Below are 113,122 nucleotides of genomic sequence, written 5' to 3'. Positions count from 1 at the left end.
CAGGTATTCAGTACAGAGAGGTAATATGTATACAGTTGTGGTCATAAACTTACATACACCTTGGAGAATCTGTAAAATGTTAATAATTAAAAATAATAAGAAGAAGGATAATAAATTGGTATTATTTTGTGTAAAGATCTTTTTTTTCCCCCATTTCATACTGCCCTTCAGAATCTACATGAGATATTTGCATGTTTCCCAGAAGACAAAATAACAATTTACACCTATGATCCTGTTAATAATTTTACACTCTTAATATATCGTGTTGTCATCTGGAGCATCAGTGAATGTTTGCACCTTTTGTAATAGTTGTGTACGAGTCCCTCAGTTGTCCTCAGTGTGAAATGATAGATCTCAACATCATATAGCCACTGTTGGAAAGGGGTCAAATATGCAGTAGATGCTGGAAAAGCAAAGAATGTGCAGGACCTGGAGAATTTTTCTGAAGAACAGTGGGCAGTTTAACTGTTCAGGACAAACAAGGGACTCATGAACAACTATCACAAAACATAAAAACAGTCGCTGATCATCCAGGTAACGACACACAGTATTAAGAATCAAGGGAATATAAACTTTTGGACTGGTTAATTTATGTAAACTCAGTTATTATTATTTCTTCTGGACTATATGTTAACATCTGCTATGTGAACTAGCTCATTCAGGGCACTACTAAATTTAAAAAATGTCACTTATGATCCCTCTTGTTTTAATTGTTTAAATTTATGACCTCAACTGTACATGTGTTTGGGAAGTGCTGATTTAATCACTGTTACTGTGTTTATAGCTGAGAGAAATACAGAATCAGCTGGAACAACAGGGTGAGTTAAAAAAAAAAAACATTTAATCTTATATTGGTTTATAACTAAGTTCAAAAGTGGCCTGTAATTTATTTGCTTTATTACACTACTCAGTGTATTTACTTGATACTTTGTACACAATTTAAACTTTGCCATTTTATCCTCCTGGTGTGTATATGTTGTGTAATTTTAAGTGTACAGCTACATCAGTAATCAAAGTATAATCAAAGAAGTCAAAGTATACAGTCACTTACAGGTAATAAGGTACACTAAATTACTATAAACTAGTAAACCTAGTAGTAATTCACTGTGAATAGCATATAAAAATGAATATTTTACAGCAAGGTTGTAATATTTTACAATGAGGTTTACTTTATTCCCAAGATTAAATTTGTCTTTTCCTTAAAGAAGATACGTAAACATTGCACATCACAATAAGAAACTTTATTACATATCCTAAAATACATTAAGACATTAATGTTTGAGCCAAATAATCAAAAATAGTTAGGACTTAATGTCACATGGTAACATTCATTAAAGCAGTTATTAAAAATAACGATTGCCACCTTATTGGAAAGCAAAGCTTTTTATAGGACACCAAGAGTTACTGACAGGTCAGCTTTATTGTTTTACTTTATACAACGCTATAAACAAAAAAAATTAAAGTTTTATGTAATTAAATGCTCATAATTGTGACTTTTGTTGAAAATTCCTTTTCGGAAACAGGTGTAATTTAGGTGTTAATGTAAGTTATCATCTGATTTGTGTTGTATATTCATTTCAAGCATATAAAAGGCCCATCTATACTCAACATTTTATCACTGTTTTATGACAGCTTGTATTGTATTAAGACAATGTATTAAGTGTTGTACCAATCTGAACAATTGAAATGTTAATATCTCATCAAAATATTTTTGGCTAGTTGTGACCAATTTCTGATTAATGCTACACCGAAACTTCATGTTATGCTGAATGACTACTAAACTGAACTGCTGCATTTCAAGAGCTGATGTACACCAAGATTACAACAGAGGTTCAGAATCAGAGTGTCACAAATCACACCTGAAACTCCTAATTTCATCAGGCATCTCATCTCCTTTCCTTTCTTTCGCTGCATTCACTTACATTCTGTCCTATATTCCTTCCTGCTGTGCTAGCTAACCCACTTATCCAGATATGAAACGTCACACCTACCCTAACCATCACGACCAAAAATACGAACCAAGTCACATAAATGAGCTCTTGACTGAGTGGACTGAACTCCTTCATTTGATCTCTTTCTGAATAACAACTTACTCAGAAATGATAACAGACATTTATATTCATTACTTTTGGGTTGTATATACATATATTTATGTATACATATAAATACATAGTGTACAATTTATGCCACCATAATTTAATCCTGCAAGATGAGGACCACCAGGAAACAAATTCCATCCATTTACTTTTTAATTCTGTGGCCCACATTTTCATGTGTGATTTATTGATTTTTGTTTGCTATGGAAAAACAACCCATGCACAAAAATACAGGATTCTGAAAATAAAATAATATTTTTTCACAAATGCTTCATAAGTATTTGTGAAATATTTCCTCAAATCACTTATTTAATGGTTAATTAAGTAGGCAGTGCGTTTTATAGAGCTTAATTCTATGAACCGTTTGGAAATACTCTTAGCTCTCTGAAACAAGAGCTAACAAATCCCTTTTTATAAACTGTCTAAACTGTCTTTGGTCACCATTTTAATAATTATGACAATGCATTTCCTTCACCATACTAACACTCAAAGCAACTGAGAAATGAAACCCTGACAGAGAAAGAAAGGCAAGCGTAATTTTTTTGTTTTGTTTTCCCTTATTAAAAAAAAAAAAAACTCTCCTGGTGTCCAGGTTTAACTGAATACATACAAAAACATGACAAATTTAAGGAAAAAACTGATGGCTCTGTATTGCTATTGGGGGTATTTTCTTAGCATGGCTTGATTCTTTATAGCGCTTCTCCACAAAACAGCTCAATTTGCCACAACTCCAAAACAAATCCATACTCGGACTATCCGTATAACCTGGCAGAGCGCATGTGTCGCTTTCCCATCATATAATATACTCATGAAAGTAGGAGGAGTTTCTCTGTACGTTATCAAAGGCCTAATTTGATAGGTACAAGCAAAGAAATACTACTCAAAATATGGAAATAAAAAACATCAACAAAACTATGCCTCTCTGATTTATATTTCTCTCTCTTGAATGAACAAGATGCAGGGAATTTATTTTAATGGAAGCACACACTCAAACACAAGTGTGCCAACACTCTAATCTCTACTTAACAGAGGAGCAAGCTTTTGATTAATGGCTGCCTATGGACCCAAACACAGCTATGCCTGCCAGTACTTTAATGAAAAGTCAGTCATTTGAGTGTCCTTATTAGACAATGTTAAAAACACATGCGCACACACATAAAGCTGTGCATCTTTGGCTGAATCCCAAATATCTTTCTACAAAATGCATAAGGGCACTAGATAGCAAACAAAGCAAAGGGAAAGTTACATGGGACTTGCCCTAGATGGTGTCAAGTTTTACTCTGTTTAAATAAATAACAAGTACAATGGCATTAACGGGGATGCCTCCTGTGTCAACAAGTCTAGTCTTCTTTGTTATAAATTTGTATGGCCAGAATACCCTTAAAATATACTTCAAATGGGTAGTAAGCTATTGATGAAAAACTATTTCAGATATTTGACCTCGCTATGACCTCAACCTTGTTTGTAATAAGTCCAAAATGTAATCAGTTCATCTTTTGGTTACAATGATAATTCCATATAAATCCTATATTCAACCTATATCGCTAATGAGAATCTCGGATAGACGGACAGACGGACGGACCTAGTGGTGGAGGCATAAAAATGAAACATCGAATTGAAACATTAAATTCTTGTTTAAAATTGTGACGCTGCTTCTTAAATCTGCCAGAGAAAGGACTAATCAAAAGAGTAAGTCACTCTAGCAGTCACTATTAGCCATTTACTAAAGATTTTGTTCCTGTAGAGACGAGAGTTCAGCCAGAGACATTAATCAATGACTGCTGTTTGACTATGTTTTAGCAATCAATGGCCAGCACTATTTTAGCTGCACTCATATGGTGGTGGAAATGGCCACGACGTGGATTATGGGTAATTTACCGAGTGGAAAAGTGCTATTAGAGGAAAGAATCAATGCAAATCAGTGCAATGTTATTCCGACTGATCATCTTTATCCTTTTAAACATTTCTATCCTGATGGGAGTGGTCTATTTCAGGATGACCCTGCTCATATCCACAGGGCACAAAGGCTCACTGATGAGTATGAAAATAATCTAAGTCATATGCTATGGTGTTTACCGTCACCAGATTTCAACCTAATTTAACACCTATGGGAGATTCTGGAGTGATGTGTTAGACAGTGCTCTCCACCATCACCAAAATACCATTTTGAGGGAATAAAGATTGGAAGAATGGTGTTCATCCAGCCAGTACAGTTATAGAGACTTGTAGAATCTGTGCCAAGGCACAAGGAAGCTGTTCTGACAGTTCGGGAGGCCCAAAACTTAAGACACTTTATGTCTGTTTTTCCTTTAATTTGTCACTCTTTTGTATATATTTCACCATTAGTGGTATAATGACGTTGGACCACAGGAATTAAAGACCTTTGAAATGATCTTATGAACCTTTATGGAATGGCATATTTCAGATTAGTATGTAAACTTACATGGGAAATCTGAGATATTATAACGCTTTTCCAAGCCAGATTCCGCAAGGCTTCTGTCAATAAAACAGAAGTAAGTTATAATCTTGGCATATCTTAACAAAACAGACTTAAACTACAAGATGACTTCGCTGCTGAGAAATTCACTCGTTTAAGACGGTTCATCCCTCTGCCCCTGAAGTTACACACAAAAGCATGTTGAGTCTGGAAGAGGAGCCATATCTCAGAAGCTGCCCCGCACCGGCCAGCCGCTTGAGAGGTGGAAATGAACCAAGAGCCCCATGATGGATCAAGAAACGTGTGACAGAGCGCAGCACGGAAAGGCAGCAGGCATCCAGAGGAACGCTGAGGGGGATGAACGGAGCTTTTCTTAAAGTTCATGAGTGACCTACAATGCAAACAGGTTGTCCTCAGTCCGCTCGGCTTTCTTACGGCTGCTGCTTGGCGCGCTCACAGGAACAGAGGGCTCGCCTGTAGGGGGTGACGGTAACACTGTGTCTGCAACTTTGGCTCGCTCTTCTAAGAACTTGTCAAACTCTAAAATATCGGCAAAGAACAATGGCAATTCATCAGCAGTGTTGGTTTTGATCCAAAATTCACTTGTTTACGGTCTTAATACACAGTTTTACACTTCCTACCTTCACTGGTGACTCCCTCCTCAGGCTCATCACCTTTCTGTTCAGTAGAACACAAGAAGCAAAATAATTATTTGTATTGTTGAATTATTAGATTATTTATCGTATGGTAGACCTTTTGTCTAATCAAAGTTAAAGGAATGCTCCAGTGCTTTTCAACTATTTACTGTATGTGCAACATATATATGATAAACACAAACAGAAATGTAGAACAGAATAGGAAACCTGTTTACTCAAAACTTACTTCTAATGGAAGTCTAAGGGCAGTGGTCAGGACCTTAAAGAAATATTTAGGAAAAACTGCGAACACCCCCCCCCCCCCCAAAAAAAAAAACCCACTATGTTATTGGCCTAATGACATAACTTGTGTTTTCAAGTGAGTAATATTTTGAATTTATAATCATTCATTTGTGGTCAGTGTGGGAAATACTGGAAGCGCAATGTGCCTGCATGGGTCCTGCTTATTAACCGACGTTTATTGAGGTATCATAGCTTTATCTAATTTCCTAACTCATCTTTCCTGCCCTACCAGAAAACATTATCTCATGTTACTTTGGCCAAAAAAGTTGGTAATTTATAGACAACTTATGGTCTTGAATGATTAGTCTATGACAATGGTCATCAACCCCATTCCTGGAGATCTACCTTCCTGCAGACTTTAGCTCCAACTATAATCGTGCCCACCTGACCATCTAATCATTAGAAGTCTTAGATTAGATTCCCACAGAGATGAAACCTGAGGGAAGGTAGATCTCAAGGAAGAGGGTTGGTGACCACTGGTCTATGAGATGGACCTTTTACTTTTCATTTCAAAACCCATGTTATGAAGTGTGTATTATGCAACGTCAGGCAGCGCATAGTAAAGGTATTTGCATAAATTAACTTGTAAGTACTTAAACAACTTTGATCGATTCGTTTTCTTAGCATAAACAATATATATTTTTAATAAATCCTGTGTGCCATCCTGCTTTCGGTTCACATCGAAGTCGATCCCAAAAAGAGTGGAATCTCTGATCATAGGCATTGAAATATGTAAGTCAAAAAATGTAGCATTGAAGTGTTTCAGTTAGCGAGGCAGACAGCTGATATTTATTTTGCCTTTATTTGGCCGGAATTGAACAAATCAGGGTTTGAAATGCAGATAAGTTTGTAGCTATATTTCCAGAACCAGAAAAAAAATGTACAGAATACCATCACCTAGTTAAGAGTTCTGTAGTAGTACTAGTTGATTAAATTGCAAATAAATATTTTTGGTATTTTACTACATTTTTAAAATAATCCACCTAATCAATTAATTGGAAAAATAATGGCTAGATTAATCGATTATTAAAACAACTTGTTTGAGATTTGGTTGAAAGACAATGGAGCATTCCTTTAAATGATACCCACCTTCCAGAGCACCTTCAAAATACCAACACAGTTTTAATGCAAGCATTCAGCTTCACTGAAGACAATGAACATATCACTTCAGATCTGACATACCATTTTCATATGATCAACACAAAAACCATACAATCCAGCTGAGTATGAACACATTTCACTAGACCCACAGAGCAATTTGCACCATTTTACTGAAACATTCAGCAACCACCATTCTCATAATTAGCGTTTTAGTACACACATACAAGCCAAGTGACAGACTACCTTACTACATGACTTGCCACTGCTGGAAATCTGTGTTCCCTGATTAAAAAAATAACAATGATATGAGTACAGACGCGAGGCAAGCTTGACTGCGGACTATGTTAATATGATTGATCGACGGCCAAGTACACATATGAAGTTAAGAAACCTATATAGAAGTATTGGGTTACATGAAATGGGCGTGGAATGCGATGGCAAAACCAAAGAAAGAATGAAATCAAGGTAAAGAATTCTCACCACATCAGCACCGAGCCACTCCTCAATGTCATCCATGACAGTAGACTGCGATACAGGAATCTATGGAGCAAAGCCATGGAAAAACCAAGGGCCCCCGCAAAGCCACCAAATAAAGCCACCCCATCCCCCGAACAAAAACAGAAAGAAAAAAAAACAACAAGCATAAAATCACAAGGAGCTCTGCTAGGAAAATAACAACAGCAACACATGCAATCACAGTATGCATGGATTCACACAGCCAGCCACACACACACGCACACATACACACACAGAGCACGTTAAGCATGAACGTTGCTATATTGTACAGCATGCAGTGGGAGGCAGAGTGAAAAATGAGGAGCTGTCTGGAGAGAACCGTGATGAAGCTCAGACAGGAAAAGGACAGTACAACGGCTCTGATCAACGGCTGCAGATATTCTAAAAAAAAATTCTTCTCATATTCTTGCATGCAAGACAAAGATGTATGGTAGGACATTAGGAATATCTTAGATGAAAATACTGATGTGTGTGTGTGACTATAAGGAATTTCCTGAGACGGGAAATTTTATTTGGCTTTTGTGAACTTACACTCAAGCTTCAAAGCAGCTCTAAATAATTATAAAGCCCTTAAGAGTCAAAACATCCTACAATGTGCTAGATTTACCTCAGTTGATTTAGCTAGGTCCTGAAATACTCACCAAGATTAAGATTTAAACCACAAGCATTTTTCTATTGTTTTCCTATTTAGTTCTGTTTGCACCTAGGTGACAAAAACAACATTGGCCACACACTACAGTGAACTACGGTGATATGTGCTCTTAAACACCAAAATTCCCAAGATAGCCAGCTAACAGCTATGTGAACACATAATATGGCACTAATGTTCCCAGCTATGTAGTTATCTTACACAGGGGTGGACAAAACATTAACCTGGGCATCCAGGACCAGGACGAGCAGATTTTACATCTGTGTGGACATGTTCAAGAACCAGAGGGAAAAAAAAAAGACTACTCCTTATTGACTTTTTACAAAATAGACATTCTCTTGATATGTACTGTATGTTTTAATGTAATACACTTAACGGTAGTGTACTACACATTGATGTTCCTACTGCATCCTCTACTTGATCCAAATTAGCATGCATGGATGACAGATTTGTTTTTGTCTGAATGAGGAACACACAGGTACACTACATGGCCAAAAGTACACGGACACCTAACCATCATCCCTAAGTGCTTGTTCAAATTCCCATTCCAAAACCATGGGTAGTAATATGGAGGTGGTCCTCCCTCTGCTGCTATAACAGCCTCCACTCTTCAGGGTATGTGTGCCACTAGGTTTTGGAACGAGGCTGTGGGGATTTGGTGTGGTTGGACACTGATGTAAGGCATGAAGGCTTGGTATGCCATCTGTGTTCCTGTTCATCCCCACCAACCTTGGAAATCATGTGTTTGACAAAACACTGTTAAGCTGGAACAGGTCTGGATCCCTTATATCCAGTGATCGAAATCTTAATGCTACAGCATACAAAGACATTCGACACAATTGTGGGCTTCCAAATTTGTGGCAAAACAGTTTGAGGAAGACCCACATACGGGTGTGATGGCCAGGTGTCCGCATACTTTTGGCCATATAGGGTAACACTTACAGAACCGAGCAAAGGCTATCATATAATTCTCCTGCTAAATACATAAACTTTGTGAGAGAAAATATTGAGATGCTAGCCTGACTTGAAAATCTTTTTCGTGCGATGCGATGACGGAACACCACATCTCACAGTGGAAAACTTTTTTGTCCAGGGCACAAAGATGACGCACTACTTTAAAAAAAAATGTGGTAGAAGAGGATAACACTTCACTCATATTAATACACTTAACTAGCTTGCCATATGTTATCACATTACATTAGCTACCATTCTTTCACTCATTCAGTTAGACTAACCAAAACATTGGACTGAGCAGCACACTGGAGACTTTACTTGGGTTAGCTAAGAAATGTACTATTTGTCCACCTCTGTTACCCAAGATTACCTCTCTCGACACTAGCTAGCCATGTTTGCTAGCAAGCTCACTGATATTACTCTAAGTATTATGTCCTGTAATTAAACCAAGCATGAACAAGCTAGCTAAAAGTAGAATATTTTGTGTTGTAAACCAGAATTGTGTAAACCATGCTAACTAGCAAGCTATTTCGCCTTACGCTAAACATCTATGACTAAATTGGGTGCAAATAGATTCTGACTTTCTATTTTCCTGCAGATGCAAAAATGGTTACCAAAAATGTGAAATATATTTATGAATTTGGATTAAACTACAGCTGGATTAAAATTGGATTAGTAAACCGTAAGGGTGTGAAACATAAGTTCTAGAACAGGACGAACATGCTAGTCGTTTAATCGTGATGGTCATTATGAAACGTAGTTGGCCAAAGTGTTATTCATAATAAATGTAGACAGTGAGTGGAAAAGCTCTCACTGCACAGCTGTTGGATCAGCATGCAAATGCCATGAGCAATGCCAGGCTCATCAGTTAACGGTGTGTACCAGCCCTGTGCATGAAGCTGTACCAGTATAAATATGTGCTATCTATAACCACATCAGTTTTGCATTGTGCAAATCAAAATAGTACAGTGCCCTGCATAAGTATTCACCCCCAGGATCAAGATGGGCAAAGTTGATAGAAACATATTCCAGAAGACTTGCAGTTGTAACTGCAGCCAAAGGTAACTGGTTCAATCAAATGTTTAAAATCCCAATTTATGCCACTTCAATTCCAGCTTGTAACAATCATTAAAAAAAAATACTAGTAATAATTTGGGCCGGGGGGGGCACTGTATTACCACATGAAAATTCTTCCTTTCTTCTTTTTAAGTATATCACATTTTTCAGACACAGTCCTATTTGGTGCAGTACATATACGCCATACCAGTATAATCCTTCAATGAACCAGGGCTAGGCCATCTTGGTTAAAGCTAAAGGCAAGATCCTGTTTGTATATAATGAAAATTCATACATGTCCCAAGGAACAAGCAGGTCTTTTCATTTTGAAAGTCATAGTCTGCAAGGAAGACAAAGGAGGATGGAGTTGCCCACAGTAAAAGGGACAAAGTGAAGGAAAAGGCCTGAAAGAAATTTGCAGACCCTGAAGTGTTCTGAAAAGCTTAGGCTTTGAGACACGGAGAAATGACTTCTCTGAAAGGACAAAGCCTACAGTTTCAGAAGAAAAGCAGCATTCATTTAAAGCAAAACTATATGAAATACAAAAAAGAGCATTTAAATAAATTTAAATAAAGTCTGACTGTGCGTATTTGGTAGGTTTGTTAAACAAATCTTTATAATCCAATGGCTTACAAGTCAAATAGAATACTGAATAATTCAATAAGTGTACATATTACGTTAATTAGGATGGGTAAGTTGGCTCTCCCTTTTACTGTACGGGATGGGCTTGTTTAGCGGAGGTGAGGGGGTAGGGATGACGTGGTGGATGGACGCAGGAGGACACTGAGGAGGAGACAGTGCTACTGGTGAAGTCCTCACCATTCCTTGGGTAATGAGCCAGCTGTCTATGGGCTCCAACTCTGCGTTATCACCTTTTACACTCGGCTGAATCAACAACAGAAAACACCTTACAAAACGTGAAGCAGAACCCAAACTCCCCCAAAATAAGGAAAGATAGAAATAAAGAAAAAGATAAATGAAGAAAGAGAAACATAGAAATGACATGTGACTGCCATCTTTAAAGTGCAGAACTTGATTGATATAGAAATGTTGTGACAAACAATAACAGAATCACCTAAGAAAGGTGGAATGGGAAAAAAAAAGGGAATAAACTTTGACCAGTGGGCTGATCAGTAAATTCTGCACTATAGTAACACGGCACACTGACTTTACCCTGATGATTTCAACACTCGACAGTGCCTGGCACTGAACACCAGCTGTAATCAGTCCTCATGTACTTGGTGATAAATAATGATTTGATAATCTCCTTATGTATTTCTATTCACAGATTCAAAGCTGATTCAAAGACTTGGTTCAGTTGCTACAAGTTTGTAATTAGTATTGGATTATTACGCCTGCATGTTTCCCAGTTATGTATGGAATTTATCTAATATCCAAGCCTGAGAGACTTTTTCTGACTATCATGCAAGGCCTCTATCATAAATAACTCATCTTCAGTAACATAGTGTAAAGTTAGTTACCGAATAACTTCTGAGACACTAAATTCTAATACATTAAGTAATACAAATGAAGTAGTGATAACCGGACATAAAATGGTGTTTTTTCTACATTAACATTAAAGCACAACTAGGATGAGTTGAAGGATGGTCTTGGCGAGCTTTCTTACCCTATCCTAACAGTGGCAACAAACCTGCTTTCATTATCTACAAACATGCATTGTCAATATACTGTATAAACAGCATAAATTTCAAATAGAAATTCAGTGCAACCTTAATATTATACACAAACCATACTAGGATGCAAACTCTACTTAAAAGCAGTTCTATACCAAAGTTAGTTAGAGCTCCAGTGGGCTACATTTCCATGAACATTTCATACAACCACAACCCTTCATCACATGACACATGGAAGGTTGGACAAAGAGTTAACAGCACTCACCCCAGTAGCGTTTTGTTGTCGGACATCTAGAGCAGAAGCCAGGCCACCGAGAGCCTGTGGGTCTTCATATTTCATGCTGAAACAGAGCGAGGAGAAAAAATTCAGAGGGAAAGCAAAGCATTGGTGGCATTATTGAGTCTAATATCTAGGTTCAGAAGGCTTACTTCTTGCGCTGGTCAGAAAGGGAGCTTCCTCTGGTCTGGGCGAACATGTCGAAGTCATCACGAGGATTGTGAGCAGACAGTGCACTCAGAGTGCCACTGACACTTTCAGAATCCAAATCTATACATAGACAGAATCATAAGGTCAATGAATATTTGATTAACTGACTGATCTGTAAAGTGTGTGGCATTGGTAGTATAGGTGCATTACTAATATAAATATCATGGAGCTGCTGGGCCTGCTAGGGGTTCTGTCTCTTAGCAGGCCCATTCACTTTTCAGTGGTAGTCAGTGTTAATGCTGAATCACAACCACCAACACACATACACTGCTCTCCACTAATATTGGCACTCCTGGTAAATATGAGCAAAGAAGGCTGTGAAAAATGGTCTTTATTGTTTAACCTTTTGATTTTTTGTTTGTGTTGATAGTGATGTATGTTTTTATGGGTGTTTATATTGATGTGTGGGGGGTCGGTTTGGGGGGGAACGCACGTTGTCCTTGTTATGGATATTGTTTGTCAAGTGCTACGTATAATGCTTTGAGAGTTAGCATGTTAACCAAATGTTAGAACTTATTTACTACCTATACCTGGTCAGGTGTCCATGAACCTTTGGCCTAAAATTTACTATTTATGCTCGCTTAGACTATCTTTCTTCTTGCTTTGTTTTTTTTCAAGAGGAAATATAACCTTGCTAGCTAAGTGACGTCCTCACATGGCGAATGCCATGCTTTGATCGAGTTTTTGGATATCCATGTGCCATAGTGAAATGTACATAATGTATATAAGCTGAATCAATTTAGTTTGTGATCAGCTACCAGCTGTCAAAATGTCTGAATGTTTAAATACAATTTTCTGGGAGGAACCAGATCTTAAAATGCTATAACTATATTTCTGGTACATGCAGAGAAAACGCCTGTAGTTCTCAGAACTACATATAATAGAAAATGGCAATGTTTCACCAAGTGAAATATTTTCCCAGGCTGCCACACAAATACAGACAACAGCCCTTCCTAGTACTAGTAGTGTATATGGGTCCATAGAGCTATGACTTTGGTTGATTGCAGAGTTTGTGGTTGAATGTGCATGTGCTCAGACATGAATTTCTGCATATGCATGTGCACCTGTGTTTCACTGAAATCCTGCCATAAGTGTGAAGTGAACCATTACAGCTGTCAGAGTCGACAATAATAATAGGCTGTAATGGCAGGATTGTGTCTGTCTGTCTCTTACTCAGTCCTGCAAGCTGTGTGGCGAGTGACGGGGCAGTAGCAGCAGCAGTCAGGCTGGAGGGAGGTGTGGGAGTGGCTGCAGCGCTGGCTCGAGGGGTGACGACAGCCGGGGAGCCTGGACCCAGATCTATCAGATTATCCTCCACTGAAGCCTCGTTCAACACCTGCACATCATCACAGACACAGTCACTTACTATACACTACACAATACACCTTCACATACACAGGAACCAGGTTCGTCAAAACAGAATTGCTGCCGTTTATTTAATCAGTTTTGTAGCTGCTATTGGAGAATAAAGGTGGATAGGAAATGGCTATGGGATCAGGGAACCACAAAGAACTGCAAGAATGTGTGTGAGCGAGGGGCGGGATAAAAGATGAAGAGGACTGCTCTAGTGTATTCTACAGCAAGTTAAAGTTAAAACATATCATTAGGGCACGTCAGACATGTGCAAGCCATGTTTTAACTTTCGCCATATTTACCTTCACCCATATTTATCACAAATGCTTCAATTCTACTATACTTGCCTTCATTAGCTATCCAGTGTACAAACACAAATAAACAAACAAACAAACAAAAAATAACCATTGGCACATCAGCATGCAACATATACACACCAGGTGGGTACAACTATTTCTTTAAACTTTTTTTTTTAAACTTTAATCGTGTACAATATATCGGATAAATAATACACTATTGGTAGTTTAACACAGCAAACGTAAATTACAGACCAAATTTTATGAACTAAGTTATAAAGCAATATAAGGATGAGGGTTATATGTATAAGATAATATTAGGCTTATAAAATCAGCAGATTCCAACTTACCCCATTGTTCTGTGTATTCCGGCCCAGTCTGTATCTCTCATACCTGTAAGCACAGAAACAGTGAATCGGTCAGCAAAAAACAAAACACCTTTCTCTATTAAATTAATTTTCATACCTAGTGCTTAGTGAAGAAGTAGGTCTTCAATAGTTGTGTGAGTGACTTTTTAAATTTTAAACATATCTGTATGATCCCAAATTTTAGTGATCTATTAGACATCCAGCAAAGCTGCGTGATCAGCCAAACTCTCTGATCAGACGGAGCTGAAAAGCGAGCCTTATATTGTAATAAGCATTCTTGATTGACATCCCATCTTTTCAAGACTCTCAGCCTGTTTCGCCACTCAAGCAGAACTAAATACAATAAGTACAAGCTGGGAGAATCAGGACTGTTCAATGTTGCATGTTCAAATCTTGGCGTTGTCACAGTCATCTACGCTTGACAGGTTCTCACTAGGTTGCTTCATCTCAAAGAAGCCATTCAAGTATAAATGCACAATTTTGACAAATACCATGTGGAATAGACAAGCCCTGTGATGGGTGAGATTAGGCCAACCACTTTACATAAAAATTCGAGTGAATTACGAGCAGACGTGGGAAAGTCACTAATCATTAAAACTTTGTATGTGCATGGACTAACATTAACCTCATCAGAAAAGAATCACTGGTTTTAGGCTTTCTGGGACTTCAAACATAAGTACTTGCCTTTCATAGCGGAGAAAAATGTTGTTAAGGTCATCGTTGACATGTAGCAGCTCCTCTGTGACCTCTTCATTGGTGACACGAGAGATGAGCTCCACTATCCTTTGCTGCATGGCCCGACAGGTCCTGTTCAGCTCCTGCTCGCACACAACACATGCATGTCATCGGCACATCACTTTGCACGTTGCCCACAAGACTACAGCACTAGTAGTTCAGTTTAATATGCTGGTTATAAATCTGAGTCAAAGCTTCTATTAATAATATCAATATTGGTTCCTAAGTACATTCGATATCAATGTATTTCAATTTCAGTGATCAATCCCACAATACCCCAAACTGACCACTTCTATGAAGAAAAGAAAATCCATTAAAATGTCTGCTTCCTTATATACACAGTGCTTCTACTCCCCCTAGTGGTGCGTTCAGGAATGGTCATTATGTGAGAAGAATACTGTGTGACGCGCAAATGATTGAACACAGGCATTTGTTAGAAAACAAGTTGAAAGTGGGAAGGAAACCCAGTAGGATTTAGGACCTGGAGGAGCTCAAGGTCAGAGGCATCCTCTTGCCCTGGCACCATCTCTGTCAGCATCTCTGACATCACTTTGCAGTTTCCACGCACAATGTCCAGCTCACTCCTCAGCCTGGCAATCTTTGAAAGCACAGACAAACACACACAAAAGACACTCATGGTAAATGGTGCACTTATATAGTGCTTTTATCCAAAACGCTTTACACTGTGTCTCATTCACCCATTCACACACACACCAATGGTAGCAGAGCTGCCATGAAAGGTGCTAACTTGCCATCGGGAGCAACTTGGGGTTCAGTGTCTTGCCCAAGGACACTTCGGCATGTGGAGTCATGTGTGCTGGGAATCGAACCGCCAACCCTACGATTAGTGGACAACCCGCTCTACCAACTGAGCCACAGCCACCCCATACATGCACACATGCACACACCAGCAGCATATATACAGTCTCTTACATCAAGCTCAATTGGGCAATTTTATAAACAGGTTAAAATCAAATCCAAGACTCAATTTCACTGAATGAATAACTTCATTCATCCCAAGCATTCATTGAGGCATTAGGTTTATACATCTTGACGTAAACAATGCAAGACACAATGTTTGATGGTCAGACTGACCTGTTCTGGGTTTGGCGTGATGGGCCCTGCCATGTTTGGTAAATGAGTCTGAGCAGGCAAGCTACTAGGAGCAGACGTCTGAGGCGTCTGGGATGCTGGCTTGGGCTGGGGAGTAGCTTTGTACTTATGTGAGGCTGGATCAACCTCTGGGACTCCCTGATTAAATCATAAATGCAGAAAGATAAAACCATTTTTTTAAATCATCAAAAAAAAGAAAAGAAGATAAACAAAATAAGTATCGGTTCTTGTTCTGGCTGAACAGGCTTAAAAATATTTCTCTTCAAACTGAAACACAAACATAAGAGTGGAGCACTCTGCATGTGATGTGCTGGTTTCATAAGACAAAAGATGAAAAAAATGGCAGGAAAATTGTAGAATATGTCGCATGATGTGGCTGTCGTACTCTCTGTGGCGTGTGAATTGGTGAAAGAGCGTCCAGGTCTGCCATGGGGAACTCGACACCTTTTCTCTTCAGCTCCTCGTAAATTTGGACGACTCCGGTCAGGTCTGGACTGCTTCTGAATGCATCTGCCCAAGCCTGCAAACAAAGCACAAAGTACTGACATGTGACTCTTGACATTCACAGTCATGTGCGTTTTTGCTGCTGTATGTAAAAAAATATATGGTGATACACACCCAACTAGCCAGCCACTATTTAGTATAGATATAAAGGGAACACATGAAACACTGACACACCTGCCATTGAGAAGCCCACTACTCTCAATGATAAAGGTCACTGCAGATCGAGTGAGCTGATATTTTATGCCCCTGACCTTACAGTGTCTTACAGTAAAATATTAGCATTGTAGAGTAAGAGTATTTCTGGATTAATCGGAGGCTTAATATTAAAAGAGTAGTTGATTTCAGTATACTGTAGGGCTGTCAAAACTTTTAAAAACACTAGTTACTAGTTAAATATTAATGATAGTTTGCATCACATAAAAAGCAAAATATCATATCAAAATATCCATTTTATCTCAAACATTAATGCTTCAGGTTTGAGTTTGTTTATTTATTTACCGACAGTAATGCTTTTTCATCACTGTTATAAAAAGAAAACCTGAGATCTGCAATGTTTTAAGGCAGGATTTTTAAATAAATATAAGCTACCTTGAAATTCAGGCTGAATCCAAAATGGCTGGGATTATTATAAAATAATGCGGTTAGAGAACCTACATAATGTCCTATAGGCCTAATAAAACGGCATTAACAATTCAGGAAAAGAAAAATGTAACTGGTATATACAAATAATATATTATTTAAAGCACTTTTATTTCGATGAATTTAATTGGAAAACATATATGAAATTGAAAAATATTTTAAAATTAAATATGACATTAAGGAAGAATGGTCATTCAGATAATAATTTAACCACAGTAACTTAAAAAAAAGATGATGCTTAACGTAGAAGATTCAAATGTGAATTTGTTTTCCCTTGTATTTACAGTGAGGGAAAGAAGTATTTGATCCCCTGCTGATTTTGTACGTTTGCCCACTGACAAAGAAATGATCAGTCTATAATTTTAATGGTAGATTTATTTGAACAGTGAGAGACAGAATAACAACAAAAAAATCCAGAAAAACGCATGTCAAAAATATTATAAATTGATTTGCATTTTAATGAGGGAAATAAGTATTTGACCCCCTCTCAATCAGAAAGATTTCTGGCTCCCAGGTGTCTTTTATACAGGCAACGAGCTGAGATTAGGAGCACACTCTTAAAGGGAGTGCTCCTAATCTCAGCTTGTTACCCGTATAAAAGACACCTGTCCACAGAAGCAATCAATCAATGAGATTCCAAACTCTCCACCATGGTCAAGACCAAAGAGCTCTCCAAGGATGTCAGGGACAAGATTGTAGACCTACACAAGTGTGGAATGGGCTACAAGACCATTGCCAAGCAGCTTGGTGAGAAGGTGACAACAGTTGGTGTGATTATTCGCAAATGGAAGAAACACAAAAGAACTGTCAATCTCCCTCGGCCTGGGGCTCCATGCAAGATCTCACCTCGTGGGGTTGCAATGATCATGAGAACAGTGAGGAATCAGCCCAGAACTACACAGGAGGATCTTGTCAATGATCTCAAGGCAGCTGGGACCATAGTCACCAAGAAAACAATTGGTAACACACTACGCCGTGAAGGACTGAAATCCTGCAGCGCCCGCAAGGTCCCCCTGCTCAAGAAAGCACATATACATGCCCGTCTGAAGTTTGCCAATGAACATCTGAATGATTCAGAGAACAACTGGGTGAAAGTGTTGTGGTCAGATGAGACCAAAATGGAGCTCTTTGGCATCAACTCAACTCACCGTGTTTGGAGGAGGAGGAATGCTGCCTATGACCCCAAGAACACCATCCCCACCGTCAAACATGGAGGTGGAAACATTATGCTTTGGGGGTGTTTTTCTGCTAAGGGGACAGGACAACTTCACCGCATCAAAGGGACGATGGACGGGGCCATGTACCGTCAAATCTTGGGTGAGAACCTCCTTCCCTCAGCCAGGGCATTGAAAATGGGTCGTGGATGGGTATTCCAGCATGACAATGACCCAAAACACACGGCCAAGGCAACAAAGGAGTGGCTCAAGAAGAAGCACATTAAGGTCCTGGAGTGGCCTAGCCAGTCTCCAGACCTTAATCAAATAGAAAATCTGTGGAGGCAGCTGAAGGTTCGAGTTGCCAAACGTCAGCCTCGAAACCTTAATGACTTGGAGAAGATCTGAAAGAGGAGTGGGACAAAAACCCTCCTGAGATGTGCGCAAACCTGGTGGCCAACTACAAGAAACGTCTGACCTCTGTGACTGCCAACAAGGGTTTTGCCACCAAGTACTAAGTCATGTTTTGCAGAGGGGTCAAATACATATTTCCCTCATTAAAATGCAAATCAATTTATAACGTTTTTGACATGCGTTTTTCTGGATTTTTTTGTTGTTATTCTGTCTCTCACTGTTCAAATAAATCTACCATTAAAATTATACACTGATAATTTCTTTGTCAGTGGGCAAACGTACAAAATCAGCAGGGGGTCAAATACTTTTTTCCCTCACTGTAAACTGACTGTATTTAAACAGCAAATTTTGTTCTGGTCAGGAGTTTCAAGCTTTAAAAAAACACAAATCAGACCAGACACTGCTCTTCTCTATTGTAAATGCACCAAGTATTTTTCCTTACCTCTGTCTGAATAAACAGGGCATACAGCACTCAGACTCTTGTCACCAGCATGTTATTAAAGGCCACAGATAAGGAAGATGGATCTAGGAGGAGAAGAGTTGTAGATTAAACTGCTCACCTGAATCAGTGCCAGCACTTTATCCTGTACTATAGTGGGGGGGTTGTTTTTCGGAGAAATGATCTTCACCAGGATGCCGTCGATGAAGTCCCGGGTGGCCACGAACACGTGGAAGCGATGGCCGCAGTTCTTCACGCAAGTCTCTAGCACCTGGGAGAACACAGAGGGTTTTAATTCCAACTGGCTTATGAGCTGCGTTCGCATAAATACAACTTCATATGCTCCCCCCCCCCCTCCCGGCAGCCAAAAGAGAAGCTTTAAACTAATGAGGCAAGATTCAAAGAGTCAAACGAGGCTCACAGCTGAGAAGCCACAAATCAGATCATTAAAGGAAAATAAACAGCCTCTAGTTGATATTGCAGAGTGCATCACATTGTGCATGCACACCATCAAGTCATGAAGCGAAGCAGAACTCCACAAACATGCTACATTCTTCACTACATAGTTTGGCTTGTTAGCATCTAATGAGCGGGGCGGCCCCATAGCAAACACGAACCCAGAGGCTGCTATACTCACAGTCAGAGCCAGCATCACCTCCCGGAAGTTTCGATTGCCATTCAGCCTCTTCTTGATGGCACGGATGGCGTCTTTGGGCCTACACATACATGCACACACACACACACACACACACACCCCCGGTAGATTAGAAGCGGAGACTAAAGATGTGTTAATCCATCTGAATGATCTTTATTGGACAATTTACAGTGATCATCCTGTTCAAAAGTTTACACCCCCTGGCTCTTAATGTATCGTGTTGCCGTCTTGAGCATCAGTGAACGTTTGCACCTTTTATAATAGTTGTGTATGAGTCCCTCAGTTGTCCTCAGTGTGAAATGATAGATCTCAAAATCATATAGCCGCTGTTGGAAAGGGGTCAAATATGCAAAAGATGCTGGAAAAGCAAAGAATGTGCAGGACCTGGAGGGGTGGATGGGATGGGCGGGGGGTAGAGATCCAGAAACCACACATTTTCGTTGCATCTTGTCGTTATCAAGCTTCAAAATCATCTTTTAAACATCACTTTCATAACAACAAGCTGCTTTTTTTTAAAGTGTACTTCCGTTTAGAACTATCATGATCGGTAAATCGGACCTCTTATTTGTTAAGCTATGTATGAAGTACAGGCCCTGGAAAGAGGAACCAGAAACACATGTAGGTGATTATGTTAAGGATGTTCTATATACAGTACGGATTCATTTCTCAGACTTGGTGAAGAGAGTTTGTATGTTCCATTTTTCACATTCTTGTCATCACCCACAACTTCGGACACAAAAGACGACGCCAGGCCAAAGTAACCGGCTGTTGTCCTGCACTACAAGATGCTCTTTCACTCATATGGAACAGAGGCAGGACTGTGACGACGGTGTGAAACAGTGAGTGTGAGACTGAGTGAGAGACAGAGAGAGAAAGAGAACATTTTAAAGAAAGATGATGTGAGGCGGTGCAATCAAGAGTAACCTCTTCAGCTGCTGCGAGACTGAGAGCCTCATCAAGTACTGATTTAGCCACCAGAATGCACAAAGTGAAGGAAGAAGTATTTCAGAGCAACTGAATGAGTCACCCAGAGCAGCAGTGAGTCACCAACGGACTCTAGGTGTGTGCGTGTGTGTATATATGTGGACTCACCCTTCCTCTGTCTCGTTAATAATGTCACAGATCTCCATGTTGAGCGTCCAGTCCTCATTCTGCAGGGACCCATCAGTTGCCTTCTCTGTCATAAACACATCACAATCATCGACTGAGTCATGCACACACACAAAACTACTATTCACATATCCAACACTGGAATAGTGAGGATTACATGGGTGCTAAAAATTTAGACAAGGTTTCTAGATCTACAGGCCATAAAACATCTATAACCCTGTAAATAATGATTTAATAAACTAGTGCATTGTGATTGTTGGTACAACATGAGGATTTACAGGAATGTGGTTAAATTGTGATAGTAATTATCTTTAGACCTTGCTCAGCTTGTCTAATCACTAGACTGAGTGACGCCCTTGTTTCTGTCTTAATACCGATGGAGTGTAGACAAGATGCCATTGTTTTATTATCCCAGTGTGTCTTCTAGTACGTTTTGGACATTTAAAAACCCGGCTGAGATAGATATTAGCTCATGTAATTCACCCAAAGAGTGTAGAGCCTTCTTCAAATGAGGCTTTCCCATGCTATGATTTTGATAAGTTGTGTGGGAATATCATGGGATGAAATGCAGATCATGGTGATGAAATGCATTTGTCCATAAGCCTCCTGTTTAAAAAATAAATAAATAAAAATAAATAAACCATCGTCAAAAGATTTCACTTCCAAGTGACATTGCACTCTGTTAAACAGGTTTAATTGCTGTTGCATTACTCATCAACAGGGTGAAACTAAAAATCGTTTTTCACCTCTCGGCTCTATCGAGACCAGGAACAACTCCGCTACCTCAGACCTTTCCTTTTCCTGTTCTTCCGTACCCTGTGTGCAAGAGCAGAAACACAGTCCAGGCCTCAGAACTCGCAGCCTGCTGAGATGTAAGATCTGGACTCATGGCCTGTCAGCTCTGATAAGAGCTCAAAAGCTAAACCTGAGGGTCTCTGCTCTCCCTGTGTACAGCAGCTTCTATTGTCGGAAAACCTATGTGTAGAAGCGTCTCATGCCTCAAAGTTTAAAAGAACGTCCAGAACAAAGTTTAGGTTCCACCTCACCAGCATGAGGTGGAATAAATAAATAAATAAATAAATACGCAAGTGAGAATGACTTGGCACTTCACAGTGGTGGACAGGAGCCGCCATCAGTCAGCCGTGATGACCCTCGGTTCTGCCTGGCAGTGCCACAGAGCTGTCTATACCATGCTAGAGACACGCTGGAGTACAGAGCTGGCTTTCATGGATGGATGAAGGCGGTTTCTCTAATCTGGACACCTCTGTCCATGCCTTATTCATGCACTGGCCTTTTGCTGTATGCAAACTGTCAGGACCAACGAAGGCAATAATTGTGCTCTGGCCCGCTCTCATTCATTCCTTTTATGTACTCTTTTATTTTTTTTACATTACACGTGACTTGAACGGCATGATCGAGAATCAGATTTTTTGACTTGTTATAGACAGGTACAGAATATGATTTTTACAAAATCACTTGTTAACAAGCTTAGCCGACGAACAACCTGTTCTGCAGCTGATTTCAGAGTCAATGCGGCTTGTTTATCAATCTTTTAGTAAAGTTGTGTATAAATGCTTGCGTGAGCCAAAACGAACAAAACAGTCTTTTATGCATAAATTTAGACACACTGAAGAGCACGAGGAGGATATGATTGTTTTTCCAACCATACAGGATTTGCATATCAAATTTCTTGTATAAATGCTCCTACGAAAGATTTGTGGATAACTCTGTTCATATTCAGCTTGACAAGTCATGCCCAATGTAAAAAAAATAAAAAAATAAAAAAATAAATCAAAAATGGGTCAGTTGGTTGTAGCAGGTTTTGCAGTAGTTTAACCTGCTACTTGCACTCTCTCGTCAAGAGATTTAAAAAAGGTAGAGCGCAGTTAAGGGTGCTATCACACCTATTAATAACTTACACTTTTGGCATGTTTGCATTAGGGCTGCAACAACTAATCGATAATGAAAATAATTCGACAACGAATTTCATTATGTATTAGTTGGGTCTGTGACATCACTGTGGATAACCACCGGCAGTGACGTCCCTTCACGATGGTGAAAAACGCATTTCTATGTATAAAACACATCTGAAAAACAGCGGAGGTCACAGAGTGAGCTGCTGCGGTGGGAAAAGTGCATGATCCAGGTCGTCCAAAACATGAGAATGTTTTATATTAAGCACTTCAAACAAACTAGTAAGTGTATTAACGTGTAAGTGTATACGACTGAGCAGTTGAGGGTTAAGGGCCTTGCTCAAGGGCCCAACAACAGCAGCTGGAATTTGAACTCACAACTTTCTGATCCAATGTCTTAGCTGCTGAGCTACCACTTCCATAAGTTTACATAAAGGCTCGTCCTGACAGCAAGTGAGTCTCCATTAAACTTCACTGAATGAGCACGAGTCCGCACATGTGCGTCAATCAAACAGCGCGCAATAGAAAGGAAGCGCAATAACTCTGACTAAAATATTCATTTTGATCAAATATATTGTTTGATGCTATATTTAGCTATTTTTAGAGCAGTAATTGTAATGGGGTTATAACATGTAATTGTATTTAAATGTAAGAAGTGTCATACATTTACAGAAAAAAATAACATGTTACAGTGTTTAACTGTAAATGAGTTTAAATGAGTGAATGTGTGTGTTACTGCAGAACATTCAACTTCTTAACAGTTAACACTTAGTTTTTGCTTTTGTTTTTCTTGTTTTAGCATTTTTAATCTAGTGATTTAACTTCTGCTTTAAAGCTTGTGGACAATAAGTTGTTGTTTTGTTTAAATATAAACATTTAAATATGTATAGCAAAGCCCACATAGATACATTTAATACCTTTTTCATAGCCTTCAATATGCACAGTGTTTGAAGGACAACATTGGGCAGAATGTGAAATAAAGTTGTTGGGGTTTTTTTAAATACAGAAAATAAAATTTGGACATTTAATCCAACTAATCGAAGAAATAATCAACAGATTAATCGATTATCAAAATAATTGTTAGTTGCAGCCCTAGTTTGCATAGTATTTTTTGTTCACTTCCTGCAGTTGGGTCAATTTAGGGCCAAATCGCTTTCTCACAGCAATCAAGCTGCGACAGAATTCACTGGGAACCAAAACCACCAGGTGCTGAATGTGTCTGCTCTGTTTCACTTGTCTAAACGAACCACACTGAGGGGGAAATGCTCCAGGGCTTGATTCAAACAGATTAAAATCAGCATATGTGAAGGCATCCTAAGACATCCATCCATCTATTTTCTATACCGCTTATCCTACGCAGCGTCACGGGGAGCCTGGAGCCTACCCCAGGAGGCTCGGGCCACAAGGCGAGGGACACCCTAGACGGGGTACCAATACATCGCAGGGCACAATCGCACACACACTCACACACCCATTCACACACTACAGACAAGCTGGAAATACCAATGCCAACAAAGCATGTCTTTGGACTGGGGGAGGAAACCGGAGTACCCGGAGGAAACCCCCAAAGCACGGGGAGAACATGCACACAAAGCGGAAGTGGGAATGAAACCCCCAATCCTGGAGGTGCGAGGCAAACGTGCTAACCACTAAGCCACCATGACCCCCCCTGCATCCTAATACAGAAATATCTTTTTATGAGAAGAACTGTAAGAGTATGTGTTGCACAAACAGGCAGAGATTTGTAAGTAGCTTGCTGCCAGAGAGAAATCGGTATTTGTCTGAGACACTTAACAACTTCCATCGTCCGAGTTGCGTTTCAGGTACACACACAAGTTCAAATCAGCCTTGAAAGGAAAACTGGTTAAATAAGACAGACAAAAGACAGACAGACATGGAAAGGATGCAGGTCAGATAAAGTGTCAAATCAAATAACTAACAAAGCTAAAGCAAATTTGGGCCATTATTCTACAACCAAACACGATGCTTCATCTGAGAGGAAAAACACTGCAGGTCATGTGATGCTGAGCGTCAGGCTGTACCATCCGTTACCTCAGAGCCAGACTCACAAACCAGTCACAACCAGCACTGCTGCATTTTCCCAAATCAATGTTCACGTCAAGCACTTTATCGTATAGTGTAGATTAATATAGTCTAAAAGCACTGGGATGATGCTGGGCCAGGAGCGCTGGTAAAACTACATATTAATCCCATTTTGCAAACACAAACAGATTTTCTACAGTAATCCGCAAAGATTTGTGTTACAGTTTCTGGTTGGAAACCTGAACAGAAACGATTTACAAAACTGTGGCTTGGTTTTCATCTGCATTGGTTGCTATTTAAAAAAAAAAAAGTAGGTCATGGCACCACACATTCAGAGGTCACACTATTATAACAGCTCTCATACCGCTAATGTGATACATGAACTTTTAAAATTTAGATTAAATGCCACAAGTTTAAAAGTATGCGATATGTTCTGACAATCTTTTACAAGCATACATTAGATGCAGGTATAAATCAGGTGTTGGCAAATATCAACTGTCGTTATTAACGGTCTAAACAAATGCTATTAAAACAGTCTTAAAATTTCTACAAAATTCACTGTTTATAAGAATCAATTCTAGTATGTTTTTCCTGGGCTAAACAGAAACGTTGCGCGTATCTTCGTTGCTATTCGTCGATTGAACGCTGATTGGCTGGTGGGGAGGCGTGTCTGATTGCAGACCTGGAAACACTGACCTGGAATACTCAAATAGGTTGTGGCATTCAAGTCATGATTGACTGGTATTAACAGGCCAAGTGTGCCAAGAAAACATTCCCCATACCATTACACCACTTCCACCAGCCTGGACTGCTGACACAAGGCAGTTTGGGTCCATGGATTCATGCTGTTGGGACCAATTTCTGACCCTACCATCTGTGTGCCTCAACAGAAATCAAGATTCATCATACAAGGCTACATTTTTCCAGTCTTCAACTGTCCAGTGCTGGTGAGCCTCAAGTTTCTGTGCTTGGCTGACAGAAGTGGAACCTGACGTGGTTTTCTGCTGCTGTAGCTCATCTGCCTCAAGTTTCAACATGTTGTGCATTCTGAGATGCTTTTCTGCTCACCACAGTTGCACAGAGTGCTTATCTGAGTTACTGCAGCCTTTCTGTCAGCTCAAACCAGTCTGGCCATTCTCTGTTATCCTCTTTCATTAACAGTACTGCCGCTCACTGGATGTTTTTTTCTTTATCACACCATTCTGAGTAAACTCTAAACACTGTTGTGTGTGAAAATCCCAGAAGATCAGCGGTAATACTCAAACCAGCCTGTCTGACACCATCAATCACGCCACAGTCGAAATCACTCAGATCACATTTTTCCCCATTCTGATGGTTGATGTGAAGATTACCCAAAACTGCTGGCCCATATCTACATGATTTTATACACTGTACTGCTGCCACATGATTGGATGATTAGATAACTGCATGAATGAGTAGTTGTACAGTTGTTCCTAAAGTGCTCATTGAGTGTAAATATTACACTGTCATATTGCTCAGTCATAGTAAGGGGCTGGTGTAAAAATATCATTTTAAAATTCAGTCAGTTACTTGTTTCAGTGACTATCGATGGTTTTATAACAGCACCAACACCTAATGATACTCGTGAAAATGATCATGGTGATAAATCACGATATCAATGCCATATCGTGAAATCGCGGAGTCCAACTCATCTGGTGGATTTCCGAGCCATAACGTGGAAAGCACCTACAGCTAATACATCAACAGCTAATCCCTTTCAGGATGAGCACAATAATCTCTTTTCCACAGTCGCAAAAGCAGCAGCTTGTTATTGTTAATGAGAGTGGAGGAAGCCAGCGGGATCCAGAACATCCACCCACTCTTAGAAAAGTTTCGTGGAACATGGTGTGATCAAACTGGCAACAAGAGGACGAGTCACAGTATTCAGAATATAATTGTGGACCATTAGATTTAATTCATTTGGCTGGCACTTGTATCCAAAGCAACTTACAACTGAGTAGTTGATCGTCAAGCGCCTTGATCAAAGGGATTAGAACTCATGACCTTCCAATCAGTAGTCCATTGCTTTAACCACTTAGCAGCCATTATGCTACAGAATGCTACAGAGGCCCATTTACACCGCTATCTTGTATGATATATGAACAAGCTGAAAGCCAGAATGTATAGCCATTTATGTTTATTTTCCCCAAGACTGTTGCTGAGGTAAAATCATACAGCAGCTGAGAACACTTAGAGATGAACACTAACTCTCCTCTTCAGCATATATGCGCACACAGATTGGCTCAGTGTCACTATAATCATCAGGGAAGTGTGTACTGCCATCCGCGGAGGCGCTCGGTCAATTTTGCTCTTTAGGGCTCCAGGCCACGGATTACTCCGACAACAGGGTAAACGCTTTTCTGTTAATCCACTCAGGACCGAAACCAGACAGGCCCAGAGAGACCTGGGATGGACAATAACACAACAATATCATGTCATGATTCTTGATCTGTATCATTATATAAAGGTTTGGTCACAAACAAAAAAAACTGTTATAAATAATAATAGATAATTTGGTTATTATTTTTTAATTTTTTTTTTACAATTAGAGCAAAACATAAGAGCATCTAGAAATGACTGAGAAACCTGCTAAGAAGATAAAGTGCCTAAGGGTGGAAAAAGCTGGAGAGATCTTCTGAGAAACATTCTATTTAATGCTGTAGGAATGCTGTTTTCTCTGGAAAACTGTTACCGTGAGTTGGTACTGGAAGATCATTTCATGGATTAAGCTCTTCGCCATGATTGCCACACTGATACACATTTAAAGAGAATTCGGTGCTGCATCTCAAACCACATAATGTGTGCTAAGTAGTATGCCTAAATGCCTAACTGGGTAACATTCTACAACATGGATAAATCGACTAATCACTTTTTCTCTTGTAGTATCTTACTCAGTGTTTCACACCTGCCTTGTTTATACTCTCACATGCTTGTTTTCTCCTGACTGACTGTCAGCTCTTGTCCATCACCATGTAGTCCTGCTTCTTTCATGCCTAACATTGAGACCTGATGACATCTGATGCATTTGAGCTGCTGTATAAATACATACGGAGTACACATTTTCAATCCAGACTGTCAGGGTGTCTCACAGCAGCAGCTCAGAATTTTTTCGCCCATGACTCAATAAGAGTTGTTTTTTTTTTGTTTTTTTTTAAATCATCAATAAACACCTATCAGGGCCTTAATACCTAAACTATTTACTACCGCCCTCATTTATTCTGGCTTCACTTCAGGTCAGTAAACAGCCACAGAGCTCAACAGAACAGCTTCTACTTGCCTCCATGAGCACTTTTATTTACGAAATATTTACAATATTTATTTGCAAAACATTTGCAAGTGTTCAGCGAGATGATTAAGAAAACTTGCACCCGTGCATGATTCATGCATCTCCACTTTTACACAACAAACTGCTGAATCACACAGTCTGCTGCAGAGGAACAGGAAACCCATACTGCCAACAAGATCGTAACAGATTCTTCCCAACCATACTGAAAATGACATTCAGTTTGTGCTGCTTAAAATAAGAGCTTTTTTTTTTTTTTAATTGTTTTATTTAAGAATCAGAATGCAATCATTGTTGAATAAAAACAAAATCATTGTTGGGTTAACAGGTTAGCTACAAAGACCTCGTGAGCATACTTCACTTTTGAATGACTGAGGGCAGAATGAGGAATGTTAAGTGTGTTAAGAATGTTTTATGAAGCAGGAATTGCTTGTGAAGGTGGAGGGGGGGGGGCGGAGTCTGGGGTGGCATTGGCCCTGGTACAAATCCTACTGGGCCCTTTTAAGTGATTGTCTCCGGTCGTTCACCTCATTATGTTCTCATCATCGTGCCTATGAAATCTCACACAGCTCAGCAAGAGAGGCTTCCATAAAGTCGGCTCAGTTACCAGTTCAGATTAAGGCTGGGTAGCAGCTGATATTAAGGATACTATCACATATGCAGCATTTAGTCTTTTGTAATTTAATCATTTGAATTGAACCCCTGTATGTTTTCCCCTTCAGCTTTCTCTCAGGCAGGTGAGAGCATAGCATTCGATGCGTTGATGTAATTTCCAACGAAACCGGAAGTCAGGGTGGGACATATTGAGTGGCTCCTCCCCTTTTTTAAATAGCCAATCGCTCAACAACGGGAACTTTGGCAATGTAGGGGGTGGGACCCTTCAGGTTCTAGAGAGCATTTGATTAGATAAAAGCACTATATAAGTGCAGACCATTTACCTTCACTGCTTTGTACCTGTGCAAATGGCAATAAATCTAATCTAATCGCCGTGAAAGCATCCCAAAACCTCTTCTATCTGTACTGTACTGAGAATGGAAGAATCAGTTTGGCATTCAACACAAGCAAAAGACGACTTATCACTCTAGTGATAAAACTGGTGTTGGGTTCAGATCAGTCCCGGATGAGAGCAGACTCTCGGTTCAGATTGTCCAATAGGAGAGAGTTCTTTCCCTTCTCCTTATCGGACAAGCCTGATTTCCGGCTTAAATGATCGGACTAACTGTGAAATACACGTCAGAATAACAGAAATGACGTAAATACGTTATTACGCAATAACGCATATTGAATAAATCTGAAATAAAGTGTATGTGCAGTAGATTTGTTGCCCTGACGTACCCGGTTACAGAGTTTAAATAAAAATAAAAATAAAGTACAATTAGTTTTATAATTGTTCAGCCCATAAGACAAGCGTCTATCTTATTTAACTTGGTCGCCTGTTAGCGTGTATATGAATCAGCAGATTTGCTAACAGTGACACTGGATAATATTTAACGTTACATTGAAACAGTCCAGCTAACACTGTTAGCCAGCTAGGCTAGTTCAACAGCTACCCGGTAGTATGCTAATTAATTGTGGAATACGATGAAATGAAAGCGTCGAGTTACACAACCTAATTTATCAAAACATATATTTTAAATAAAGGCCTGGTATAACCATGTAACTTACCAATGCACTGGCCGACGGGAGTGCTAAACGGATTCCCCAACAAGAACTCCATCTTGATAACAACAAACCCTGCACAGGCAGGAGAGGACAGTGGGCGGGCGCAGAAGGAAGCGTCTGCCACAACAAGATTTAATTGGACAACACAGATAAAACTTTTCCCTGAGTGATGACAATGCCTGCCAATCAAATATCGAGGGCGTTCTGCGCTACCTTCACAGGCTCCTCTTTCGTTGAACTCAAGTGTAAAACCGCTTTCAAGCTACTTAAGCCTGTTAATTTATATTTGCGTGTAAGTGCGCCAATGTTTAGCTAGTTAGCTAGACTAAACTGAATAAGACTAAGTAAAGAATAAAACACAATGTGCTTTTGTAAGAAAATAATCAATAATGGGGTGGGGTGATATACAAACCAGGGTTATTTACCACCCCAAAGTTGATTATTTTCTTATAAAAGTATGTCCAGAAGTATTTTATTCACCTTATACCGCACTGATTTCATTTAGTAAAGAATAACACATCGTGCCTTTTAATATTTTATAGTTATATTTAATGTTGTGGAACATCCATGAAACACATTAATCCTTGTTGTCTCTTACATTATAGCAGCTATAAATGTTGTCCCCTCACCAACCTCTCTTTTAATAACTGCAGCTTGTCATGTTACCGAAACCACAAAGCCCTCTTTCCTGAAGACTCTACTGTGGTGGAAAACCTACCAATCATTATGAAGCATTGACACCCAAGCCTCCAGAGATGTTATGTAAGTTTATCTTTACAGAAAACTTTACTATAATAAAGTTCAACGATAATGTGTTTTCTTTGTTAAATAAGAATACATTTGTAATCTGTTTATTATTAGCCTTACTATAGATTATAGATTGTCCCGGTAAATGAGTTGTTACTGTTAAAGTGATAATGTTTTACAAGCTCATTAATATAAACCTATGATTTAAATAAGATCCAGCACTACAGCCACAGAGAGAGAGAGAGAGAGAGAGAGAGAGAGAGAGAGAGAGAGAGAGAATATATATATATATATTTTATTCTCCTTTCTTATCTATATTGATGCTTTGGCAATGTTGTATGTAAACAATCATGCCAACAAAGTACTTTGAACTTGAAATTGAAGTATTTCTGTAGTTATTTTCTAATTTGTCTGTACCCAAGCTTAGCAATACGAATGTTAATATTTGTCATGCCATTAAAGCAACCTTTTGAGAGAGAGAGAGAGAGAGAGAGAGAGAGAGAGAGAGAGAGAGAGAGTTCTGCCTTATACAGTACAAAGTTTTATATATTTGTGCCACGTTTTGTACTTTCTTAACACCAAATGTGTAAAAGATGCTACCAGTGATAACACACAGTCTACGTAATGCCTGGACTTTTCCGTGTAAATGTGCAATCAGCTAACATTCGACTATCGTCCATTAAAGAACCACTAACAGCGTTCCATGACGTTGAACGCACTCTAGAACTATGCTCTGTTGCTAGGCAACAGCTGGAGACGCGAGACGCGAGTTTCTATGTAAATAGAAACCAAATCGGTAAGTGACTTTTCACTGACTCGTATTTTCACTTTTCTTCGCTCACATTTTGAATGTCAGATATATTGATAGTATTATGAGTGTATTGCTGATTATTAAAGTACTAATTCTGGACTAGAGAGCTTGAATAGCGAGTTCACAGCATTTCTGTTGCACAGAGTCGCTATAAAACTAGTCTAGGGCATGGCACAATGCGAACCAGATACCATCTGAAAATGAGAATTAGCTCTGGGGAAACATAAACTACTGATTGTCCTGAACATGATCCTTGAAGAAGTTGTAATATATGCACATATGAACTGTTCTGTTACTTTCTGAAGAAATATTCTCCAGTGCTAATATGTACATAGTATTACCAACAACAAACTATCTCATGTTTACCTAGTTTGTTTGTTTTTAATATTATTTGTGTGAGGCAAGGGTCTTATAAAATGTCAACAGCATGTAGAATGCACCTTTATTATAATATATTATATTATATTATATTATATTATATTATATTATATAAGTACACTGTAGTAATTGTTTTATTAGTAGTAGTAGTACTAAATGTGTGGTTGTCTGGAGAAAAAAACCTGTCAGATGTCACTGCAGTGGAATTCTGGAAAACATCACAAAATGACCCCCCAATAAATCTGGTTTTCAACAAAATTGAGTTTTTCTTTAGGACACTTTCTCACTTTGCCCTGGTTGTCTGCCTGCAAAGATAACGCTGGGTAAGGAGCCTTTTTAACAAACCTAACGTTCTGCCTAAAGACATCTAAAACCTTGCTAGCTAAGTCTGATCTTCTCAAACAATGACTGTCATGTCATGCTTCAATCCAGTTTTTGAATAGTTACATGCAAGAACAAAATGGATATAAATCTAAACATTTAGTGTCATTAAACTTTGTCTGTCCAGGGGACTCCGGGCATGACGTGGGGAACACCCTGGATAGGGTGCCACCCATCACAGTGTACAATCGCACACACTTATACACCTGTGCACACACTACGGAGAATCTGAAAATGCAAATCAGCCTAAAACGCATGTCTTTGGACTGGGAGGAAACCGGAGTACCCGGAGGAAACCCCCAAAGCACGGGGAGAAAATGCAAGCTCCGCACACACGGCGCGGAGGTGGGAGTCAAACCCCCAACCCTGGAGGTGCGAGGCAAACGTGCTAACCACTAAGCAACTGTGCCCCCCCCCATTGAAAACTTATCATTCTTTACAAAATTGGCAGTAATGTTGCTTTTCCATAAGTAGATAAAGTTATAAATGTAGAGGTGCATCTTACAGTGGAATTGAAATGGAGATGAGAAACATTTCAGAAAAGAGAAACATTTTTTTTTTCCCAGGCCGCTTCCAAACGCACACCTTTTAATACTCATCAACTTTTTGAAACAACTCAGATAGCCTGTAGATCAAAATAAGATAATCTTGTATTTGGACACAAAAGACAGATTTCTAGGGTGTTTAATGAGAACTATGAAGAAATATGGTAACAAGAAGTGCATGTGTGTACACTGTGTAATAGGTTATTAATATGTGTCGCACTTTGTGGCAGCATCGTCAAAATGAGCGAACTATATGATGTAAAGGAAGCCAGTGTGATTGATGAGGAAATGCTGCAAAAGGCAATTGCAGAGCAGAGACCTCGAGGGCAGTCTGGACTTGTAGACAAAGAAGAGGGCTTAAGGTACGACAAAGTGACTGAACTGCGCCTGGACTACAGATGTAAGAGTCACGTTTTCACATTGTCAGTTCTGCTGTATGTTCTACTTCGTATATCATTATTGGCCTGATGACTGCATGTGTTTCTTCAGACATCTTAAAGATAGAACATTTATGGCAGTTCACATCTCTAACCAAGCTTCAACTCGACAATAATATCATCGAGAAGATCCAGGGATTAGAAAAGCTCACTAACCTGGTATGGCTTGGTGAGTTCAGTGCTTTCTTTTTTCCCCTTTTTTATTTTAGAATATTGAAATATACTTATACGTTTGAAAGTTCTGATTTGACTTTCTTAATCACACAAGCACTGTTATCCTTTCTTCTACTGTTGTCTTAGACTTGTCCTTCAATAATATTGAAGTGATTGAAGGGTTGGATACCCTCGTGAAACTTCAGGACCTGAGTTTGTTCAACAATCGCATTTCTGTAATAGAGAACATGGATGCACTGCAAAACCTGCATATCCTCTCACTTGGTAACAATTTGATCTCGCAGCTTGACAATGTAAGTCCAAAAGCTTTGAATAGTTAACATAATATAATTTTGATTGCGTAGATTATGACACAAGAAATAATTTTTAGTAGCTTTCAATTACTGCTTACTATATTGAGAAATTGAGTTTTGAATATTTTGAAATTGGAGTCACAGCTACATATGTGGATGGTTTCACATGGATGCTGTAGATTTGTAACCTCTTTGAACTGCTGGCTTGTTCATCAGGGCTATAAATCTACATCAGGGTTTCTATAAACCTGCTTTGTGACAATGTCTATTGTTAAAAGTGCTATACAATCGAAACGTTTTGTGAATAACAAATATGTTATATCCACATAAAAACATATAAGATAATACATGGTGTCCCAAAGGTCTGCATACATGTGGGGACAATTTTTGGCAGCACCACGTCAGTTGTGAATTCGTCAGTGGGCGTTCGTGGACGTCCACTTCTCGGTCAGTCTGCAACATTTCCAGTCTTTTTGAATTGCTTAATAATTTTGGCAACAGTGTTGTGTGTGTGTGATGTGCTTGCCCTGTTTCCTGTTAAAGTCCAACGCAACCTTTTCACAGCTTCCTGATCCAATCATGAGAACGATTTCTGTACGTTCTTCTTTTATCAAAGCATTCTTAAGGCTATCTGATAAAAATATATAATTTAAACTAAGTATGAAAAAATTAGACTCCAGTTTCCTCCCCCAGTCCAAAGACATGCATGGTAGGCTGATTGGCGTGTCTAAATTGTCCATAGTCTATGAATGGGTGTGTGAGTGTGTATGTGATTGTGCCCTGCGATGGACTGGCACCCTGTCCAGGGTGTACCCTGCCTTGTGCCCGATGCTCCCTGGGATAGGCTCCAGGTTCCCCCGCGACCCTGAAGAAGGAGTAAGCGGTAGAAGATGGATGGATGGATGAAAAAATTAGGAAGACATTTTGCTAAAAAGTGTTGATTTCCCCTGTGTATGGAGACTTTTAGGACACTCTGTATTGTGCCTGCCAGATGTACAATATCTGGTCCCCACTCTGTTTTAGATAATATACCTAAGAAAATTTAAGAACCTGCGTACACTTGACCTTGCTGGAAATCCAGTCTGCGAAGATGAAAACTGCAAAGTCTTTGTGGCTGCATACCTGTCAGACCTGGTTTACCTCGACTACAGGCTACTAGATCACCAAACTGTGAGTTAGAAATTTATGTAACAAGTACATGACTTACAACTCAGTCAGCGTGCACAAAAATATATATGAGAACCTGTGCTCCAGAAAATATCTACTCTTGAGGATTTCATTGGTTGTCAGTTTATTCAATAAAAACATGTACATTCTGCTAAAGTGTAGAAAACAATGTGTGGTTATACTCTTTTTATACTATACCATACAAGTAATGCTTGTATGTAACTTATGTAAGAAATAATAAAAAAAAAAAACACGATGGGTGATGTTATAGGACAATAATCAACATGTAACACCGTTACAACGATACGTCCCCAAGTATTTTATTCCTCTTATACCATAACAATTTGACAGGGATTACATATTTATTTATTAAAGCACATCATGTTGTGCTGGCACACGGTGGCTTAGTGGTTAGCACGTTCGCCTCACACCTCCAGGGTCCGGGTCCCGCCAGGGGCATGTGTGTGCGGAGTTTGCGGGGGTTTCCTCCGGGTACTCCGGTTTCCTCCCCCAGTCCAAAGACATGCATAGTAGGCTGATTGTCATGTCTACAGTGTCTGTAGTTTATGAATGGGTGTGTGAGTGTGTATGTGAGTGTGCCCTGTGATGGACTGGCACCCTGTCCAGGGTGTACCCCACCTTGTGCCCGATGCTTCCTGGGTTAGGCTCCAGGTTCCCCATGACCCTGAAAAGGAGTAAGCGGTAGAAGATGGATGGATGGATCATGTTGTGCTTAATCAGTTTATAGTTACGTTTAATGTTTAATAACGGTTAATAACGTCTGTGAAACACGCTGGTTCTAGCTGCTATAAACAGTTGTTCCCTCATCATCCGCTCTTTTTTGGAGTTAATAAGATAAAAATGCACAAAGTATATAGTGTTCTGTCCCGAAGACCTTCCTGTCACAAAACTTAAAGGAACAGAGTCACCTCTGAGCGTTACAAAGCACTTCCAAAAAAATGCACCGTATGCTCCATACCTTTTTTAAAAACCTATGAATTAATCGTTACTATAAAACTTACTAACATTAATGTGGTTCATAGTGTGTTTTTGTATGTTTTTATAATATGTTCTAAAATGCATTAATATAAACCTGTGACACTTTCCAACCTATCAGAATTAAGAATTCAATATTATTATTATATCACATATATTACTATGTGATATACACACACACACATTATATTATATATATATATATATATATATATATATATATATATATATATATATATATATATATATATATATATATATACATAAGGAATTCCCACCTACGCTGGACATTTACAGGCTGCTTTTTGGAATATTTCACTCCAGGTCATCCATTTAAAAATATTAACTTTATTTATGGACATTAATGTTGTGAATTCTTTATATTTCTGGATTTCTTGAGTTAATACTGATGTCTGTTGAAAATTTCATCTGAATAACCTCATAAGAAATATATTTACTGAAAAAAAATATTGACGCATCCAATACTTATTTCACCCACTGTATATATGCAGTGCTCTCCACTAATATTGGCACCCTTGGTAAATGTGAGAAAAGATGGCTGTGAAAAATTGTCTTTATTGATAACCTTTTGTTTAAAAAAATCATAAAAATCCTCTGCTCTCATGGATATCAAACAATTGCAAACAAAACACAGGTTTTTAAAAAACTTTGTTAAATACATGTGTGCAATATACAAACATAATATAATAGTGATTACATCGAGTATTGTCTGAATTTTTTTTTTCACTTTGATCTCTGCGCTATCCACAGCGAGAAAAGGCACAGCACGAGTATAACAATGCAGTTAAGAATATAATAGACAAAGAACTTCAGGAGCAGAGAGCAATAGAGGCTCAGAAAAAGATGGAACAAGATCTTCAGCTGCATAAGGTAACAGTCCTTACAATAAAATTAAAGCAAATGTGTAGAATATTTCATTTGTTAATGTTAATTTTAATATTAAAACACGATGGGGGCGTGGTCTAGCAGTGCTTGTGAATGGAGGGTTTGGAGGAGTGGGTAATTTCCTGAATGAGTGTACAGCTATGCGTGATTAACGTTGGTGTATTTATACACTGTGTGTTTTATAGTGAGGCGCAACATGCTGAGCAGGGAGAGAGCCTGCAGTGTAGAGCAATGCCAATTTCCCCTAATTGCATCCTGCTGAGCTTGTGTGTGTGTGTGTGTGTGTGTGTGTGTGTTATTTCATTTTAAGTTGGTGGCCAAGCTGAAATGCCCAGACCAAAAAGCTTAAAATAAATGTGTCTCTCTCTGTATGTTTCTGTCACGCCTGCCTCAACAGTCCTTATTCTCCTACACTGACCAGGGTGTCACAGTCTAAATATGTCCAACATCTCAATATATTTACTCCCATTACAAATGCCAGGATCTGTGAGTATACATAAATATGCAATTTTCAAAGCTCCCATGTCCTCCTGCCATCCCCACTAGTCTAATAACTGGCTACATGCTAGCAAACTGGCAGGTAGACACAAGTGGGATTTGAGTATCTCACACTCAAATACTTTAAAGTGTGCCATAATACTCAAGAGTTTGATCATCAGTAACATTAGTTAAGCTGGCTAACATATCCACTAACCCACCAAGCAACTGCTAGTAAGCTAGCTTGCATTTAGCCACTGAAAAACGATTGAGATTCAGCAATGGTGTCTTGATTTGTATTATCATACTTTCGTTGATTTATTTAACAGCAACTAAATCTGTCTAGTTATACCATAACAATGACAATATTGTTCATCGCTAATATTACCCAAGTTATCTCTGCTAGCTTAGCAAAGATTAGGCTTAAGAGGCTAACATTTTCTTGTCATCAGCAAGTGTTGATATAATGGTGTTAATGCTGTTTACTGAATTGTGTGTTGTAGGATGCTTTTGTGGAACATTTGGATGGGTCTCATCTATTTGACAGCATGTTTGCGGATGATGTTGAGGCATCTAAGTTGGCACACCTTCCTGGAGTTGATAAACTACTGGAATCATATCCTTACTTTGCATGTTACTTCCTCATTATGCTGTCATCATACTCAGAATGATGATATACATATAAACACAGCTTATTTTCTCTGGGTGAATTTCTGTCCTCTGACTAGGAAGAATCCAAAGAGAACACCCCATCAACATGGAATTTCAATTCGTAACTTCGGGGAGGTCCCTTCAACCCAGTTCAGCATGTGTTTAAGTGCGACTGTGGCTAAGGTGTTGGAGCGGGTTGTCCACTAATCGTAGGGTTGGCCGTTCGATTCCCAGCCCACATGCCGAAGTGTCCTTGGGCAAGACACTGAACCCCAATTGCTCCCGATGGCAAGCTAGCGCCTTGCATGGCAGCTCTGCTACCATTGGTGTGTGTGTGAGTGTGTGTGTGAATGGGTGAATGAGAACCAGTGTAACCAGCGCTTTGTAGAACCGCTAAAGTTAAAAAAAAAAAGCGCTATATAAGTGCAGACCATCAATCTTACTTGCTAGATTTCTGCTTACAAAACACAAACATGGAAGCATCCATGTTTTTCCCCTTATTGTAACTCAAATACACAGAGGTCGATAACGACATTCATTATTTAATCATAATGATTCCAATTTACAACTTCCCCTTCAGAGTTAGTCGAATGCAGCATAACTCCACCCCCAAGCAGCAACAAGGCTGCTCAGCCCTACCTCTTTTCCTTAAAAGGCTATTCATTAGGCATACGTCATTGGGTGGGTCAATTTAAAAGGGGATCAATTTGAAACTAGCCCTGCATCCCATTTGGCATAATTATACTCTGAACTAATAGTATGTACTCTTTTTGCGAAGAAAAAGTACATACTTTTGAGTGTGTTGCAAAAGAGTATGCAAGTACCGGGACTAACACGTCGTGTAATGGAAGAGCACGTTGTTGCCTGGAAGAGAACACCAGTTCCATAAACAAACTCGCTGCATTTCAGCTTCTCTTCATTCATTATTCCTTATATAATTTATAGTACGTAATTTAATTGATCATTCCCTTGGTTTGTTTTTCCACATCTGTAAAATGCATCCTTGAATTCGCAGACACAAACTATAACAGAACTCTTCTTCCCTCGTGCAAGGAGTTGTGGGCGATATTAGTTGCAAAAATGTCCATGGATCCACACTTCTACCAGAAATAGTAGACCATCCTGGTACCTTTGGGATACTCATTTCAACATACTACGATTTGGGACACAATCTTGGATACTATTTAGTACGGATAGTATGCCAATTGGGACGCTGGGTAAGATTCTATTTCACCTTGAAGGAAGGATGCACAGAAGCACAGATGAAGCACACAAAGAGCTGTAAATATTACGAATGGCTCCTTTAAAGGCAGTATTTCACTTTGCATCTTCCTTAACAGCATTTAAACATATCAGACACAGTTTGATGCATTATGCCTTCAGATTTTTGAAGCGGGATTGACACAGCAAACTCAAAGGCAGAATGAGGTGGACTGCTTCTTCACTTGTTTGCAAAAGGCCATGGCTGACAATCAGCAGAGAGGAGCTCAAATAATAGCTGACTTTGAGAGGTCCAGGAGACAGGTGGGTTTTTTTTCAACTCGCAGCCTCGGCCACAGGCAGACAGCAGAAAATAGCTGTAATTGCTTTCAATGCCAGTCACATAAATAACCCAAATACTATTTGGTTCGGTTGTAGGTGATGGCTGAGATGCAGCAGGAAGCAGATCACAGTTTGTTGAAGGTCAGAGTCAGAAATGAGATCACGCAGATTCGGGAAACTCTCCTGACTCTGGAGGTGCAACTAGTGGCTCAGTTAGAGGTATGGTACACAACTACTACCGATATATAAACACACTATATGGCCATAAGTATGTGGACACTTAACCATCACACCCACATGTGGGCCTTTCTCAAACTGTTGCCACAAAAGTGGAAACACACAATTGTATAGGATGCCTTTGTATGCTACAGCATTAAGATTTCCCTTAATTGGAATTAAGAGGCCCAAACCTGTTCCAGCATGACATTACCCCTGTACACAAAGCGATGTCCATAAAAACAAGGTTGGTGTGGAAGAAATCAAGTGCCTGTCCTCAACCCCAATAAACACCTTTGGGATGAACTGGAATGCTGACTGCACTCCATGACTTCATGACTGATCCAACATCAGTGCCTGACCTCACTAATGCTCTTGTGGCTGAATGAGCAAAACTCGCCACAGCCACGCTCCAAAATCTAGAGGAAAGCCTTTACAGAAGAGTGGCGGTTATTATAACAGCAAAAAGGGACTAAATCTGGAATGGGATGTTTATAAAGCACATATGGGCATGATGGGGAAGGTGTCCACATACTTTTGGCCGTATAGTGTATATACATAATAATGTTGGCTTGGATGTATGATCTGCTTTACCAGACAGAATCCAACATAGGAGAGATGAAAAACAAAACTGGTTATAGAATAAACCATTAAGCAAAATGAATCACCAGACCATGAGTCAATACTCAATATGAGTACAGCCGCTGCTGGATGAGAAGTGCACTGGAGTGAGCTGCTCTAGTCCACATTCACAGATCATTAGAAAAACCACCTTTAACTTCATGTTCTTACACTGTGGCTGCAGAATTTAACATCTATGTCAATGATGAGATAATGTGTAAAATATGAGATAATGTGTAAATATAATTAATAACCAAGCCCAGAAAAAATCTCTCATTTTGAGCATGATAATATGTTATACCACTGTTGAATTCTCAATTCTGATTGGTCAGAGGGTGTTGACTAAGTTTCAATAATAGCATAGCTCAGACAGTAGTGCCAACTGCAAGGCAAATCACAGGTATATACTGTATTAATATGCTTGTTTTAATATGTTATTGTTTCTATAGTAACAGATAAGTTACAGGGACTTGCAGACATTCCATATATACAGATGAAAAACGTGCGTAGTTGTTGATACGTAATTGTTTGGGAGGAGTCTCCAGTGTCAGTGCTTTGTAACAGACAGAGCTAAAGCAATTTTTTTATGTTTTCTCCCATGGGAAAGTCATCAGGAGTGAGGATGTTGCGGATGTTTGAGAGTTTTCTGTAATAAGTTGCTATGTTTCACAGATGTTCCACACAAATAAATATAGACTAATAAAAAAATGTACATTTTTTAAAATAAATAACAAAAATCTTTATTTTTTAATTAAAACAATTGTTATAGTTGTCAATTTGCTGTACAGATATACATATAAAAGAAATAAAGCACTTTGGAAAGTACTGTTATAGGAATATAATCAACTACAGGAATATAATCAAATTCGTTGAGGATTAGCACATCCCTTAGTGTGAATTTCACATGGTGCTGCATAATCACCTTAAAACGACTAAATCTTCAGTTATTTCTGCACCATACTGTATATTCCTTTAACTGTACATATAATTTTTGTAACCCTTTTTTCTCAGGACATCATTAAAGACATTGAGAGAAACATCACAGACCTGGTTGGAGGCTTTATTGAATATGTGCAAGGCATATATCCTTTTTAACAAAAAAAAAATGTCCAATAGAGAATCTGGTCTCACTTTTATGTCAAACATTAACAAACGGACGTTCTTTAACTCTGCTGCACATTTGCCCAGTGTCGAGATCTGGAGAACTACCATCATGAGAAAGTGCTCAATATTGCTGTGGCAACACTGGAGAAAGTGGTTAAGAATGAGCTGAAGGAGGATTTGCCTGATGATGTACTCTTGGTTAGTAGAAGAACATACATTTATGAGTGTTATCAGATTCTGGATAGAGGGATTATTACAGAATAAGATCACTACTCACTGTTCAGTGCTGTCATCTAGCTCTTCGTGGACAAAGACACGGTGATCAACGCAGTCAGTGCGTCACATGACACACACCTGCTGAAGATTGACAACAGAGAGGATGAGCTCTTGACACGGATCAACGGCTGGAAGAATGAACTAATGAAGTCGGTAGGAGAGAGTCGGAACCTATTAAACATTAACTTAGGCAGTTCTCTGGTGAAGGACTTAGTATAATGTATTATATTACAGTGCACATCAGATCAAGAGATCTGCTATACAATTGCTCTGATATATATATATATATATATATATATATATATATATATATATATATATATATATATATATATATACTCTTTGAACAAGTGTGTGAGCTCCAATGTAAAAGACATTTTTGTGTTAACAGATACATGATGATGAGGTTCAAAGGAATCGCAAACGTGTCTCAGAAATCCAGAAATATGTTGATTATGCTTGTGACCAGCTGGAGGAGACACTGTTGCCTGATTACCAGTAGCAGGAGCAGAGCCAGACTGGGACAAAAATTCAGGCTGGGAGTCTCACACCCACCCAGGCCAATGCTTTATGAGACCACTGACCACCTACTGTAATGTTCACTCACTAACCAGTTTCTTAGGAACCTCTGTACATCTGCTCATTCATGCAAATATCTAATCAGCCAATCTTAAGATTAAACACCATTTTAAGTTCCCTTAAAAATGTCTGTTATTTTACTACATTTCGCAGCATCCTCTTTACGGAGGACTTTACGTTTTCGTGTTTTTTTCCTCTCTGCTCCAACTGACTGCTTTGTCCAGTCTTCAGTGTATGAACATTGCTTTCTGTTTCCCATTGCTTTTATTTACATAAACTGAATAGATGATATTATGGTTATAAGCCTAAGTGGTGGATCAGTTGAATTAAATGGGTTTTAAATTTTCTATTCTAAAGTCTAGTCTTAATAAAACATATAAAAACAAGTATAAACAAACAAGTATAAATAATAGCATAAATCTAACTGCAATTTTAAAACTAGGATAAGTGCTATTAATATTTTAATTAGGTTTTGTGGGTATACATTGACTAAAAAAACCCCCAAAACAATAATGGAAATACATTATAATAATGTATCCAATAATGGAAGGGTTGGAATATATAGTCAACAAAAAAAAAGACAGCCTTTTTACAGGAGACTGTATTTTAAAGATAATTTTGTAAAATCCAAATAAGCTTTACAGATCTTTATTGGAAAGGGTTTAAACAATGTTTTCATGCTTGTTCAGTGAACCATGAACAATTATTGCACATGTACCTGTGGAACAGTCCTTAAGATACTAACCATTTACAGGTGGTAGGCAATTAATGTCACAGTTACAATAAGTTAGGACACTAAAACGACCTTTCTACTGACTCTGAGTCCTACTCACCTGTGTGAACATGCCATAGACCTGCTGCAGTGAGGCATGAGGACTGCAGATGTGGCCAGAGCAATAAACTGCAATGTCTGTAAAGTAAGACGCCTAAGACGGTGCTACAGGGAGACAGGAAGGACAGCTGATTGTTCTTGCAGTGGAAAATTACAAGTAACCATGTGTCCCCTCAGACGTGATCGAGAACTTGCAAATGCCTTGGTGGAAGAGTGGGGTAACATCTCACAGCAAGAACTGACAAGTCTGGTGCAGTCCATGAGGATGAGATGCACTGTAGTACTTAAGGCAGCTGGTGAACACACCACATACTGACTGTTACTTTTAATATTGACCCCCCCTTTGTTCAGGGTCACATTTATTCCATTTCTCTTCATCAAATGTCTGTGAAACTTGTTCAGTTTATGTCTCAGCTGTTGAATGTTTTTTGTTAATACAAATGTTTACACATGTTAAGAAATTTGCTGGAAATAAAAGCAGTGGAATGTGAGAGGACATTTCTTTTTTGCTGAGTATACATTCTCTGGGTTTTTTATTTTATTTTTTATTTTATTTTTTATTTTATAATTTTTATTTATAATTGTTTTTTTGTTTTTTGTTTTTTACTCCGAAAGGGGTCAGTGTTTGAGAGCCAATTTCTACAGTATAGTACTAGATTAAATTTTCTGTGTTTTTCCTGCTGGGCAATACCGCCACCTACAGGGCATGATAGGTGTTGCAAGCTATAGACATAAAGGGACAGTTCTCATTATCATTCCTTTTCCATCTCTGTTGAATTCATGTGATATCACTTAATATTTTTGTTATGTATAACTTTCAGAAATGGCAAAGCATACACCACACCATCTCTTGACTGTCTTAGACTATCACATTAGTAGGCTTGCTAGCTAGCTCACTAACTGGCAGTTTTATTACATTTATAGGGTAGCTAAACTAAGCATATTCCTGAACTAGGATTTAAGATTTCTTTCATGGGTGCCAAAATTACATGTAGAGTTATATAGAGTTCTAAATTCAGAACTGATAACAAATTTGATTAAAAAATCAACATTTCTGTACATATAGCAATTTCCTGGACATCCCTTAATTCCTTGTTTGTCAGTTTTGGTATGAAAATTATATCAATATATAATTTCCCCCGGCAAAGATACAATAAAGCATTTAAAGTTTCCAGAACATTGCAGGAATGTGTCTTTTTGGTTGGAAAGTAACGAATTACATTTACTCGTGTAACTGTAGGCTAACAGTAGGTTTTTTTGTGTACTTTTACTTTTTAAATTAGTTTTAATTTTCATAGTTTAGTATGAGGCTTTGTTTAAATTAGCCAAAAACACATGACATTGGTAATGTTGGTTGGCACTAGCAACCTGCTGGTAACTAGTTCTTAATTATACCTACGCTAATGATGATGTCCCATTAAAATGACCACCTCTTTTGAATGTAAATAGGGATATGACTTAATATGTTAAAGGGATAGTTCTGTTGTTCTGAAGTGGGGTTGTATGAGGTACTTTTTTATTTTTATTATTATTTTACTTTTCTTACTTATTTAGGGCTGGATAAAAAAAAGATAGATTCTTCGATTTTAATCAATCTTCAAACAAAATGATATATAGATTTGGGAAATCCCCGTGGCAACACGGAAGCGAACCCTGGAACCACCAGAAACCCCAAGCAAGCAAGCAAAAACAAGTGATGTGATGGCAGTGGGTGCAAACATGTGCCACAGGCGAAGGTTGGCAAGCTCATAATTAACTTCATTTGTGAGGGTCTTCATACATTTTCTGTGGTTGAACAACCTGCTTTTAAAGAACTTTTATTGACACTGAATCCTCAACGCAAGGTCATTTCAAGAGCCACTATCCGGACTAGAAAAAGGGAGCTGCCAATAAGTTGAAGAAGACTTTGATTTCGCACCTCAGTAAAGTCAGATATGTTGCCACCACTATGGATTGTTGCACAGCACACCAGGAAAGTTACATAGCAACTCCTTGGATAGATGAAGAAACCTTTGAGAGGAGATCCGCTGCACTTGCTTGCCAGAGGTTGAAAGGGTCCCACACCTTTCATGTCCTAGCAGGTGCCCTTGATGACATTCACTGTCAATACAGAATAAGGGGGAAAGTGGTAAGAACCACAAGAGAGAACGGCTCACACTTCATTAAAGCCTTCAGTGTGTTTGGTGAGCAAAGCCAGCCTGAGGAAGCAGAGTCAGAACAAGACTCTTCTGAAGAACCCAAAGCCCACTACATGGACACATTCAGCATCCTGGATCAAGATAGCGGTCTTGAGTACCAGCTTCCTCCACATCAAAGGTTTGTATGCCACCTGTTAAAATTATTCGCCACAACAGATGCTGCCTGGCAGAAGAGAAGAATGACACATACAAACAGCTATCACAGGCAGCCTTTGGGAAATGCAAAGCAATCTGGAACAAGTCAGGTTGGTCATACATGACAGCAGAAAATGTGGAAGATAAATGCAAGCTCCAGCTCATCTGGCCAAATCAAACTCGGTGGAACTCGACATACATGGCTGTGGAGAGAATCATACAGATCATACAAGAGAAGGGGGGAAGACCCTATCAGGAATATCTGTGAAGAATTCAAAGTGAAAATGTGAGTATTATTTCTCATTTCTAAAGTATGAAATGTGAACGACACAAATGAAAAACAGTGCCTGAAGCTAAGCTACTTTGCTTTGGAAATTTGTTAAAAGTTGTGTACGTTTGCTTTATGTCATACAGGCTGAGTCCAGATGAAATTGCTTTCCTGACCAAGTACTGCACCGTGATGAAGCCTGTGGTGAAGGCTTTAAACATCCTTCAGTCTGAGACCAACACGCACTCGGGGTGGCTCCTGCCGGTGATCTTCCAGCTACAAGCAAAAATCAGCAGACTGGTGACATCCTCCAAGATGTGTCTGCCACTCATCAGAGCCATTCAGGATGATGTCCAGAAGCACTTTGCTGGGATGATGGAAGACCCTGAACTGATTGCTGCAGCAATCCTTCTGTCAAAGTTCAAGACCACCTGGACTGAGAGGGTGGATATCATAGAAACAAGTATGATTTCATTATTTAATTTAATACTATAATCAGTTGTTAATTATTAATCCCAGTTCTGTCCACTTTGGTTCTACTCAACACAATGTCCTAAGTGCAATAATATTAGTCTTTCTACACAAATTGTTGTTATTATCATTTCTGGATTATGATGAACTCTCGTTGCCACATTAATCAAAGCTTAATTGTTTGTTATTCAATAATTGAATGTGTTATTCAATATGCATTGTCACTCAACAGGTCTGGTCTATGTGAGACAACACCTTGACCAGATGGCAGAGGCTGCGGTGGAGCAAGATTCATCAGATGAAGAAGATTTCTTCTCCTCAATGAAGTCCAGAAGGTCACAAGGTCCCTGAGCTGGATGGGTACCTTGCCTGTGTCTCAAACAAGATGGATCTGCTGAACTCATTTCCACACATCCAAAAACTTTCTCTCTAACTCAACACCGGCGTGCCTGCCTCAGCCGCCTGTGAGTGTCTCTTCAGCTGTGCTGGACTGCTGTTCACTGCAAAGTGAGCAAGGATGAACTGTACTAACTTTGAAAACCAACTGCTGCTCAAACTTAACAGGAGGTTCAGAGAGTAATGCTCTAAAGATGGACACACAAATAAAGGAACTGTTATCTGGATATACAGTAGGGCAGGGCAATTTTAAAAAGTTTTTATAGCAGCTGCCATGCGGTTCATTTGACATGTTTTGTTATTCGACAGGTAGAGCACAGTCTGATATCAAAGAATGGCACAGTTTGTCTTAAAAACATCTTGAAGGTCCCTGATACTTAGAGTTTGGACTTCTTTGGGTGATTTAGGGAAAGCCACAAGACTTGATTTATAGATTTGCAGTATGACTGTTGTTGGTGAAGAAAAGAAGGATGATCTACAGAATCCACAATTTATGTCACCTTTAATGGTTGTATCGTTTAAAAATATTTTATAGGATGGTCTGCACTAAAATGACACATTATACCTCCCTAAATACTTTAAATGTCGCATGTCGACATGTTTTATTTTGCTACTGCAGTTTAATTTATAAAGGTGTTCCTTCAATTAAAAACAACTAGATTGAGCTTCATATCCCCTTGTCCTTTTGGCTCTACACAGGAGAGACCCCCCTCCCGCTTTTAAAAAAGTAACTAAGCAACATTTACTTTGAGTACATTTTAAATAAGTTACTTTTTTACTTTTACATGAGTAGATTTTTAGACCTGTACTTTGACTTGTACATACGTAAAATTTCATCAAAGTAATAGTACTTTTACTTGAGTAGAATATTTTAGTAGTCTTTCCAACACTGCTCAAAATGTTCTGAGAACTGATCTTTTAGTTTCTGTTTGGTTTTCTATTTGCGTTTTGTTGAGAACGTTCACCTAACATTCCCATAACATTTAAATAACCTTGCAGTAACCCGTGACAGTTTGGAGAACGTTCCCCTAACATTATGGGAACAGTCTCTGAACCATTCTAATACAAACCTATTTTTATACTGATAAAAAAAAAAAACTGTCTGTAGTTACAAGATAATACACATTTGACGAGCTTGAGACCATGAAAGAATGTTAGAGGGAGGAGTTAGTTTGTAGTTACTGAAATAATACCCAGAAGCAAGCTGTCATTAGAGAACGCTGTGTTTTAAAGTTAACCAATACACACACACACATATATACATATGTGTGTGTGTGTGTGTGTGTGTGTGTGTGTGTGTGTGTGTATATATATATATTAATATATATATATATATATATATATATATATATATATATATATATATATATATATATACACACATACATACATATATACATATACATATCTGTGTGTGTAGTATCCAGTGCTTAGTATTCATTTCTGGGCTCTGCACTTCAGTCAAACTACAACTCCCATCACACTGTTCTTCAAATAGCGAATCAGCGTTGCTTTACTCTAACACGTGACACTTCCCCATCCAATCAGGAGAAATGTTAGTTTTTGACGACCCCATTCCTTCATAGATGCCGACCGAGTGAAGGCTGACCGGAGGACGGCTCTCTGAATTAACACACCACACCGCCCCATGTGTCGAGTTCCTATATCTTGTTGAATTCGATTCGTGACTCTGAGTCGGGGTTCACCCCGCCGAAGCGATCAAAACAAACCATGCCGGTCCGTACCGAGCGCTGTCCCGGTTCAGCAGCGGCCTGCGTGTCCTCGGCCTCTCTCATTCCGCCGCCCCCGATCAACACGCAGCAGCCCGGCGTGGCCACCTCACTCCTGTACAGCGGCTCTCAGTTCCGCGGACACCAGAAGAGCAAAGGCAACTCTTACGACGTCGAAGTTGTCCTCCAGGTAACTCTGTAAATGATTACTTCGCATGTCCTCTAACCTGGTCTGCTACGCACGGGGTGTGAGGCTAGTTTTATTTCCTAACCATGAAACGCAGGTAGTTCAGCGCGCCACTTGTTAGCAGCTGACATCTGACATGTCCGCTCGAGAGCTAGCTTGTTTCTGGAACCGTGTAACCGTTTGACTAGCTGCTTAACTACCGGGTCATGCTAGTTAGCTGACTAAGACATTAGAGCACATTAACGCTACGTGTTGTGATTCAGACACCGAGCTGTGTGTCACAAGACCAGCACGCCTTCTGAACAGTGTGGACTGGAAGCGGGTTGAATGTTAACGTTACTTCATTACACGTTACACAAGTGACATGTTTTAGACGTGTCTTAGACGTGTTATCGCTTCTGGCTCACAGTGGAGCTTCATGACGAAAGTGTCAAATTGTGCAAAAGGCTTCATTCACACTACAGGCACATGTGACCCCAAAGCAGATATTTTACCATCATGTAGCACAGGTCTTGGTTTTTTTCATGACCGTGTGAAAACACACACACACAGCTCCATACTCAGGTTAGCATGTTTGGTTCTGATTTGTGCCACTATGACTACATTAATACTGCATATACAGCAAATCTTAATCGTTTCCTCATATGAGACGGATTTTATTAATGACAATGTGAACAGCAAATAAACAACAATTTGGGCCATATATATAATGTGTGTGTGTGTGTGTGTGTTTCCAAAACCACATGAATTAAAACCAAAAGAAACTAAGTCATTTGCTTCTCATTTGACTTGATTTTATTTTCTGTTTAAAGCCGGGTTCACACTGTACGATTCTGGCCACGATTTGGTCGTCTGGGACAAATTTTGAGAATCCTAAAAGATTCCTATAATCCTAGGCCAAAATCTGTAGTCTTTGATCGTTAGTTTGACGTGCTCCCTGACTGCCGATTAACGGCTGTCACGATCAAATTTCTCCTCCGATTAAATTCTGGCAGTGTAGGAAGATTTGAGGCACGGTCCTGTAGTGTGGCTTCTCCTACTCCATACCAGTCTTCTTGTGTGCGTCTGTTTTTCGCGTCTTGACCGTCGTACGCAGTCTAATATTCAGTACGTTTACATGGACAACAATATTCCGATATTAACCCGATTTAAGACGATTCTGTGATTAAAGAACTAGCATGTAAACCGCCATTATTGATGACCTTAATCCGACTAAAGTCATACTTGAATTAAACACAAATCAAATTAAGACATGTGGAGTATTCCTGTTTTAGTCACATTATCGGTGTGCATTATAGACATGTAAACACCTTAATCACACTTGTGGAAGTTTTGCGACTTGACACACACACACACACACACGCATACACACACAGCAGTGCTCAACCGTTTGACGGCAAACAAGAGAGCACGGCTGCGTCCGAAACCGCATACTTGCATACTACAGTATATGGAAGGTGAAATACAGTATTTCATCTACTATATAGTAGGTAAGTCTGTGGTTTGGGATGCAGCCCATGGCTTCAAGCAGTCGTCTATGTGCACGTATAGCATGACAAATAATTAACTGCACTTGAAGCGTTCGTAAAATTAAAAATGAAACCCCCAAAAATGTATACGGTACCATAATGAAGACCAACTGTATATTGATGTGTGAAATTCTGGAGGGAACGTGGGACGGTGTGGCGTGGGGACGTAATGACGTATGCCGCTAACAAAACTATGTTCTACAACATGTAAAACGGGAACATGAAAGGAATATTCTAAAAGTGACTCATGTAAACACCTTAATCAGAATGTTGTCTTATTCAGAATAAGGTCAGTAATTAGATTATTGCTGTCCATATAAACGTAGTCATTAATGACAACTGAGTGTAAGCAGTGTATTTTAGCCATCACTGACATAGTTTTGTGAATGTGGTCCCAAATGAATGGCATTGCATTGCGATTGTAGCAATGGACACCTTTTTTCCCCTAATTTATATTCATCTCCCTCTTCTTTGTAGCATGTAACGATGGAGGACTCGTACCTGTGTGGATATCTCAAGATCAAGGGGCTTACTGAGGTGAGGTGACTTTCACGTCCTAATGACACAAGCTTTCTTAGTTAATGTCTGCTTTCATAAACCTGGCAGTTAGTATGGATTTGAGTTTAATTCACTTCCTGCTGTAGCCCACAACTCCAGACGTCCTTGCCAACACAGGTTATAATTTCAGACTCTTAAGTATGAGAGATGTTGGATGCTGCTATCCAGTCACAGGTCTAAAATGTTTTATATGAGGGGACAGAGTTTTGGCAGTGGGAGTGCTGCATCCATCTTATATCGTAATCAGCTTTTTGTCATATGGGTTGTATTGGTGCTGGCAGCTGTACACCTTGCGATCATTTCTCATGAGTACTGGTTAGGTGTGAGGAAATGTTTCATGTTGAAGGGCGCTTCGCTGAACCGTTAAGGGTTTTCCTAGAGGGACCAATCGAAGAAGATACCAGATGGAACCTCTTTAGACTGGAGATTTAATGCTGATGTAGTTAAATAACCAAAAAGGACCAGTTCAAAACACAAGTGCGTAAACCGTAGATGCCAGTGCAGCGAAATCCAAAGAAGTCTTAAACTAGATATTATCTGAAGAGGTCTATGGAGTCTTATTTCTGTCTTCTGTCTTTTCTCTGCTTGCTAGTAAATGATAAAGTGCAGTAATAAGTAAGATTAATGAGCGTATGGCATTGGGGGGGCTGGTCATAATGATAAATTCCTTACTTATCTCACCAGGAAAATGAAAGTTCTAGTGTACTTGCCCACTTCCATATTTTGGTTGTACTAGACTAAAAAGTGGTAGCTAAGGGTAATGTAACATGGTGAGCTAGTTAAGTGTGAGATTACAGACTAAGGGGAGGAGATGATTGTAGACTGCAGTAAAGTTAATTTTCTTTATCTGGTTGTTGAACCTACATGTAGACGAATAAACTCTAATAGCTAGGAAAGGTTTGCTTATCCTGGTTTGTTCAGCCATGTTGTTTCATTTGCATTTAATGTTTAATTAGATTTGCAGTGTGTTCTGCTCAAGGGTGCTCGCCGATATGGACACATTAGGTAGATGGGTTTTGGGTCTCTGAGTTAAGCTCTGTTCATTTTCTCTCTTTAGGAATATCCCACCCTGACTACTTTCTTTGCTGGGGAGATCATCAGTCAGAAACGTCCCTTTCTCACCAGGAAGTGGGACGCGGATGAGGATGTTGACCGCAAGCACTGGGTAATGAACCTGAATGTTAAATTTTTTTTAGACTTTGCCATTTAAAGAGGCATGGAATTATAAAATGTGGCTGTGTTTAAATGGTAGTGCTTACAGTCTGCCGTAGCCTGAGCCTACACGTATTGTATTTCTTGCTATTTGTTCTCTTTGTGCCAAACGCATTAGATAATTTAATCCTTACAGAAAGCTGTCATATTAATTCAGAAATATGCTTTAAATGCTTACTCGGTTACACTAAGTGGGACTTGAAGAACTAGTCAAAACTCAAAATAATGCAAACATTAACACAGACTTGTGCAGTGAAGTGAAAAGAAAAGGGTTAAACACATCAAAACTGTTGTAAATCTTAAATTCTTAACAGTGTTCCTGATAAATCTTTACACACTTCTCATCTTCTCAAATCGCTTCATGAAGGAGCTTTTCCAGGAGGCTTTTCTTAAACTTCACAAACAGGCTGACCTCCTCACTGCTTATCCTAAGTTCCTTCCTAAATGAAAGCTGTTTGTTTGGAGAAACAGTTAAATTTTAAGTCAAAACTACTACGGGTGTAATGATGGATCGTGATGCGTCACGATGCAAAAGTATTGAAGATGTGCATTGTGGGGATCTACATTCTATTGATTATGCATTTAAAGCAGTTGAACTGTGTGAACAGCAGAGGTCCCAACTCAGAGTTAAAATACATTCACTGAACACTAATAGGAACATGTGTACATCTACTCATTCATGCAATTATCTAATCAGCCAGTTGTGTGGCAGCAGTACAGTGTATAAAATTATGCAGATACGGGCCAGCAGCTTCAGGTAGTGTTCACGTCAGTCATCAGAATGGGGGGGCATGATTGGCCAGATGGACTGGTTTGAGTATTTCCATAACTGCTGATCTCCTGGGATTTTCACGTACGACATTCTCTAGAATTTACTCAGAATGGTGCAATAAAGAAAAATCATCCAGTAATCGGCAGTACTGTTGATGAGAGAGGTTAACGGAGAATGGCCAGACTGGTTTGAGCTGATAGAAAGGCTGCAGTAACTCAGATAAGCACTCTGTACAACTGTGGTGAGCAGAAAAGCATCTCAGAATGCACATGTAGAACCTTGAGGCAGATGAGCTACAATGGCAGAAAACCATGTCTGGTTCCACTTCTGTCAGCCAAGAACAGAAAGCTGAGGCTCACCAACAATGGACAGTTGAAGACTGGAAAAACGTAGCCTTGTGTGATGAATCTTGATTTCTGTTAAGGCACACAGATGGGAGGGTCAGAAATTGGTACCAACAGCATGAATCCATGGACCCAAACTGCCTTGTGTTAACAGTCCAGGCTGGTGGAGGTGGTGTAATGGTGCGGGGAATGTTTTCTTGGCACACTTTGGGCCCGTTAATACCAATCAATCATGACTTGAATGCCACAGCCTATTTGAGTATTGTTGCTGGCGATGTGCATCCCTTCATGGCCAGAATTTACCCATCTTCTAATGGCGATTTCTAACATGATAATGCACAATTTCACAAAGGAAAAGTCGTCTCAAACTGGTTTCTTCATTTATAAATGTTTGGGAATATTTATACATTTATTTATTTTTATTTTTAGGTGGAGGCATGGTGGCTTAGTGGTTAGCACGTTTGCCTCGCATCTCCAGGGTTGAGGGTTCAATTCCCACCTCTGCTCTTCGTGGAGTTTGCATGTTCTCCCCGTGCTTTGTGTTTCCTCTGGGGACATTTCTTCAGTAAATATATTTCCGATGAGGCTATTCACATGAAAGTCTGTAAATGAAGTTATGTGTAATAAAGAGGAATGACACAGGAAAAAAGTATTGAACGTGCTAACTGAAATATATTTAATATTTATTGGAGAAGCCTTTGTTTGCAATGACAGCTTCAAGACTCTTCCTGTATGAAGAAATTAATCGGCCGCAGTATTCTGGTGTGATTTTGGCCCATTCTTCTAAACATATTGCCTTTAAATCTTGTTCAATTGGATTCAAGTCAGGTGATTGACTGGGCCATTCTAACACCTTGTGTTTTTTTCCTCTGAAACCAATTGAGAGTTTCCTTTGCTGTATGCTTTGGATCGTTGTCCTGCTGGAAGGTCCACCCATGTCTCATCTTCATTCTGGTGGATGGCAGCAGATTCTTCTCAAGAATCTCCCGGTAAAGGGCTCCATTCATCGTTCCTTCAATTATATGAAGTCTGCCAGTACCATGCGATGAAAAACCACCCCACACCATGATGTTTCCACCTCCAAACTTCACTGTTGATATAGTGTTTTTAGGGTGATGTGCAGTGCCATTTCTTCTCCAAACATGGTGTGTAGTATGACAGCCAAAAAGTCCAATTTTGCTCTCGTCTGACCAGACTACACTCTCCCAGTATTTTATAGGCTTGTCCAAAGGAGTTGTAGCAAACTTTAAACAAGCTTCGACATGCCTTTTCTTTAGTAATGGAGTCTTGCAGGGTGAGCTTGAGCAGTGGAGTGCATTGCCTATTGTTTTCTCTGTGACGATGGCACCTGCTGCCCCCAAGTGTTTCTGGAGCTCTTTCCGAGTGGTCCTTGGCTCTTGTGACTTTTCTTCTAACTCCCTGGTCAGAAATCTTGTGAGGAGTTCTTGTGCGTGGCCGGTTGATGACGGAGTGATGTTATTTCCACTTGTGGATAACCAATGGCCCCAGTGGTGTTTACTGGAGGATTTAGAAGTTTTGAAATACGTCTGTATCCAATTCCATCAATATGTTTTGCAACAATAAGGTTGTGAAAGTCTTGGGAGAGCTCTTTGCCCATCATGAGTTGTTTCTTGTGTGACACCTAGGTGATGAAAAGCCTTTATATAGACCATCAATTTACTAACCCAGCTGATATTAATTTGCACAGATAGGAGGTATAATTACTTTCTAAATACTTACAGATTTCAGCAGGTTCCATGCCTTGCTTTTTCTTAGCTTTTTCAGTACTTTTTTCCTGTGTAATAAAGTGGAATGACACACAATTTTTTTTTGTACTTTGATGTTGTGAATTTGTCATATTTGTGGATTTCTTGAATATCTTGAGATTTCTTGAGTTACTGATGTCCGGTGAAAATTTCATGTGAATAAGCTCGTTGGAAATATATTTACTGAAAACAATGTTGACACGTTCAATACTCATTTCTCCTACTGTCAGCACAAATTGTTCCCTCTGAAAAAAGGAGTCCTATCTCTTTAAAACTAAATATACAACTGCCTTTGCAGAAATTTTTTTATGAAAATATTTGCGGGATGGATTGACCAAGCATGGGCATACACATATATGTGTATGCAATAGACAGAAAAACGCTAAAGTATGCCTTTTAATGATTGATTAAAGAATTACATTTTAATGTGTCTGATTTGCTTTGAATATCCACAGGGCAAGTTCCAGGCATTTTATCAGTACGCGAAAAGCTTTAACTCAGACGACTTTGACTACGAAGACCTCAAGAACAGTGACTTTGTCTTCATGCGATGGAAGGTACAGTGTTTAGACTGTTGTGTGGCTTGTGGTGCGAGTAAAATACTAATAAATGTGAATAGTATTGAATGTTGTCACAGTAGTAGTGCACGTTTCTTGATGAAACAGGAATCTTTTCTTTTTTTTGCCTCTGAATTGAGATCACGAGTTCTTGGACCAATATTGTGAGGAATAATGTGTATTTCGTAAATCCTTACATTACTGTAGCAGACCATGGTAGCTACATTTTCCTAGCAGCTGTTTGTATTTGTGTTTTGAGTTACTGATTTACTGATGCGTTTGTAATGCTGTAGCCTTCTGTCAGTCACTCTGGATAAGAACGTCTGCCAAATGCCATAAATGTAAATGCTTAAAATGGCATAAAGTTTTCCAAGAGTGAAATGGAAATGAGCAATATTAACACCTGCGTAAATAATTAGTCTTGGCAATACTTCTTCTGTTCTTCTGTTGATAGTAAATCATAAGCCTCTTGTGGATGAAAACCGGTCTTAATGAACACAATCTCTGCATAATGTGCCACTGGCAAGTTTTGGGAGAGACGGCATGGGCAGCCATGACTCACTCACCTCATTCATTCATTTATTCATTCATTCATTTCATACATTTAGCCCTTGTTTGTTTGATAATTGTAAATTTACTATTCGTCAGTGCATAATATTAACTGTCTGTTTAGAAAACATTTGTTGCTTCTCACTACAAGCAGGTGTTTTAGGTCATTTTAAAATTACAGTGTGGTTTCTCCCTTTTCTCTTCTGTAAACTCGCCTTGCTTTTGTTGTGGTTATGTGATACAACGATTATGCGATTAGTCACAGCAAATAAGGATGAGTAATAGCACTCTGTTTCATGCATTGGAGGGCAAATGCAGAATTGATACTGTTCTTGAGTCGAATTGCACTGAGAAACAAACTTCGATTTGAATCTCATTTCATGTGCACCCTTCATAAAGGAGGATGATTGTATTCTAAAATCTCTCCCTCTCTTGAGTGCAGGAGCAGTTTCTTGTCCCAGACCACACAATCAAAGACATCAGCGGCGCTTCCTTTGCTGGTTTCTACTACATCTGCTTCCAGAAGTCCACAGCAACCATTGAGGGTTTCTACTACCACAGAAGCTCTGAATGGTACGTTTTCAACTTGACCAGACGTGATCTAGATGACTCAGTTGTAGGTGGCACAGTTTTAACAGAAAGGATCAATATTTATTGAATCAATTTTTATCAGTAATGTATAAAATCGATATATATATATATATATATATATATATATATATATATATATATATATATATATATATATATATATATATAAATAATGTGTGTGTGTTTGTTTGTTTGTTTTAAACATGTACATCTTGAGCAGCAGATGGACATTTAGTGTGCTATACGTAATGACCGCATACATCAGTGTTATATATTGTAATTAAGAAATTCAGTCTGGTATATTTGTATTTATAGGACGTTTTTAGCGCTTGTATATTTAGCTGCTGCTTGTGTATCTGTCTGAGCTGCTCATCATGTACACACTGTGCTTTTGTTTAGCTGCTCTAACAAGGCATTTTCCTTTACAGGATCGATACCGTATCTATTATTTATTCATAACTGTGCAGAAGCTACTAATTGAAATGCTAATTACAGACATTCACAAATGCAGAAGCATGCATTCCAGCATTCCAGCATAAGCTCTCTCTAATTTATCTGTAGTATTTGCATGATTTGCATGATCATCTCCGTGCACAGAAAAGAGAAAATAACCTGTAACTTTCCTTACAAGTGAGTTGAGTCCAGGGGCATAAGCTGGCCTGGGCATTAGGGGCTGTAGCCCCGGTTATTTATTTATTTTTTCTTTAGCTCTGAATAATTCTCCACTTGGAGCGGTTTGTCACTACGTAACTGAATGTCAGTAAAAGAAGGCGTTGTAATTTGTTGTAATTTTATAGCTTCAGTGAACGGAGGCGAGACCAATCACACAGGGTTTACAGGAAAATACATGGAAATACTTGTGTCTTATTGGCTGACCGGTCTTAATTCTGCCAAATGCTTGCCCACACAGTCAGTTAGTAGTGTGAGAGGGAAAAAATGGATATACACAGATTTATTTATTTACTTTTTACAAGTAAAGGGATTGAAAATGAACACTAACATCCTCTCATGCTGAGCAGGATAACAAGGTGTGTAAATGTCTTCCTTCTTGTTAATGAGTTCCTAGTTATGTGAACATATGAGCATTGCATAAGGACAGCTAACATACTTTGCATGGCACTGTAGCAGCTAAACCCATTGAATAATAGATTAGTTGTGCCTCCCCTTGGTTAGTGACACCAAACTAGCCTAGTCTCGTGTTAGATAGCCAAAAGGATTTCTGTTTTATTGGTCTGGTAGTCCTACAAACAGTGATAACACCCGAGGTAAGTTTTATGATAAATCCAACTTTTTGTCCAATTTTCACATTTTTTAAGCAATTAGCCAAGAAATGCAAGAAGAATAATGCATGGAAACAGTCTATTTAGAAGTAAAGTTTTTTGACAGAGAAGAATCTGGGCCCAGCCCTGGATGATTAACAGTCCAGTTAACACCCTTGGTTGAGTCAACAAGGGTGTCTGTTCATTTCAGTACGTAGATGCAGTAGATAAAGGAATATTTATAAGGGGATATTTATAATTCAAAATCTGAAATCTTTTTTTAAGCCATGGCAGGCTTAACTGTTCCCAGGTTATAGTAACAGCTGGTCATGATGGGCTAAAATCTAATATCTATCAATAGCACGACAATGCAGCAATCACAGTTGAGCAATGCATTATATCACAAGCTCTCATCCGTGGCATAATTAGAAAATATCACGCACACATACACATACTTTATAACCTCCCCAACAGAGTTTTTAGACTAATGGTACTCTTAGTCTCTGAATTAGCATGAGGATGACCACAAAGTGCTTTCTCACTCACTGCTGAAGACAGATGTGTCTGAAAAATATCAGACCAAATGGAAAGCAAATCTAGGGGACGTTCCACTCGGTGTCACTGATAGGCTGCATGAACCTACAGTCTGGGTTAGAAAGAAATCAGCACCAGCCTCACTTCTTCATACCAGCATTGATGCTGCTTTTTGCAATTGGTTGTGATTGGATGTTTGATAATCAGTCCTTCCAAGATCGCAGAAATGAATGCAAAAAAAAAAAAAATCAAGCAAACTCCACAAAATTTGGAGGCGCTTGCAATTTTTCAAAATGACTGCAGATTTGGGCCATGACGTGTGGTGTGATGTGATCACAACACACATTCAATCAAAGCCCTCTTCTATTCATGTGTGTGAACATGAGTACAGCTAAAAGCAAAACAATTTTGTGCAATTGCAATTTCTAAAATTCAATTAGTTTACCACAAAAAAACTCAGCAAGAAGCATTTTTGGCCGCAACAATCACAAAACAACTCCACGAAAGCCTGCACAGACTGGATAGTGGCAGATAAGCTGATTCACATACCTAAAACGAACCTTTATATTTGTCTCATTACCTACAGAAACCCATTCATACCAGCTGCCTCTGCTTTCTTTCCTTCAGTTGTACAAGAATCAATACCATTCCTGCTTTTTCTCATCCAAAGGTCAAATCATTTCTGTGCGTTGCTTTTCAGGTACCAGTCACTAAACCTCACTCATGTTCCTGAACACAGCGCACCCATCTACGAGTTCCGGTGACACTAAAGCCCTCTTGTGGCTGGAAGAGGGTGAAACTTTGGACAGAGATATATAACAAAAACACTGGTCTCAAGGAAATAATGCAGAACTGCCTAATCATGCCAAGTACTCGTCATTTTCTCTCACAAAAGAGTGGATGACAAAGACAGACATGAGGATAAGAAAGTCTTCAAAGGCCCCAGGCAGATCATTGTGATGGATTGTAAGAGTTACAGCAGCATTTTTTTTTTTGTTTGTTTGTTTTGTTTTGTTTTTCCTAATCATTACTTTAATTTTGCCTCCAGGTTTTTAAAACATCCTTCTGTCCTTCTTCCATCTTAATTATTTTAACATTTTTAGTCTGTTTTGAGATTAAAGTTCCTCTTATTTTTCTTTTCCACAGAGAAGCTATTCATTTTATTTTATTATTATTTTTTTTTTTTACATTTTTTTCACCAGGTCAGCTGGATCATTAGGCCAGACTAATATAGATTGCTGTATGCACGTAGCCAATTCTTTAAAATCAGACTGTATGAAAGCAGTGGGATGTCTTTGAGAGAGATGAAGATTACGGAGGATGTAATCATGACACCTTTGAGTGACTTGGGCATCAGAGTCTGTGTTTTCCGAGGTGGGAGGAACATAAGAAATGTCTCCACGGATCAGAACAGAGAGGTCCTTTTGCGTCTTAGAGAGATTAAATATAATTCTATATTTTCTAACAAATCTGATTCAGATGTTTTGGAAAGAGGTATTTTATATCCCACAGTGCTAGTCATAAGCTGCTTAGCGTGAGCAGGTTTTTTTTTTTTTTTTTTTTTTGGGTCAGGGATGGGCAGCTTTTGAGAAAAGCTAGATGACAATATTTTCTCCATTTTGCTATGCAACATAAAAATCTTAGCTCACCAACAGTTCCCAGATATTATTTACTGTACCACAGTAGCATTTTTCACATACCTAATCACAACCAAAAGAGTATTGATTGGTAAGCACTTTGGATGGATGGGATTTTTTTATAATCCTGAATGGGTGACGATTTCTGATGTTTGGAGTTAAAGCTGAAAAGCGTTGACGTGAAAACAGGTGGCAACAGCCTGATGGCAAACAAAGGAAAGTTTCCTCTTAAATGGCTTTCAGGAGTCAGGCCAGGGGTTTTCTGGAAAGACAAATGTAATGTTACTAGCTGTCTATAAGATAAATTGTTCTGTTCTTCAAGCTCATGAAATGCACAAAAAAAAGAGTTAAATAAGTGTTGAAGGAAGGTGTGAACAGAAACATTTGTGTAATAAGAACTAAATACCTGTTGCAGAAAACTACAGCTCAGTCCTCTTAAGCTTTAGTCAAACCCTTTGCCTTAAATGTCAACTGTTTGTATATAGTGGTTTTATAAGTGTAGGAATGATTTTGGACAGTAAGACTGTTTCGGATGGAGAATATTTGTGAGAGTGCAAGTATGAAGGATGGTAGAAGTTCATGAGTCAGCAGGTGTGATGCCAAAACAACCTCCAAACCTTTTTGCAGGACATAAATACTAATTGATTATAGTACAAACATGGACACATTGTTACCAGGCTTTAGTTTGTTGTTGGTTTGTGTAAATAGGTTGATGTCAATTGCTGAAAGAAATTTATTTGTACACTGTCACAATAATCTGTGATCAGTCACACTCTCAACACTTTACATGCCCAACTTATTTTTTTCTTTTTGAACAGAGAAGCATCTGAGATCTGAGCAGAATAAACAGTAGATCTTGGCTTGTATACATTTATCACAGTTTTATATTAAGTCACCACTTCCATCTGTTTCCTGTAACTATATTCTTTCAGATACAAAAAAAATGCACACTTATTCATAATCAGCACACTGAGATCACTGTACCACTCATAACCCGAGAAGCTTCTGATCGAGAGTGCTGCGCGTGATGGACTAGAGGTGTTTTAAGACTGTTTTATAAAATGATACATCTGGGAGTGTAAAGTGAAATGTTGACCCAAGAGTGGTGTACATAATAAAGTTTGTGATGTAAATTACTTCCTTATAAAAGGCCTTTTAATTGCTAGACCTAAAAATACAAGAGATTGCAAGCTACAGTTCCAATCACAATTATTCAACCCCCATTGCAAGTCAGGTTTATTGTCACAATGTACAAATTTTCAGCTGTTTGCAATGAACAAATCAAACAAAAGCAATTGAAATAGTTCAACACAACGAATGCTTCAAGTGGTTTCCACAAATTCAACTGAAAATACAGCTTATAATGACTTCTCCAATTTCAAAGTCTGCAAATTTTGGCGATAAACCTGATTTGTAATGGAGGTTGAATAATTTTGATTGCAACTGTACAATGAATTGTGTATAAAGAAGGAAGTGACACCTACTCAAGATTATGTGCTTGGAATTTCACCCACAACTGAGGATTTAAGTGCAGTACAAACGGACACTTTGCTTAATTTGCATTGAAATAAATACTGTTCAAAGACTTATTTCCTCCTTTTTGACTACTGATATTACACTGTAATCAGGATGACCTCATTGTGTTATATCTTATTTACATTTAAAAAAAAAAGTTAAAATCTCAGAACACAAAACGTCAAACAGCAGCAGAAGACCACATCTGTTTTCACCCCTGCCAGCCAAAAACAAGAAACTGAGGCTGCAATGGGCATAAAATGAAAAAGTCCATTTTCCAGTCTTTAGCTATCCAGTAGCCTCAGAATCCAGTGCTTGCCTTATAGAAGTGGTCTACGGCTGTTGTGGTCCATCTGCTTTAAGGTTTGGCATGCTGTGCATTCTGAGATGCTTTTCTGCTCACCACGGTTGTAAAGAGTGGTTATTTGAGTTATCGCCTGCAGAACTGGTGCTCACAGGATGTTTTTCTAGAGACTGATGTGTGTGGAAATCCCAGGAGAGCTGCAGTATCTGAAATACTCAAACCAGCCCATCTGGCCAACAAACAAACCACGGTCCAAGTCACAGAGTTAACTTTCCCCCCATTCTGATGTTAGATGTCAACATTAACTAAAGCTCTCGACATGTATCTGTGTGATTTTATGCATTGCGCTGTATTATTGGCAGATTGTGTATGTTTATATGTATTAGGATGGGTTGCTGCATTTGGCATGCATCTGACAACAAATGGAAATGAAATTACACCCAGAGTTTTTAACTTGTTCCTCTGCTGTGTCCATAAGGTGAAGGTGTTCTGTGGTATCTAAGGTGTTAGCAGCAGATTCTTTAAATCCGGTAAGTTGTGAGGTGGGGCCTCCATGGATCAGATTTGTTTGTGATATTTGCTGTGTGGCAGGGCGCATTATCCTGCTGAAAGATGAACTCCCATTGGGGAATACTGTTGCTATGAAGGGGTGTACTTGGTCTGCAACAATGTTTAGGTAGGTGGTACGTGTCAAAGTAATATCCACTTGAATGCCAGGACCCAAGGTTTCCCAGCAGAACATTGCCCAGAGCATCACACTTCCTCTGCCGGCTTGCCTTAATTCCCATAGTGCACCCTGGTGCCATCTCTTCCCCAGGTAAGCGACTCACACGCACCCGGCCGTCTACATGATGGAAAAGAAAATGTCATTCATCAGACCAGGCCACCTTCTTCCACTTCTACATGGTCCAGTTCTGATGCTCACATGCCCATTATATGCACTTTCGGGGCTGGACAGGGGTCAGCATGGGCACTCTAACCGGTCTGCTGCTACGCAGCCCCATATACAGCAAGCTGCCATGCACTGTGTGCATTTCTGACACCTTTCTGTCATAGCCAGCATGAAATGTTTCTGCAAATTTTGTCACAGTAGCTCTTCTGTGGGATTGGTCCAGACAGGCTAGCCTTCGTTCCCCACACGCATCAGTGAGTGTTGGGCGGCCATGACCCTGCCGCCGGTTCACCGGTTATCCTTCCTTGGACTACTTTTGGTAAGTACTATCCACTGCGTACCGGGAACACCCCACAAGACCTGTCACTTTGCGGATGCTCTGACCCAGTCGTCTAGCCATCACAACTTGGTCATTGTCAGATTGCTCAGATCCTTACACTTGCCCATTTTCCCTGTTTCCACCACCTCAACTTTGAGAAGTGACTGTTCAGTTGCTGCCTAATATATATATATATTATTCACCTCTCTGGCTGATCGATGTATTTTTTGCAGCAGTTTTAATCTGTATTATATTTGTAATATAAGGACAAGCAACCTCACTATTTGCAGGAGTTTATGTTGATCACTAGATGGCGCTGTTGTGGTTTCATTTACACTACAGCAAAACTAATGTCTCAGGAGTGCATTTGTTTAATTCTTGCTAATTTTCTGACCAATTATTTGTTGGTAAGACCATTAAAAGCTTAATATTTTGCCATTTTGGGCTTTTCCCATTATATAGGCTTTGCAGTCTTACAGTAACTGCTTCACCAAACTATTGCACTTGGCTTTAACAAAGCACTCATTTACAGTCCTATTAGGAACTGAGAGTGAACAATGAATAAGTCCTAATATACGATTCATTATTTGTCTCTCTGTCACTTTGTTGCTTTTTCTGACAATGTTTCGTGTTATATGGAGCACTGTGACTCTAGGGGAACTATATTTCATTCCTAACTTTATTTCCTGTTTGTGATGATGGAAATGAAGTAAAACCCTATTTGAACTTGAACTTGATTTGTTGGAACGTGTGTTAATTATTATTTTCCTTATTTAATTGTCAGTAGTTAGTAAACTGCAATAACATCATAAAAAAATAAATCCACATATTCAAAAAGCTTTGACTGGCAGCGCATGTGACAAGTTTTTATTGACCTAAGGCATGTGCCAACTAACTTCTGGTACATTTGGGTCACAGGTCAATTAAACATAAAAGTTTAACCACATTCAAAAGATGCTCTGTGTAGCAGTAGTAAAGTGAGTGAATACTTATGGCCATACCATCACTGAGGTATACAGTACATATTCTTTCTGGTCCTTAAGTCAAGTGCATTTCATTTCATTATTTATAAAGGTTTTATTAAACCCAATGAGAATTAAAGGGATAATGGGATCTAATGGCATATATATATATATATATATATATATATATATATGTATATATATATATATATATATATTCCTGATCCTTAAATTAGAGTTTGTTCTTGATATTTGACATAATATTACAATGATGTAATTCTGAAATATGAGAAATACACTGAGCAACAAGCTGTTGCAATGCTCAAACATAAGCCAAGTCACGTCTTGTAACACAAACACTTTGTCCAAAAAAAAAAAAAAATCCTGACTTGTATCACGTAACACTGTTTCATCATAATCAAATTTTTCAGAGTTGACACCTGTTGGAATAAGTATTTTTACATGCTTACGTAGGTTTATGTCAGTTATCATGAAGGACGTATTGCCATTCTTATAAATTATATTAGCTATATTATTCACGCACACACACAAACCCTTGAAATCTTTCGGCCTATGGTTTGAATTCAGGTTGCTTCCTGAATTCTAGTCTGCAATACATATGGTATACATATGGTCCCATAGCATAAGTGGCTGTTAATGGCTTATACATTTATCCTTTAGGGAGATGCTTTTGGTTTGAAAAGTATATGCAGAATACAGGATATAGCTGAGTAGGTGAGAGTGAAAAGTTGTGAGCGAGGACCCAAAACTGTGGCTTCCTGAGTTTTAAAATCATGTGCACAGAACTATAAAAACTGAGCTGCACTGGCCAACTCATAATTCAGGATAAAAACACAGACAACACCCATATCTGCTTATTTTTATTATAGTTATAAAATAACTAGCACACATTTCCCTGTTAGGAATCATTAAGGGTGAAAACTTTGACAGATTTATTATTTCAAGGAAATGTTTTTCTCCTGCTCAATTTAATTTAATTTGTAATTAAACCTAAACTACAGCACATGTGTAGTGCAGTCAAATAATTTAAGAATGTAGTGTTGATAAACGCATACATTTTATATACAGTTGTACTTGAATACAGTGAGGGGAAATAAGTATTCAGACACTTTTTCTGTTATTATTATTATTATATACTTCCTGTACATGTATCTGTTTCAACTTTACACGCATAATATGTTTTTTGGCATTGTACTTTTAAATATGAACAAAAAAATGTATGCATATGCATCAACAAAGAACTGGTTTAAAAACTAAATTGGTAGTGAGAGAAGTATTCAGATACTATATTAAAAATATGTATGTAATGGTTACCTAACAAGAAATGAAGTTCTAGACTTAAATGCTCCAAAAAAAAAAAAAAAAAAAAAATACAATTTGTGAAAATTTATAAAGAACATTGCCATTGGTTGGGAAGATTTAGAAGTCAGTCATGTTGAAGGGAAATGAGCTTCCTAACGTTCTCATGGACAACTTTATTCAACAACATTCGAATGAAACAAGCTACAGAGCCATAGCCAAGACCTTAAACATCCCTCTCATACAACTAGTTTAATAATATGCAGGTAGAAAGTTCAAGGAACCAGAACTATTTGTCCCTGGACAGGTGCACCACACAAGATTTCACAACATGCTCTCAGGTTAATAGTAAGGAGGGTAAGAGAGACGTAAGCAGTCAATGGAAAAGAGTCGCAGAATGATCTGAAAGCAGCAGAAAATGACAATTACACAGAAAACAACAAGCATTGAACTGCACAACAAACATCTCCATTCCTAAACATCACACAAAACTCTTCTGCTTAAAAAGAAGCACAGAGATGTGCGTCTAAAAAGCATTTAGACAAATGCTTAATCAAGAACTCTTTGGCAATAATTCAGTGCGTCATGTTTGGAGAATGGGTTGTGCATATGACACCCAAGAACAGCATACCCAGCTTACCCGCAAAGTATTGAGGTGGGAGTATCACGATATGGGGCTGCTTCTCTGCAAACATTGCTACATGTCATCGAAGGGAACATGAATGGAGCAATGTACCGAGACATATTAGAGAAGAATTTAATCTTATCTTCAAAGGGACTGAATTTGCTGAGAAAATGGATGTTTCAACAAGACAACAACCCTAAACATACAGCCAAAATACCTCAAGAAGGCCTTGCATGACCTAGCCAGTCTTTTGACTTGAATCCCATCGAAAAATTTATGGAGGATTTTGACAATGAGAGTTTATCAGAGAGACCCTCAAAACCTTGAGGAATGAGGCCAAGAGCAATGGGCCAAAATTGTAACACAATGCTACAAAAACTTAATTTCTTCTTACGCTGGTGCTCAACACACAACAACATACTGAGCGATAAGTGACTTGGTCTTCACTAGGCATATAAGAATTGTATAATCAAATAATTATTTTTCAACCAATGCAGATTGTATTGCATCATGAAATATCATTAAAAACTACTAAGTAAATGAACAAATTCAGAAAAAAATTGCACTTGTGTGACAATTAATATAAGATATTAAAAGGCTTCCAATAGAGAGGCCAATCATGGTGAAGTGACTATTAAAAGAATGGTGTAGAACTTTCAAACTATAACTTTCACCTTTATAAACATCCATCCATCCATCTTCTACCGCTTACTCCTTTTCAGGGTCACGGGGAACCTGGAGCCTATCCCAGGGAGCATCAAGCAGCAGGGTACACCCTGGACAGGGTGCCAGTCCATCGCAGGGCACACTCACACACCCATTCATACACTACAGACACTTCAGATGTATGTCTTTACACTTTACCATGCATGTCTTTGGACTGGGGGAGGAAACCGGAGTACCCGGAGAACATGGGGAGAACATGCAAACTCCGCACACACAGGGCTACTGTGGGAATCGAGCCCCCAACCCTGGAGGTGTGAGGCAGACATGCTAACCACTAAGCCACCATATTCCTATTTATTTCTTTGAAATTTTAGAGCTCGAGCCCTTTTCCTACATAAATTAAGCCCAGTTTATACAGAATAAACAAAGTTTACATAATCTTAAGATAGGGTATTCAAAAACCTTTGAGTGGCAATGTACACGTGGCAAAAAATACACTCACTGTCCACTTTAATAGGAACACCTGTAAACCTGCACATTTACTCAGTTATCTAATCAGCCTATGTAATCAGATAGCAGCAGTGCAATGTGTAAAATCATACAGATACAGGTCAAGAGCTTCAGTTAATATGCACATCAAACATCAGAATGGGAAAATGTGTGATCATACCATGAACATCTCAAAGCTGTAATTATTAACAACAATTTTGCAACAATGTACTAATGTTGGCCATTTAATACAGGTTTTTATATTCTTATGAATACATACTTTTTTTTGTTCATATTTATACATAAATTCAAAAGACTTTATTTGTGTACATTTGAAGTGGATATCTCTTCAGTTCAGTTTTATTTGTATAGCGCTTTTAACAATGGACACTGTCCCAAAGCAGCTTTACAGAACTATAACAATTCAAGATATAGATTTTAAATGTATGAATTTATCCCTAATGAGCAAGCCAGAGGTGACGGTGGCAAGGAAAAACTCAGAGATGCTACAGTATGAGGAAGAAACCTTGAGAGGAACCAAACTCAAAAGGGAACCCATCCTCATTTTGGTAACAATGGATAGTGCAATTATAAATAAATCTCTTCTATAAATGTGCTAATACCATATGGTCAAATAGTCTAATTGTGTAACAGTTCATTACAGTTTTTACATGAAGTCAGTTTTGTTGAACTTATCCACTGTTCACTGATGGAGACTTGCAAAACTGTTTGTGGTAACTGCCGTTCTAAATCTATAATAGCAATTGTAGTCTTAGACATCATGACATAACTGTTCATATGAATTGAGGTCCAAAGCCATCTTTATGGTTTTTAAGTGTTACCATCCTCAGTAATCTCAATAATCTTTAGGCTGCACCCTGTGGGGCCATCTTCAGCAGCAGCATGTAACTTCCAATTGATGAGAACTCCAACCAGAAGTAGGCATCAGGATGAATCAGGCAGGTCCGGAGAGCAGATGTTCCAGATCACTGGTATCTCAGGAGCATATATACAGTGGATGTATATTAAATAACACAAAACAAAAGTGTCCAAAGTTATTTCCCCTCACTGTATGCCAAGGTATAAAGATTTTCTGCTGAGTATAACATAATCTTTTATGTCCGCTATTCCTTACGGTGGTTGTGGACACTTAAATGATGTTTAGACTGCTTTCAATCCAATCAGATAACACATAACAACAAAACATGACAGGATCTGGATTTAAGTAAGTACTGGGTTGCACTCACAGCTCTATGACAAAAGTGAGGTCACACAATCATGAAAAATGCTGATAATGAATACTGATAATGTCAGGAGTGAGAATTTCTATGTGGTTTTTGTGGTTCCAGCTCCGGTGCCCAACACGCACTACTGTGCAACTGGTGACTTGGTCCTCACTAGGCATATAATTATTATATAATCAAATAAACTTTTTTCAACCAATACAGATTGTATTGTATCATGACATTTCATTAAAAACAGTACTAAATAAATGAACAAATTCCTAACAATTGCAATTGTGTTCTCTGACAATAGAGAGGCCAATCGTGGTGACGTGACTATTAAAATAATTTAAAAAAGACCTTTCACACTATACAACACAACTATAATTAGGAAATCAAAAATGAATGCAGATGTCATAGTTATGTCCCCTATAATGACAATATAAGCATTCACAATAATTCTATTATAAAATATTATTTGACATATTATTTGAATATTGTAATCGTGTAAGTGATTATTGTCACACGCCTTCTTGGCCATGAAAATGATTAATTGTGATGCACCTTGTTTATCATTATCACTAAATGTCAGCCAGCATGATCTCTTTCTCTTATCTCTGTGGCTCTCCATGGCACGCCATACCCACAGACACACCAGCTGTTGACAAGTGGCTTCAAAAAAGTGAGGGCACATGGGAGGAGGCACGTGAACAGATAAGTCAAGCAGTTCAACAATTTGAAGACAGACACTAATTTGAAGCTATGAACTAGGTGAATGGGCATGGGAAAAACTTATGCCATGTAACATGAGCCCGTTTCATGGTATGCAATGAATGAACAAGGTAACATATAGTCGCAATCAAAATTATTCAACCCCCATTGCAAATCAGGTTTATTGTCAAAATTTACAGACATTCAGCTGTTGGCAATGAACAAATCAAACAAAAGCAATTGAAATAGTTCAACACAACGAATTGCTTCAAGTGGTTTCCCCAAATTCAACTGAAAATGCCACTTATAATGACTTCTCCAGTCTCAAAATTATTCAACCCCCTGAATAGAATGTGCCTCAAGCACATCAAGGGCTTCATTAGTTGCACCAGGTGTGCCTGAGCTTGGACACATTAAATATCTGTACTGGCTAGGGGTAGAAAATGTATAAAATACCTGGACGGGGCAGAAAAAAGAAGCTATTAACAGCTGCAACCAGATTTCTGAGAAGGCATGTTGTGAAAAACCCTCGAGTGACTGCAAAAGACCTGCAGCAAGACTTGGTGGCAACAGGTGCTGAGGTTTCAGTGTGCACAGTAAGGCACCTACTAAACGCAGAAGGTTTCCATGCCAGAACTCCAAGATGTACATCACTGCTGACCCAAAAGCACAAGAAAAGTCAGCTCAAAGACATATAAATAAGCCACAGAAGTTTTGGGATTCTGTTCTGTAGAGCAATGAAACAAAACTAGAACTTTTCAGCATGATGGATCAGCGGTATTTCTGGAGGAAGAAGAATGAAGAAAGAACACTCTGTCCACAGTCCAGCATGGTGGTGGCTCAGTGATGCTCTGCGGCTGCTTTGCATCCTCTGGCCCTGGAAACCTGCAGCATGTGGAAGACAAGATGGATTCATTGAAGTATCAGAAAATCCTAGGAGAAAATGGCATGCTGTCTGTGAGGAAGCTGAAGCTTGGATGTCACTGGACCATCTTGCAGGACAATGATCCCAAGCATACTTCAAATACCACCAAGGCTTAGTTGCAGAAGAAGTCCTGGAAGATTCTACAGGGCCATCACAGTCACTTGAATTGAACCCGACAGAAAATACACGAGGAAGAGGGATTGTTAGTTTAGATAATCCAATGTTGCCAGAATATTTAATACAAATTGTTGACTGGAACTGAGGTTCCATTTATCCTGGCATCTCAAACAATGGTATGTTTGTAGTACCAAAGTTTGGATTACAGAGTGTGAAAAGATTGAAAGATTGTTGGGATGGCTGATCAGCAGCTCTTTATTAATAGGTTGAGAGAAATAACTATCACACCCTAAACTGAATTTAGGTATGAATTTTTTGGGTGAACCAAGACAATTAACAAATGACATATGACACTAATGACTGCAAGCATGGCTGTGTCCTCTGTGTATTTAAAAGTGGTAAACAACGGAGTGTTTTCCCCAGGACTTGAATTTGTTCTTGGACTTTGGTGCCAAGATGTTCTCTGCAGTGATTAATTGGACTTATTGACATTTGTACTTGGACTTGGTCTTGACCATGAGTCTGTAAAATAATGTTTGTGTTGTTGCACAAAGTTTGACAAGAAGTAATGCTGTCTTCATGAAAACATAGTCTAATAATTGGCTCAATGTACGAATAATGGTAACTAATTGAAGTGAAGTATAGACCTCGAAAAGGATGTTTTTGTGAGTCTAGACCTGACCTTGGTTAGTCTTAGTCTTAAACTTGACAATGGGGGTCTTGAATGTAGCCCTAGCTTTTAGTAACAATTATGTGTGGGGAAGAGAGAGATAGCTTAGAGCGTTGTGGTACTCTAGTGCTGGTGAAAGATACAGTGAGACCTTAATGGAAAGGAAGCATTCAATAAAGCGAGCATTTTGTCTGTGAGCAAAAGCAAGGAAAGTAGTAGTATAATTTTCTGAAACTGATCTTCTGAAACATTTACATTAATTTGAGATTTGCTGTTATGTGGAAATACGACAAATTTGACTTGCAATGACCAGTTACTAGTAAATCAAATATTTAGCTTGTTCTGGTGTTGGGGGGGGGGGGGGGGGGGGGGGGGGGTTGGGGGCACGGGGTGTATAGTTGGGATAATAGATAACTCAAGAGTTGGCACCAATTTGAATACCCTTAGTTCACTGGAACTGAGATTTAATTCCAACTATGTCAAACAATGAATTGGAGAGAATGGCATATTGATTTCTTGATAATGTGGTGCTGTCAGATTGTGTTAAATACAGAACTGTAAACTATAAGTATAGTCTGGAAATGGTGGAAGTGTCCATGTGCTGTAATAGTGAATACCAAATTCAGACCACAACATTATCTTCTTTTGTATGCATTTGTTTTGTTTGTATGCTAACAGAAAGGAGACCAGCATTGTGAGACTGAATTATGATTAGTGTTAGTGGCCAACAGTGGTTCAGTTCAAATGAGAGGGAATCCAAATGGTTTAACCAAATTTATTTAGGGCCTTTCCAAACCCAAGGATGGTGCACAACGATAATCACAGTGGCTCAAGACACATGTAAATACAGAAAACACACACACACACACACACACACACACAAAATAAAAACGTAAATAAAAGCTGCAGCAAAAATAAAGCAGTGTTCCTTGTAGGTACCAACTAAATGTTATGAAAGCACAAAAACGGGCAGATTCCTACTTTTTTGGGGGCACACATACACACAAACACACACTTGTAGAGGAGATTTAGAGGAACCAATCCTCTTAACATATTACTTGGAGGAAACCCACATGGACACAGGTAGAATATGTAAAACTCCACACAGACAGCAACTGAACCCTGGATCAAACCCTAGAACTGCAACAACATTACCTGCTGCACCACCATGCCACTCCAAATGAATAAATGTTCATAAAAATCCTGTAAATACAAATATTCACAAAGTTTTTTAGTTGTAAAGAGATTTTAAAGTTTTATTTAATAATAATAATATTTTTATTACAGAATACGGGTTTAATCTCTCGCTGTGCATTTCAATTATTAAGTTTAAACTAAGCAAAATGAAAACAATTTCCAGCTTAAACATTTTCTTTTCTTTTCTTTTTTATTAATTATTATTATTATTTTCTTAAACAATCTCTAGGACCCATTTCTCAATACTAGTCATTTTTTCCAAAACTCTTGACACAATTCTCCTAACCAATTTTCAGCTTGGCACAGCAGTTAATTTCACACCTGAAATGCTACCAAAACACTTCATACATGTCATGAATCAACTCATTCTTCCACTAGTAAAGGTTGCCACCCAAAGTGAGCTTCACTTTGTCACTCATAAAACAATGACTTTAAAAAAATGCTAACAACAGGGAGCATTACACAACGTTTATTATTTTTTTTCTTCCAAATTTCTTTGCAATACAACAGTGACACTCTCTACTGTTTAGAATTCAAAGCAGTACGTATTACAGGAATGAATCAGACATGATGCAATATGGTTGAATACGTTTTATGCCATTGTTTTTGATGACCATTTCAACGACTGTAGTTTCCTGCACATCAGTGAAAATCCTACCTCTCCCACCTGTGCTCAGTAACCGTTGGGTCCTAAGCAGAATTAAAAAAAACAATTACACAAGAGTGGGTTTGGAGGCTTTGCTCAATGTACTTTTGAAATGCGCAGTTCAGTCACACACCCATAGGGCTGCCATAGACTCCCAGTGGGGAAGAAGAAGGAGAATAATAATAAGAAAACTAACAGATACAATAGGTGCTTACACACCTTCAGTGCTTGGCCCCTAATAAGAAAATTAACATATACAATAGGTGTCTATGCACCTTCGGTGTTTGGCCCCTAAAAACTAACAGATACAGTAGGGGCTGCAGCCCCTTTGGGGCTTGGCCCCTAATAATGATAGTAAGAAAACTAACAGAAACAATAGGGGTTATAGCCCCTTCGGGGCTTGGCCCCTAATGAGCCACAGTTTAGTCCACATAGACAGCTGTTGTGCTCACTGTGTCAAGCGTTTTGAAAACCCCCAAAAATCTGTAAGTCAGAAATAGTTTCTAAGATAGACAGGTCATTATTCCTTGGAAAAATGTATTGGCCTCTACCAGTTTAATAACTGAATTATTACTGTACAAAGTGTCTGAATCATAACCATTCAGACACTGTGTACGTGCTGAACGTGCTGAAAACAAACAAAGGTATTCACCAACACTTCCTCAATAACGTTTATAACTTGACAGGAATTCATGTTAAAAAAAACTTCCTTTAATCTATTTCTGAACACACTGGTCATGTTTAACTGTATTGCCCAAGATTTGCTAGTGTGTCAGAATATTGACACACCTGTTAGGCACTTCGAGTAAATGACAGCTTATCTTCAAGCATAATCAATCAAGCAAACAATATTTTGTGCATAATAATTAACTGTTACATACTTCTTTTTTCACAAATAATTTGTTTTGTCTGATGAGGAAAGAAATAACAGTTTTGGTATTTTGATTTAGAATAAAAATAAATAAATGTTACCCTCCAAAATCAGTGACTGTATAAAAGAATCTTAAATCAACTTACATATTAAAATTAAAAGTGACTTTTTATATTAGAGACCTATATAATTTTTAAGTCAGTTTATTTACGAGCATACTCCAAACATATATACTCAATCGTTAATGAAAAAAATATTGTTTGTTTTGTGCTACATGTTAAAAGAATAACTCATTATTAATATTAATAATTCATACTTAAGAATATGCTGAAGTAGATAATTAGAGATACTCCTAGAATATTACAGGATACTTACATTTTAAAGGCCCTTTAAAAATACATATCTTGATTTAAACATGACATAATTTTATACTGTTAGTTTAAATATAAAAGGCTACTAAAGTTGTTTGTGTTAAACCCTTTAACCCTTTATAAGACTCAGCACACGTGAACCTTCAAGACAATTTTGACATTTCAGTGCTTAAGCAAACAATTCTACTACTTTTAAATAATTTTAATTAAGCTGAACAACAAAATATTTATGTTCTAATTCCATTTAAATACTTTTATTGAGACAATGACGAGAGAATCTGGACATTACAGCACTAGATCCATGTTATTAAAAAGCATTGTTTATCATCAAAGCATTCACTGACCAAACAAACCAAATGCAGGGTCAGAAAAAATAAACAACAACAACAACAACAACAACAACAACAATAATAATAATAAGAAGAAATAGAAGAAGCTAAACAAAGGGGTAAGCAGTGGAACATAAATATACACTCACAGCAATATATACACTCAGAATGCAACCTTGAGAAGGATAAGACTACATCAGGTTCCACTCCTGTCAGCCAAAAACAGAAATCTAAGGCTACAGCGAGCACAGGCTCAACAAAACTGGACAGTTGAAGATTTTTTTCCCCCAGTCTACAACTGTCCTGTCTCGGTGAGCCTGTGCCTACTGTAGCCTCACCACGGTTGTAAAGAGCAGTTATTTGAGTTACTGTAGCCTTCCTGTCGGTCTGTATATGTGTGTTCAGCAGGATCTGAAATACTCAAATCAGCCTGTCTGGCACCAACAACCATGACACAGTCAATCTGACACGGTCAGTAAGATTGTAAAGTGGTACATACATACTGTACATATAAGAAGAAGAAGAAGAACCGAAACAAAGTGGCAGTGGAACATAAATATACATTCACATATACTACGTTAACTATACATTTATATATACTACTGTACTACGTATTATTGCGATACGAAAGCTAAAAAATACCGCAGATGCTGCTGTATTTTTTAAACGGTAATTTCGTCAATATGGTAGTACTGCAATTAATGTATGTGTATAATGTATAATGTGTATAATACTATTTTCGCTAACATGACATGTCACTCCTTTTGCAGAATACACCAAGTTTAGTGATACTTCATTTAACCTAAATTCTTTACCTTAATCTTTAAAGATTTCCTGTTTGCTACCAAGCGAGCTAACGTTATGTGTGTGTGTGTGTGTGTGTGTGTGTGTGTGTGTGTGTGTAAACACTACAATCAGAGTTCGTATTAGGTGCTTGAAGTGCTTTAATCTGACTTTTTGAAAATAACTTGAAAAACTTGAAAGACGTCATTATCCACAGTGACGTCACAGACCCAACTAATCCATAATAAAATTAGTTGTCGATTTTTTAAATGATCTATTATTATTATCAATTAGTTGTTGCAGCCTTAATCCTATATAAATATAACCTTCATCATTTCATAGAACAACAAATAGCTCTAGGGAGTAGGCTATAGGGAGGGGTTTGGTATTCAGCCAGGAGTGTTTTGAGAACAGGAGTGTGCGACAGTGCAGGATTTCCCCGTATAGACAATGGCAACTCCTATTTACACCCCTGAAACTCCTGTAGGCTTGTGAAATAGCGAACTTTCTTCCTTAGTATTTTCACATTTCTTCAAAGTCATTTGCATAGATCTATTTTGACTAAAGACACTACGTGTAGACAATTTTGGTCACGTCAATCTTTCTTTTCAAATTTGGGATAAATTTCTATAAGATTAAATGCAAAACAACTTCTCTTAAACTGTAGTAATAAAAATAACAATACGCAACCTTAGAGGCATTATCTGAAACATAGCAACGCTGAAGAAGATCTATATTATGAAATACATATCAATTTCCTTTATAAACCTTGTAAACCACACTTACTGGAGTTTTAACACCTAATTTCAGTTATACATGAAAGCGTTTATCTCAGAATCGATTTCCCCCTATATTCAGAACAACAACAACAACAACAACAACAACAAAAATATGTGTCTAGATGACACATATTATCCCCAATTATGAGGGATTTTGGAAAATGTTGATTATTGTTGTATTTATGTTACGCTGGAAATATACTGTACTGTACAAAACTCTTAGGCACCTCATTTTTGTACAAATCTTGTTATTGATGTTTACTTTATGACTTCTGCATTACTGAGTCATAAAAACAAGTTGTATATTTCCAAACATTACTTTAAAAAGTAATAGAAAAAAAAATCTTACAGAAAAATGTGAGTAAAGAAAGCAACATATTACCCAGACGACTTTCAGACAAACAACAACAACAACAACAACAACATAATGAAAGCTGCTGGGTTTTGAGTGTCTCCAGAAGAACTGTGGAAGATTCTCCAAGATGCTTAGGAAAAGTTACAAGCTAACTTCCTTACAAAACTCAAAAGTGATATCTATTTTTATTTCCCTGTTCACCCTGTAGTCCTGAGGTGAATACATTACTAATCACCGCCACATCTAAACACTTGTAGATTGTACAGTCTAATTATCTCATGTGCTACAATATCCTGACATTAACCCTAGAAAAAAAAACTGGAATACATTTTAGGATTATGACAAACATGTCAGAGATTAACGAATGTGTTTTACTGTGTTTATTTTGTAATTTGTAACTGTCTCTACACTCATATTCTAATCCAAATGCACTGACCGGATTTCCTTTTCATCTCAGAACCACTTGTGTTGCTATAATTGAGCCACGTCATATAATTGAGTGTGTTTTCCCCACATAGCTACGCAATTCCCTGATGAAGCGTCGATAATTACAGATTTCCGAGGTTAAATAATCCCAAACGCCTTCCTGCTTCCGACTCCGCCTTCCGGAGCTTTATAAAGACCTGTCCATGGTGCGTTTCCTCACTGTGCTCACCTGCAGAGTAACAGTGTATCTCCAGTGGAAAAGAGAGAATCTCCAAACACCGAAATGGAAGAACGCAGATCCCCTATTAATGTTCGCCTTTTAGGAGTGATGCACAAGGAGAAGAGCAAAGTAAGGCACATGTTTACTGTGCACGTGCAGTTTTTCTTATGCAGAGCAGCAGAGCATTGCTCTTTTTAATGGAACAAAATGTTTACATCTGTAGCAAATCTGAACTTGTACCTTTCCTCTAGCTCTACATGGCTTCTGTTCTTTGGTCAGATCAAAGCGAGATCATCGTCTACAGAACGCTCGAGGAATTCAGAACATTGCATGTAAGTATTTCCCCCCCAGAAATGAATGTTGTTGTTGTTGTTGTTGTTGTTGTTTTAGACTAATTTCCACAGACTTTTTGACGTGTCCTATTTGTTCTTCAGATTCAGCTTAAGAAGAAATGTGCAGCTTCAAATGTAGGTCCTTTTAAAAGGTCGATCAGGATTGTTCCTAAGTTTAAAGGTAAATATGGTCTTGCTATATTCGTTTTAAAATAAAATACTTATTTTTTATTATATAAATATAATACATAATTATATAGTACATATTAATTGTTTCTAAATAAACACTTATTTTTAAATAAACATAAAATAAATACTGTGTCTATTATTTGGGCCTAATGTCCATTAATATTTTAAACAGCAAGATGTAGTTGTAACTAAATGTATTTAGAATGGTTCTCTTTTTATTCTTCTTCTTCTTCTTCTTCTTATTATTATTCTTTTTTATGTCGGTGTCGATTGTTGTTGCTGTGTGTTGTGCTTGTGCGGGTTCAGGGTCCAAGATGAATTTCCTTGAAAACATATAAACTAAACTAATTCTATAATAAATCATATTTATTTTAAAATAAAGTGCTTATTTTTATTATATAAATATAATACATAGTTATAGAATACATATTACCTATTTCTAAATAAACACTTATTTTTAAATAAACATTAAAGAATAAAACAGTGTCTATTATTTGAGCCTTAGACCTAATGTTGAGCCTGGTTTTCACACATCTGCCTGCAGCTGAGAAAGTAAAGAGAGGCATTCACAAGAACTACAGTAAGTCCCTCCTGAGGCTGAAGCCGCTGGAAGAGTACTGCACGGCACTGCTGAGCGCTCATCCTTCTGTCTCTCAAAGCTCCGAGCTCATCCAATTTCTGCTTCCCAGACCAGAAGATCTGACACCAGAATTTTCCCAGAACAGGTACACACACACACACACACACACACACACACACACTTTTCTATATACGAGAAATGAAATAAAGTAGGCTAAGTGAAATGTTCTTTGGCACAGCATTATGGTCATGCCGTCGGAAGAGTCTCTGGGCAGAAGCTTTATACCAAAATCAGATGCGGGTGTAACCCAGCCATTCATGACCCAGGTGTACCGATGCATCGCTGCCTATGAGACTAAGGACACAAAGAACCGGCCTTTCAAGGTTGAGGTGGGAGAGGCTGTGGATGTGCTCATCAAGGACAAAGCAGGTGAGCGTAATTATATAGCCTCATGCCTTATCTTTCATTCACTATTCACATGTTTGTATGCTTTCATGTAAATTTTGTAACTGTGTCCTCACAGGCTGGTGGTTGGTTGAGAATGAGGCTAAATGCCTCGCCTGGTTTCCTGCCCCATACCTGGAGAACGCTGAGGCAGACGATGAAGCCGTGGATCAAGAAGTTGGAGAAAGTAAGATCTTTTTAACAGGATTATAGAAAACATATTCTCTTTGTGAATTGGACAGGAAAATAACATTCCCAAGGACTTGTATTGCTTGTTAAACCTGTCACTATTGGCTTTAAGCCAATGTCGAGGAATTTATAGGCCTACAGACATAATGTTGTTATTGTAGTTCCAGGTTCACGTACAGGACAGACTTCTACTGTCATGACTTACTTACACATCTCAAGTTATGTAACTTCAAAGTTATGTAAAAAAAGTTTATGTAACTTTTATTCCCAATCTTCTTCCTATAGGTGCTCTCTTTGTTGCCACCAAAAGTTACAAATCCACAAAAATAGACGAACTGTCTGTGGAGATTGGATCTGTGGTTGAGGTTCTACGAAAATCGAATGACGGATGGTGGTTAGCGAGGTAAGCATTCATCTCTGTGACTGCAATCAAAGAAGCAGATAATGCACAAACCACAGATAAACTCGCCATTTGTTATTGAATAAACAGACACCTACATGTCAAGCATGAATAAAAGTGTACAGGAACATTGCATGAAGGATTTGTTGATGATTTATCTCCTTTGATTTGTTCCCGTTAAATTGTTCCCAATATTGTTTCTTGAAGTCACATTGCCCTTCTCTTTTATCTCAGGTACAACTGCAGGACTGGTTACATCCCTGCCATGTACCTGCAACCATATATGAATCCACAGGTGAAAATAATTAACGCTCAGAGGGGGCTTCAAAGTTCTTACCTAAACTTGGCTCAGCTTCAGGTCGCTCCTAGCTGTTCTCTGATGATCCCAGGACATGAGCTCAGTCGTTCGCAGTGCAACCTCCTGCAGCTTCCAGGAGGCAACTTGAGTCTCAATGATAAGGCCAAATCACACTCGCTGAATGCTCTCGCAGATGTTCACCATGTGCCACCCACCATCAGAGTCGAGCCAGTGGAGGACAACAGGGCCAGGAGCTTGAGCGGCAGCAGTGAAGAAAGTTTTAGCGACAGTTCCAGCTCCTCGAGCAGTAGGTCTGTCCATGTGGACAGCCCTGAGAACATCCGGCAGTGTAAAACGCCCCAGCCCGACCACCTGAATCCCACCAATGGCAGGCTCTTGCCCAGCACATCTGAGCCCAACATGTTCAAGTTGCCTGGGACACCCAAAATTCCCCCCAGGCCTCAGGCGCAAGAGATCCTCAAACGGTGCACCACTGTGACACGTAAAAACATCTCCAGGAGCCAGATGCTTTCTCCATCTGGGGACATCTACTGCCGCTGAACACAACTCTGAAATGTTGCTCTTTTCACTATTCCAGCTAGATGTGGGTAACCAGACCCGTGTAAGCATGGATGCTTAGCTACGTGTGGTAAGCAGGATTCAGTTTAATGTTGCAGGTAGAGGTCAGTGTGTAGTGAAGCAGAATACTCATAAAATGTTCTTTTGTTTTTCTTATTGAACATAGCCAATGCAGTTGCTTTCTTTTGCTTAATCCATAAATCTAGGCAGAAAGTCTTTGAACGGCAACTGCAATCTGCTTAATGATGCATGCCATAAATTTTGTTATAGATCACTTATACTAGAATTACTGACACAGTAGACAAGTTTAAGGGCTCTTTGGTTGTCCCCCTTAAAGCAGAGGGTTCTCAAACTTCAGCCTGAGGTCCCCCTTCCCCCCCCAAACACCACATCCTCTTAGCGAATAATAAAATGTCTAATGCCTCCCAATCAAACAAACAAAAAGCTTTCTCCACAGTCTGTACATAGACATGTAGTCCTAAAACAGACTTGTTATGAGAGCTGCAGGCTGTGAATTATGATTGGCTGGCACATTACAATTTAATAGTGCTTTATAGCATCTGCTATTTTTAGACATGTACCACTCTTACAGGCTGAAGCTGTTACTGATCAAATTAAAAGCAACCAAGTTTGAGATTTGCTGACTTGAAGGTTCTATGCGGAATCCTATCAAAATGATTACCCAGTGAGTGAAATGTGCCATCTCTAATATATATATATATATATATATATATATATATATATATATATATATATATAATGTAAACATTTTCTTCTCTATGGTTTATACTGAAATGTTTATAAAAATGTTTCGGATACTTTTTTCTTTGTTTAGCCATACTGAAAATCTCTTCCATACTGGAAATCCAATGTAGTGCATCATATATGCAATATTTATTGTACTTTTCACTATAGTACAATATCATATGATTGATCTTACATATCAGTGCATTTGTATATAATTAAACATAGTCTTTTTTTTGTTTTTAAACTAATTATGTGGAATGCGTTCTCATTGTGATGTGAAGCGTGAGAACATTATCTGTTCTGTACTGTATCATCATCTTATTCTCTCTTAAATTCTATATGTAGAATTGGCAAATCTACTTTTATACAAAAAAAATTGATTGTTGAGAATGACATTTTCCTAATAATTTTGTATCTCTTCCTTTGTGTATGTACAATAAAAATCAAATAAATATAATGTACACCTAACTGCAGTTCTTGCATTCATTTCTATCTCAACTCAAAATTTGTGCAGTGAACACAGCTCTCTTAAAAAAAATTCTTATTTATAAATTCAGGAGACTGTATTTTAAAGATAATTTTGTAAAATACAAATAAGCTTTACAGATCTTTATTGGTAAGGGTTTAAACTGTTTTCATGCTTGTTCAATGAACCATAAACAATTATTGCACATGCACCTGTGGAACAGTCCTTAAGACACGAACAGTTTACAGGCGGTAGGCAATTAATGTCACATTGGCAATAATTTAGGACACAAAAGAGACTTTTCTAACTCTGAAAAACACCAGAAGAAAGATGCCTAGGGTTCCTGCTCAGCTGCGTGAACATGCCATAGGCCTGCTGCAGGGAGGCATGAGGACTGCAGATGTAGCCAGAGCGATAAACTGCAATGTCTGTAAAGTAAGACGCCTACAGGGAGACAGGAAGGACAGCTGATTGTTCTTGCAGTGGAAAATTACAAGTAACCATGAGTCCCCTCAGACGTGATCGAGAACTTGCAAATGCCTTGGTGGAAGAGTGGGGTAACATCTCACAGCAAGAACTGACAAATCTGGTGCAGTCCATGAGGATGAGATGCACTGTAGTACTTAAAGCAGCTGGTGAACACACCACATACTGACTGTTACTTTTAATATTGAATATTTAATATTTGTTCAGGGACTCATTACTCCATTTCTGTTCGTCAAATGTCTGTGAAACGTGTTCAGATGTTGAATCTTTTTTAAGTTAATAGAAATATGTACACATGTTAAGGAATTTGCTGGAAATAAAAGCAGTCGAATGCGAGAGGATGTTTCATTTTTTTCTTGAGTTTATTAGGAAATTCAAAGCACAGCAAATGACTTTTTTCTAAAATACCCCATTGTGGCTTGAAGTAATCAAACTGATTATGTTAGTTGGTATATGTAGCTCTTCTCTGTCTCCCTCATAAATGTCTACATATTATTTCAGTGTGGCTTTGTAATGAGTCCAAAACAAGAGTAAGACAGGTCAGATATGATGGCTCCAAGTAGTCTGGAATATTGGACACTGTACGTCAGAAACCTGTCAACATTTTGGTTTTGCTTCACGCATACAAAGATTGCACAGATAGGAATCTGTGAATACATCAAATACATGCTTGGCAAGATTGCTCAAGCCTCAGTTCTGGTTGATCAAGCAGGACATGTATTAGAGACACCTGCAGCAAAATAAACTGTGCTGTGGAATGTTAAATGGTTCTCTTTTTTGGGGGCATTTATGTTCCATGTACACTACCAGTCAAAAGTTAGGAGACACTTATCTGAAATGTTTCTCATGATCTTAAAAACTTTTTGATCTGAAGGTGTATGATTAAATGTGTGAAATCACTGTTGTAGACAAAAATATAATTGTGCCAACATATTCATTTCTTTGATTAGAAAACTAACATTTTATTTACAAAAAAAACAAAACAACTTTTTTTAATGGATGACCTGGATCGAAATATTCTTAAAAGCAGGCAATAAGTTTTTCCAGGAGTAATTGAACCCCTTCTAAAAATAATCAATTCTTCTCTTAGCACTGGCTATGTGCCTAAATCATTTACATTGGCAGTTATCAAACCCCTGATTAAAAAACCTGACCTCGACCCCTGTCAACTGTCCAGCTATAGGCCAATATCAAATCTCCCGTTTATCTCAAAGATATTCGAAAAGGTTGTAGCACAGCAGCTATGCTCACACCTATATAGGAATAACATTCATGAAATGTATCAGTCAGGATTTAGGCCTCATCATTGCACAGAGACAGCGCTGGTTAAAGTAATAAATGACCCACTACTGGCCTCAGATCAGGGTTGTGTCTCCATGCTTGTGTTACTTGACCTTAGTGCAGCTTTTGATACTATAGATCATACTATTCTCCTTGATAGATTAGAAAATGTTGTTGGCATTAAGGGAACAGCCCTCTCCTGGCTCAGATCTTATTTGACCGATCGTTATCAGGTCGTAGATATAAATGGTGACCTCTCTAAGCATACTGAGGTTAAATTCGGAGTTCCACAAGGCTCTGATTTAGGCCCACTACTTTTTACTTTATATAAACTTCTAGGTCAAATTATTCGTAAACATGGAATTAACTTCCACAAAGCAAAAAGGGTGTCTACTTTGAACATGCTAAAATACTAAATTACTTTGATTTTTGTCCTCAATATAATTCCCATAGTTTCATTTGTGTTATTCCAGAGTTCTGATGACTTTATTATTATTCTAAAATGTGTGTGTATGTGTGTGGTTGGGGGGCTGCCTATACCATATATTGTCTTCTGAACTTCAAGAAATCAATAATATACTGTATATTACAGCAAAATAATGAAAATGTTGTATTTAAAATTTAACCTTGCCTAAGCTATCTTCCTGAAAAGATAATGTTGAACAAACATATTGGTAAAAACAATGTCTGCCTAAATGTCTTTAAAGCCTTACCAGCTATGTGCTTTTCTCTCACAATTAATGTCACAAAACTGGACAAAAGCCTAATCAATTCAGTTTGTTCAGCTGTCAAAATGTACGTGCATTCTGGGTAACCAGACTTCAAATGCTATACCTTGTAATATACATGCAAAAGAAAAACAGCTTTAATTTGAGGGCATTTACATCCAAATCGGGTGGACGGTGTAGGATTTACAGCAATTTTTATACCCCCCAATAAACTCTGACGGGTTTATTTTCACTGTCTTGCTGACACAATACGTGTCTTGCATCACTGACAGTGACAGCTCTTTGGACTTCATATTGAGAGTTTACAGTTAGACCCTTTATCTGCTTACTCATTAAGTGCAATAATAAGGGAATAACACACCTGGCCATAGAACGGCTGAGCAACTATTTGTCCACTCAAAAGCTTCTGGTCCCTTAAACATTTACATCCCGATTTAGAAATTAAATTATATCTGAAAGTTTGTAATTTTTTTTATTCATTATTGAATTTAAACTCCAATAAACTGTGGTAGACACCTAAAATAATCACTTTGTGAGTGTCCAAATAATTATGGACCCGACTATGTTTTGCTGGTCTATGTAATCAGATTTCTCTTATCCCCTTAGGACAGATCAGGATGATGTGGATGCCACTGATCTTCCCCGTGAAGTTGCTTAACAGAAATGATTAGTCTGATTTACAGATCCATCTGGGACACAAAGTGATTTTTCTATACAAAAGCACACAAGGGATCTTATGTGCAATATTTCATCTTATTTAACAATAAAAAAGGCCTTCTTAAACCAGTGAATTTATTTTAAATCCTCAATGACTGACAACAAAGGGCACAAGTTATTAATATTATTTTTTCTATTTGGATCATGATATAAAAAAGGTAAAGCATGTCCTTTAATAGTAGTACATACAATTAGACGACATACTGCTTAATACTAGCTGTCGACGGAGAGACCTGGTTCCTGCTTGCTCTCGTTCAACACAGCCACACCATTCAGTACTGTATACAGAGAACGTGACATTTTTATACCTTAGTGATCAGAATGATCAACTTGTATTGGTCAGAATACAGGATGTGGCCACTGCAGCCTTGGCAGGAGCAACTGTGGAAATGTCCACATCATCATCATCATCATCATCATCATCATCTGAGCTCTCATCACTGGATACATGACCCCTGTTTTTGACCCCATTCGTCCCCCTTTCATTGGTGCTGACACCTTTCATGGCACTGACACTGTCATTGTCCTCCGAGTTTTCTTCACTACTGTCTACTTCCTCCACATCACCATCATCGACGTTCTCCCGGTGTCTACCCGGTTTCTCCTGCCCTGGCTTCTGGTCAAGAATGAATATGTCGTGAGGACTGGTGTCCATCTCCTCTCCCTGCAGTTCCCCACTGCAGAAAAAGTTATCAGATTGTTATAAAATCATGTCAAGACTCAATACACATGTACTGTTTCAGTCAAAAGGATCAATTTTAAATCTTGACAAAAACTGTAATGGGTGATTGTGATTCCATGATCTGGTGCTTCGTGGGTGCCTTGTAGCTCTTAAAAATGTAACTCTGTGTAACTTTTTCTCATTTTTCCACAATGCTTCCTTGCTGACAATGGCTACATTGTGTTCTTAACTCATAAATAGGTTAGAGATTTTGAATCATAGATTTAACAAATACAACATGTGGTTAAAAAGCATCCATGGTAACGCCATAAAGGACATTCGATGATTTACTTAAAATTTCAAAATGAGCTTAGTCAATATCACTGAAAATAAAAATAGTACCAGATATCATTTTCTTAATAAATAAGTGACCAAGTATAATATTTTTGTCTCATTTGTTTAACTGGGTTCTCTTTATCTACTTTTAGGACTTCTGTGAAAATCTGATTATGTTTATTTATATGGAAATATAGAAAATTCTACCACTGCAAGCATAATATCAGTGCAACACAAATAGCACCTCAATCATAGAATCACTTAAACAATACATGGAAAAACCAGTGGATCTTCAATCTTGTGCATTTTGTGTGCTAATGTTGCCAAAAATTGCAAAGACTTTGGGCAGAGTATATTAAATACATCTTTCAGCTATAAAATCTAAACTGATGGCATACGTCAAAGTGAACACAAAATAAGGAGTAATATCTTTAACAAAAAACCCTGAACAACAAATAACAAGGATCCAAAATAAGCAAAACTATACAAATGCAAAGAACATTTGAAGAAATCTTTCATATAAACAATAGAAATCTAAGATAAAACAATGCACTCAGATAAACTGATTTCCTGGTCTACCTGATTATGTGCATGATACGGAGTACTAGTGCTGAAACAATAAGTCTCGCGTGACAGCGTGACCTTTCGTTCCAGTGTGGAATGCACAATGTTTAGAATCTGCTTCGCATGTGAAGAAAACAGCTGAACAAAAAAAGCAGGAGGGTTTGCAATTAAAGTTGTCATGTGTGCTTGCTGATAAAATCTTTCTGTTGATTTTGAAGGATTAATAGATGCTGCAGAAATCCCTTCTACAATAAGTGTATGTATGAAGCGTCACGGTGTATGGTTAGAGGGCTACCTCATGGTTGACTTTTCAAAAAAAATTTTTTTTTTTTACCTGTCCAAGTTCCTTAATTAAATGGTTCGCATGCCTTTTTGTGTCTGAATGAATTTCATTTGGACTGCCCTAAAATCATACTAAAGCTACCTCCGTTTCTCCACTGTGGACACATGTTCATCGAGCCTATGGCCGAATCTCATGCTGATATTTAGTACAACTTTTGCTCATGTGATATTGCTTAAATGTGTGTATATACACAAGGATTTATGGTAACCACCTGGTGCTGAGGGGAAAAAAGCTGCCAAATGTACACACTGCTGAGTAATCCACTATTAGGGTTGTCAAAAGTACTGGTACTTCAGTACCAAGTTGGTACTAAAAAAAGAAAGAAAGAAAAAAAAAAAGAAAAAAGTTGACAGTACCAGATTTTCATAAGTATCAGTAGTACAGAGTACGGGGTCAACCCAGTACTGACGCGCTGTCTGATAGGTAGACAGTCGGGAACTTTTCATGGGTGCACCGTGCAACAAGAAAACATGGCGAATGGCCTCCCTGCTGCTGCAGTGGCTCCAAATCCACAAAAGCTTGAGGACAAGAAAGGTGCAAAGAGCCACATCTGGACATACTTTAGATTTGAGGAGGGTCACAAAGGGAACATCATAATTAACCAAAAACCCATTAAAGCACCTTAATGACCGACACCCGGATTCATTCAAGGAGTTCAAGCAGGTAAGCTTCAAATTATGGTAGCGGTTGCATTATGAATATTGTAGCATAGTTTAAATCCAGTGTATTATTGCAAAAAAACATAATTGTTTTTGCTTACGTAATGGTTAGCATATGCACGTTCAATGCTAATACGGTCAAGAGCCCTTATTAAACATTTAATGCATTAACTTTTATTAGGGTAAAATAAATGGGAGGACATGATTGGGTTTACTAATTTTACACACAAGAGACTTTTTTGATTACCTATATATATGAAATTTGTGTGTTAGAAAATAATAGATGTGTGGCTAGCACTGTTTATGTCTTTAAAGCGTCATGAAACACCGAACTACATTTCCTGAGATTTTTAACAGAGGTGTTCATATCGCACATCATAAGAGACAATCTTAGCACCCATTAATTTTAACTGTAGTTGAAAATTGGTTAATTTTTAGCTTTTTTCCGCTATTTCCGTCTTCCGTGTTAAAATCTCATCATGTCACACGTCACAGGTAGTGACATGGCAATGTACTATAGTACACTGGTGTCGGTGTCTCATAATTATTCATGAGCCATATTCTTATCCTATGAGAAGATGCTGTCTCTTAATTATTCATGACAGCACGTGGTGCTTTCCTACAGATGTAGATGAGAGAGGTGTTCAAATGGGTCGCAAGTGTTTGTTTCAGTGGTGTAAGAGTCCTAGCGTTTTCTCGGGAGAGCTATGAGAATTGGAGAAAGGTGGACTTCAGACTTGCTCATGAAAGCAATGATGCGGTCGGTACCGAGTCCCGAGGACTTTTCCATCCCTTCAAATGAGGTACGTGTCTAATTTTTAACCATAATATAAAGCTCTGCAGGCCATCGCGTACAAAACCATGCAGTCTGCCTTGAAGGGAAGAACCTTCAACTTTTTATTCGTGAAAAGATCAAGCCTATTAGCTAACTACCATTCCGACATTTCTCACATCCGCGCTGCCTCCGGTTTTGTTTTGTTTCCTCCATAGTCACAAAAGCAGCTAATGGTTCAAATAGATAGGGCAGAGGACCTGCACTGCTATCTACTGTGTCTCCATTTAGCTCTGGGGATTCAGGAGGAGAGAAGTCCTCCGCCTCATTTTCAAACTTTTTGTCACTATCCAACTTTATGATGAGTGTTCTGAAGGCTCGCCCCTCTCATCCTCACCTGCCTTTCCCTGCCATGCCCACGCCCACGCCCACTCCCCCTCCCGTCTTCACACACGCCCATTTAAGCTGCATTTTTCAAAAACATTGAGACGTAGACTTGAGCTGAAAGACGGAGGTTTCATGACCCTTTAATATCAGTCAGTCAGAAAAACATTTCTACTCTTGGCTGGATAACTCTAATAGCTTTAATAAGCCCTTTAAATATAAACAGAAACAGGAAGTTTGGACTAAAGAAAAAGTATAATAATAAAAGTATATAGTAAGGGTATAATAAAACAGATCCAGCTTAGTGTGAAAGATCTTGAATAAGTCTGGAAAATCCAGTTAAATTCACGTTCTGCTCTGCTCACCTGTCTTTGCTTCCCGTCACTCGCATCTTCTGCCACATGTAATCCAAGAACATGGAGGCCTGGAGCAGACGGCCGATCCTCTGCATGTGTCTCTCTGCAAAGGCAAAGCCATGACGATCACAAATGGTCTGCAAATTATTAACCCTTTACATTACATTTCATGACATAACATTATAATACTGTATCCCCTACATGTTTATGCCTTACTAAAGTCCTTTCAAGAACCTACTTAAAAAAATAGCAATTTGTTTCAGATTTCACAATCGAGCACTATTATTCCATCTGTTATTTTAAACTGTACCATAATTCTCTCTGAATTCTCATTTCTTTTTAGTCAGACAGGGTTTAACTTTGACATAGCTGCAAGGCAAATCAAAGGGTTGAACATTATACGTTACATCTAAAATGTTTTATAGAGATGCCGATGTAAATAAAGTGTGAACAAAAATAGGTTTTAAAAACATTATTGAACAAAGATAAAGAACAATGTTTAATAAGTTACTTTGGTAAAAGGTTTTTCTAAGGAGAATGTTTATTTAACATTTATTGATGGAGACTCCGGTGTCTGTGGAACTCATTTGTAAAACTGTTTTTGGTGTGGTGATTTATTTCAAGACACAAAATAAATAGAAGATTGTACAGGAACAGCTGTTTATGGCTGTTTGAGAGTAAGTAATAACAGACCAACACCTTTTTCAAAACTTTATTCCCTACATAAATTGCAGTTGTAATCGATACATTATTTAGAAATAAAATAAATTAAAAAGAATCTAAATCTAAACTGGTAATATTAATACTACTTATGCAACTACTAATAATCTTTAGCATGTTCATTTTGAGATTATAATATTACATTAAATTATAAAATATTCTAATATAAAATGTATAAAATCAAATATAGATGATTATCTATATAGATATAGTGCACAATAAGTACATGCTGTAAAACTAAATGTGGACACTGTACCAGACTGCTCCGTATAGCAGAAAAGGCGGAGTCATCTGAGGTCACTGAGGTTTAAGCTACTAAAACCACCATTTCACCAAACAAGACATGGATGCGAATCAGGAGTCAAACTTTTACAGGAATTTATGGATTTTTATAATCAGTGCTTGCTGGAATCTTACACTTTAATGGTTGCTTGAGTTAGGGTGTTTTCATGTGTAAAAAGGAAATTATATATGACAACTTGAACAGCATGTTCACACCACAAAGTTTACTAACCAGTGTAAGGGATGAGGCCCTCTAGATGAGCGCGCGCTCCCTGGAACTGCAGCAGGTCGTCTGGGCTCAGGTGAGTCAGCAAAACCTGTAACACTGCCTGGGCACTCAGACAGCTCCGTGCATTTGTGTTCCACACCACACAGTATCGCAGCAGAGACTCTAAACATACAAGCACACGACTGATTTACTGGATGATTTCCTATAAACCTGAACATAATCACTGTCAGGTTCACATTTACCTTAATGTCCTGTTCTACTCAAACTTGAACAGAAATGTTCACAAGCAAAAATAAAACAGATTTCCCCCCTAAAATTCATGTTATGATTTTAGTCACATGATCGTGAACTCAATTGTTTTTTACCATAATTACCTGACATCAGGAAGATCAAAATGCCAACAGAAAAAAAAAGTGAACTGAGAATTTTTATTTATTTATTTATTTATTTTTTAAAGAGAGAACCTGGGTCAATGCTTTTAAGGGAGAATAGAATAGACAAGGGTTAGACAATTTTATTGTGACTCGTAATACAAATATAACAGTAATATAATAATAATCACGATTGTTTTTATTATTTTTGATGACATTATTGAAATGAATGATGTTCTATACTGAAATACAGTGATTGGTGCTGAGCGCTCACCTTTCTGGTCCTGCCTTAGCCTAAGGATGGTTTTCTGCAGATGCTGTCCAGACCCTTCCTCTTGCTGGATTTCTGCCAACACAGAAATCATTAGCAACATTAGAACATGTGTGTGATGGAAACCATCTATTAACAATTTAACAGTTGTCATCATTAAAGATAAATAGATTACACTTTAAGTACCACTAGATAAAAAAAATAGCTATTTTCAAGGTTTTCCTTGTACTTTCAAAGTACAATTTCAAAGTACTTCAAGCACCTTGTACAAGCACAAATTACAGGAGTGGAACACTCCTTTTGGTCTTCTGCTGCTGTAGCCCATCCAGCCTCAAAGTTTGTTGTGTTGAGCTTTCGGACATGTTTTTCTGCTCACTTCTTTTGTAAAGAGTGGTTATTTGAGTTACAGTGCCTTGGCAGGGCTCTTAAGTAACACCTTTGTGTTGGAGACACAGCTTCAAATATGTACATTATAAACTGATATGTTCAATTCTAAATGTTACCGCAAAAGGAATTTTTTTTTTTTAACAAGGATAACAATTTGTTATTATGAAATTATTACGTGTGTTTTATGAGTTTATGAATGCAGCTGTAATCGTATTTTATGTATGGCTTCTCTCATAATGACCAATGCAATAAAAAAACTGGGACAGGTAAATATGCCTTCACATAAGACACGTTAAAATAGCAGGTGACTGTTTCCATTCCTGAAGCATAAAAATTCTTCTTAGACGAGTATGAGTCAACAAGCAAGACAGCTGTTAAACCTGTTGAGTTGGTCAAAGAAACTTACCCAAATATGCCAAGTGGAAAAAAGGCATGTAGTGTTATAACACACCTTCCACAAATGGACTCCAGCACGTACACATGTAGACATGGCGACTACGTAAGCAGCATGGTTTGTACCCTCCTGCATATAAAAACTTTGTACAGTAGATGGGATATAGCTTCCTGGAATACCTACTTTGACCACTTCCTCTGATATTGCCCAATTTAAATAGTGAAGGTTGTTGGGTTAGGGCTACATCATTGTGCATCTTGTGAAAACTGCAGAAACTGTGCCAGCAGTACCAACATAGATGGTATATAAAGCCATTATGCCAATCTTGTTACAACAGTGGCAAGTATTTTACAGAGAGTATGGCTGCCATGCTTGCAGCACATTGTCTGGAGCATTGCTTCGGACATAAGACGTTCGTGATGGCAACCAGTTATTAACAACAATTTAACAGCAACAGCTGTCATCATTAAAGATAAACCACTCAAACCACTATAACCGCAACAAAAGTGTTGGCTGAATTCCAAGCTGACTGAATTTCTGACTGTGAGGTGTTATTTCGCCATCTCGGAGTATTTTCCTGAACAGTGTTAACGTGCTCATTGTAAAGTTGTCAGCCAGTGACAAAGCGAGGGATCCACGAGTGTAGCAAATGAGAAAGTTTGATAATGAGCTCTGAAATGCCATTTTTTATTCATTTATTACCCCTTTTTTAGTCCATGGAAGACAAGATGAATCTCAATCTACATTTCCCTGTAATTGAGATCGAACACACATGTATACTGTGCCTACATTTCAGTCTTGCCTGGTTCTCATTAAGGTCCTGCTTTTTTGACAACTTCAAGATTTCATACTGCTTTGACCAACCTGATCCAACTAATGGACTTATTAAAATCCTTACTGAGACATTGTGTGTATGTTTGACAAGGAAAAGACCAATGTGCAGGGCAGTGCCTCTCCAAGACTAAGGCTGGGAACCACTGTGATACACGAGTGAGCACAGTGGTTCACGTTGTGTAGTTTTGATTGAACTTTTTTAACCTCCACCAAATAAAACCTTGCATGGATGGGTATTGAGATTGTCGATTTCAAACACCAAGTTCAACACACACACACACACACACACACACACACACACACACACAGACAGATATTTTGAGTATGATGGATAGTGAGTTAATATTACTAATAAAGACTAACTATATTATTAATCATTAAATTCAACAATTAAAATGTTATATTATTAATTAATTATTCAACAAATCTTTTATTTCCTGCTTAACCCCTAGCTCACGCCCACATTTTTTGTCGGTTCGTCTGTCTCACTCCACAGCAGTTTCCTAGAAATGACAACACAAACTTTTATTTTCATTTCCTCTCAATGTCAACTGTAGTTGGAGTTTCACTTGAAATTAAAACTTACATAATAATTAACAGGGTTACTTATTTCTACATGTACTTAATCAAGACAATGAATTTCTGTTAAGTCATGGCATTCCAGTGTCTTTAAAACAGGGTTCGTACAAATGCTTCATAATGAAATTCCAGGACTTTCCAAGCACTATTTGTTTTCGTCTTCAAGGACTATACAAGAAATGTCATTCAAACATATTCTTTAATTTCTTCTTTTTAAATTCCAAAATACAACAATAATAATAATAATAATAATAATAACAATAATAATAATAATAATAATAATAATAATGCACAATAAATTTTTATATGGTCCCGTTTTGCTTCATCTTCACCATAACGTCAATATGCAGGGTGTCCCAAAAGTCCCCATACATAGGGGGAATTAGCATGTTTTTAGCAAAATGTCCACATTCACTGTATTTTAATACAGTCAAATTCCCAACAAAGCGGTTCTCATTTACATATTGTTCTGTTTCTGTTGACAGACAGAATGAGTATGAAATAATGACTGAAATGGCTCTGCATTGGCTCCCAGTGAAATCTCGTATTGATTATAAAATACTATTATTAACCTATAAAGCACTAAATGGCCTCACAGTATCTAAGTGACCTTTTGGTTTTCTATGATCCGCCATGCCTACTTAGATCAAAAGATGCAGGCTATTTGACGGTACCTCGAATAGCGAAGGCTTCAGCAGCCTTCTCTTATAGAGCCCCACAGTTATGGAACATCACAGGGAACCTGGGAACCCAGGGAGCATCGGGCACAAGGCAGGGGGCCAGTCCAACACACTCACACACCCATTCATACACTATGGACACTTTAGACATGCCAATCAGCCTACCATATTACCATGCATGTCTTTGGTCTGGGGGAGGAAACCAGAGTACCCGGAGGAAACCCCCGCAGAACATGCAAACTCCGCATACACATGGCCCCGGCGGGACTCAAACCCCAAACCCTGGAGGTGTGAGACGGACATGCTAACCACTAAGCCACCGTGCGCCAGTTATGGAAGTGTCTTCCAATTAGTGTTTGGGACTCAGACACAGTCTCAGTGTTTAAGTCTAGGCTTAAAATGTATTTGTTTACTCAAGCCTACCCTGACTAGACTTTCTGTTACGCTAAGCACAGTCCTAATAATCTTTTGTCTCCCTCTCTCCTGCTGTCGAGCCACACACAATTTTATGGAGATACTAGAGATCCTGATCCTTTCTGCTCTCCAGACCTGCCTAAGCCGTTTCGGATGCCCTACCTCTGGATGGAGCTCTCATCTACTCCAATTCCAGATTGCTGGGACTACGGCTGCTTCTAAGGCCAAACAGACTTCATATAAAACCATAATTAATTTTTTCACACTATCCGTTGTTACCCAGATGAGGATGGGTTCCCTTCTAAGTCTGGTTCCTCTCAAGGTTTCTTCCTCTTAACATCTTAGGGAGTTTTACCCTTGCAACCATTGCCACCAGCTTGCTCAATTGGGATAAATTTGCATATACCGTGTTTATATATTTCTGTAAAGCTGCTTTGAGACAATGTCTATTGTAAAAAGCGCTATACAAATAAAATTGAATTGAATTGAAACACAGCCCATTACGACTACATGTTAACCAGCAGTCACTTCCAAGCTGCTGCTCTGTACTACTAAAAGCGGTTCCTCTCTGCCCCTCACAGAACAGAGAAGCCGCAGAGAGAGGTATACATGCGGCGGGAAAGCAGAACCTCATGCTCGCGGGGCAGTACTGGCGATTCTCTTCTATGGAAAGTAGCTAAGGTTTTCCCAAACAGTCGCTAGATTTGTTGCCAAGGGCCTTTTTGGGGGGGGGGGGGGGTAACAATCGCTCTAAACGGGTCTGAGAAGTGGACTGGAGCGGTCTCTGTTCAAATGAGTGAGTGAATAGTGTGGTTGGGGGTTGGCTGAAGTGAGGTGTCATATTTTAAGTGAAAAGATTATTTTCGATAGAACACGAATACAATCACTTTAAAAAGTTATTTAGTCATTTTGTTTTCATTTACATTTTATAATTCAAGCACTTTAAGCACCACTAGATAAAAAAAAAACAGCTATTTTCAAGGTTTTCCAGTACTTACATTTCAAAAGGCCACCTTCAAGTACTTCAAGCACCTTGTACAAACCGTGTTAAAATGTATTAAACCTATAGTGTTTTAAATTCCTGGACATACGACTGATCCAGATTACTTCAATCAAAGATTTGTCTCAAATAAATAAATAAATAAAAACATTCCATCTGATTGTATTTGTAATAAATTTAATCTAGCACAAAATTACAGGAGTGGAACACTCCTTTTGGTCTTCTTCCAGCCTCAAAGTTTGTTGTGTTGAGCTTTCGGACATGTTTTTCTGCTCACTTCTTTTGTAAAGAGTGGTTATTTGAGTTACAGTGCCTTGGCAGGGCTCTCAAGTAACACCTTTGTGTTGGAGACCCAGCTTCAAATATGTACTTTATAAAAGACTTTACAAACTGACATTTTAAAAATTCAAAATTTTTTCTCAAAAGAATTTTTTTCTTTTACAAGGATAACAATTTGTTATTATGAAATTATTACGCATGTTCTATGTGTTCTGTGAATGCAGCTGTAATCCTATATTATGAATGGCTTCTTTTATAATGACCAATGCAATAAAAAAAACTGGGACAGGTAAATATGCTTTTACATAAGACACTTAAATAACAGGTGAGTTTCCATTCCTGAAGCGCAAAAATTCTTCTTAGACGAGTATGAGTCAACAAGCAAGACAGCTGTTAAACCTGTTGAGTTGGTCAAAGAAACTTACCCAAATATGCTAACTATGTAAGCAGCGTGGTTCGTACTGGGTCCAGCGTGGTCCTGCGTATCTTTTTTTTTTTCTACAACTGCAGGACTAAAAACTTTGTACAGTAGATGGGATATAGCTTACTGGAATACCTACTCTGACCACTTCTTCTGATAGTGTCCAAAGTTAATAAATAGTGAAGGTTGTTGGGTTTGGGCTACATCATTGTGTATCTGGCGAAACAGCAGAAACAGTGCCAGTGGTACCAACGTAGATGGTATATAAAGCCATCATGCCAATCTTGTTACAACAGTGGCAAGTACATTACAGAGAGTACGGCTGCCATGCTTGCAGCACATTGTCTGAAGGATTGCTTCAGAGTTTGACATTTCTGTTTATGTTGGAATTGTACTAAATGTTTTGGATGTGCATAATCTCGCCGAATTATCAAGATATCGAGCTCACGTATGGGGAAGAGGGTAGATAGTGATTTCATCAGAGGGATGCAGCATGGGTAGCAGTGTGGTTGGCTGGCTTTATCCTCACTGGTTAGAGGGTCCCGTATGATAAGGGAGAGCTGGCTAGTGTGTGGGAATTTGCAGGTGACTAAATTGATGAGAACATAAGTAAAAATCCAAAACAAACAAACACAAATACAACCCTGGGCTGAGACAGGCTACGTAGTCCGATCTCTGCAGTAGCTATGTAGTCTTAGTCTGTAAGGGCTGATGACTGTACCTTTGATGACTCGAAGCACAGTATGAGGTTGATCCAGTGAAATGGCTATGCCCAGAGCCTTCAAAAAGTTCTTCTCATGAAGCAGATTGGACAACTCCTGCTGCCTGAAATGAAGAGTTAACCCATATAATACAATGCTGCTTATTAAAGACACCAAAAAAAAAAAAAAAACATTTGAGGGAGAGAACTCCTTCATAAGTCCTTTGAACCACTGATGAGAACAGATGTCTTAAATATGTTAGGGTAAGCACAGTTGCATACTTGTTCAGTTGCACAGAAGTTAATGAGTCCACTGGCACTCCATTAACCTGAACTACCTGTGCCAAACGTCAACTCATAATGTGTAATGTAATGTGTAATGTGTAATGTAACTCCAGCCTAACACTGGCTTGCGAAACAGCTCTAGCAACGAGTGCTATGAATACTCCTGAATGGCTAGCAACATACCGCTAGCTATAGTATCATTCTAAGGATACAGGATATTTTAAATACAGAACTTTACATTGTTTTGACTGTAACATGAGCACAGTGAAGACCATAGAGGAACATTACTTCAGAATCTGATCCTCTTGCTTCGCCTGCTCCTCTGCTAGCTCCTCCTCTGTGACATCCTGGAAGGAGAAGAAGACAGACACGAGGGAAATCACTTATTTTCCACTTGTTTGTATTCAAGCACATATTTAGCTCATAATTCTTTTTAGTTACATTATGTTAATTGCATCTTTTGAGCCTTGTTAACATGACCTGTCCACCTTTTTGTTGTCTAAAATTCCCTTTAAACAACATTACCTACAAAAAAATAATACAAACTAAAGCCTTAGTCCAAGACCAAAGTGCTGTGACGCCGTATAAATGTCTCCTTGTCTCCTAAATTAACTTTATTCAGTAGTTAGTCAGTAATCCAGTTCCTGTGTTAATGCATGTCTCTGTCTTTTGCCCAGCGTTAAACTTGACCATAGCAACACCTCAATTAACTTAACGCAGTGGTACAAAAAACGCCCTGGATGATCAGACCTTCCACACTGTGATGTTGGAGTCAGCAGATCCAGTCACTATAAGGTCATCGCTGCTGTTGCCATGCAGAGCCCACACTTTGTCCTGATGTGCATCAAAGGTCTTCACACACTCATTGGTCTTAATGGTCCAGAGCTTCACAAGGCCGTCAGAACCGCTACAGTACAACAGAGGACAGAGATAAAGACAATTATCCAATAAGTCAATCATGTGGCAGCAGCTCAATGCATAAAATCATGCTGTTATAGCACAAGAGCTTCATGTAACATTCACATAAAACATCAGAATGGGGAAAAAGTGTGATCTCAGTCATGTTGACCATGGCATGGCTCTTGGATTCAGACAGGCTGATTGGAATATTTCAGAAACTGGTATTCAGTCTCTAGAATTTACATAGAATTATTCATGCAGCATGTGAGCAGCAGTTCTGTTAATGTCAGAGGTCAGAGGGGAATGGCCAGACTGATTCAAGCTGACAGAAAGAGTACAGAGTACAGTAACTTAAATAGCCACCCCTTATAACCATGGTGAGCAGAAAAGTCAAGAACAGGAATCTACGGTTTCGGTGGGCGCAGATTCACCAAAATTGGACAAACCAGCTTGTCTGGAATAAACGTCATTCAACATTCTGAAATTTGATGTGAATATTTACTGAAGCTCTTGACCTGTATCTGCAGGATTTTATGTGTTGTGCTGCTGCCACATGACTGGTCAATTGAATAATTACATCCATGCGGAGGTACGGATTCCTATTAATCTGGCTGCTGAGTGTACATGGGAGCATGGCAAAAAAAAAAAAGCCCACCAAACCGTTTTTGAGGAATTTATTATGCTGATAAACATGTGAGATGTGATCATAAGGTGGTGTTGTAAGAGAAATCAGATAAGACATCTTCCACTTAGCTGCCAAAGATTCTTCTATTGTCATGTGTGTGTCTGGGGGTGTGTATGCGTGTGTAGGTGTTTTCCATTATTAGCATTATTAATAGTGGCTGAAACGTGTGGCTTACCCAGAAACTATCTGAGTGCCTCGGCTGACAAATATTATCTTCAGCACAGAGGCATCGTGTCCTTCAAACGTCTGCAGAAAATAAGATTAGAATCGACAACATTTAACCTTTATGACGAACATGAAGAGCTACAGACATGCATTCCAAACAAACATTTTCCCCCACTTTTTATCAGCTTCATTGTTAACCGCTAAACCGCCACCTACGTGATCCATGTGAAATACCTTGAGGCAACTAAAATCTTGAAGGCCCCAGAGCTTGATTGCACCATCAGCTGAGGCACTGGCCAGCACTTGGTCCACAGGGGAAAACTGCACACACCAGATGCCTCTGCGATGACCTCGAAACACCCCGAGCAGACTCATGTCAGTCAGAGACCACAGCTTGGCAGTGCGGTCCTGAGAACCAGAAGCTAGTAGCTTATCGTTGGGCGAGACAGCCACGCTGTTTACATCCTAAAAACAACAAGTGCATCACAACATACGAAATGTCTGATAAGAGCTTTGGAAAATGTGACATCAGAAAATGAGTTATGCTTCTGCACATATACAGATAAGGAACGAATAAAAGATAGCAGATCAATCACATGAATGCACTAAACAACCCTATAAATGTTTTATAAGATTTTACACCACTTTATACTGCAGAGATTATTGTAATATTTTGAGATACTGGATTTTTGATTTCACTGAGCTGTAATCATTAACATTAAACAAAAAAAAGCTTGAAATATTTCACTTTATGTGTAATGAACCTAGAATATATGAACATTCCACTTTTTGAATTAAATTACGGAAAAAAACTAACTTTTCCATGATATAAAATATATATTTTTTAGATGCACCTGTATAGTATATGCTTTTAACTGATGAAACCAGATAAGGATCATATTAGTTTGCCTGTTATTGTTTTGATAAGCTATTTAAGCCTAAACAATCATTCATTCAAGCTGGTTTTAAAATACAAGTTAAGTAAATTCTTCTGCAGCTATAAACTTGTGTAATTTAAGGTCATGTTTTCTTTAAACGTGAACAAAGCATTCATTTTCAGTTTGAGACACAAAGGGCTGCATGATACCGGACCCTACTTCCTTCTTACCAAGGACATTTTCCCCCATGACATAAAAACGCAAATGGTCCTCAAATACACTACTGACGAACTCACACGCTGAGTTATAACAAAGAAAGCATTCAAAACAATGACTCACTTTATCATGGGCCTTCTCAGTGTTCCGAGCAGTAAGCAGTGCTGGCTCGACGCCCAGACCAGGAAGAATATCAGGCAGATCCCATATTTTAATAGTGCAGTCCTGACTTCCAGACACCAGGAAGGCCTTCTTTAACCTACACACATACAAAGATATTGAGCAGGAAGTGTTACAACAAGGCTGTTAAAACATTATTCAGCTTCACCTTTCCCGTTATCTTCTTATCATAAAATACATATAAACTCTTCAGAGGAAACATTCCACAGCACTGGATTCTGTCACTTCAATTACAGAAAAACTGAAAAGCTTTTGCTTTGATCATCTGATCCTCATGATTGCAGTTGATGTGAATCATCACTGAGAAATTAACAGGAAAGATATGAGTAAAGAGAGTGTAATTCTGGAGCCACCCACAGTTCCTAATTAATTAAGTGGTTAAGACGAGCATATGCCTCATGTGTCAAAATCAATGATGCAACAAAAAAAAAGAACCAATAGCAACACATCTCTTCATTTAAGACTGTAGTTTTAATATCCGTTTTCTATTTTAAAATACTAAGCTATGAATACTAAGCGACTAGACGAAGCATTTTTATTGTCGGTGCTTCCACTTACAAGCCTTTCAAAACCAAAATCTAGTGTTTACAATGAACTCAGAAAACAAATGATTGTATAAAAGAAATGTACTCAAAACTTACTCAATTTGCTCAAATTCCAGTTTCAAGTCTAAATTATATGTAACTTGGACCATTTCGGCAAGTGACATGGGAGCATTATGTAAGGATGTTATGTCCTGAAGTGCTTATTCCTCTTATAACCACAGCAATTATCCAACAATTTAATTAAATTTTTTACAATTTTGTCAATAATTAAAGTATGATGAATCATATTTTATCTGTTTATAGTTACGTATAATGGTGAGTTAGTGTTAGGTATATTAATATGTCATAGCAGCTACAAACTGTTGTTCCCCAACAACCCTCTCTTTTTTTCTCTCGACATGTTACTGAGAAACGGCAAAGCACAAAATCCTGTCCTGAAAACTCTACCAAAGTGGAAAACTTACTGACTGTTACAAAGCGTTGATGCCCAAGACTTCCATAAATGTTAAATAAATGCCTCTTTAAGAACACTTTAAAAGTATAAACTATATTATAGATTTAACACCATTCAGCACTTTAATAACTACACTTCATATATTTATACTCTGGCCTTTCTTCAATGTTAGAGAGCTTCTCATCTATTGAAATAAGCTTTCATATGTGACCTTGAGCAGGAAATGGAGCCCACAGCATTGGAGTGGCCATGGCCCTGAGCCACACACTGTACATGACCAGTCACAGGGTCCATCGTCCAAACCCGCACAGAATTATCCTGTACAGACAAACAAACGGACACCTTTAGAGAGGGAGTTTCTCTGTAGCAACTTCCAAAACACCTCTGTATTCGGAATTGTGTATTTAATCTCATCACTCAGGGGATAAACTGGAGGAAAAAAATCCCCTCACCTTGGCACAGCTTGCAAACATGCAATGTTTTCTGAACACGTCCAGTGACAGAACAGTGTCTACAAAAAAAAATCAGGTCATTGGAATTTGCAAAGAAGGACAAATACACACAGCTTTGCTGAAATGACTTTGCTGATTGACTATACGCATGAATCTAGATTTACCACCGTGGCTTCACTTTCAGATAGTAAACATCATGCACACGTATACAACCGTCCTGATCACAGGAGGTACGTGACTCAAAACAAACCCACAGCTTGCTGAAGTGCCACCTACTGGCCGTTACTGACCTGTGTGTCCGTAGAGAATTTGGCAGCTGTTGGTGGCCAGCTCAAACACCTTGAGCTGAGAGCTGTTTGTCGCCACTACTATGTGACTGTCCTCTTTTCCCAGGAACCTCACATCCAGGATGTCATCATTATAGCCCACAAACTACAGAAAGCACAAAACAGTCAATAAAAGCATGAGACTTTTTGTTTTAAAACAGTGGTGCTACAATACTATATTACATTACATTATATTATCCATACCGCTTATCCTACACAGGGTCGTGGTGGAACCTGTCCCAGGGAACTCAGGGCACAATGAGGGGGACACCCTGGATGGGGTGCCAACCCATTGCAAGACATAAACGCACACACTCACACACCCGCTCACACACGACAGAACATTTGGAAATGCCAATCAGCTTACAGCACATGTCTTTGGACTGGGGAAGGGAACCAGAGTATCTGGAGGAAACCCCAAAAGCACGGGGAGAATGTGCAAGCTCTGCGGAGACAGGGTGGAGGCAGGATTCGAACCCCCGACCATGGAGGTGTGGGTAACAGTGCTAACCACCAAGCCACTGGGCTATATTACACTACATTACATTAAATGGTCTATACTTATATAGCGCTTTTATCCAAAGCGATTTACACTGTGTCTCATTCACCCATTCACACACACACACTCACACACCAATGGTAGTAGAGCTGCCATGCAAGGCGCTAACTTGCCATCGGGAGCAACTTTGTGTTCAGTGTCTTGCCCAAGGACACTTCGGTATGTGGAGTCATGTATTCCAGGAATCGAACCGCCAACCCTACAAATAGTGGACAACCTGCTCCACCACCTGAGCAACAGCCGCCCATGTAATAATTACATATTACATATTACATCATATGCAATGGTGAGTTAAGCAGGGGAAACTCGGGCTGAATCTAAAACTAATTTTCCCTTCACCTGAATTATATAAAAATCGGTATTATAACTTAAAAAATATACATCTACAAGGGAGAACAAATCACTAGCATGGGAACTTGGGACAAGTTAGTTCAGTAGGCTGCTCATTTAGTGCTTTTTCATCAGTGTTTTTTCTCATATCCAGCACCTAGTGAAAAAGAAATACTTCATACTGTATGCAAGCTGAAATGTAATGCATTTGCGCATATGTGTGATGCACTACTGAGGATGCATTTTCGACAAGAGACAAATCCTAATCAGCTACACTGCAAGCACAAAACGGTCATCTGGCTGTGCTAAGCAGAGGCGTAGCTGGGGGGGATTTAAGGTTTGAACTCTTTCTGAAATATATGATAACAGTTCCACAACAGTTTAATAACAGTTTGTGGCTGGTAGCACAGTCATGGCAATGTAACAACTTTCATAAAAGGTCAATGAAGCCATCGTTACAATTTCATTTTATTAGCGACCACCTGACTATAGTGAGAAACAGCCAATAAGAATCATGCATGTTTTCCGCAGTGACAGCAGATGAGGTTTACAGCAAGCGGTGAAAATGTTATTTCATTTTTATGTTATTAATATGGCAGGACTGGTTGACGGTAGACTGTGTGATCACCACTCCTACTATGGTGTCTGGCATCCACATAAATTGACAAGCATGCCAAACTTCTCAATTTAATCGCACAGGCAGTGCTGTGAATCCAAGTGTCTAGGAGAAGATGTGAGATGGGTTTGTGAGTGATCGGTGCTCACCTGCTGCTGCACAGTGAGACAGGGCAGTTGATAGAGCAGGATGTTGTGCTCAGCGGTGACTGTAGCCAGGTGGTTGCAAAGAGGCAGGTAGAGGCAGTACAGCAAGCTAAGAGGATCCCCGTCTTCCTGTGTGGACTGGGACACCGCAGTGTTTGGTAGCGTCTGTGTGAACACGCACCGTGCCGAGCTCGACTCCCATACCCTCAGCACACCTAGCGAACACGAGGAGGCAATTTGTGCTCCCATATGCACTGGACAGTATTGCACAGGAGCCTGATCATGATAATAATACCACATTGAAAGCCTCAAACAAGAGAGCCGATCACTAAGTTATGTCTACATAGCAACAAAGCGGTTTCTTAAAATGATTGAATGAATAAACTATATGAAGCACACTAGGTAGTTTCATTATGGCAGCTACCAATTGTTGTTATTAAATTAAGATTAATGTTAAATAAAAACATCATAGAAACTAGGCCTGTCACGATAACTACATTTTGTCAGACGATATACTGTCCCAGAAATAATTGCAATACACGATATTATTGTCATTTTAAGACCATTTTATGCAACTGATATATTCATACATTTATAAATTTGAATTTTCACTTAAATATGTCCAAAATTCGACTTCTAAAAACATTATTTCAATTAGGGGAACAGCTGATCAAAAAATAATTAATAAATAAATAAATAAATAAATAAATAAATAAATAAATAAGACAGTCCACAAGAGGGTGAAACAAATAAATACAAAGTGAACAGCACCCTGTTATATTGTTTACTGAAAAAAAAAAAAAAAACACCCTGGCTGTTAACAAAGTCCATTTATTTTTAAACTAAAGTGTATAAAATTATAAAATCTAAAGATTTAACCTAGGCTCTCAGGCCAGTTCTGTTTTAAGTAATAGTTTTTGTCTTCTGACGAAAATAATTTACATTTAGACTTAATTAAAATTAAGTTTTAATTTATTTTAAAATAAATTAAAACTTAAATATAGTCAATATTTAATCATCATATTTATTTGTTTTAGTCAATTGGACTCTGACTAAGATGGCTTCAATTTGTAGTCAACTGCATTTTAGTTGATGAGAAGATGCTCAATTTAAACCAAATATTCACACATTTTATATATTAACGAAAACACGTATCAGCATAAACATGTGAAAACTTTGTTTTCCTTGTTGTGAAAACCTGATCCCCTGAAATAATAACATTACAATGAGTTCACTACTGTAACGCAATATTGTGAATGAATTCTTTATGCTTTAGTTATACATTGTGCATGTTTGAGTGCGTTGTTACAGAAAGAGCATATTCACAGCGTGGCTTACCATTCATCCACTTGCGAATTCACGTTATTTTGTGCAGGAGCAAGTTGTAATATTAGGTTTGAGTTGTGTTTATGTCTGATTAAGCTCATGTGTATAGAATGCATTTGGGAGAGTTAAATAACCATCTAGTAAAGTGCTTCTGTTTACCGCTGTTCAGCTTCAGCTCACGCAGCTTAAGTGGCTCAATCCCTGACATTATCAACCATGACTGGATTATTTGGAACACTAGAACTTCTTTCTAGATTTTCTTCTTCAAAAAAATGTGTTAGAGCATTGTTAATATCTTGTGTGTAATTATTTTTTTCAAAAGTATGTTTTAGGGATGCACCGAAATTAAAATTCTTGGCCGAAGCCGAATATAATAAAAAACTTGGTCGAAAGCCGAATACGTTTTTTCGTGTTTTTTCCATTTATTTTACCATTTTTTTCACCATTGCATAAATTAAATAGTCAAAGTGTGCTTTTTACTATTTTGTCTTGCTTTTCAAAGAAAAAAATCAATTACAAAAACTACAATTTCAAAATATTTATTTAACACTGAACATTTTTTTTCATTCCAGCAGGGATAGGCTACCAACAAGGCACAATATAACTTTAAATAAATAAATGAGTCAAATAAAAATATTTTGATGTGGTCATCTTTGAGCCCCCTTGAATAGCCGATGTTAGGCCTATAAGTGACTGCTGAAAGAATGGAACACTCTGAAGCCTACAACAAAAACGTGCATTAAAAAGTGCGCAAAAAATGGTTCTATTGGGTTCTATACGGCTGATTATATTGGGGATAGATACCGCTCGTGTCCCTGTACACCTCGCGGAGTATTATAGTGGATATAGTATAGTTAGATACGTTGTTAATGTTATGTACCGTGATAGATTTAGTTAGTTTAAACTACAGATTAGTTCATTTAGTCCCCGCTGGTTGTTCCGCTCCCAGTCCATAGTACTAGTTCATGTTTCTTGTTTTGTGTTTTGACCCTGTTTTCAGTGACTACGTTTTTTGGATTACGATTTGGATTTGTCTGCCTGCCCTTAAATAAATACGTCTTTACCTGCTTCCGTACTCTACTCCCTTATGTCTCACGACGTGACAGAATACTCCGGAACAGAAACAAATCAAACGCACGTCTCCACAGTAAACAATGTCATGGTTGTCAACATCCGAAGAGCACGTAGCACGTGCATGCGCGCGCCCCCTCATCGCTCCGAACGCGCTCCCAGAAGTGAAGGTCGTGAAATTTGCGCGTCTCACTCTGGTTGCTAGGCTATTTGGCGCGTCATTAAACACGTCATTGTTCGGTCAAATTTATTCAGCCTTTTCACTTATTCGGCCGAACACCGAAAGTGCTTTTTTTGCTATTTTCGGCTGAATAATTTCGTTTGCCGAACATTCGGTGCATCCCTAGAATGTTTTAATTAAAATCAGTGCTAGTGCTTGCTACACATCTGAAATTTGAATGCACAGTTTTTGCATCCAAATGTACAATTTTATCTTAAGTGCTACGTTCGAATTTTAATTGGACAGCCCTAGAGCAGACGAGAGGACAGAAGCAACACGAATGTCTAAAACGTTGGTGACATTCATTATTATGTAAACAAACACGCATGTAAAAACAATAAGCAATATCGAGGTCAGCAAAAATGATTGAGGTCATGTCCATATATCGCACAATAAGTCGATAACAATCATCATGACGAGCCTAATAGAAACACTCACCAGTGATGAGTATATAAAGACATATGTACCGTATTTTCTGTGCAAACCGTAACATTTCTACACACAAAATGGTAGACTGGGTATTCAAACATTTATCAAGTATTTTATTTAAACCAGGAAATGAGTCACTAAACAGTAATGTGAGACAGTATTTTACAAAAGAAGAGAGGTGTCTACCTTTACTCCCAGCGGTGACAAAGTGTAGCTCTTTGCTTTTCACACCAAGTTTAGAGTAATCCCCATTTTCTGGGAGAATGACTACTCCCTCCACAGCCTAAAAACAGAAAGCACACGGACAAATGACAGCTCTTCATTTCCACTTCATTTACAACTATCCAAGCAAAAACAAACTTACACTAACAGTATGAAAAAAATAAATGTGTGTATAATATACAATGTACAGATTTCTGGAGCAGAGTCGTACCTCATACACAGCAACAGTTCTCTTCACTTTCCTCTCTTTCAGATCCCACACAGTGCAGATTTTGTCTCGGCCAGAGCTGGAATCAAAACACAGCATCACAATTTGGCTTAGATTTTCACAACAAAGGGAAAAGTTCATAAAGGATTAAAATAAAAACATCAACAGTAAACCTATGAATAAATATATTTTTTCAAAAATGTAAGGTGACAATGAAAATAGTCTATACCAGTTACAATACATTTTATATACCATTAGTATAAAATAAGTTAAGACATGCTTTTTTCAACATTTATTATCGCCAGAAAATCAAGTTATCACATGCGGTAGTAATGTTATTTGTAATATACGGGTGATTACCACAAACAACGAGTTTGACATATTTCAAGAATGGAATATGTCCCCATAAAAGCACTGTATCTACCAATTAACTACCCTAGATGGCTTAGAATCTTAGATTTTTTTTATCATCAGGAATAAAGATGCAGCCACCGTTAAAGTGTGACGTCACATCAGCAACCAGTGTATGTCCCAAAAACAACCAAGCTTTTATGATTAGTTGTACTGCAACCTTGGAATATTGGCAATGAGAAATTTTCAATTCAAAATGAATCATAAATCTCATTCACTCACTAACAAGACAAACTGTTCAGCAGCACTGGCATCTAGGTTTGTTTTTCTTGCTTTCTATCAACCAATGTCCTGATTGGTCAGGAGGTTTAAAAAAAAACAAACAAAACAATTGATATCATTTAGAACCTTTTTGAATAGCCAAAGGTAGGCAACTTAAACTTTAGAAGCGGTGTCACTTTCCATAGGATTACATGTAAAATGTGCACTAGAGGATGAAAAAAAAAAAACCAAAACAAACATAAGGTATGAAAACATCCTTATAATACAACCAATATAAAACAACTTTCCATTATTTTTTTCTCCCAGTACAGTGAAACATGCTGGAATATTCACTTAACCTTAAATTGCCAACATTCCCTTCAGTGTACCTGATCAGAGTTTGGCCATCGAGAGAAAAAGCCAGCGATGTAACCGTGCTGAAGTGGCTCTCCAGAACGCAGATGCACTTGCTGGTGCGCAGGTCCCAAATACGGATTCCACACTCCATAGAGGAAGAGAAGAGTTGCAGCAAGCTGATGTCTGGATGGAACTGCACCAAACTGAACCAAGCAAAAAAAAATATTTTTTTAAAAAAATATATTTTCAAGATTTAGTAATAAAAAGAACAGCACCTACATATAGAACTTTTAGCATATATATTATTGAACACTGCTCAGTCAGAAGAATTTGTACTCCATTACTTACTGGACAACGCCAGACGAGCCTTTCAGATTGTGTGTGCAGTACTGCTTGAGTACATCCCACAGCTTTATAGTGCCGTCACAACCCCCTATAAAAACACATAAGGTTTATATTTGCCTTTACTGGGACAACTGTGTATATCCTGCAGCAAGATTAAACCATGTCCTACCAGTTGCCAAAAGAGTAGAGGTGCAGTCGAACGTCATGCTGGCCACAGGCATGTTGTGAATCGCCCTCCATGAGCGAGTGCACTTCTCTTGCTTCCAGTCCCACTGCTTCAGCAGCAGGGCCCTGCTGGCAGTCACCAGTATCTGCGAAAATATACAAACACAGCAATCTTATTGCTCATCTCTTGAGAAACATGGTTTGTTAATAGAAAGTTATAGAAAAGGAATCTGAATGACAGAAGGGAGAATCAACAACCTCATCATCAGGGCTGAGAGAGAATGAGGTGATGTCCTCCTGATCATCCTAGATAGAAAAACAGAATGAACTATGCTGTATTCATGTGTATCTATAGACCACATGTTCCCATCCATGGTCCTGGAGTAGCCCCTGTCTTGTAAATGTTAGGAAGAGGGTTGGAAACCTCTATAAGAGTGCTGTACACATTTACCTGTTCAATACTGTGAACAATTTTGCCAGTGAAAATCTGCAAAATGTTGACTCGTGGCCCAGACGTGCAAAAGATGTACTTTTCATCATGGCTTATCTTCATGTGAGGTGAGGAAAACAAAATCACACATAAAAAGATTGATTAATCGTCGTTTAATCACAGCTGCACCAGCTACAGTAGTACACTTATTTACCTGTACTTTCCCTCCCTTGTAGAACGGCTCGATTTTGCTGGAGACAGTATAGCTAAAAGCAGATAGAGTTTAGTGTTAAATTAAAGCAACACATGTGATTGATCTTAGCTACAACTTACCACACAAATACATACGTATATCTAACATCATTTGCTTAAGAGGAAGTATTAAACTTACTTTGTTTTAAACCGCAGAGTGTTGGCTGCCATGGCCACACCTTTTCAAACCTTTTGTGAGAAAGCGTATTTATTTATTTGTTTGTTTGTTTAAAGTTACAGAATTACAATTTCAACTGAGCACATTCTCCCTCGCGCAGTATACATGTGTTCAGAAGGGGCAGCGGCGCACAAATATGACGTCACACAAATACAAAATAAAAACCCGTTCTCTTCCTGACGAGACAATTTTCCCTCTGCTTTGAACAAATTATTCTACGCTTAATTTTCAAATATATATATATATATATTGTTTGTTTGTTTATTCATTTATACGTTTATTGTATCTACGAACTTATTAACGACGTTGCTAGGTCGCCTATATAGTGCTGCATAACAAATGACGTCCTGTGGCCTAGCTAGTGCACTATAGAGTCTGCGTTATGTCTTATATGGAGTCCGGTGTAGTGCGCATATATAGGGATTTTAAAAGCGATTTGGTGTTCCAACATAGCTACCTCATATCCGCTTTTGGTTTCACTCCCTGACATGCAGCTGGGCTGACCTTAACACTGTGTATTGGTTTGATGTGCTGCTTGAGAAAAAATTATTATTTGTTTATGGCATTTCGGGTTTTGTTTCGTAAGCCTTGTCTGTGTACGTCGAGGCCGTTTCTGTTTTGAAAAAGAGACTTTGCAGTGAAAGTCATGGCTACAATGGTTTTACAGGGACTCAGGTGTTCAATGACCACGCCATTAATTCTCCATAAGTTTTATTCCAGCCGCAGCTCCTGCTATAGAACATGTACACAGCTGTTAAACAGGGGAACATGCACTCCGGTAGGTCATCATACTTCTACAGATAAAAGCTGTGTGTTACCTTACACTTGTTTGTTATTACGTGCTGATATGATATGATATGATATGATATGATATGAACCCCCCCTCCCCGAAAAAAAACACAATAGAAACCATCACAGAAAGTCTAATGGCTTCCATTACAAATACCATTACAAAGCTGACCATTAAAACCATTATTGGTCCTTAATGGTATCCACTAGACATCGCATGCAACCAATAGAAGGCAACAAAGTATCAGTAGAGACCCACAGGGACTATTACAGTTTCCATTAAAAACAATACAATTCCCATTAAAACCATTACAAATTCCATGAGGGTTTCTGTTTGTTGTTCTGTATTGGGTTTTTCTTTCAGCAGGGATGATATGATCATTTGTGTTTCTTTTCAAATCTGCAGCTGAATGTATCCTTCACATGCAGAAGTCCTGTATTTCCCAGTGTGAGGACTCTGTCTTCTGTCCCTCCACCACCTTCAGCCAGAGGCAACAAATCTACCGAGAAAAAGACTGGTGTAAGCATCCATGCAATCAAATTATGTGCTGAAAGATATAAACCATGTTCCAAAAAAACCAACAACAATAATTGTTAGAAAATTTAGAAAACTATTGTTAGTCATAATCTCTTTTCATTATACATCAGGTCTAAGTGTTTTATTTAGAAAAAGCATGTCATGATGTACTTTATCATATTCATCACTTCTAGTTATTATACACCAACATAGTGCATAGTCCTGTGTTTTGTTTTTCTTGTACAACAGCAATTTGCCAATGATAACTGTTTTTGTTCATTAGGGTTGGGGGTTCAAATCTCACCTCCACCCTGTGTCAGCCGGTCCAAAGACATGTGCTGTAGGCCGATTGGCATTTCTAAATTGTCTGTAGTGTGGGAATGTGTGTGTGATTGTGCCCTGCGATGGGTTGGTACCCTGTCCAGGGTGTCCCCTGCCCTGTGTAGGATAAGCGGTATAGAAAATGGATGGCTTTCTCCCCTAATTTCCATCTGCATTTTAGGTTTTGCATTATGCTAAAGTGATGTATTATCTATAAATAGTGAGATTTTAAACTGTATTCTCTGGCTTCTCTCTGTCTTTTATAGCCAGTCACATGGAAATCTCTCGCTGTCACATTTGCCTTGGGTGGGACTCTTCTTCTGGGCATGAAATACTTTAAAAAAGAGAAAGAGGAACGTAAGGCTTTCACATTTCTTTCTCTTTTGTTACCTAAAATAACATGTTTTCCTGGATCTAAAGTTTATAGATATGAGTACTTTTATTACTGGAAATGTGATTTCTTTGTTATTAAATTTATTATTCATTGATTTGTTTATTGCAACTCAGTTTGTGATATAGCATGAAACCATTCATGTAGAGAATGCATAACGGGTGTTTTTTTCCCCCCACTGGTATAGAGTTTGAGAGAGAGAGAACAAGGTCTTTAGGGAAACCAGCCCTTGGAGGCCCATTCTCTCTTATCGATCACAACAGTAAACCTTCAAAAAGTGAAGATTACCTGGGCCAGTGGGTGCTGATCTATTTTGGATTCACACACTGTCCAGATATCTGTCCTGATGAACTGGAGAAAATGATCGAGGTCGTGGATGAAATTGGTAACATGTCTTTTTAAGCACCACTTAATTCCACTCGCTGGATTCTTACTTGCTGTCACGGCTGATCATTTGTCATTTTTTCCATATAGACAGGATAAAGACACTCCCCAATGTAACACCAATTCTGATCACAATCGATCCAGAAAGAGACACACCTGAGGCCTTGGCAGCGTATGTCAAAGGTAAACTTTTGGCTACTGTCTCTTTGTACAGCATCCTCAGGGGTGGACACATCATGATTTCATTAGCTAACCCACCAGGCAAGAAAAAGCTTCAGCTTACTGCCCAGTCCCATGTTATGCTTCTCTGGAAACCTTATTAACTAGGCTAAAAGGTGGTAGTTAGCGTGATGTAATAATGTATGGCTAGCTTAGTATATTAATACAGACTTAGGGAACAGAACCAACATCATGTTTGCAGCCTCAACAAATAGTCAGCAGGTTGTTGGCTAATGCATTCATTATAAGATTTGCTGTTCTATCATAACACTTAATAACTGTGAAAAGATATTATTCTAGTTTTGCTAGTGTCTTTATTTCTTTCAGTAATGCCCAGATGACTGCTACTTATAGCAGAAGAGATACACGACAGCTTCACGCTGCATCTTCTTTTGCTCATTTTCGTCAGTGTTCCCACATACTTGCGTGTTCCTGATTCTGAAAAGATTGTCTATTTTTCATGAATGCTAATTAATATCTAACCCTTTCTACTGTCAGACCAGTATGATGTGCTTTAAGTTTAAACATACATATCAAAAGTCAATAGGGAGTAGTTATTTTTTTCTTCTGGTAGTTTAATTGGTAGTAACCTACAAATGAAAAATTCTAACAGACCAGACACACAATTTTCTTGTCCAGGGTGCGCAGGCTACTGATTTTTCCACCGTTGAATCTTTAATTCATTGTTGGCTCAATGGTTAAGGCCCTGGGTTGCTGATCAGAATGAGGGGTTCAAGCCTCAGCATTGCCAAGCTGCCACTGTTGGGCCCTTGAGGAAGGCCATTAACCTCTCTGTTCCAGGGATGCTGTATCATGGTTCACTCTGTGCTCTGACTCCAGCTTCCTAACAATCCGGGATATGTGAAGAAAAGAATTTCACTGTGCTGTAATGTATATGTGACAAAATTAAGGCTTTTAATGCATGAAAACATGTACTGGAAGCCCCTTTTTTTGGTATCTGCAGAGTTCTCCCCAAAGCTGATTGGCATGACCGGAACAACAGAACAAATTGCACAGGTGTCCAGAGCTTACAGAGTGTACTACAGTCAGGGTCCAAAAGATGAAGACAGTGACTACATTGTGAGTTTTGCATTCCTTCAAAATCATACAAATGGGATTATAAATGTTGGGTTGAACCTAAATAGTACAGTGTGTGAGGGTGAAAGTTTTAATGCAGAAGTCTTGTTAGCTGTAAAGTGAAGTGGAACATTTCCAAGAATTCTGCACATTACACTTGTAACTAATTTGGTTCATGCTTTGCTAATCCTTTTGCAGCATACACAGCGCAGTCTATTAAGAATAAATTGGTATTTTCACATTTTATGAGATAAAAGTTCTTCTACAAAATGCATTGTACTAAACAGTTAGAATTTCTTGCATTTTAGTTTAAAATGTGTTTATGCTCTAAACACAGGTCGATCATACCATCATTATGTACCTGGTGGGTCCTGATGGAAAGTTTGTAGACTACTATGGCCAGAACAAGAAATCAGCCGAGATCTCCTCCTCCATTGCATCACACATGAGGAAGCAAAGACAATCCAAGTAGTGTAAGATGGAAAGACAAATTTCCTAAATGGACTCACGTTGTTGTTGTTGTTGTTGTGCTTTCCCTCTTCTTTTTTTTTTTTTCCTTTCTAGCACCAAAGACTTAGAATTGTGAACATTCATAATTTCTTAAAGATCAACTTCTGTGTAGAATACTGTTTTTGTTTAACATTTCTCCATATGTGAATTGTCTTAAATAAAATACATTCTCTGCTGTTTTTATTTTACTGGAATTGGGAATTACCATGAGTTAACATTATATTTGTAATGATTTTGAGTTGTAAGTGGTGTAAATTAAAAGCCTGCAAACGGTTGACATCCTCCAAGACTAGAAACCAGGCAGATCCAATTATATTTTATTTATTAAGATTCTGTGCCATCTTGAATCCTGCATTTCTTGGGCCAAAATTCTGTTCAAGCTGTTCTCAGATTTATTTTGCACACTTCCTTGTCCTAACCGGCTGGGAAGGTGATGTTATTTCTCTCCAGGAAGTCTACTGATCTGGGGTCAGGCTGCTTTCTAGTGGAACCACTCAAAATGATGGCTATCACCAAATCTTCATTTGATATTTTTCAGGCCTTTAGAGCAATGATGCACTGTGATGTAGTGTAAATATTGGTTACAGCTCAGGTCACAGCACAGGCGTGACCTGGAGTATTAGTATGAATAAGTTGACAACAATGGGTAAAGCTTTGGTAAACTCAGTTGGTCTGGGCTCACATTTAACAGGTCATATCATCCCCCTGCAAAAGTCTGTACATTATAAAACCATGCAATTCACATAATTCTGGGAATATTAATAGTATAGAACATCAGCCAAAGGCCACATACACTCTGCTGGAACCATAACTCCATTACCACAAATATTATATTATCTATAATAGAATAGTATATATTTATTCTTGGCATGCTGTCCAGGATGCCATGGAAACAGATTCACTCGAAATAGCTTAACAGATTTCAAACTGTCATCACATGGTAACACACTGCACGTATTGGAACACATTTAAAATGTGCTATCCAATACTTTGGCACGTTCATATCTGAGCAGAAATGAAGAGCAGATTCTTAAAAATTGCAGGTGCAATGCTACATTTTGTGTGGTAGAAGTATTAATAAAGCCACAGTTGACCATGGTTTACATTTCAAACTGCTTTTCAGCCCATACAGGAAAGGTAAATCATTCATACCAACTTTTAACTGGAAGCCACAGAAAA

At 38.4% G+C, this 113,122-nt stretch overlaps 6 protein-coding genes across 7 annotated transcripts; 4 read left to right on the top strand and 2 right to left on the bottom strand.

The window, feature by feature from the left end:
• Window positions 1-1,226: 1,226 nt before the first annotated feature.
• Window positions 1,227-29,817, bottom strand: LOC128600259 (TOM1-like protein 2). 2 transcript variants are annotated; one of them, XM_053612616.1, is made up of 16 exons: window positions 29,574-29,817; window positions 20,631-20,715; window positions 19,521-19,599; window positions 19,005-19,154; window positions 16,119-16,253; window positions 15,716-15,871; window positions 15,102-15,218; window positions 14,570-14,703; window positions 13,868-13,910; window positions 13,042-13,204; window positions 11,811-11,928; window positions 11,647-11,722; window positions 10,567-10,632; window positions 7,053-7,112; window positions 5,175-5,211; window positions 1,227-5,073 (listed from the first exon to the last, which is right to left on the bottom strand). In XM_053612616.1, the coding sequence occupies exons 1-16, from the start codon at window positions 29,623-29,625 to the stop codon at window positions 4,925-4,927; spliced, it is 1,620 nt and encodes a 539-aa protein (XP_053468591.1). In that variant the 5' UTR covers window positions 29,626-29,817; the 3' UTR covers window positions 1,227-4,924. The 2 variants fall into 2 exon arrangements, with proteins under 2 accessions (XP_053468591.1, XP_053468581.1); XM_053612606.1 differs by lacking the exons at window positions 7,053-7,112; window positions 10,567-10,632 and having other exon boundaries at window positions 29,574-29,812.
• Window positions 29,818-31,786: 1,969 nt separating this feature from the next.
• On the top strand, window positions 31,787-43,194 carry drc3 (dynein regulatory complex subunit 3). Its single transcript, XM_053612629.1, has 13 exons — window positions 31,787-31,829; window positions 32,663-32,832; window positions 32,922-33,038; window positions 33,170-33,336; window positions 34,360-34,506; window positions 36,271-36,390; window positions 37,386-37,498; window positions 38,883-39,057; window positions 39,172-39,294; window positions 40,924-40,996; window positions 41,093-41,214; window positions 41,314-41,445; window positions 41,684-43,194. Exons 2-13 carry the CDS (start codon window positions 32,673-32,675, stop codon window positions 41,792-41,794), a joined length of 1,560 nt encoding a protein of 519 aa, XP_053468604.1. The 5' UTR covers window positions 31,787-31,829; window positions 32,663-32,672; the 3' UTR covers window positions 41,795-43,194.
• Window positions 43,195-47,686: 4,492 nt separating this feature from the next.
• Window positions 47,687-60,532, top strand: gid4 (GID complex subunit 4 homolog). The gene is made up of 6 exons (XM_053612594.1): window positions 47,687-48,091; window positions 50,095-50,154; window positions 51,233-51,340; window positions 54,725-54,826; window positions 55,818-55,948; window positions 58,460-60,532. Exons 1-6 carry the CDS (start codon window positions 47,903-47,905, stop codon window positions 58,521-58,523), a joined length of 654 nt encoding a protein of 217 aa, XP_053468569.1. The 5' UTR covers window positions 47,687-47,902; the 3' UTR covers window positions 58,524-60,532.
• A 15,583-nt stretch (window positions 60,533-76,115) lies between these two features.
• On the top strand, window positions 76,116-79,849 carry noxo1a (NADPH oxidase organizer 1a). Its single transcript, XM_053612568.1, has 8 exons — window positions 76,116-76,240; window positions 76,363-76,443; window positions 76,546-76,624; window positions 77,177-77,357; window positions 77,451-77,641; window positions 77,736-77,843; window positions 78,131-78,248; window positions 78,480-79,849. Exons 1-8 carry the CDS (start codon window positions 76,175-76,177, stop codon window positions 79,102-79,104), a joined length of 1,449 nt encoding a protein of 482 aa, XP_053468543.1. The 5' UTR covers window positions 76,116-76,174; the 3' UTR covers window positions 79,105-79,849.
• Window positions 79,850-83,603: 3,754 nt separating this feature from the next.
• tbl3 (transducin beta like 3) lies at window positions 83,604-107,907 on the bottom strand. Its single transcript, XM_053612556.1, has 23 exons — window positions 107,697-107,907; window positions 107,520-107,571; window positions 107,327-107,422; window positions 107,134-107,181; window positions 106,880-107,021; window positions 106,714-106,798; window positions 106,398-106,568; window positions 105,400-105,475; window positions 105,153-105,249; window positions 101,924-102,135; window positions 100,234-100,375; window positions 99,944-100,002; window positions 99,703-99,809; window positions 98,436-98,571; window positions 97,453-97,683; window positions 97,229-97,299; window positions 96,219-96,375; window positions 95,757-95,815; window positions 95,205-95,308; window positions 89,499-89,570; window positions 88,857-89,015; window positions 87,632-87,725; window positions 83,604-84,224 (listed from the first exon to the last, which is right to left on the bottom strand). Exons 1-23 carry the CDS (start codon window positions 107,726-107,728, stop codon window positions 83,873-83,875), a joined length of 2,754 nt encoding a protein of 917 aa, XP_053468531.1. The 5' UTR covers window positions 107,729-107,907; the 3' UTR covers window positions 83,604-83,872.
• A 75-nt stretch (window positions 107,908-107,982) lies between these two features.
• Window positions 107,983-112,863, top strand: LOC128600245 (protein SCO1 homolog, mitochondrial). Its single transcript, XM_053612581.1, has 7 exons — window positions 107,983-108,513; window positions 108,931-109,044; window positions 109,629-109,719; window positions 109,941-110,138; window positions 110,228-110,320; window positions 111,321-111,436; window positions 111,771-112,863. The coding sequence occupies exons 1-7, from the start codon at window positions 108,382-108,384 to the stop codon at window positions 111,903-111,905; spliced, it is 879 nt and encodes a 292-aa protein (XP_053468556.1). The 5' UTR covers window positions 107,983-108,381; the 3' UTR covers window positions 111,906-112,863.
• The last annotated feature ends 259 nt before the right edge of the window (window positions 112,864-113,122 follow it).

The sequence above is a fragment of the Ictalurus furcatus genome, chromosome 2 (assembly GCF_023375685.1).
Source record: "Ictalurus furcatus strain D&B chromosome 2, Billie_1.0, whole genome shotgun sequence".
NCBI classification, from domain to species: domain Eukaryota; kingdom Metazoa; phylum Chordata; class Actinopteri; order Siluriformes; family Ictaluridae; genus Ictalurus; species Ictalurus furcatus.
Note: the sequence above shows the minus strand (reverse complement) of the source record. Positions and strands in the feature narration are given on the sequence as shown.

Excerpts from the sequence above, each read along its gene's own strand:
- LOC128600259 (XM_053612616.1), bottom strand. The coding sequence starts at position 29,625 with ATGGAGTTCTTGTTGGGGAATCCGTTTAGCACTCCCGTCGGCCAGTGC. Across the intron at positions 15,872-16,118 it reads CAATTCACACGCCACAGAGA|GGAGTCCCAGAGGTTGATCC; the intron begins GTACGACAGCCA and ends TGATTTAATCAG. Across the intron at positions 15,219-15,715 it reads TCACGCCAAACCCAGAACAG|ATTGCCAGGCTGAGGAGTGA; the intron begins GTCAGTCTGACC and ends GTGCTTTCAAAG.
- drc3 (XM_053612629.1), top strand. The coding sequence starts at position 32,673 with ATGAGCGAACTATATGATGTAAAGGAAGCCAGTGTGATTGATGAGGAA. Across the intron at positions 33,337-34,359 it reads TGATCTCGCAGCTTGACAAT|ATAATATACCTAAGAAAATT; the intron begins GTAAGTCCAAAA and ends ACTCTGTTTTAG. Across the intron at positions 36,391-37,385 it reads AAGATCTTCAGCTGCATAAG|GATGCTTTTGTGGAACATTT; the intron begins GTAACAGTCCTT and ends TGTGTGTTGTAG.
- gid4 (XM_053612594.1), top strand. The coding sequence starts at position 47,903 with ATGCCGGTCCGTACCGAGCGCTGTCCCGGTTCAGCAGCGGCCTGCGTG. Across the intron at positions 50,155-51,232 it reads AGATCAAGGGGCTTACTGAG|GAATATCCCACCCTGACTAC; the intron begins GTGAGGTGACTT and ends TTCTCTCTTTAG. Across the intron at positions 51,341-54,724 it reads ATGTTGACCGCAAGCACTGG|GGCAAGTTCCAGGCATTTTA; the intron begins GTAATGAACCTG and ends GAATATCCACAG.
- noxo1a (XM_053612568.1), top strand. The coding sequence starts at position 76,175 with ATGGAAGAACGCAGATCCCCTATTAATGTTCGCCTTTTAGGAGTGATG. Across the intron at positions 76,625-77,176 it reads GATTGTTCCTAAGTTTAAAG|CTGAGAAAGTAAAGAGAGGC; the intron begins GTAAATATGGTC and ends ATCTGCCTGCAG. Across the intron at positions 77,642-77,735 it reads GCTCATCAAGGACAAAGCAG|GCTGGTGGTTGGTTGAGAAT; the intron begins GTGAGCGTAATT and ends GTGTCCTCACAG.
- tbl3 (XM_053612556.1), bottom strand. The coding sequence starts at position 107,728 with ATGGCAGCCAACACTCTGCGGTTTAAAACAAA. Across the intron at positions 107,572-107,696 it reads ACTCTGCGGTTTAAAACAAA|CTATACTGTCTCCAGCAAAA; the intron begins GTAAGTTTAATA and ends ATCTGCTTTTAG. Across the intron at positions 105,476-106,397 it reads GATGGCCAAACTCTGATCAG|CTCTGGCCGAGACAAAATCT; the intron begins GTACACTGAAGG and ends TTTTGATTCCAG.
- LOC128600245 (XM_053612581.1), top strand. The coding sequence starts at position 108,382 with ATGGCTACAATGGTTTTACAGGGACTCAGGTGTTCAATGACCACGCCA. Across the intron at positions 109,045-109,628 it reads CTACCGAGAAAAAGACTGGT|CCAGTCACATGGAAATCTCT; the intron begins GTAAGCATCCAT and ends TGTCTTTTATAG. Across the intron at positions 111,437-111,770 it reads ATGAAGACAGTGACTACATT|GTCGATCATACCATCATTAT; the intron begins GTGAGTTTTGCA and ends CTCTAAACACAG.